This window comes from Tasmannia lanceolata, unplaced genomic scaffold, assembly GCF_043159265.1.
Source record: "Tasmannia lanceolata isolate RefF3 unplaced genomic scaffold, GAP_Taslan_0.1 ptg000021l, whole genome shotgun sequence".
Taxonomy (NCBI): Eukaryota; Viridiplantae; Streptophyta; class Magnoliopsida; order Canellales; family Winteraceae; genus Tasmannia; species Tasmannia lanceolata.
Window position 1 is genome coordinate 11,715,958 of NW_027518698.1, and position 144,179 is coordinate 11,860,136.

The following is a 144,179-nucleotide window of genomic DNA, read 5'->3' on the forward strand; positions in this document are numbered from 1 at the left end:
CAACAACAGTTGGTCGACGAGCGTACGCAGAGCGGGTGTTTTCCCTGGAAATGCCTTCCAAAAAGGCCCGGACGAATTCTCCCCATGAGGATCAGGTCATCACTTTCTCCACCAAAGACCTCAACGGGCTACAAGTTCCACACGACGATGCACTGGTCGTCAGGCTAGTCGTCGCCAACTTCGACATAGGAAAACTTTTGGTTGACACGGGGAGCTCCGTCAATGTGCTACACCTCGGAACCTTTGAAGAGATGAAACTGGGCGAGGGGAGACTAGGACCCGCGGAGGACTCCATCTACGGGTTCTCCGGGGCATTGGTGCGGGTCAGTGGCAAAATCGACTTACCCGTAACCTTTGGAACGTACCCCCTCCAAAAGACCATCTTGACCACCTTCATGGTCGTAGACATACATTTTACCTACAGCGCCATCATAGGGCGCCCCGCTCTGAGAGACTTGGGAGCGGTAGTCTCCACCCCCCACCTCAAGATGAAGTTCCCCACTCTAACCGGGATAGGAGAAGTTCGGGGGTAGAAGATGATAGCACACCAATGCTACGCGGTAAGCTTGAGAAGAAGCAACGCCCTGGCCGAAAACTTCACGATCGGGAGTGAAGACCCTTGAGAGCGGGCCTGTACGATTAGAGGGGAGCCCGCCGAGGAGCTAGACACCATCCCTATAGCCGAAGATCAACCAGAGAAGCAAGTCTGGATTAGTTCCTTGCTAAAGGGCACCTTACGAGACCAGATGATCAGTTTTCTCAGAGCCAACAAAGATGTGTTCACGTGGTCCGCTCAGAACATGCCCGGTATACCCACGGAAATGGCCGTTCACAGGTTAATCGTAAATCCTACCCTCAAACCCGTCCGACAAAAAAAGAGGAACTTCGCAGTAGATCGCCAAACTCACATAAAATCCGAAGTGGAGAAACTGCTACAAGCCGGATTTATCAGAGAGATATGGTACCCCGCGTGGCTGTCCAATGTGGTCATGGTCAAGAAGACCAGTGGGGGCTGGCAGGCCTATATAGACTTTACAGACCTAAATCGAGCCTACCCAAAAGACCCTTACCCCCTCCCGTGTATAGACCAGCTCATCGACGCCACATCCCGGCACAAGCTCCTCACCTTCCTAGATGCCTTCTCCGGTTACAATCAGGTAAAGATGCACGAACCAGCATCCCAAAAACTGTGTTCATTATCGATCAGGGCGTCTACTACTATACTGTCATGCCCTTCGGGTTGAAAAACGTGGGGGCCACATACCAGCGGCTTGTAAACAAGCTATTCTGGAAGCAGATCGGAAGAAATGTGGAGGTGTATGTAGATGACATGCTGGTAAAAAGCTTGGAAGCCTTCAAACACATCTCCGACCTTCAAGAAACCTTTGACACCTTACGACGAGCCCGGATGAAGCTGAATCCCGCAAAATGCGCCTTTGGGGTAACTTCCGGGAAGTTCTTAGGATTCATGGTTAGCCAGAGAGGCATCGAGGCCAACCCCAAAAAAACCCAGGCCATCCTGGACATGGAGCCCCCGACAACAGCGGTAGAGGTACAGCGGCTCGCGGGACGAATCACCGCCCTTGGCCGTTTTATGCCCTAGTCAGCGGAGAAATGTCAGCCCTTCTTTAAATAGCTAAAAAACATACGAGAATTCGAATGGACCCCAGCCTGTCAAGAAGCTTTCGACGCCTTGAAACAGTACCTCCAAACACCACCCTTACTAGCCAAACTGAGCCTAGGGAAGAATTATTTTTGTATCTAGCCATCAGCCCTACGGCGGTAAGTGCGGTATTGGCCAAACAGAGCGACAAGAGGGAACACCCGGTGTACTATGTAAGCAAGACCCCCCACGATGCAGAAGTTCGGTACTTGAACATAGAAAAATTCGTCCTCGCAGTTGTCAGCGCCGCCTGGAAACTTCGCCCCTACTTCCAGGCCCATCCCATAATACTTATGACTGACCAACCCCTCAGGAGGATTCTCCAAAAACCAAAGACCTCGGGCAGGATGGTAAGCTGGGCCGTCGAGTTAGGAGAGTTCGACATACAGGTCCGGCCGAGGCCGGCCATTAAATCTCAGGTCCTTGCCGACTTTATAGTGGAATTCACAGCCCCTGCCACAGAACCAGCAATAATGCAGAAGATCAGGGCCCCCACCAGGAAAACGGCTTACGAAGACATAGGGCCCGATTCGACGGAACAGAGCGGCGAGATTCACTGGACCCTGCACGTGGATGGCTCAGTAGGTAAAACAGGATGCAGGGCAGGAGTGGTCCTCCATGGCCCCGACGGATTCACAGCATAGTACGCCCTCCGGCTAGATTTCACAGCTTCCAACAACGAGGCTGAATACGAGGCCTTATTGGCAGGGCTAAGCCTAGCCGCGAAGCTCGGCGCAGGAAAGTTAAAGGTCTATAGCGATTCTCAGCTGGTCGTCGAGCAAGAAAACAGGGCATACGAGGCCAAGGGGTTCAGGATGAAGAGATACCTCCAGAAGGTAAAAGAGAAGCTGAAGAGAATAGGGAAAGTTGAGATTCTCCAGGTACCGTGAGGCATGAAAAATCGAGCAGATGCTTTGTCAAAAATGGCCTCTGAAGAAACCCATGACTTATGTACCGTGCTCATAGAGATACTGCTCCACCCCAGCATCGACGAGGTACAAGTCTTGGAAATTCCACCAGGACCAAACTGGATGGACCCCATCATGCAGTATCTGAAAGACGGAATACTGCCCGAGGATAAGCTGGAAGCCCGACGCCTAACCGCAAAGGCCACCCACTACGTGCTCCATGGACCCAGGCTGTACAAACGGTCGTACACATGGCCATACCTCCGATGCCTGGTACCCTCCGAATCGGAATACGTACTACGAGAGGTACACGAGGGAATCTGCGGAGACCATAGAGGCGGCAGGACCCTAGCCCAGAAGATCGTAAGGCACGGCTATTTTTGGCCTACAATCCTCAGAGACGCCCAGGAGTTTGTCAAAAAATGCAGCCCGTGCCAGAGGTTCGCTACCACCCCCCGTCAACCGGCCACCCCATACACCACGGTGGCAGGGCCTCTTCCTTTCGCCATGTGGGGCATGGACCTGCTCGGGCCGTTCCCAAAGGCCCCGGAAGGGCACACGATGTTGTACGTCGCTATCGATTACTTCACCAAGTGGGTCGAAGTTAAAGCCGTGGCGAGGCCAAATTCAAAAGCAACCGAGAAGTTTTTTTATCATAACGTGGTCTGCCGTTTTGGCATTCCGAGAATACTCGTAACAGACAACGGACCCCAGTTCGCAAGTGCTGAATTCGGCAGGTTCTGTGATAATCTGATCATCGAACACTGTTTCGCCTACGTAGCACACCCGCAGGCCAACGGACAAGTGGAGGTAACTAACAGGATCTTGCTCCAAAGCCTCAAGAAGCGGTTGGGAGAAGCCGCAAAGTGCTGGGTAGAAGCACTCCCCAGCATCCTCTGGGCCTACTGGACAATGCCCCGAGCCGCAACCGGGGAGTCCCCTTTTAGTTTGATTTTCGGGGCCGAAGCGGTCATTCCGTTGGAAATCGGCCTCTCCAGCTTCCGCACGGAGGACTATGACGAGCAAGGAAATTCTGAGCTCCTCCGGAACGCTCTCGATCTCGTACTCGAAAAAATAGAGCAAGCCCTCCTCCGAACCGCCTCCTACCAACAAAAGGTGGCACGATACTACAACGCCCGAGTAAAAAAACGCACGGTAAAGCCCGGAGACCTAGTACTACGGCGGGCGGAGGTATCCAACCCCTGAAACTCCGGGAAACTCGCACCAAAACGGGAAGGACCCTACAGGGTCGTTCGAGCGCTCCGCCCCGGGGCCTACCAGCTTGAGCACCTCGACGGGGCTCCAGTCCCTCGAAGTTGGAACATGGATAACCTCCGAAAGTTTTATCAGTAAAAAGGAAGAGTAAGGTCTGTGCTTTCTTTTAAGTTATGACGGATGTTTTGTTTGTTTTCTTTTTGTTATTTCCAGAGCAAAGCCATGTATTCCCCTTGACAAATTAATGAAATAGCGTTCCCACCTGAACTATGCTCATCTCCACTTTCCGGCCTATGATGAATAAAGGACCGAAAGAAGACAGGGAGTGGGACAGAGGTAGCATCTAGGCTGATCCCCCTGAAAATACCCTAAAACTCTCCCCACGAAAAAAAAGACCTATCCTTTTTAAAGGGCAGGCAGGACCCATCAACTCTGAGCTGATCACTCGAAGGGAAGATGGCCCTTCCATGAACAAGACGCCTTAAGGTGACGCCCTACAGAGGCGCACTAGAAATATTCTCGCAGGCCAAATTAGAATTTAATAGCAACCCCCCACGAAGAAACATACCAAAAAGCTCAACTGGCCCACGAAGCGTTGTATATATCAAAAAACAAAAGAAGAGTTCAAATAGCTATTACAGACCCAGCACATTAATAGAACCATAAAAAGAAGCAAAAAATCCCAAGGCGTTCGAGCCTCACCGACCCCCCGCAGAGGTCTCAATAACAGTAGAGACATCCGAGGCAGCCACCGGATCCTCGACCGGTCTCGTGGTATCCACTGGTTCCGGTAAAAGGTCCTCTGGAACAGCTTCCTCGGCTTCGTGCACCAACTTCTCTAAAGGGAAAGAAGGATCAACATCACGAACGCGCCGCCGGCATTCGACGAAAGCATCTATTTCGATATCCACGCTGAACGAGGCTGCGGCCTTGAAAAACTCCTCAGAACCTCACCATTCCTCCCGCGCTTTCACCAGCTCCTCAGCGTACGTTTGTCGGGTCACCACCAAGTTATTTTCCGCACGGTTCCTCCCGTCCTTGGACATCTGAGTGCCCCCTGAGTTGAGAAATAGTGTCGTCAAGCGCCGCCTTTTCGGCTTGGGCCTTCTCGAGGTCCTCGCTCAGCTTGCGGACTCGCTCCTCGAAAGCACCGATCTCAGACTCATCCTCAACCATGTACTGCAGCATCTTCCTGGCATAACTTTGAACCCACAAGAGCCCCCACCACAAGCGAACCATTAGAGGATTGCTGCATGCAGTCTCAAAGACAACAAGAAAAGGGAAGACACAAGCGGAAAAGCCAGCCACTCGGTACTTACGCAAGACATAAAATGAAGATACCGGGCCCCTAGGGCCCTGCGAGGGAAGTTTTCTAACTCAGCCTCATCGCCAGGAAGGGCGGTCATCAACCCAAGCTCCACCCCGACCCGGGGATTCCCAAGGACGCCATCCTCAATGCCGATCTTCCAGTCCAGCTTAAATAGTTCTCCTTGCGCCCAGTAGCACTGCGGCGAAAAATCCATTTTCTCTAGGAGCAGCTTGGTCATAACCGACCCTTCCAGCCGGCTCGACATGTCCTCCGCAAAGGTGGCAGGAGAACAGGCCCCACGACCGGCTTTCCCCTGTTTAGCGCAAGAAGGGGCAACCCTCTTGGCGGAAGGCTCCAACTCCCGAGGAGGAGACCTAGCCGTATCCTTCACTCCGACCGATTGACCGGAAGAACTAGATGGCGCGGACGTGGGAAGCCTAGTTTGCGACCGATCTTTCCTAGCCGCGGCCATAAAGCCAGAGGGAATCTTCTGACTGCTAGTCGGACCCTTCGCCGCCATCGCCATAACTCCCTTTCCCCTATCAGCATCACCAGAAGAAGACATACCTGCTGCCAAAAACAGAAGAGCAACAACAACTCAGAGCGAAGAAAACGACAGCTAAAAAAAGGAGGGGGGACAAACCCAGGGAAAAAGGCTCACCATGATGACTGGCGGAACTTTCCCCCACCTCCTCGCCCGTGCAGCGGGCCCTCCTCTCCGTAGCACCCAGCAGACCGAACCTCCTCAAACCCCTCTCCCATCTAAACTCAGAAACATCAATAGCCTCCCCGGAGGCGAGCTTCTCCAGGTCAAACTTGCTGCAGTAGGACTCGTCGGGGAGGGATTTCCTTTGCCACTCAACGGAGCGCCTCCAAGAATGAGGGAAGCCCCAACCAGCATCCGACGGAGGAATAATAAACACATACTCCTCTTTCCACTTCTTAATGGAAGAGGGCAAGATCGCCGCGATCTTCACCTGAGGACGCTGGGTCAGGTACAACCAGCTGTCCTCGCCCTTCACCAATGGGCTAAGGGCAACGCAACTCCTGAGAAGAGGGAGGGTAGGCTCAATCTTGTGAAGAACCGCCTTGGCCACGAAAGCCAAGAGAGTACGCCAACTATTGGGCGCCAGTTGGGAGGGGGGCACCTGGTAAAACTCGAGGGCCTCAACTATGACACCCAAGAGCGGAAACCTAATCCCCGCCCTAAAAGTCTCCACGTAGAAAGCTACATCTTCCTCCGTAACGCCCTCACACACCCCATCCCTAAAAGAAGGAACCCTAATCCCGTAATCCTCAGGAATGTGAAACTCCCTCCTAATCCTCTCCGCCGCCCCTTCTTCCAAAGAACTCTTACAGGACGCCACCCGACCGGGGCGGATAACGGCACCGGACCGAATGTCCCTAATCTCCGCCTCGAGAGCAGAAGAAACTCGAGTGGGAGATTCAAAGGGAGCGGCCCCCAACGACAATCCAGAAGCCCCGGAGCTATCTTCCAACTCCCTGGGCAGCTGTTCATCTCGAGAGCCGCCGCCCCCGCCTTTTACCAGCCGCCTCATTTTTCTTGGCGGAGCCCTCTCCACTACTTCTACTGACTCGGTAGACGGACTCTGAGAACCAGTTGGGAGAGGCATGGTAAAATAATCAAATGTCAAACGAAATGAAAAGCACAGAACTCACCGAGGCAGATAACAAAGAAGGGCAAAAACCAGAGAGAAGTTGGTGAAGAGCAGCACCCACAGAAATCGCCGCAGAAGAAAGCCCACTTTACCCAAGGAAGACGAAGAAATAAGGCGAGAATGAAATCCCTAAAAAGGCCTTAAAAAGAGCTAGGGTTTCTACACACGTCGATTAATCTCCCTCCCTGTCTAATCGGATGGGACGCGCACAAGTGGCGCCGATTGGGGAATTCGAGGAAACCGCCAGAAATCGAAGCGTCATTCCCCCCCTCCCCCCCCGACTGAAAAGACGTTGCTACCCCTACCACTAAAAAACTTCCCCCAGCAAGCCATCCCTATAACGTCCCCACCTAATGAAAGGAAGGGCTCCGATTTTGAATCACTCGCGCGTGCCCAGTTTCAAATCCTCGCCACCTAATCAAAGGAAGGGCTCAGACTTCAAATCGCCCGCGCTGGCCCAGTTTCAACTCCTCCCCACCTAATGAAAAAGGAAGGGTCCGGAGATGGGAAACAAAGCAAAGAGATCCGACCTCAGAGCCACTAGAGGAAAAATACGCGCCTAGACCCAGAGCCATGGCACAAGAGCTCGACATACGAACCCACCAGGCGGAGGAAACTAAACGCGCTATGTAACGGCTCGGAACCCCGTGTAGGGTCTGGCAAAGCCGTCGCAATCCTCGAAACAAGAAAAATATATACCAAACACAATGGAAATGGCCCGATCTTATAAAAGTCCGGCCTCGCCGCCACCACTCCCCCTCAAATAAAACTAACCACCACATAGATGGCAAAAGCACATAAGAAACACGGCACAAACTCATAAAGAAACCATTCATTCACATCCTTTTGGCCCACAGGCCTACAAAAAAACGGAGTGGTGGCGGATAAGAAACCAAACATAGGGCACGCAGGCCCCAAAACCCCCGACAAAAAGGGGGGAGAAAGGAAAAAGAAACAGGAAAACAAAGGAAACCAGAAACTAATCGCTCGAACGACCAGAAGAAGACTCCTTTCCCAAAGGGTCCCCTTCCTCCTCCCAGGAGCTCTCCAGCAAGGGGTCCACCTCGTATTCAAGCAGCTGCTCGTTGAGGGCGCGAACCTTTCTCTGCAACGCCTCATTTTCCCGCTTCAAGTCCTCAATCTCCTTACCCATCTTCGAGACCCGGTTACGCAGTTCCATCCCCTGCTGATAGGCCCTGGAGAAAAAAGACCACTCCTTTGCAACGCAAGAGCGAGATGACTTGTTCTTGCTAGGCAAGGAGGAAAGGCGAAGGGGGGGAAAGCCCGAGGGAGGGCCTGAGTCCCTCCTAGCCCTTTTCCGACGGGCCGTAAGGTCCTCCTCCGAGTCAGAGGACAGGTCGGGGTCACTTGAGGATTCTTGGGAAAGAGGGGCTTTGCCCCTAATCCGCGAAAGGGAACCAGACATGTTACCGAAAAAAGGAAAAAGATGCGGAGAAATGACCTATCTAAAAAAGAAAGCAATGATAAAATGCCGGGATGGTCTTCCTTTTATAAACCCGAGGGAGAAACCCTTGGGTCTCAAAACGAGGCAACCCACCCGACACGTGTCTCCTCCCTATCGTGTAACCGGCCGGAAGCCACATAATGACGCTACCATTCCCCGGGAGATAACCATCGGACGAAACGGTACGTCTCCTCGTACTCCGGAGCCCCCATAAATGCCCTCACCACGGCATCATTTGACTAGACATTACTCCCTTGGCCCATTCAATGGACCAAAGGAGTAAGGGGGTATTATGATGGGACATAAATATGGCGCGACTCCCAAATCTCACCACGTGTCGTCCATGCACCAATGGAGCTTAACCATCATGAAGAAAGGTGCTGATAAACGGCAAGGCCATACGGTTACGACACGTGTCACCTTCTCGCCGTCCAAGCCTCATCATCACAAATTATGGAAGGGATTATCCAGCGAAACCACATGCGCCGTCAAAACAGGAGAACGGCCCAATCCTGCGAAGGAAGGTTTTCTCTCCATGATGATGAAAAGGCCCGTACGCCACCCCTTAAAAGGGGGAGAAGGGAAGAAGAAGACAGATTGAATCTCCCTCAAGACAATCGGAAAAGAAAGAAAGAGGGAAGGCAACGACAGAGGAGGCCGGGAGCTTAGTCCCACTCTCCCTGTTAGTCCCCTCCGACCCATCCACCCACATACCAAGAAAAGAACATGTGCCTTGGCCTTGGTAAACCTGACCAAACCACCGCCTTTTCTCGCTGTTCTTTATATTGTTGGTCAAGAATCTGACTTGGGTGTCCAAGTGGTCGTCCGGGACCTACCTCGGATCCTCTGACCCCTTTGTTTGTGATTGCAGACCCCGCGGAGGCTCTCTACCCACCGTGCAATCGCAGACCCGGATTCCGACGCCATCAAAACGTACTCTTTTCGAGCTATTTCCATGCTAATTGAATGTTCCGCATAACTTTGGTACTCTTGTAAATATGGAGATGGATAGCTTCGATGCAAGGAATATTTTTTGGGAAAATTTTTTAGGACAAAATTAGTTTTCCTTCTTTTGGTAACCTATTCTTGGTTTTTTCTTTAACAAAATCCTAAAGTTCCTAGATATCCAAGAAAAATTTCAACACAATTGGACCTTGGAATTTTTTTAAATGCATTGTTTTTCGGTTTTCATCGGGACAGCCATAGAAGGTAGCCCATGAAGCCCATGTAGACTCAAATCCCCAAGTCCTACCATCTACACAAAATTTTAAATAGAAGTTAGAATGCTCCCTCAACTGTTGGGTGTGTCTGCATAGTTTATTTACTTGAAGCATTCCCTTCTATTTGATTAACCTAAATTTTTAAATAAGTAAAATAATAATTGTAAACAAAAGAATTAATCTTTTTTTTTTCTTTTAAATTACAGAAGAATTAATCTGAACTGCAAAAAGTATCTAGATCCTCTTGTCTTAAGTTAATGCCTAATTTATGGATAGGGGAGGACCCGAGTGGGTAGAAAGAAACTAGAGACAGAGAGCATAAAGCCATTTCAAAAAAAAAAAAGAGAGAGAATAAACATGAGACTTTGCTCGTTCCAGAGGATGGAAAATGATTTTGATTAAGAATTTATTTGACGAAAATGCCCATCGTAAATATTCTTTCATTTACAATATGAGCGATATTTTCATACATTAGAAGCCTCTGATGGGATTTAGGATGCTCTGATGGGTTCTGTGACTATGTTTGGATCCAATCTGGCATGATTTCGGATCATAGGATATTGACCTGTCCGAAGGATCTAGCCGATGTGCCCAAGTGCGGATCTATGTTTGGCATTGATCTGCCCAAGTGCTGATCAATTATGTTTGGCATTGATCTGAATCGTGTCCGATGGATTTAGCCATTGTGCCTAAGTCCTGTCCAATTAAGTTTAGACCCTCTGGATCCATTAGACCGTCTGGGTCCATTGAGACCTCTATTTGCTCTCAGGTCCCACTACAAAGAGGTGATGCTAGCCCCTCAATCAAATTTGGGTTTTGTGGGGTTTTCTCCAATGTTTGAACTTTGTCATACTTAGGCAATGATCGAGTGGTTATGATCATCAATTCGTGACGGTGGAACTAGGCAATGTTGGCACCTTTCACTTGCACCACATTCACTTGTACCTCATTTACATATGGGTATTTCTAAATTTCTCTCTTATTTCTCCCTGCTTTTCAATTATTTTTTTACTCCAAACTATGGTAATTTAATGTCCTTTTCTGCCATTTCTCACCCTCGACTTTGCTCGAAACCTTGGGGCTCAGCTACACCCATTGTCATGTCGGATCCTTCACGTGGGTGTGTCCTTGGCGTCGAAGGATCTGTATGTTCGTTGTTGCTTCTTGTTCCGTGCCATCTCCCTTCGCTTTCCTCAGTTAGCACCTATCTTGTTCCAGCAATTCATAGTATTTTATCCTTCTTCCTGTCTTTATAAATAGTATTGAACTCTAGGCGTTTTCCAGGGTTTCTCTGTCTGAATTGTGTACTGCACAGTGGTGATTATCTTTTTCGTAATATTATTAACAAGGGAATTGCTTGCGTCCATCGCAAAAGGCATTTCACGGCTGGTCTGTCGTACCCAGCCGTGAAATGCCTTTTGCGATGAACCCTAGCAAAACCCTATGAACAATATATAGTAGTTCTATAATAGCTATAACAATAGATATTTTCATTCTCATGTTTTGATATTGACACTCTTTACTTTACTTTAAACTTCTTTCCCTCTACTTGCAGGTTTTCAGAATTGTAAAATTAATTAATAACATGTATTCCATAGAAAAGGAAAATAACATCCTTGATGTAGTAGGGGTGCAACTCGGGGCAGGTTGGGTCCAAAATCCTAGCTCAGCCCATGATAGGTTTCCCTCAACCCTAACCCAAACAAACCCGTTCCGATCCTCGGGTTGAGGATGGTCAACCCTCACCCAACCCGCCTCTAAATCTCTTAGCCCTAACCCTAACTGTCTATCTTGTTTTTCCAAATCTGGTCGGATTTGGTTGGGGTTAGCCTAGGGAAAAAGAAACAAAATATTAGATACAAAAATGGAAAGAACAATGATACGGAGACCGAGAGGAGGACCGAGAGTGGAACCGAACAATTAGCCTATTCGCACGTTAGTAATTTTGGTTCCTGATTTTTTGGCATCTTTTCATTAAATGGCAAAACTACCCCTCACATGCCATGTGGCATGTAGGGATTTGTTTGGTTCCACTCTCGGTCTCCTAAGCAGCACTCAAAAGGAAATGATATCGTCACAACCATGTTTTGTTATATGCGCCAATGCATCTTGTCTTTTAGAACCTAAAGAGCTGCCAAAAGCTAGGTCTGTGCATATAACAAGACATGGTTGTATTCATATCATTTCCCGAAAAAGAAAAAAAACATAACATTATGATTTTGATGCATGAATGTTGGTCTAGGTGGGTTACTGAACCCAGATCGGATGCGTGGTTAATAAAAATAATGGTAGCGCCTTTCCCATCAGCAATTGCTTTTGGAATAGTCAATAAGCGCCACGATCCTACAACGGAAAAATGTCCTAACACGTTTGGTGATCAGGTCCATTGATCTCATTGTGTTCAACGAGCTAGAATGGTCTCAAGAAGGTGGGACAGACGGAAATTGTCCCGGAGCAATTCACAGGTGGGCCCAAGATATTCAAAGGTGTTATCATTAATGAAAACGATGATCGAACAAAATGATATTTTTCTAAGACATATTTGTAAAGAAGAAGAAAAAAGTGTTAGAATTTAGAAGGTGTGGGGGAGGCGGTGTCACATGGAAAAGGGGCGAGGGTGTTGTACGGATGTGGCCTTTCTCGCATGTGACGAGAGTGACGGGGTGTCCACGAGAAGACTTGTTTTGTGGACAACAAACCACGAGAGTTCATTGTTTTTCCGTGGCGGGTGGGATCGTATTTCATCTCATATGAAAAAGCCCCCCGTTTTTGTTTTTACTCATCAACAAAGGTGCTCCCTCTCCATTCCCTTTCACTCTCTTTTTCTCATTGTTTTGATATGAAACTCCCTTTTCAAACTTTTGTGGTTGGATGTTTGATGGGTTCTTAATAATTTTAAAACTAAGCAACGAGAAAGAGTGTAAAATAATTGGGCGAGTGCAGATACGAAAACAATGGTGTATGGTTATCCTCCATTTTTATTTTTATTTTTATTTTTTATAGCTTTCCTTCTATGGTTTCATGGGTTTTACTAGGCAATTTCGCATAAAGCCATTTCATGGTTCTCTTTTGCTTTAGAGAACAGCCACCTCGGATGAATTAAATGACTAAAACCGAAAAATGATATCAAGACCAAGAGTAAGATCGGTAGAGAGAATTTGCCAATTGCGCAAAAAAGAAAAGGGAAATGATATTTACGCCCCTTTTGATCACCAGGGACATCCATTGCCAGTGTATGTTGCAATCATAGCCAATGGATGCTTCTGACATCAAGTACATTAGTTCCCTTTGTAATTGATACACTGACACGGGGTGTCCCTGGTGATCAAAAGGGCGTAAATATCACTTCCCAAAAAAAAAAATTATTGAGGATTTTTTTACTGGTGTGTACTTTTTGCGAATTTGCCAATTCCTAATGGCTGGGCTGACCTCATTTCGATGTTCTGGCAAAAATGCATTTGTCTGGTCCCTTTCTTGGTGGTACGCTTGGTCTCCCTAGCATCATCACTCGAAAGACAATATCTGCTAAAAAGTGAATATTGTAAACCTGAGCAACGAGAAAGAGTGCAAAATAATTGGGCGAATGTCTTCCATTTTTATTGAAATGTTATTAGCACTATTGCATTTTGATGAGGGCACTTCTAACTTTATTATAAGTACGGCCATACACGCACCATAGGATGATCCAAACCGTCCATTAGATGGGCCACAGCCTAAATAGCTTGTCTCTCAAAAATCATTTCCATCGGTTGATCCTAACCCTCCGATCTAAATGTTAGAGTGTTGATCCTAACCTTCTATAGATCGGAAGGTTAGGATCAACCTATGGAAATATTTTTTTGGGCACAACCTATTTAGGCTGTGGCCCAGTAGATGGATGGTTTGGATCATCTTATGGTGCGGGCCATACTGTACTTTAAATAAAGTGAGGAGTGCCCTCATTAAAATGCAGTAGTGTGTTGGGTATATATAATATAACCCATGTATGTTCTAATATAAGCCCAATATGTAATGGACCAGGTGTAGTGGGCCCATTTGGGCTGGAGCCCATTAACCTCTCATAACCCTAGTGTATCTCTATATATAGGGGCTGGAGGCAACAAACTTGGTATTCCAAACTAGATACCTTGGGTGTAATGCTTTAAGCATCTTTGCTTAAACCCTAATACTCTAACAATCTCAATTTTTTAGAAGCCCAAACACCTCTGTTAAATTTTTGTGGCTGGAGGGGTTTTCTTTGTGATTGAATCTTGAAGTGGTTTTTTGGTGGTTTAAATTCTTTTTTTGGTTGCTGACCATCTTTGGAATAAATTCCACTGGTTGGTTGTGTTCTATCGACACACCCACTTCTCAACATAATGGATCGAATAGGGTGTTGTGTGGGTACTAAACTTTGTTGGCCGGTCTCCTTTGTTGGGTAAAACTTGTGGCCGAGTCTTACTGTTGGTTGGTCTATTGGAGCCGAATTGCTTTTCGTTGAGAAGGATCGAACCTTGTTATTAGTCGAATTCTTCGTGGTTGAATACTCTCCAATCAGGTGCACTCTTTCCAACTTTTATTTCATCTAAATTCTACGATGGATAAGAATGCTATGCCGTTTGAGATGGTCAAACTTCAATCATTTGGTGGATCTGAGTTTAACTCATGGAAGCGAAAGACTCAATTCAGTCTAAAATATATGAATTGTTTTTACACTGTTTTGAGTACCTTTGCTGAGACGGATGAAGAAGTTGATGAATCTCAATGGCTTAGAGATGAGGATTTCTGCAAAGACTACTTGTTGAATTGTCTTTCAGATCGTCTTGCAGAAACCTATAGTAAATTTAACACTGCTAAAGCAATATGGGACAACTTAGATGCTCAATTCAAGAAGGAGGAGGAATTGTCCAAGACCCATCTTGTGGACAAATTCATGGATTTCAAGTTTCAAGAAGACAAGGAAATCACTCCTCAAGTTACTGATCTAGAGAATCTGAGATCTAAGTTGAATAATGAAAAAATAGTTGTCTGTGATTCATTTCTTGTGGGTGCAATTATATACAAGTTACCATCTGCATGGCACTCTTTCAAAACCGAGATGTATCGGAAAAAGGTGCAAGTGGGACTGGATGATCTCAAACGATTCATTCGAATCGAAGATGAGAATCGAGCTAGGAATAACTTGGAGATGGTTAGACAGCAACAATCTGCTGCTAACGCGGTAATATATCCCAAGAAATTTCCTCGGAAATCCAAGTCACCTAAAAGTGAACATCGCAAGTTGGAGGCCAAAAAGACTATCTTTCAGAAAAAAAAGGGCAAGTGCCACAGCTGTGGGAAATGGGGTCACTTTGCTGCAGAGTGTAAACAACCAAAGAAGGCTAAATCTGACACACCACAAAAGGAAGCTCATATGATGGTGGGCAGTGCTGCGCCTAAGACTTTTATTGCCATGTTAGGCAATGGTAAGGCCAGTACTTCTTCAGACTGGTGGTTAGATACAGGAGCCACCTGCCATGTTTGCAACTCTAAGAAACTACTTACGGATGTTGTTGGCGTGAGAGAGACCGTTACAGTGGCTAGTGGAGCTGAGGCAGAGGTGACTCACACTGGAACTGCGAACCTGGTCCTTTCTTCAGGTAAAATACTAACTTTAAAAAATGTTAAAGTAGTTCCTGCTATTCAAAAGAATTTAATTTCTATTAGTCTTTTAGACAATGCTGGCATGTGTTCATCTTTTTTGGGTGGTAGAGTAACTTTAACTGTTAACTCTTATTATTTTGGCTGTGCTTTCTTAATCGATGGTATGTATAGACTGAGTTTAGCAAATGAAACCGTTAGTCAGGTTAGTTCCACTTTGATTGATCCTAAGTTGTTACACACTAGATTGGGACATGTGAACTATAGGAAAATGGTCAAACTTACTAAAACTTATAATATACCTTTAGATACATCGATTAGATTTGACAGGTGTGAAGTGTGTGCACAAACCAAGATCACTAGAAAACCTTTTCGTTCGGTTTCTAGGAGCACACAACTTCTTGAGTTAATACATTCTGACCTCTGTGACTTTAAAAGTTTCACTACTCGAGGTGGTCGGAAGTATTTAATCACATTTATAGACGATATTTCTAGATATTGTCATATTTATCTCCTAAAATCGAAAGATGAAGCTTTTGATAAATTCAAACTTTTCAAGAATCGTGTTGAAAATCAATTGAACTTGAAAATTAAGCGATTTAGGAGTGATAGAGGAGGAGAATACACTTTGACAGAGTTCAAGGAATTCTGTGCCTCTCAGGGCATAATACTTGAAACGACTGCTCCTTACTCACCTCAATCTAATGGCATAGTTGAACGTAAGAACCGGACGTTAACTGAAATATTAAACTCTATGTTATTGACAGCTGGCATGCCTACTAGCTATTGGGGAGAAGCAGTTTTAACTGCAAATCACATCCTGAATAGAGTACACCACTCTAAGTTGACCACTACTCCTTATGAGTTATGGCATAAACATCCTTGTAGATATGACACTCTTAAGACTTGGGGCTGTATTGCTTATGTGAGGATACAAGACCCTAGGAGACCTAAGGTAGGACCTAGAACAAACACTTGTGTTTATCTAGGTGGTGCAGAAGATAGTGTTGCTGATCGGTTTTTGGATCTATCTACCAATTTGGTTATAGAATCTAGAGATGCAGTATTCTTTGAGAATAAATTTCTCAGAGATCATGGTTTGAACCTACCTGGCGATACTGAAATGGTTACAGAATCGCATGTAGAGTTTGAACAGAATACTTCTGACACCTGTCCTACACTGATTTCTACATCAGAACCTTTAAGAGTTTCTACAAGAGATAGAGTACCCAAGAACTTTGGTGAGGACTTTGTGACCTACCATGTAGAGAATGATCCATCAACCTATAAGGAAGCGATGAGATCTAGGGACTCTATGTTGTGGGCAGAAGCCATTGATGATGAAATGAGCTCTCTGCTACAAAATCAAACTTGGCAGCTAGTCGATTTGCCAAAAGGGGCTAAGATTGTGGGCTGTAAGTGGATTTTGAAGAATAAACTTAATCCTGACGGATCCATAGCTCGGTATAAAGCACGTTTAGTAGCTAAGGGCTATACTCAAGTCAGTGGGATAGACTACTTTGATTTTTACTCACCGGTCTGTCATTTGGCAACGATAAGAATTCTTCTTGCTTTGGCTTCTATTGAGAAGTATGTTGTGCATCAAATGGATGTAAAAACGGCTTTCCTTAATGGAGACCTCACAGAGGAAATCTACATGAACCAACCTGAAGGGTTTGTCATGGAAGGTTTCGAGAACAGAGTTTGTAAGTTACACAAATCTTTGTATGGTCTTAAACAAGCACCTAAATTGTGGCATCAAAAATTTGACAAGGTAGTAAAGAGCTTTGGTTTTCAGACCAGTTAATCAGATAAATGCCTTTACTATCGTTCTGTGTCGAATAAGGTTGCGATCAGAGCTTTGGTTCCGATCTCTCTGTAGTGAGTGACGTGAAAACCACTTTGGCTCAAGAATTCGACATGAAAGATCTTGGTGTGGTTGACACCATTCATGGTATGAAAGTAAGTTTTGAAAGGCAAGGGATTACTCTTAGCCAAGCCCATTATATTGAAAAACTACTTTCTACATGGCGATACAGTGCGTGTAAACCGATTGAGACACCATTTGATTATACCAAGAAGCTGATCTCTAATGAAGGAGACAGTGTGAATCAGTTAGATTATTCTAAACTGATTGGTAGTCTCATGTATGCTATGAGTTGCACTAGACCAGACATAGCCTTTACAGTTGGCATGCTGAGTCGTTTCACTAGTAATCCTGGCCATGAGCACTGGGATGCCCTTCTAAGGCTGATGAGATACCTTAAGGGTACTCAAGGATATGCTCTATGTTATACTGGCCATCCTCCTATCCTGGAAGGGTATTCTGATGCATCAAGGGACTCAGAATTAGGAGACAGTAAATCTACCAGTGGTTATGTTTTTACACTGGGTGGAGCCGCTGTTGCATGGAAGTCAAAGAGACAGACTTGTATTGCTCTGTCATCTATGGAATCGGAACTTTATGCTTTAGCTTTCACAGGAGATGAAGCAGAGTGGATAAGAGATCTGATCCTGGACATTCCATTGACCCATTTAAAGATTAACTCTTTAAGTTTGTTCTGTGATAATCAAGCTACAATTACGATTGTGAAAAACTCACTCTTTAATGGTAAGAGGAGACATGTCAGGCTGAAACATGCCACGCTGAATTATCTTCTAGAACAAGGTATTATCACTTTGGTTGATGTGCGATCGAAGGATAATATGGCCGATGCTCTTACGAAGGGACTGAACAAAGATCGAATATTCAAAACTGTGGGGGATGGGGTTAAAGACTGTGTAGACGTGTCTGAACCTACATTCCTATTATTTTGAATTTTTCGAATTTCCCTATCTTGGCCAAGATAAGCACTTGATATGTTTCAATGATGTTTACAGTTATCTTTATGTCATTCCACATTTGATGACATGTCCTTCTTGGGAAAGGTTGTTTCATTCCAAACTTGATGATACAGCTTAACTCAATTTGGATATGATGCCTGTAACATTCCAAATGGAAACATGGAATGGTTCTTTGTAAAAGAAACTATTTAGGTCTTGTTCTTGATTGAAACTTGACATTGATGCTTATTGATATTAATATTTGTTTTTCAGCCATTATGAAATGGTACTAAGTTCTTCTGGTAGAACTAGATACTTTTAGTAAAATACACAAATGATTGGATTCATTTTTTAATGAAATTCATATTTGATAATTTACAGGAATTGGCAAAAATGGAGGAGATTGCCTCAATTTGGATCTTGATGAGGATGACTTACTTGATGAGTGAATCCTTATAGCGCAGTGGGAATTATTATTTTCTTTTCCGTTGATTAAATAGTTCACCTACATATGAAACTGCTTATGTTTGAGTTTAGATTATTTCTAAAACTTTTGGTTATTCTTTAAAGTATTTTATTTTCAATTGGATTATAAATCTTTATTGATATGGTGATATGGGTGCTTCAATAATTTTGTTTGGATATCACATTATCTATCTATTGGATTGTGTTATATGCAGAACATAGGAGGAGATTGTTGGGTATATATAATATAACCCATGTATGTTCTAATATAAGCCCAATAGGTAATGGACCAGGTGTAGTGGGCCCATTTGGGCTGGAGCCCATTAACCTCTCATAACCCTAGTGTATCTCTATATATAGGGGCTGGAGGCAACAAACTTGGTATTCCAAACTAGATACCTTGGGTGTAATGCTTTAAGCATCTTTGCTTAAACCCTAATACTCTAACATAGTACTGATAACATTTTGTTTTTTATACAGCTTTCATGCTATTGTTTATGGGAGTTACTAGGCAATTTCGCCGAAAGCCATTTCACGGATCACTTTTGTAGGAGAGAATAACCACCCGAGCTAACTTTTTAGAAGATTTTGGGGAAGTGATATATTCGCACGCTTTTTTTAGTTGGGACAGCCTTTTCCAGTGTATTTATGGCTACTCTTTCACAATAGAGGGGGCTATCCCAAGTAAAAAAAAGAGGTGATATATCAAGTCCACATTTTGTCGTATTCATTTAATTCATCTAAGGTGGATGTTCTCTATGCAAAAGTGACCTGGGAAATGGCTTTCTGCGAAATTGGGCACCAAATCCCTTGTTTGATTAGTTTAGGGCAGTGATAAATTCACCCCCTTGAAAGAAGAATGCACTCCCTTTTTAACTGAAATAGTTAAGCGTTAAATCAGAAGCATTAGAACTTAACGATTTCTGTTAAAGGGGGTGTATTCTTCTTTCAAGGAGGTGAATTTATCATTGCCTTAGTTTATTACCATTACTATTGAACACTACCACCCATTAGATCATTAACCAATAAATTCTTTATTGCTTTAATTTCTTTTACTTTTTTTATTTTTGCGTCTATTGTTTCTTGCTATTTTATTTATTTATTCACTGAAGGGATTTCGTTAGAACTGAAGATGTCCCAAAAGGCGATTGGACTAAGACTCTTCATTCCCTGTATTGTCCCTTTTCCTCACTTAACTTAGATTTCGATTTGGGAAATGATATATTTGCCCCATTTATTCCTCGAAACCAATCCAATGTTCATAAGCTACAGGTCTTAAAGAAAAAACAAATTACTCCTTCGAAAAAATGGAATGCCTTCGAAAACAACTCCAGTGTACATATGGCAAGTGTGTGTAATAATATCGGATTGTTAATTCGCTCAATAACAAATAGATGGGGCCCACTCCTTTTTAGGATAATAAATTCCAAGTGGTGTTAACTAGAGTGTAATCAAGATCGAAAAAAAATTCACTAATACACCTATAATTTAGGATAATAAATTTGACTGCTTCCTCCCATTCATAGTTATTGATAGGGGTTCAACTTGGGTCGGGTTGGGTTGGGGTGAGGCCAACCTGAACCCGACCCGAGGAACCATTTACTCAACCCGAACCCGACCCAAGTTCTAACCCGATGGAAAAACTCAACCCAAACCCGAACTGGATCCTAAGGATGCCCAACCCGACTTGACTTTTTTTCGGGACCAGAGTTGCACCCCTACCCAATAATGGAAAAGTGAATAATTCCCACACGTATTCAAAATAATTGTACAGCTTTGTATGTCATTTTGTGCCCTCCTATGGGCTAAGGAGATATTGCTTTCCTTAGTGACTTGGAGTTGTGGCATCGTTAGGTGGGTCCCCCTAAGGATGAAGGTAGGTGAGACATGGTAGTGCAGGAGATGCAACCACATAAAAGGTTTTTTCGATCGTTAGAATGACTTAGTGTGAGAGAGAAGGGATGCGGCAAACAGCCACAGTGAAAGGAAGTAATAGCAGAACAGCCATGTGGGGAGTTCTATAAGAACAATCCTTCCTTCCTCTTTTGGGGTATTTAATTCGAATGGTCATTTTATTTATTGTAGGAAGAAATACATACCCCTCCCTCTCCATTTCCATTCCAAATGTTTTTAACCTCTTTGATTTTTAGTGGTATCTGAGCACTCAACTCAACTAAGCCTTTGTCGCAAACTAGTTGGGGTCGGCTAATGAATCCTTTAGAAATTTTCATGAAGAAGGTGAAAGAATCTACCCGACTCAAATTGACTAAGTCTATTCCTGACACTAGTTGAGTTTGTCTGCATGGATCATTTTCTTCCAATCTCTCCTATCTAAGGTCATGTTCTCTGTTATATTCCTAGCCATCAAGTTTCCTACCCATCAATTTCATTCATGAATCAACTCAACTCAACAAAGCCTTTGTCCAAAACTACTTGGAGTCGGCTAAATGAATCAAGTTTCCTACCCGTGTAAGCTCAAGGGATCCTATGGGTTAATCATTTACCTTACCTTCTTGTTTTGATGCTAGCAAACCAAATTGATTAGCATTTATGGACTAATGTGTTGCTTTGAGGTGTTGTTATATACAGGATTTTCATGTTATAATTGTCATTACACAACTCATTTCAACACATGAGTTGTGGATCAAGACGCAAAGAAACCAAGAGCCTGCACCTACAGTGAAGACATCCTCATTTGAAGATGTTTAAGTCAAGAAGCTCGAATATAAAGATCCCACAAGTTCCCTATCAAGTGTCATGAAGAAGCTTGGAGTTGAACATGCCATGGTGACACTTCATATACCTTTCAACTTATATGGAAGATTGGAGAAGAAGTAACAAGAGCCAAATCAGTTGAAGAAGTTCACTCACAAGCTGAAGAAGTCCAAGGAAGTGCAAAGGAGTTGATACATTCCAAGAAGACTCATTAGTATTCATTTTTAGAATGTATTTAGAATCCTCTTGATTTTATGTAGAATGCACTTTCAATAGGTTTTCAAATGGTTTTCATACTTAATTTTTTATATCTTTGAAAACCATACACACACCCAAAAATGTGTTTGAAAACCTAGGACTTAAGCCGAAAGACCATTGCCCCAAAGCCCCTGAACTTTTAAAGTAAAATGAAATTTTATACAGGGTAGGTCGACCGGGGTGTCCTGGGCGACCGCGGTAACTTAGCTAGAAATCCAACACTTGCTGGATATTGGCAGGCCGGTCGACCAGGGTGATCTGGGCGACCGCGGAAATGGTTCTGTCAAAACTGAACCATTCCGTCATGGGTTTGGGGCGGACAACCGTCAAGGGCCGGTCGACCGCGTAAAGGTTTTGCACTTAAATTTTTAAGAGACATGTAGCCCTCGCCGGGCGACTGCCATGGGGCTGGTCGACCGCGACGATTTGAATTTTGAAATTAAAAAGGTTTACCCGATAGGAGTGGGCCACCGCCATAGCCAGGTTGACTGTGCCGGTCTGGCAAAAGAGCCGTTGGAGCTTTGCAGGTTGACTTTTTCAACCCAGTTTATTACAGTTTTACCCCCAAACGGTCATATTTTTTAAATGGGCTATATATACATCATAAAAATCTTTCTAAATAACCTTTTGCAAGATCAAATACTATTATTTCAAGCTTAAATATTTATATCAAAGGTTATAATTCTTTGAACTTGTATTTTTACATTCTATCAAGAGGATCTCTATAGGCTTTACATTTGTATCTTTCTTCGGAGAGTTTGTGAGCTATCAATTTTTGTATCTGCCTATCAAGAGGCAAAGATAGAGTTTTATTTTTAGTTCTTCATTTGGATCAAGGGTCTTCTATTCGGCCCGTTAACAAAGGTGAATCGTTTGTAAGAGGGAGTGTCCCATCGCAAGGCTTCGTTCAGAAAGGGTTTGAAATAAACAAGAGGGGGGGTGAATTGAATTTTAACACTAAATTATCCCTTTTGAAAATTACTTGTGAACCTAATTGGAATTTTCTTCACTTAATTAAATATTTGGTTAGTGCAAATAATTAGAAACAAAATGAAATGCCAAACCAAAAATTAATAATGGAAATGCAAGACAAGAAAGAACACACCGATGTATGGTGGTTCGAGCAAAGCCCTACTCCACTCTTCTTAAGATCGTCCTTAAGGATTTCCACTATTGGAGACCTCCACGATGCCCGGCTCCGAGGCGGTTACACTTCCAAGGGATATTAAATGAGGATGCCCTTACACCTTTACAAAGACTCTCCTTCTCCGCCGAGTTCTAAGCAGTTGCTCTCTAGGGAATTAAAATAAGGAATGCCCTAGCCACCTATACAAACAAGTGAAGATTGAATAGCTTGGCTTCTTCTTGAAAACTTGATGCTCTTTGTAGATCCTTGATTGCTCTTCAATGATGGTAGTTGCAAGTGAAAGCTCTAAGAATCCCAACTCAATAAATTTGCAAGTGCAAGGCAAGTTTGGGAAAAATCAAATCTTAAGCACAAAATGAGTTGCAAGTTTTTCTTCAATGCTTAAGGAGGTTTTCAAATCATCAAGAGAGAGGAAATGAATCCTCTAGATGTTGTATATATAGCCTCACCAAAGAATATGACCGTTTGGGGGTGTTGATATAAAAAATCACAAGTTAATTTAAATCCCAACGGCTAGTTTTTGGTCTGTCGCGAGGTTCTCGGAGTTCCGAGAAATGTTCTCGGTGTTCCGAGACAATGACCTGAACAAATCAAATTTCTACTGGACCATTTCTCGGAGTTCCGAGAAAATGTCCAGACGCTACTGGACCTTTTCTTGGAGTTCCGAGGGAACTCTCGGAGTTCCGAGCTCGGAGCTCCGAGAAAAATCTCGGAGTTCCGAGAAGCCTAAAAATCTGTATATTTTGAGATTTTATTTCTTGTTTGATTTTTGGCTTTTGGAACTCAAGTCCTATGATTATTTTGGAATGTTTATGAGGGTCCCAACATGTTGGTCCACCACATAACCATTCACTAATCCATTTTAAGTTTTTAAGTGTTCTTTGAAAAATAATTTGAAAACACTTTGCCATGACTTGGAAATCTAAAGAGACAGGATGTACAATGATACCTATGTAGCTTTCAACTTCTCTTTAGTCTAGGTCTTCAATTGATCTTCCATCTTGTGTATGCTTGCTTGAGAGATAATGTGAGCTCCACTTAGCTCATTTGACTCTTGTGTTGGTACATCTTCAAGCATGACCATGTTGTGTGTTGGTTTCTTCAATGTTCAATCCTATCTTAAACACAACACTTCAAAGCAAATCGATTAGTATTCAAAAACACAATCAATTATGTTTAGAATCATCAAAACAAGATAGGAGAGTAGACCCTTGGGCTTACAGGGTTTGTCCCCTTTGGAGTTGGAGAAGGAGGTGTACGGCTTGAAGATTCGCCATTGAAGAATCTCAACTTTAGTGGAGCACTCAAGGAGAAAAACTTGGAAGAGTGGAGTAAGTCTTGTGATAGACCAAACCACTATAAAAATTATGTGTTCCTTGTACTTACGATTGTTGATCATTGAACAAGGGTTAGAGCGTATAAAGGCTCAAGTAAAATCTAAACCCTAAACTGTTTGTCTTGCTTATATAAAACAAGGGTTAGATCAATTAGTGCTTAATTAACAAATTAATTTTAATAATACACTTAACTAAGCACAAAATTTCTAATTAACCAATTCACCCCCTCTTAGGTTGTCACACTTGCATTTCACTTGGTATCAGAGCTAAGGCCCTTAAAGAGATTTTTAATTTTAAAAATCTACAAGAGATAAAGATCCGTGACAATCCAAATTGATTTTTAGAGAGGCTAATCCGCTCTAATTCCTCCATACTTTGATGGAATGAATTATAGAGCTTGGAAAGTAAAAATGCTTGCCTATTTCAAATTCATAGATTTTGACATCTTAGATGTCATTGAAAGGGGATTTTCTATTCCAAGGAAATGTACAAAAAATGATACAAAATTATTTTCTTTTAACTCAAAAGCTATTATTATAATATGTTGTGGATTATGTCCCAATATTTTTTAGAAAATTTCATCATGTACAAATGCAAAAGATATTTGGACTAATCTTGAAAATTTCTATGAGAAAAATGGTTGTCACTTTACAAATGATAAAAATATTGTTCTAAAACAAAAAGAGACTTTACAAAAATCTTTTGCAAATGAAAATGCTTTCAAACATTCAATTTTAGATTTGAAAAGACAAATTAACGATTTGAAAGTGGAAGTTAATGAAAGCCTAAAAAGAAATGAAAACTTAGGTCAACTAAGTAAAGGTTTAATAATTAAAAATAATGACTTAAATAAAAGATGTAATATCATTGGAAAAGAAAATGAAAGCACAAACAAGGAATTAAATGAAAAATGTAAACTTGTTTGTGAAAATGAAGAACAACTTAAAGTTAAATTATCTCGTCAAATAGAATATTTTGAAAATCAATTACATGAGATAAAATTAGAAAAAGAAGAACTCTCTTTAAAGAATCAAAGACTTCAAGAAGAAAAAGATAAACAAGGCTGTTTATATTCAAAGTCTTGTGATTCTATGTGCACCTTATCTACCAATCATTATTATTGTACTTATTGTGGTAGATTGGGCCATCACAAATCTAAGTACAAACTTAGATTTGTTAAATCAAACAAGTTTGTTTGGGTAACAAAAGATATACTCCCACAAACAAACTTGGTTGGAACCAAAGTGATTTGGATTCCAAAATTCTCCATTCAAACTATTCATTGAACATGTTTATTCATGGGGTTGTGCTCTAATTGTTATATCACATGAATTTCTTTTCAGATACTATATTTTAAATGTTGCATTCATTATATCTAGATCACATGAGCTTAAATGATATATCATTTTAATTAGTAAACTTGGATACATATAGTTATACATGTTTAAGAAAGAATGTATCCATGCTCACTTGTGCCTCATGATCACATCATTTGCTATTATTAGTCTATTAAGAAAATAAGAAAATATCTCTATAGACTATCATTGTGCTTTAATGATTTTCTTTAAATCCATCTAAGTGAAAAATTACGTAACTTGTGCACTTAGCATCCACAATTAGAAAGCTCACATCTCAAACTTTGCTAGATATAGTTTGAACATATGTCACTCACTTATTCTAGCAAAAGTCCATCATAGAACATTCACATGAAACATCCATGAGAGATCATGACATTTCAATCCCATAAGCTTAATCAATAGAAAAATAGAAATGAATCTTTAGATGTCCTCAGGCCTAGGGATCAAGTTTACATGTTCATTAGAATCTCATAAATGCACGAAAAATAGGAGAAAATTGTTTAGACCACAAAATCGCTTGAAAAATATTGAAAACTTGGAAACAGCGGTGTGGCAGTCGACCGAGCCTCGGCGAGCGACTGCTAAAGCCCGGTCGACCACGACAGTCGAAAACTGTGTTTTAAAGGGCTTCCGCGAGTCATTTTCTTATCTTCCGCCGTTCTTTCTCTTCTAGGGTTTTTATGTTCCTTCACTTCCAAAGCCATTTTCAACCAAGATCTTCAAGAATAGGGTGGTTTGAGTAAGATTTCTTCATCTTCCTCCTTCGATTTCTCGTTCTTCATCCTTCCATACCATTTCTTCTCCTCTTCTCTCGCCATTTCTCCCACAAATCTTTCGTTTTCCACTTGTTTCCATCTTCTTCATCCATTCTCCGTCAGCTTCCACTAAATTCTCTTACTTTCTTCTTGATTCTTCCATTTTCTCTCAAAACCCTAACTTTAAAATGTCGACTTCAAGGAAATTCACCGCGCAAAAGGGCAAAAGAACAAGGAATGAACCTGAGGAGGAGGTGTACCCCACCAAACACTTCTTCAACGGATATGGATCGATTCGCCCTCTTTCAACAGCGAGGAGTCATCCTGGATGAAAAGTCATTTTTCAAGACTTTAACAAGTTCGATCCCCTATCACTTTTTGAATTCCAAGGTTAGACCTTCTTTCTCACTTATAGCTCTGTGGTTTATCCTGAGCTAGTTAGGTATTTCTATGCTAATTTGGATATAGCTCATGGAGGAGTAGTCTTGAATACATATATGCAAGGAAATGCATTTGAACTAAATGTGAAAGATCTTTGTTCTTGGCTTGATGTGCCTAATGATGGCAGAAGGATTTTCTTTTGGAAAAATGATGAAATTAAAAAATATTTCACAAAAGAAAAGGTGTATGAGACACTAGGAACCATTCCACCTCCTGCAGACAAATTAAACATCAATGCCAATGTGATAAATGCCACTGCTAGGTTGGTTCACAAATTTATAGCCTATAACATCACACCTAGAGCCGAAAATTTTGATGCGGTAAAACCCTTTGAAGCCCTCCTAATTCATTGCATTATGAACTAGATTAAGTTGAACCTAGAATTCATCATTCTAGGTTACATGGGTGAGGCTATCAAAAGAGGACAGGGTGGTCTTCCTTATGGGATACAAATTACTAAGCTCCTGAGGCGTAATAAGATCAACCTACACAATGCATTCTCAGTGAGTCCTAATCCCGTACTCAACCACATCACCATTACTCTTATGAGAATCCCTACACCAAGTGGAGCTGGTCCCAGTGGGGTTGCAGCAGATGAGGTTGATGAGGCTGTAGCTGAAGCTGAACGAGTAGCCCAGATGCAAGCACAAATTCGAGCACATGAGCAGCAGAGACAGGCTCCCACCACTTGCTCTTATGCGGATCTTGCTAGAGACATTGCATCTCTGAGGACTGGACTAGACACTCTCACGACTGGTTTTGAGACCCTATCCACTGATTTCACAACTATTGAGAGCCAGAGAGTCTCTGATCACGCAACTATGATGGAGTTTTTGAGAGAGGACAGGAGACTCAGAGGTGAGCAGCATGCCGACATGATGTGAGCCTATCAGAGGAGCCAAACCACCAGATACTACACCTCTAGGACTCCACCTCATGATGAGGCCCCTCCTCAGGAGTGACATATGCCCAGCACCTTCTCGGCAGCAGATACAGTCGATCACATCTTTCTGCTGATTATCATCTTTTTTATTTCTTCTCTTGCCCAGTTTGGGCTTTTTGGACTATGTTTATATTTCCTCTTCTTCATGGATGTTGTTCATGCCCGATGTGGGCTTTATGTCTGGATGTACATGCCCAGTATGAGATTTATGACTTGTTGTGGATGATGCCCAGTGTGGGCTTGATGTTTTATTGTTGATGGATGCCCAGTAGGGGCTTTTATTCTCTTTTTGTAGTATGTGGATGGATATGCCATATGTGGCATAATTATGGATGTATGGATGATGCCCAGAGGGGCTTTATATTTCATTTTGGTATCATGTTCAGAGTATCATGTGTTTCAGTTGTGTAGTGGTGATGAGTAGCACTAGGCTCTCACACCCATCTGTGTATCTTTGATATGTTGTTAAGATGAGAAGAGGGTATGTCTCTTCCATCTTCTGATCATGCATATGGAGCTATATTTTATTTTATCTCTATACATGACCTTTTGTTTGCCATGGATGTGTTTCTTATTCTCTTGGTCTTGTATCCATGTGTTTATTAGACTGTATTCTGTTAATTGTCATATTCTTAGTCTAATAATCATCCATTCTTGCTCAAATTGTAATTATCTTTTGAATAGAGTAAAATTTGGTATGCTTAAAGGTGATTGCATTAAAATCAAGGGTCTATGTGCCTAGAACTATTACATTTAGATTAGATCCACATAGTCAGGGGGAGCTTTCACCTTCATATATGTGTGAATCTCTAAGGGGCATGTAACTTTAGATCTCGAAAAGTTTTATCATAGTTCAGAGCATATTCATGTTCTCGAAGAGACTTGTCTGCTCATTGTTTAGAGAACCCCTCATTAAGCAACTTATGATCTTGAATAGTCATGTCTTAAATCTGAGCATATTGCTTAGGTAGAAACTTATCTTGCTTTAAAAAGTTACAAATGGAGCTCAAGTGTGGGACCCAATTCCGAGAGAGGGGCGCGGCGCGTGACCCGCCTCCCTCTCTCTTGGTCTCTCGTACCCACGCGAATGGCGTGTGCCGTTTTTTTATTATTATTGATTTAATTCATCTTTTCCATGAACTTGAGATCACTAAAGCAATCCGAAATTCTCGCAAAAGAGAATGATAGAGTCGCCACCTAGATAAGAGATCAATGACCCATAATTGACCAGAAATCTAGATTCGTTACCTGATTACGAGAATGAAAGGTATGGGGAGTTACCACCACATGTACCATTCTTGCCTGATAATCCGGTCTTCAATTTTAAAAGTTAACTCTCTTGAATTTTTTTTAAATGGCTCATTTAACTCTATATTAATGTGCGAACTATATGACATGCATCATAAGATCTAATTTCAATGTATTTCCTAATGTGTATCTTGATTTTCTTAATTCGTTTGATTTCAATCTATGTGAAAGTTCTCCTAAAATTCTAATTTGGGGAAAAGTCCTAAGTGATTTAATCAATTTTAATTTAAGGTTTTAAATGATGAAAGAAAATAAAAACTACCCTAAAAAACCCACTGATTGTGTGTGGAGCCGACTCATGATTAGTATGTCATCAAGCATCCAAGCTGTCTACGTACCCAAGCCTCACTTGGATCAGAGTCGACGTAGTTCGGTGGCCTAAACTAAGCTACATGCCAAATACATCTAGGACACCGATCTAGACTGGACTGACTATTTTGACAGTTTAAGAGAGATTATTTAGTTCAAGTTGAGTAGATTTTTTTATCCTAGGACTCCATCTAAGATGCTATATGGCCCTATCTAAGTACAAGATGCTCCCTAAACTAATGCAGGTGGGTCCTACATCCTAGGTTAACTAGGCTTGTCATACAGGGAAAAGAAGGTTAACTAGTGAAACTAATCTAAAGGTCAATTGCTAATAATAGCAATCGGCCGTGATGAGGCTGGACACCTAACTCTGGGACACCCTAAAACTTAGAACACAATGTGACGTAAATGTTCCTAGAGCAGCTCTAAAGGTTCCTACGAGGTGGGACCGTGATCCAACGGTTCCAAGATTGACTTGAATATGAGTTTACCCAACCCAAACTATTAGGTTAATGATTTTGAATTCTTTTAAGGGTTCCTAACACCTAAAATTTAGGAAAAATCTAAGGCTCTAAGGGTTAGTTATTTACCTACATTGGTTGAATTCATGGAATGGAATCGTGCTTTCTACCCTTACACAGTTCGACAAATAAATCATGATATACTGTTGCCTGGCATTTTTCAGGATTTTCGTGGACAAAGACCTCAGAGCCAACAATATATTTAGATTTAGATCCTAAAAAGTCAAGGGTTGATCGCAATGAAGAAATGATTATAAATACAACCCTCTAATCTAAAATGACCTAGATTAGCCAGTTATGAAGGAATTTAATGATTTTTAAGGTTTCTATTCAAATGACTTAAGGATTACATGCATTCTGGAAAGTTATGATATTCTGAAAATTTTCACCATTTTTAGAAGAGAAAATGACCAAAAAAAAGGCCTTTATTATGATAATGACGTGTCCAGAGGGGAGATTTGAAAATGACTAATATAGAGTGACTTTGACGAGAATACCCTTCCTTACATACGTTTTTCTCTCTCCCTCTCCCTCTCTCTCTCTCCCTCTCTCTCCCCTATCAAATCAACTGAGAACTATGATGATTACTTTCAGCTGTTGGAAATATAAATTTCAGAAAACCAAAGCACTTTACCCACCCACCTCTCTCTCCCTCTCCGGCGGTCTTCTCTACCTCTCTCGCCGGTCTTCTCTACCTCTCTCGCCGGTCCTCTCTCTCCCCGCCACCGGCACAACAGAGGTTGGTACCCCTCTCACTGTGAGTTTATTTTTTTTAGATGGGTTTTTTTTTTTAGAAATGGCCTCACCGTGACTTTCTCCTTCACTTTTGTCAAAGATCAATAGTTAAAACCCAATAGAGTTTTGGAAAAAATGGTCTAAATCAATATTTGTGAAAAATCATTTTTTAAAACCCTTAATATATTTTCTCATTTTTCAAAGATCAATGGTTTAAGAGATGGTTTAAAGCAATAGTTTCTCAGAAGTATATTTTGAAACCCATAATCTGCATGGTTTAAACCACAATTTTGTAGAAAATCAATTGGAAAATTCATAATTTCTGCAAAATCAATGTTTTAAACCTACAGTTTGTAAGAAGTTGAGATATCATTAGTTTAAACACCTAATATTTTACAACTCAGTTTAGAAAGCAGCTAATTTTTCAAATAATTTGTCATAGATTATTTGAACAATCAATTGTTTAAACCAATAATGTGTGAGATATCATTGGTTTAAACCACTAATATTTTATAACACAGTTGAGAAAACCTCTAAATTTTCAAATATCAATGGTTTAAATCAATAATTTCTCAGAGATTATTGCTTTACAACCCTAAAGTTTGAACAATCAATTGTTTAAACCAATAATGTGTGAGATATCATTGGTTTAAACCACTAATATTTTATAACACAGTTGAGAAAACCTCTAAATTTTCAAATATCAATGGTTTAAATCAATAATTTCTCAGAGATTATTGGTTTACAACCCTAAAGTTTGAACAATCAATTGTTTAAACCAATAATGTGTGAGATATCATTGGTTTAAACCACTAATATTTTATAACACAGTTGAGAAAACCTCAAAATTTTCAAATATCAATGGTTTAAATCAATAATTTCTCAGAGATTATTGGTTTACAACCCTAAAGTTTGAACAATCAATTGTTTAAACCAATAATGTGTGAGATATCATTGGTTTAAACCACTAATATTTTATAACACAGTTGAGAAAACCTCTAAATTTTCAAATATCAATGGTTTAAATCAATAATTTGTCACAGATTGTTGGTTTACAACCCTAAAGTTTGAACAATCAATTGTTTAAACCAATAATGTGTGAGATATCATTCGTTTAAACCATTAATATTTTATAACTCAGTTGAGAAAACCTCTAAATTTTCAAATATCAATGGTTTAAATCAATAATTTCTCACAGATTATTAGTTTACAACCCTAAAGTTTGAACAATCAATTGTTTAAACCAATAATGTGTGGGATATCATTGGTTTAAACCACTAATATTTTATAACACAGTTGAGAAAACCTCTAAATTTTCAAATATCAATGGTTTACAACCCTAAAGTTTGAGCAATCAATTGTTTAAACCAATAATGTGTGAAATATCATTGGTTTAAACCACTAATATTTTATAACACAGTTGAGAAAACCTCTAAATTTTCAAATATCAATGGTTTAAATCAAATGACTTAAGGATTTTTAAGGTTTCTATTCAAATGACTTAAGGATTACATGCGTTCTGGAAAGTTTTGATATTCTGAAAATTTTCACCATTTTTAGAAGAGAAAATGACCAAAAAAAAGGCCTTTATTATGATAATGACGTGTCCAGAGAGGAGATTTGAAAATGACTAATATAGAGTGACTTTGACGAGAATACCCTTCCTTACATACGTTTTTCTCTCTCCCTCTCCCTCGCTCTCTCTCCCTCTCTCTCCCCTATCAAATCAACTGAGAACTATGATGATTACTTTCAGCTGTTGGAAATATAAATTTCAGAAAACCAAAGCACTTTACCCACCCACCTCTCTCTCCCTCTCCGGCGGTCTTCTCTACCTCTCTCGCCGGTCTTCTCTACCTCTCTCGCCGGTCCTCTCTCTCCCCGCCACCGGTACAACAGAGGTTGGTACCCCTCTCACTGTGAGTTTATTTTTTTTAGATGGGTTTTTTTTTTTAGAAATGGCCTCACCGTGACTTTCTCCTTCACTTTTGTCAAAGATCAATAGTTAAAACCCAATAGAGTTTTGGAAAAAATGGTCTAAATCAATATTTGTGAAAAATCATTTTTTAAAACCCTTAATATATTTTCTCATTTTTCAAAGATCAATGGTTTAAGAGATGGTTTAAAGCAATAGTTTGTCAGAAGTATATTTTGAAACCCATAATCTGCATGGTTTAAACCACAATTTTGTAGAAAATCAATTGGAAAATTTGTAATTTCTGCAAAATCAATGGTTTAAACCTACAGTTTGTAAGAAGTTGAGATATCATTGGTTTAAACACCTAATATTTTACAACTCAGTTGAGAAAGCAGCTAATTTTTCAAATAATTTGTCATAGATTATTTGAACAATCAATTGTTTAAACCAATAATGTGTGAGATATCATTGGTTTAAACCACTAATATTTTATAACACAGTTGAGAAAACCTCTAAATTTTCAAATATCAATGGTTTAAATCAATAATTTCTCAGAGATTATTGCTTTACAACCCTAAAGTTTGAACAATCAATTGTTTAAACCAATAATGTGTGAGATATCATTGGTTTAAACCACTAATATTTTATAACACAGTTGAGAAAACCTCTAAATTTTCAAATATCAATGGTTTAAATCAATAATTTCTCAGAGATTATTGGTTTACAACCCTAAAGTTTGAACAATCAATTGTTTAAACCAATAATGTGTGAGATATCATTGGTTTAAACCACTAATATTTTATAACACAGTTGAGAAAACCTCTAAATTTTCAAATATCAATGGTTTAAATTAATAATTTCTCAGAGATTATTGGTTTACAACCCTAAAGTTTGAACAATCAATTGTTTAAACCAATAATGTGTGAGATATCATTGGTTTAAACCACTAATATTTTATAACACAGTTGAGAAAACCTCTAAATTTTCAAATATCAATGGTTTAAATCAATAATTTCTCACAGATTGTTGGTTTACAACCCTAAAGTTTGAACAATCAATTGTTTAAACAAATAATGTGTGAGATATCATTCGTTTAAACCATTAATATTTTATAACTCAGTTGAAAAAACTTCTAAATTTTCAAATATCAATGGTTTAAATCAATAATTTCTCACAGATTATTGGTTTACAACCCTAAAGTTTGAACAATCAATTGTTTAAACCAATAATGTGTGGGATATCATTGGTTTAAACCACTAATATTTTATAACACAGTTGAGAAAACCTCTAAATTTTCAAATATCAATGGTTTACAACCCTAAAGTTTGAGCAATCAATTGTTTAAACCAATAATGTGTGAAATATCATTGGTTTAAACCACTAATATTTTATAACACAGTTGAGAAAACCTCTAAATTTTCAAATATCAATGGTTTAAATCAAATGACTTAAGGATTTTTAAGGTTTCTATTCAAATGACTTAAGGATTACATGCATTCTGGAAAGTTATGATATTCTGAAAATTTTCACCATTTTTAGAAGAGAAAATGACCCAAAAAAAGGCCTTTATTATGATAATGACGTGTCCAGAGGGAAGATTTGAAAATGACTAATATAGAGTGACTTTGACGAGAATACCCTTCCTTACATACGTTTTTCTCTCTCCCTCTCCCTCGCTCTCTCTCCCTCTCTCTCCCCTATCAAATCAACTGAGAACTATGATGATTACTTTCAGCTGTTGGAAATATAAATTTCAGAAAACCAAAGCACTTTACCCACCCACCTCTCTCTCCCTCTCCGGCGGTCTTCTCTACCTCTCTCGCCGGTCTTCTCTACCTCTCTCGCCGGTCCTCTCTCTCCCCGCCACCGGCACAACAGAGGTTGGTACCCCTCTCACTGTGAGTTTATTTTTTTTAGATGGGTTTTTTTTTTTAGAAATGGCATCACCGTGACTTTCTCCTTCACTTTTGTCAAAGATCAATAGTTAAAACCCAATAGAGTTTTGGAAAAAATGGTCTAAATCAATATTTGTGAAAAATCATTTTTTAAAACCCTTAATATATTTTCTCATTTTTCAAAGATCAATGGTTTAAGAGATGGTTTAAAGAAATAGTTTGTCAGAAGTATATTTTGAAACCCATAATCTGTATGGTTTAAACCACAATTTTGTAGAAAATCAATTGGAAAATTCGTAATTTCTGCAAAATCAATGGTTTAAACCTACAGTTTGTAAGAAGTTGAGATATCATTGGTTTAAACACCTAATATTTTACAACTCAGTTTAGAAAGCAGCTAATTTTTCAAATAATTTGTCATAGATTATTTGAACAATCAATTGTTTAAACCAATAATGTGTGAGATATCATTGGTTTAAACCACTAATATTTTATAACACAGTTGAGAAAACCTCTAAATTTTCAAATATCAATGGTTTAAATCAATAATTTCTCAGAGATTATTGCTTTACAACCCTAAAGTTTGAACAATCAATTGTTTAAACCAATAATGTGTGAGATATCATTGGTTTAAACCACTAATATTTTATAACACAGTTGAGAAAACCTCTAAATTTTCAAATATCAATGGTTTAAATCAATAATTTCTCAGAGATTATTGGTTTACAACCCTAAAGTTTGAACAATCAATTGTTTAAACCAATAATGTGTGAGATATCATTGGTTTAAACCACTAATATTTTATAACACAGTTGAGAAAACCTCTAAATTTTCAAATATCAATGGTTTAAATCAATAATTTCTCAGAGATTATTGGTTTACAACCCTAAAGTTTGAACAATCAATTGTTTAAACCAATAATGTGTGAGATATCATTGGTTTAAACCACTAATATTTTATAACACAGTTGAGAAAACCTCTAAATTTTCAAATATCAATGGTTTAAATCAATAATTTCTCACAGATTGTTGGTTTACAACCCTAAAGTTTGAACAATCAATTGTTTAAACCAATAATGTGTGAGATATCATTCGTTTAAACCATTAATATTTTATAACTCAGTTGAGAAAACCTCTAAATTTTCAAATATCAATGGTTTAAATCAATAATTTCTCACAGATTATTGGTTTACAACCCTAAAGTTTGAACAATCAATTGTTTAAACCAATAATGTGTGAGATATCATTGGTTTAAACCACTAATATTTTATAACACAGTTGAGAAAACCTCTAAATTTTCAAATATCAATGGTTTACAACTCTAAAGTTTGAGCAATCAATTGTTTAAACCAATAATGTGTGAAATATCATTGGTTTAAACCACTAATATTTTATAACACAGTTGAGAAAACCTCTAAATTTTCAAATATCAATGGTTTAAATCAAATGACTTAAGGATTTTAAAGGTTTCTATTCAAATGACTTAAGGATTACATGCATTCTGGAAAGTTATGATATTCTGAAAATTTTCACCATTTTTAGAAGAGAAAATGACCAAAAAAAAGGCCTTTATTATGATAATGACGTGTCCAGAGGGGAGATTTGAAAATGACTAATATAGAGTGACTTTGACGAGAATACCCTTCCTTACATACGTTTTTCTCTCTCCCTCTCCCTCGCTCTCTCTCCCTCTCTCTCCCCTATCAAATCAACTGAGAACTATGATGATTACTTTCAGCTGTTGGAAATATAAATTTCAGAAAACCAAAGCACTTTACCCACCCACCTCTCTCTCCCTCTCCGGCGGTCTTCTCTACCTCTCTCGCCGGTCTTCTCTACCTCTCTCGCCGGTCCTCTCTCTCCCCGCCACCGGCACAACAGAGGTTGGTACCCCTCTCACTGTGAGTTTATTTTTTTTAGATGGGTTTTTTTTTTTAGAAATGGCATCACCGTGACTTTCTCCTTCACTTTTGTCAAAGATCAATAGTTAAAACCCAATAGAGTTTTGGAAAAAATGGTCTAAATCAATATTTGTGAAAAATCATTTTTTAAAACCCTTAATATATTTTCTCATTTTTCAAAGATCAATGGTTTAAGAGATGGTTTAAAGCAATAGTTTGTCAGAAGTATATTTTGAAACCCATAATCTGTATGGTTTAAACCACAATTTTGTAGAAAATCAATTGGAAAATTCGTAATTTCTGCAAAATCAATGGTTTAAACCTACAGTTTGTAAGAAGTTGAGATATCATTGGTTTAAACACCTAATATTTTACAACTCAGTTTAGAAAGCAGCTAATTTTTCAAATAATTTGTCATAGATTATTTGAACAATCAATTGTTTAAACCAATAATGTGTGAGATATCATTGGTTTAAACCACTAATATTTTATAACACAGTTGAGAAAACCTCTAAATTTTCAAATATCAATGGTTTAAATCAATAATTTCTCACAGATTGTTGGTTTACAACCCTAAAGTTTGAACAATCAATTGTTTAAACCAATAATGTGTGAGATATCATTCGTTTAAACCATTAATATTTTATAACTCAGTTGAGAAAACCTCTAAATTTTCAAATATCAATGGTTTAAATCAATAATTTCTCACAGATTATTGGTTTACAACCCTAAAGTTTGAACAATCAATTGTTTAAACCAATAATGTGTGGGATATCATTGGTTTAAACCACTAATATTTTATAACACAGTTGAGAAAACCTCTAAATTTTCAAATATCAATGGTTTACAACCCTAAAGTTTGAGCAATCAATTGTTTAAACCAATAATGTGTGAGATATCATTGGTTTAAACCACTAATATTTTATAACACAGTTGAGAAGACCTCTAAATTTTCAAATATCAATGGTTTAAATCAATAATTTCTCACAGATTGTTGGTTTACAACCCTAAAGTTTGAACAATCAATTGTTTAAACCAATAATGTGTGAGATATCATTCGTTTAAACCATTAATATTTTATAACTCAGTTGAGAAAACCTCTAAATTTTCAAATATCAATGGTTTAAATCAATAATTTCTCACAGATTATTGGTTTACAACCCTAAAGTTTGAACAATCAATTGTTTAAACCAATAATGTGTGGGATATCATTGGTTTAAACCACTAATATTTTATAACACAGTTGAGAAAACGTCTAAATTTTCAAATATCAATGGTTTACAACCCTAAAGTTTGAGCAATCAATTGTTTAAACCAATAATGTGTGAATTATCATTGGTTTAAACCACTAATATTTTATAACACAGTTGAGAAAACCTCTAAATTTTCAAATATCAATGGTTTAAATCAAATGACTTAAGGATTTTTAAGGTTTCTATTCAAATGACTTAAGGATTACATGCATTCTGGAAAGTTATGATATTCTGAAAATTTTCACCATTTTTAGAAGAGAAAATGACCAAAAAAAAGGCCTTTATTATGATAATGACATGTCCAGAGGGGAGATTTGAAAATGACTAATATAGAGTGACTTTGACGAGAATACCCTTCCTTACATACGTTTTTCTCTCTCCCTCTCCCTCGCTCTCTCTCCCTCTCTCTCCCCTATCAAATCAACTGAGAACTATGATGATTACTTTCAGCTGTTGGAAATATAAATTTCAGAAAACCAAAGCACTTTACCCACCCACCTCTCTCTCCCTCTCCGGCGGTCTTCTCTACCTCTCTCGCCGGTCTTCTCTACCTCTCTCGCCGGTCCTCTCTCTCCCCGCCACCGGCACAACAGAGGTTGGTACCCCTCTCACTGTGAGTTTATTTTTTTTAGATGGGTTTTTTTTTTTAGAAATGGCATCACCGTGACTTTCTCCTTCACTTTTGTCAAAGATCAATAGTTAAAACCCAATAGAGTTTTGGAAAAAATGGTCTAAATCAATATTTGTGAAAAATCATTTTTTAAAACCCTTAATATATTTTCTCATTTTTCAAAGATCAATGGTTTAAGAGATGGTTTAAAGCAATAGTTTGTCAGAAGTATATTTTGAAACCCATAATCTGTATGGTTTAAACCACAATTTTGTAGAAAATCAATTGGAAAATTCGTAATTTCTGCAAAATCAATGGTTTAAACCTACAGTTTGTAAGAAGTTGAGATATCATTGGTTTAAACACCTAATATTTTACAACTCAGTTTAGAAAGCAGCTAATTTTTCAAATAATTTGTCATAGATTATTTGAACAATCAATTGTTTAAACCAATAATGTGTGAGATATCATTGGTTTAAACCACTAATATTTTATAACACAGTTGAGAAAACCTCTAAATTTTCAAATATCAATGGTTTAAATCAATAATTTCTCACAGATTGTTGGTTTACAACCCTAAAGTTTGAACAATCAATTGTTTAAACCAATAATGTGTGAGATATCATTCGTTTAAACCATTAATATTTTATAACTCAGTTGAGAAAACCTCTAAATTTTCAAATATCAATGGTTTAAATCAATAATTTCTCACAGATTATTGGTTTACAACCCTAAAGTTTGAACAATCAATTGTTTAAACCAATAATGTGTGGGATATCATTGGTTTAAACCACTAATATTTTATAACACAGTTGAGAAAACCTCTAAATTTTCAAATATCAATGGTTTACAACCCTAAAGTTTGAGCAATCAATTGTTTAAACCAATAATGTGTGAAATATCATTGGTTTAAACCACTAATATTTTATAACACAGTTGAGAAAACCTCTAAATTTTCAAATATCAATGGTTTAAATCAATAATTTCTCATAGATTGTTGGTTTACAACCCTAAAGTTTGAACAATCAATTGTTTAAACCAATAATGTGTGAGATATCATTCGTTTAAACCATTAATATTTTATAACTCAGTTGAGAAAACCTCTAAATTTTCAAATATCAATGGTTTAAATCAATAATTTCTCACAGATTATTGGTTTACAACCCTAAAGTTTGAACAATCAATTGTTTAAACCAATAATGTGTGGGATATCATTGGTTTAAACCACTAATATTTTATAACACAGTTGAGAAAACCTCTAAATTTTCAAATATCAATGGTTTACAACCCTAAAGTTTGAACAATCAATTGTTTAAACCAATAATGTGTAAGATATCATTGGTTTAAACCACTAATATTTTATAACACAGTTGAGAAAACCTCTAAATTTTCAAATATCAATGGTTTAAATCAATAATTTCTCACAGATTGTTGGTTTACAACCCTAAAGTTTGAACAATCAATTGTTTAAACCAATAATGTGTGAGATATCATTCGTTTAAACCATTAATATTTTATAACTCAGTTGAGAAAACCTCTAAATTTTCAAATATCAATGGTTTAAATCAATAATTTCTCACAGATTATTTGTTTACAACCCTAAAGTTTGAACAATCAATTGTTTAAACCAATAATGTGTAGGATATCATTGGTTTAAACCACTAATATTTTATAACACAGTTGAGAAAACCTCTAAATTTTCAAATATCAATGGTTTACAACCCTAAAGTTTGAACAATCAATTGTTTAAACTAATAATGTGTGAGATATCATTGGTTTAAACCACTAATATTTTATAACACAGTTGAGAAAACCTCTAAATTTTCAAATATCAATGGTTTAAATCAATAATTTCTCACAGATTGTTGGTTTACAACCCTAAAGTTTGAACAATTAATTGTTTAAACCAATAATGTGTGAGATATCATTCGTTTAAACCATTAATATTTTATAACTCAGTTAAGAAAACCTCTAAATTTTCAAATATCAATGGAGTAAATCAATAATTTCTCACAGATTATTGGTTTACAACCCTAAAGTTTGAACAATCAATTGTTTAAACCAATAATGTGTGGGATATCATTGGTTTAAACAACTAATATTTTATAACACAGTTGAGAAAACCTCTAAATTTTCAAATATCAATGGTTTACAACCCTAAAGTTTGAACAATCAATTGTTTAAACGAATAATGTGTGAGATATCATTGGTTTAAACCACTAATATTTTATAACACAGTGGAGAAAGCCTCTAAATTTTCAAATATCAATGGTTTAAATCAATAATTTCTCACAGATTGTTGGTTTATAACCCTAAAGTTTGAACAATCAATTGTTTAAACCAATAATGTGTGAGATATCATTCGTTTAAACCATTAATATTTTATAACTCAGTTGAGAAAACCTCTAAATTTTCAAATATGAATGGTTTAAATCAATAATTTCTCACAGATTATTGGTTTACAATCCTAAAGTTTGAACAATCAATTGTTTAAACCAATAATGTGTGGGATATCATTGGTTTACACGCCTAATAATTTAGAACTCAATTGAGAAAACCCCTTATTTTCCAAATATGAATGGTTTAAATCAATAATTCCTTACACATTATTTGTTTACACCCCATTCCATTGCTTCCTTTGTAGGGGCATAAACCACCATTCGACTGGTTCACTCCAAAGTATCATTCTATTGCATTGCATCAATACTAACCTCCCTTCCATGGAAAGGTATGTAGTTCCCTTTCCATTCTCCTCTCTTTCCATTTTTAGCACATTTAAATTGCATTAAACAACTTCTAATAAGTGTTTAATTTTATCTTTACAGGAGAGAGGAACGAAGGGCTTCTTTTGTCTTACACATCGACGGCACTCTAAAGGATGTGCTATCATTTGAATACATGGGCGGCAAGATGTTGCCTCTTATTGTTGGTCGGAGAGCAAAATATAGAGATTTTGAGAATCTAATTCATAGGAAAATTGGGACCAATAGAAGTGATGTTTCTCTATTTATAAAGTGTCGATATGTTTTCGACTCATCTCATATCATCTTATATGATATTCGAGATGACAACGACCTTGATCTAGTAATGATGCTCTTTGATAGTACGGTCATTAACACTGTGAGCCTATATGTAACTAAAGAGTTCAGATTCGGAGGGAACAATGAAATTCCACTTAGCAACCCAAGAGGGGGTGAATTGGGTTTCTTTTCAAATTTTAAGAATTTTGAAAACTTAGATTGCACTAGTTTTAGATTGAATAGGAAATCAAAAATAGTATTCAAAGCAATAGTGAAAACTTACCACACAAGAAGAGGTGAAGAGGCAAAGAAGCTTTGACACCAAGATTTTTATAGTGGTTCGGTCTTATCTCAAGACCTACTCCACTCTTCTCAAGTTACTCTCCTTGAGGATTCCACTATCTTCTCCAAGGAACTTAAATACGGCGTTCCTTCCGCCTTGTACAAATCGAGCTCTACGCTCCAAGGGTCTTCTACGGCGCCCTTTGTGCCAAATACAAAGAAGATGAAATGAAAAAGCTTGCTTGCCTCTAGATAGGCTAATTTAAGGTAAAGCTCACTCACTCTCACAAGAACAAGATTGAACAAGTGAAGGTCCTAAGGTCTCTCAAGAATAATCTAAGGTAAATGGCACAAGAGAGAGATGGAGAGTGAAGATCTTCAAGAGAAGGAGAACAAATGACTTTTTGTGCTCTTGAAATCTTTGTAATGTCCTTGGGTAGAAAACCCAAGAGTCCCTAAGTTCATATAAATAGAGGGGACAAAAAAAGACAAAATATTCGCACCCCAACGGTCGTCTCGGACTCCGGGCTCGGAGCTCCGAGCGGCTAATTTTTTGAACCTGGAACAATTCTCGGAGTTCCGAGCTCGGAGCTCCGAGAATATTCTCGGAGTTCCGAGAAGCCTACGGCCAGCAGATTTTCCTTATATTTTGCTGATTTTGTTTGGGCTTTTGGAACTTTGATTTTTCAAGATAAATGGAGTGTCATGAGGGTCCAACAATGTTGAGACACCACTATGAACATTCACAAACCCATTAAATTCTATCTAGGTTGATTTTAACTCTCCTTTGTGCCATAGACCTAGACTAAACATTGAGGACCGTTTACATTCTAAATTTACTTGGTCTTCAATCTTGTTGGCACCTTGTAGAGGCTTTGACATGTCTTCACTCAACTCCATTGATGCTTGAGTTGATTTGCCATTCTTGTGCTTGAGTTCAACCTCGAGTTCAACCTTGAGTTCAACCTTGTCATGCACTCTTGAGGATGGTACACTGTGAACATTATAACTTTGCCAATGGAAATCATTAGTGTATAAAACCTTTAAAACAAATTTAGTTTGTTAATCATCAAAACAATTCAATAGGAGTACTTGTTGAACCCTTGGGCTAACAATCTCCCCCTTTTTGATGATGACAAACATAATTTGTTTTAGGGTAGGAGCTCCCCCTTTAGGGATGAATAAAACACTTTGGGCTCCCCCTAAGAGTTTGATTTAATTGAACATTTAAGGCATTACTTTAAGGATGAAAATTTGATTGCAACATTTTAAGCATAGAGCTTTGCTCCCCCTTAATATATGCATTGGGAGCTCAAATATTCTCCCCCTTTTGTCATCACAAAAAAGGTGGAACAAAAGGAGTGAGGGTAGGTGAGAGCAAATGAACAAGTAACGTGAAATGCGATAAAGAGAGTAGGCATAATACATGGTATGCAAGCAAAAAGAATGAAACATAGAGATATATATAGAGGATGTGAAATGGCATACAGAAAAGTGCATACAATCAGTCAGCATACATAGCATTCATGACACAGCATAATGGTGACAGATATAGATAAACCTAAAACATCCTAAAAAAAAGATCCATACAACCAGCGTATAATCCAAAGACTATCGATACACAACAGAAACAGATAGATACACCGAATAGAAATAGAAATCTGAGCATCAGAGAACTCGAGCCATCTACTGAGGCGGAGGAGGCGGTGGCTGATGAGAAGAGCTGCCCGGTGCCTGGCCCCACTGGTCACCGGAGAGGTAGCGATAATAAGCGGCCCACTGCTCATCAACGTGGGTAGTCATGGTCTGGAAGCGAGCAGAGATCTCAGAGGCAACATGGGTAGATAGCTGCGCAAATTGTGAGGCCATGGATCGTTCAATAGCCTCCTGCATCTGAGCCAAATCCTGGCGAGTGCAGTATGAAGATGTATCCTGTGATGGCTGCGGGGCCGGTGCAGCCTGAGCATCGGCTTCGTAGCCGCCTCCAGCGGCAGGAGCATCGTCAACCGCGACTTGATTCAAAGCCATTCGGTTAAAGGTCTGCTCATCAAACGGGGCAGTCGGAGTCATGGTCAGTTCACCATCCAAGGTGATGCCAAAGTGACGGAAGACACGGGTGAGGACCATGCCATAGGGCAACGAAGAGCGGTAGCGGCCAGGGGTCTGAAACATGTAGCGAAACATGATGTACGGTAGACAAAGCTGGCGGCCCTCGAGAATGCTGTAGATAAGATAGGCCTCTAAGGGTCTGAGGGCTTCACGCATCCCACCACGAGGGATGAAGATGTGGTACATAAAGTTGTGAAGCATACGTGCTATCGGAATGAGGTCGGCGGATTGGACGGGCATACCAGAGTGGTAGTTCCGCGTAATCCTACCATAGACCGTGTCATGATCGATATCATCAAGTGAATGGGTCCCATCTTCCGGCCAGAAATAGTGGGTGAGGCCATCAAAGCTGATCCCAAGAAGAGTGGCAAAGGTGTGATAGTTGAGTTTGATCACTGTTTTCTTGATTTTGGATTCAATTTTGAAGAAGGAAGGAGAAATTGTGAGATTGGCGTAGAAGAGACGCACCAATCGAGGGTATACTGGTTCATTGAGGTGTAGGATGGATGTCCAGTGAAGGGCATCAAATTTGGCCTGTAAGTCGAAATTTTGAAGGACAGGAGGATCAATGTACCTGCCGGTGAGGATGCCCCTAGTGCCGATGTCGGCCCAGAGTTTCTTGGCTTTATCCCCAGTAAAAAATGAGTTAGGCACAACCTCAGCCGCTACAGCCTTTGCCTTTGCCTTCTTCCGAGAAGGCCCTTCTTCCTCGGGAACTTCTTCAGGAAAGTATTCAGGGTCTGCAGCTTGGGAGGAGCCTCCAATGTTGAGATTTTTGGTTTTGGGAGGCATTGTGAGAAGAAATGTGAGTAGAGAGATAGCCCTAAAATGAAGGAGAATAAGAGAAATAGAGAGAAATAGAGAAAAATAGAGAAATAGAGACGGATAAGGGTTTAAAAACAAGGAAATAGCCCTAGAATGGAAGAAAATAGAAGAAGGGGAGAAAGGAAGAAGAAGAAAAACGAAAAAAAAAAGGAGAAATTTTAGGGTTTGAAGAAGAAAAATGGGTTGGTAGGAAGAAGAGAGGTAAAGGAAATGGTTTGAAGGAGGAAAAGGGGTTGTGGAAGTTGAAAAAGGAAGAAAAAGAACGAAAATGGAGGTAGTATTTGAGAAGAAAGGGAAGGAAGAGGGAAAGGGGAGAGGAGAAAATGAAAAAAATGAACCGGATCCAGGGGTTTTAACGCTCCTGGACCGATTCTCGGAGCTCCGAGAAATAGTCTCGGAGTTCCGAGAACACACGCGTTTTTTTTGTTTTGCTACTGTCCGATTCTCGGAGTTCCGAGAAATTTTCTCGGAGTTCCGAGAACACACGCAATTTTTTTATTTTTCTACTGTCCGATTCTCGGAGTTCCGAGAAATTTTCTCGGAGTTCCGAGAAGCCTGGAAGAAATCTCGGAGTTCCGAGAAATTTTCTCGGAGTTCCGAGAAACGTTCCAGAGCCCTCTGTTCATTTCCTCGGAGTTCCGAGACAAAATCTCGGAGTTCCGAGAAATTTTTTTTTTTTTTTTTTTTTGAATGGGAGGAGAACAGAGTTACATGTGATATTTTGAGTTGCAACTTAACCAACCATGATCCAATGCATGAACATAGATGACTTTCCGAGGGTTTTGATGATGGCGCAAGGCCAAAGTTTTAAGTATCTTAATTTAGGGTGATGGTACCGACTCCCCCTTGAAATGAAGTGGGCTATGGGTACCAATTGAGTGATTTTTAGAGTTAGGGTTGGATCATCAAAAACCATGTAGTCACAATCAAAATATGAGATATTTATATATACAAAGATAATTATGTCTTCTATTCATGCTTCATGTGCAAACTCTTTCATTTGATCTAGACTCCAAATGTTGAGTCCACTCCTAAGGTCACAAAATCGATCCTCATTAAGGGGTTTTGTGAAGATATCCGCCAATTGTTCATTGGTGTGGATGTACTTAATTTCAATATCCCCTTTTTGAGAATGATCTCTTAAGAAATGATGCCTTACCTCTATGTGCTTAGTCCTAGAATGTTGAATTGGATTTTTTGTCAAGTTGATGGCGCTTGTATTATCACAATGGATTGGAACATTACTAAATGCAAGATTATAGTCCATGAGAGTGTTCTTCATCCATAGGATTTGTGCACAACAAGCGCCGGCCGCAATGTATTCTGCCTCGGTTGTAGACAAGGCTACCGAGTTTTGTTTTTTGCTAAACCAGGACACTAGAGACCTTCCTAGAAATTGACAAGTGCCACTTGTGCTTTTTCTATCAATTCTACAACCGGCAAAGTCGGCATCCGAAAATCCTACTAGATTGAATTCATTCGATCGTTCATACCATAATCCTACAGAAGGAGTTCCTTTGAGATATTTGAATATCCTCTTAACGGCACTCAAATGAGACTCTTTAGGACCCGATTGAAACCTAGCACAAATGCACACGCTAAACATTATATCCGGCCGACTAGCGGTCAAATATAATAGACTTCCTATCATTCCTCTAAACTTTTTCTCATCAACCGGTTTCCCACTTTCATCCTTTTCTAATTTGGTGGAAGTGCTCATAGGAGTTGGCTTGATTTGAGAGCTATCCATGCCAAATTTCTTAAGGAGTTCCTTAGTATACTTCTCTTGGTTGATGAAAATTCCATTTTTACATTGTTTGATTTGAAGTCCTAGGAAATAGGTAAGCTCTCCCATCATACTCATCTCAAACTCTTTTTGCATGGATTGTGCGAATTCTTCACACATCTTATCATTGGTAGCACCAAATATTGTATCATCTACATAGACTTGAACAATAAGCATATATTTTCCTTTTCTTTTAATAAACAAGGTTTTGTCAACCGTGCCCATTTGAAAGCCACTCTCTAATAGGAAGGAGCTAAGCCTCTCATACCAAGCTCTAGGAGCTTGCTTTAGACCATACAAGGCTTTGTCCAACCTATATACGTGATTAGGGTATTTGAAATCCTCAAAACCGGGAGGTTGTTCAACATAAACTTCCTCCATAATATACCCATTTAGGAATGCACTCTTCACATCCATTTGATACAACTTAAAGTTTTTATGGGATGCAAATGCAAGTAGCATCCTTATGGCTTCCAATCTAGCAACCGGAGCAAAGGTCTCATCATAATCGATACCTTCCTCTTGGTTGTAACCTTGGGCTACCAATCTAGCTTTATTCCTTTGAATATCTCCATGCTCATCGAGTTTGTTTCTAAACACCCATTTAGTCCCAATAACCGGGTGATCACTAGGCCTAGGAACTAACCTCCATACTTGGTTTCTCTCAAATTGGTTTAGTTCCTCATTCATAGCAATCATCCAAAATTCATCCTTTTCAGCTTCTTTTATGGACTTGGGTTCTATTTGGGAGATAAAGGCCATGTTGGCACAAACATTCTTATAGTGAGATCTTGTCTTAACTCCTTGTGAGGTTTCACCTATGATTTGAGTAGAGGGGTGACTAGACATGATTCTACTATGTTTAGGAAGACTTTCTACTTCAAGTTCTTCTATAGGTTGACCTTCTAAATTAAGATTTTCTAAGGGTTGGACAATGGACTCTACTTGACTAAGAGGCTCTAGAAGATTGACACCATCATCATCTTCATTAATGACATTAGGAGGTTCAAATGACTCGTCAAATTTGACATGCACGGATTCTTCCACAATTTGAGTTCTTTTGTTATAGACTCTATAAGCTTTACTATGGGTTGAATAGCCTAAGAAGATACCTTCATCGGATTTTGAATCAAACTTATGCAAGGTGTCTTTCATGTTTAATATAAAACATTTACAACCAAAGACTTTGAAATAGCTAACTTTGGGGAGTGTTCCACTCCATAGTTCATAAGGTGTTTTGTTAAGGTGAGGTCTAATGAGCACTCTATTTAAAATATAGCAAGCCGAGTGAACGGCTTCCGCCCAAAAGTTTCTTGGAACATTGTGCTCATTTAACATAGTTCTAGCCATTTCAATAATAGATCTATTTTTCCTTTCAACTACCCCATTTTGTTGGGGAGTTCTTGGAGCCGAGAAATTGTGCTTGATTCCATTTTCATTGCAAAAGGTATCAAACTCAAAGTTCTCAAACTCGGTTCCATGATCACTTCTAATTTCATTTATGAAAACCCCTTGTTCATTTTGAATTCGCTTGCACAAGTTGACAAATTTCTTGAAGGTTTCATCTTTACTAGTTAAGAATAACACCCAAGTGAATCGAGAGTAGTCATCAACAATCACATATACATATCTACTTCCTCCTCTACTACTAGTCTTCATGGGACCAAATAGGTCCATATGAAGGAGTTGGAGTGGACAAGAGGTAGATAATACACTTATGGGTTTAAAAGAGTTTTTAGCATGTTTTCCATGAATGCAAGCACTACAAACTTTATCTCTAATGTATTTGAGTTTAGGTAACTCTCTCACAAGATTCTTAGAAGATAATCTTGAAATTAAATCCATATGAGCATGACCAAGTCTCCTATGCCATAACCAAGGGTTATCATCCATGGCGGAGAGACATTGGATGTTTTGATTTTCAAGGTCTTCTAATGCTAATGAATACATATTGCCATCTCTATATGCAACAAATTCAACTTCATTATTCTTGGAATTCAAAATTTTACATCTATCTTTTTCAAAAAGAACTTTGTGACCAAGATCACATAGTTGACTAATGCTTATTAAATTAAATGAAAGACCGTCAACGAGCAAAACATGTTCAACCTTAATGTCCTTAATTTTAATGGTACCTTCACCGAGGATTTTGCTTCTTGTATCATCCCCAAAGGTGACATTTCCTTGATGACTCATGGTGACAAAGGCGAACTTGCTTACATCTCCCGTCATGTGCCTTGAGCAACCGCTATCCAAAAACCATTTGTCCTTTGAGGGTTTTCCTTTCAAGCACACCTACAAGAATCAAAGCTCAAGTTGAAGTTTTAGGTACCCACTTTTTCTTGGGTCCTTCAAGGTTAGCAACATCATAAAGCTCATTCTTTTTAACCCACATAAATTTTGTTGCTTTTGATTTCTTAACATTGCATGCAAACCTTAAGTGTCCTATTCTACCACAATAGTGACAAGTGGGAATAAAGGCACTAGTGTTAGCATGGATGTAGGAGAAATTTCCTATAGCTTTATTTTTGAATGAGGCTTTTCCTTTAGAAAAGGGTTGGTAACCAAGACCATTTTTTTCTAGAGAGACAAGCTTATTTTCAAGAATTTCATCTAGTTTATTTTTGCCACATGAGAATTTTTTAAATGTCAAATCAAGTTCTTTGCATTTCAAAATAAGTTTCTCATTTTCTTCTTTTAAGCTTTTGTTTTCAAAGATTAATTTGTCTACTTCTTCATTCAAAGCTTTGTTTTCCAAAAACAATTTTTCACTTGTATTGGTTTGCAAATCGAATTCCTTTTTCATGAACCCAAAATCCCTAGTGACATTTTGTAAGGACTTTTTCATTGTTTTGTTTTTGGCGAGTTGTAAATCCAAATTTTCATGAAGTTTTTCACAAGCAAAAATTAGTTCATCATTAGAGAATTCATGAGATATATCATCAACATCATTTACCTCGGATAAGGAGATGTCTTGTGTTACATCGGCGAGTCCCATGAAGCAAAGGTCATCTTCATCCTTTCCGTTGGATTCATTTCCGGATGAAGCACTCCCTTCATCCCAAGCCGCCGCACACAAAGCCTTTTTGCCATGTCTTCTATTCTTCCTATCCTTGTCATTGTTGTTGATGAGTGGGCAATTTGGCCGTATATGACCAACCTTGTTGCACTTATAGCATCTCATCTCCTCTTTGTTTGAGGGTCTATTTCTTCCTTGGCTAGAGTTGCCTCCTTTCTTGAATTTGAGAAATTTCTTGAATCTCTTGGTGAAGAGAGCAAGATCATCTTGTGTGTCTTCTTCACTCTCTTCCTCTTCACTCTCAACTCTTGCTTTGAAAGCTATTCCTTTCCTTTTTGTATCTTCCTTTTGTTTGTTTAAGGTTTCTCTTCCTTTTAAAATCATTTCATAAGTTGTTAAGGAACCTATTAAGTCTTCTAAGCCCATTTTTGATACGTCTTTTGCTTCTTCAATGGCGGTGACCTTGGGATCCCAATCTTTAGGTAAAGACCTAAGTATTTTGGTAACTAAGTCCTTGCTAGATAATTGTTTACCTAAGGATCTCAACCCATTTGTTATGTTTGTGAACCTAGTATGCATTTCGGCAATGGTTTCATTTGGGTCCATCATGAATAGCTCATACTCTCTAAAGAGAAGATTCATCTTGGACTCTTTCACTTGATTTGTCCCTTCATGAGCTACCTCTAGCATATCCCAAATCTCCTTAGCGGTTTCAAGAGTAGAAACTTGATTGAACTCCTCGGGAGATAAGGCACAAATCAAGGCATTCATTGCTTTTGCATTGATAGTGGATTCTCTTCTTTCATTTTCATCCCATAGTTCCATATCAACACTAGGTTCATTATATCCATTTTGGATACTTCTCCAAACATCAAAATCCAAAGATTTTAAAAACACTCTCATTCTAGCTTTCCAATATGGATAGTTTGAGCCATTGAAGAAGGGAGGTCTAGTGGTGGATTGCCCCTCATTGCTATGAGAAAAGGTTGCCATTTGAATCTTTCCCTTGTAGGTTTTCAAAGAGAATTCCTATGTAAGAGCCTATGCTCTGATACCAAGTGAAATTCCACTTAGCAACCCAAGAGGGGGTGAATTGGGTTTCTTTTCAAATTTTAAGAATTTTGAAAACTTAGATTGCACTAGTTTTAGATTGAATAGGAAATCAAAAATAGTATTCAAAGCAATAGTGAAAACTTACCACACAAGAAGAGGTGAAGAGGCAAAGAAGCTTTGACACCAAGATTTTTATAGTGGTTCGGTCTTATCTCAAGACCTACTCCACTCTTCTCAAGTTACTCTCCTTGAGGATTCCACTATCTTCTCCAAGGAACTTAAATACGGCGTTCCTTCCGCCTTGTACAAATCGAGCTCTACGCTCCAAGGGTCTTCTACGGCGCCCTTTGTGCCAAATACAAAGAAGATGAAATGAAAAAGCTTGCTTGCCTCTAGATAGGCTAATTTAAGGTAAAGCTCACTCACTCTCACAAGAACAAGATTGAACAAGTGAAGGTCCTAAGGTCTCTCAAGAATAATCTAAGGTAAATGGCACAAGAGAGAGATGGAGAGTGAAGATCTTCAAGAGAAGGAGAACAAATGACTTTTTGTGCTCTTGAAATCTTTGTAATGTCCTTGGGTAGAAAACCCAAGAGTCCCTAAGTTCATATAAATAGAGGGGACAAAAAAAGACAAAATATTCGCACCCCAACGGTCGTCTCGGACTCCGGGCTCGGAGCTCCGAGGGGCTAATTTTTTGAACCTGGAACAATTCTCGGAGTTCCGAGCTCGGAGCTCCGAGAATATTCTCGGAGTTCCGAGAAGCCTACGGCCAGCAGATTTTCCTTATATTTTGCTGATTTTGTTTGGGCTTTTGGAACTTTGATTTTTCAAGATAAATGGAGTGTCATGAGGGTCCAACAATGTTGAGACACCACTATGAACATTCACAAACCCATTAAATTCTATCTAGGTTGATTTTAACTCTCCTTTGTGCCATAGACCTAGACTAAACATTGAGGACCGTTTACATTCTAAATTTACTTGGTCTTCAATCTTGTTGGCACCTTGTAGAGGCTTTGACATGTCTTCACTCAACTCCATTGATGCTTGAGTTGATTTGCCATTCTTGTGCTTGAGTTCAACCTCGAGTTCAACCTTGAGTTCAACCTTGTCATGCACTCTTGAGGATGGTACACTGTGAACATTATAACTTTGCCAATGGAAATCATTAGTGTATAAAACCTTTAAAACAAATTTAGTTTGTTAATCATCAAAACAATTCAATAGGAGTACTTGTTGAACCCTTGGGCTAACAAACAATTCTCCGGAGCCTACGATTCCTTCCTCATTTGCAGAGGCTTCGAGGCCGAATATTAGTACTGTCCCCGTGGTTTCTGCATCACCGATTGTAACGGCCGTTGGTTGAAAAGAGAAAAGAACGCTTGGCGGTATTCATACCATACATCGGTAAATTATAGTATTGAACGTTGGGTGCGATTAATATTCATTCCTTTCATTGGATCATCAATTACTTTAACTTTAATTGGCTACCGATCTGCAGGTATGAAGTGGACTTGAATCAGGATTTTGAAGATCCCACTTTGAATGAGACCGACGCGATTGAGACCGACTTTGAGAAAAGCCAACCAGGCATAAACGATTGGGACTTCTGTAGGGATTTTGGAGGTGATATTCATGATATTGATTTGGTTCGACCGAACGATGGCAGTAATGACGACAATGAAGAGGACTTCGGTTATGATGAAGACGACTTCGGTTATGATGAAGAGGAATTCTGTTATGATGAAGAGGACTTCGGTGACGATGATGAATTGAGTCATGAGGAGGAGGATGAACCTAGTAATTATGTAGGCGATGCTTTGGGAAATACCAATATAAGGCAGCCGATGGAAGCGGATGAAATGGTTGTAGGGGGTGATGAAGTAAATGTGATCGTGGGACCTGAGGATTTCACGGTCGGGGCAATCTTCCCAAATCTTAAAGTCATTCAGAAGAAAGTCACAGAGTACGCAATCCGGCATCGGTTTGTGTTTGTCCCACAAGAGACAAATACCACAAAGTACGGCGTTAGATGCAAGGATCGTACATGCCCATGGCGTATCACAGGGACCACTTATACATATTATGTTAAGGTAAAAACATTTATCCCTCAGCACACATGCTCAAGCACAATGAAAGGGAACGATCATCCCATGGCCACAGCAAAGTGGGCTGCTAAGTGCTCTCTAGCCTTATTTGAAAGCCCAGAAGATGTTAGGGCTCCTATAATAAGACGGTACATCAAGGCCCACTGGAGTATAACAATGTCGTATCGAAAAGCCCACATGGCAAAGATGATCATACAGGAAATTATGTGTGGGAATGCCGAAGCGTCATATCGCATCCTGCCTGCATATGCTGATGAGTTGGTAAGAAGGAATCCTGGCACAGTAGTGCAGTTGTGCCGAACTCGAGAGCTGCGGCCAAGAGGGGATGATACATTTGGGCGTTTCTTTTGGTCATTTGGACCTAGCATTAGTGCGTTCAATCGAACAGTTAGGCCCCTCGCCCTAATTGATGAGACCCATCTGCGGGGGAAGTACAGGGGGACTCTACTAGCCGCAACTGCGATAGATGGCAACAATGGGTTATTCCCGCTGGCACTTGCAGTAGTCGAGGCCGAGACGTATGAAAGCTGGGTATGGTTTTTGCATTTGTTCCGTCAGAATTTCATTTCGGCAGGACGAGATGTCATCACGATTGGGTCTGACCGGATGAAGGGGTTGCCTAGAGCCGTAGCGGAAGCTCTCCCAGGGTCGTACCATTTCTATTGCATCCACCACCTCAGTGCCAACTTCCATGGAAAATTTAAGAGTGAAGATCTGCGGAAACTTTTTATGAATGCTGCATATTCCCTAAGGGAGGGTGTTTTTAAGGATGCGATGGAGAGTATTAAAACCATGAGTAAAAGCGCAGAGAAATGTAATCGGAGATTCCTAAACAAAATTGGGCTAGCTCTTATTTTGAAGGTTGTAGATATAACGTGCTGACAACTAACGCGGCTGAGAGCTTCAATGCACTTTTAAAGGGCGCAAGGGAGCTGCCTATTGCAGCACTTGTCGAACAGACAAGATGGAAACTATCTGACTTCTTTCAGTACCGTCAGAAGGCAGGTACGAAGTGGACGACTCGTTTGACCCCAAACGCGGAAGACTGGTTGGCCGAACAATGTATTCTAGCAGGTGCTTATATGGCGCACCAGTGTGGTTGGACCGTATATGAGGTGAAGTCCAAGTACCACGTTGATGAGGTGGACTTAGAAAAGAAAACATGTACGTGTCGTTTGTTTCAAACGATGGGAATGCCGTGCTCCCATGCAATAGCAGCCATGGGACTGGACCAACGAGACCCATACAGTTACTGCGGGGAATGGTATCATGCCGATACGTATCGGAGGACTTACGATGGAGCAATTTATCCCACGTTAGACCGATCGCAATGGCCGGAGTGTACCCATCCTTTGCCGTTGGTATTGCCGCCAAAATCAAGACGACAGCCAGGCCGACCGAAAAAAGTGAGAACGGAGAGAGGGATGCAAAGAGGAGTGCACCATAAGTGCGGTACTTGCGGTCAACTTGGACATAATAAGAGATCGTGCAAGAATCCGCCCATCGTAACTCCTCAGCCAAACGTGGTCGCAATCGGGCCTTCCGCAGCAATGGAAAACTGGTATGTAATTTTTGAACTTCTGTTTACTCTTATATTATGATCCTCAATACAATCCGTGCCCCATCTTGAAACTATTCTACTAAATTTGATTGCAGGCCCGTCCTATCCCGCCCGCCTCCGTTCTTTTAAGTAGGATTCTTTTGTTCTATTTTTCGGATCATTTGAATTGAAGGGACTTGGATTTCGTTGATAGAAACTGTTTCGAGGGTCGTCATCTAATGCTTTATCGAAAACTTCTGGTCTAAGGACCAATGAAGCACTGCACAATTCAGAAGTTTGGATTCATCTGAAGATTATGAAGTTATATGGGAATGGCCTAGAATTATGTGTAGTCTATTTTTGAGAAATTTTACTGTTTGATACCCTATAATGTACAGCCTTCAATTTGTACCTACAAAATGGTTGATTAATGAAGTTTGCAACACAAGTTTCATTTTAGATGCTACTTTCATGCCATTTGCAAATGGGGGCAATTATGAAGGCAAGTTTTGTTCTGCCTAAAATCGATATCCCTGATCAAGCACACTCACTGTCAAAAAGTATAAAGCTATATAAATATAAAGCTCCAAAAATATCCAACCATCATATAGCAGCTGTAGAAATATAAAGCTAATACAGCCCAAAACATCCAGAAAGAGACTCAGAATATAGCAAAGGCGTCGGACCAAAAAAATTGAGCCATCAGCAAATAACTGCATCCATCTACTGCTCTGGAGGAGGTGGTGGCGGATAAGAAGAGGAACTGCCCGGGTGCTTACTCGACGGACCACCGGTGAGGTACTGATAAAGGGTAGAGAACTGGGCGTCAACGTGAGTCGAGAGCGATTGGAAACGCGTAGACATCTCTGTGTCAACATGGGTAGTGAGCCGCTCAAACTGCGTGGTCATAGATCGCTCAAGGGCCTCCTGCATGGCTGCGAAACCCTGAGACAAATCCGAAGAGGCATAGGGCGCCGCAGGGGCCTCAGTGTCCGGAGCGTCCTCGTCTTCTTCTTCATCAGGGTCTACGGCAACTTCTTCATCAGGGTCAACGGCAACTTCTTGATTCACAAGTGCCATGCGCCGGAAGGTCCGATCATCAAAAGGAGCGGTGGGAGTGTCGGTTGCCTCACTCTCCAGAGTGATACCGAAGTGGCGAAATACACAGGTAAGGAGCATGCCATACGGCAATGAGGCGCGGTGTCGAGAAAGAGTCTGGAACATGAAGCGAAAGATGATGTATGGTAGACAAAGCCGGCGACCCTCAAGGATGCAATATATGATGTATGCCTCAAGGGGTCGGATGGCATCGGTCATGCCACCGCGTGGGGTGAAGTTGTTGAACATGAAGTTATGAAGCATTTTGGCCACGGGTATGAGGTGAGAAGTTTGCACAAGCATGTTGGGCCGATAGTGCTTCGTAATTCGGCCAAACACAGTGTCGTGATCAAGATCTGGGAGGGAATGGATTCCATTGCTTGGCCAAAAGTAATGGTCAAAGCCGTCGGAACTAATTGCGAGAATCTCAGCAAGTTGATGAATATTGAGTTTGAAGGGGGTGTTCTTGACACGAGATTCAATTCCGAAGTAAGAGGGAGTGATAGTGAGATTGGTATAGAAAAGACAAACTAACCGAGGGTAGACAAGCTCGTTGAGATGAAGAAATTGGGTCCACCCAACGGCATCAAATCGTGCTTGAAGGTCGAAATGGTGGAGAACGTCGGGCTCAATGAATCGGCCGGTGAGGATGCCCCGATTAGCCAGTTTTGGCCATGTCTTCTTGGCTTGGGCGGAGGAGAAGTATGAATCGGAAATAAACTCAGTTTCCCGAAGCAGAGCTTTAGCCTTGGCTCTCTTTCTTGATGGTCCTTCATTGTCTCGGCCGCCGGAGGAACGGCCAAACTTAGGATTTTTCGTTCTAGGCATGGTTGGAAAATTAGGGTTTGAAGAGAAGGAAAGAAAAGAGAGAAAAAGAGGGATTTGAAGCCCTAAATGGAAGAATATGACGAAAGAAGGGGGGAGAAGGAAGAAAAACGGGTTGCATGTAGGATGGAGAGGAGAGATTGGGGAAAAGAAGAGGAAGGGACACCTAAAAGATGGAAAAATGAGAGAAAGAGGAAAGGGTTTCAAGAAAAATGGTGTGGGTAGGGTTTAGGAGAGGAATGTAGGGTTTCGTAAGGAAGAAGAGGATCGAGGATGGAGGGAGTATGGATGGTGGATTTAGGGGGAAAAAAATAAAAAACAAAGGAGGTTTTTGAGATGGAGGAGAAAAAGGGAGAAACAAAAAATGAGAAAAACGAGTCGGTCCACTCTTTATGCGCGCCTGGGCCGACTCTCGGAATTCCGAAAAAGACATTCGGAATTCCGAGACATATTTTTTATCATTTCGGTTACTGCGGAATTTCGAGAAAAATAGCAGAATTCCGCAGTACGAAATTCGAATGTAGACGTTTGGGATATGGGTAATGCGGAATTCCGAAAGAAATCGCGGAATTCCGAGTTCGGAATTCCGAAGCATTTTTCGGAATTCCGCAGTAAGGTTCCCACGAAATTTTTTTTCCTTGCTTAATGTTTTCACAAATTTCTCACTGATTATTGCCCACAATTTGTCATCTGATTTTTTGCCACGGAATTCTGGGTTCAAAACTGATTATTGGTCACAAATTTATTACCGACTGAAGTAATCAAATTTCGGCTTACATTGGATTTCAAAATCTAAAACAAATTTATAGAGTAAAAACCATCATCCATGTATTTGATAAGATCCACATATAGAACAACAGAGATGAGATGTTTTCGTGTTGGAATGTGTACCACTTACATATCCGTGTAAAGCCTATCTTATTTACAACAGCATTTCCTGCTGGTTGGTAGAAAAAGACAAACCAAATACAATGTTGATATAAAAAACGATTCGGAATTCTTCCGAGCCTTTACCCACATATAAACATTACAAGGATATTTTTTCTTACAAGCCTACATTTCAAATGGAATTCAACCTCGCCAAGCCTGCCTGTTCATGAACTCCTACAAGTTCAGAACCGTGCCACACCGGCCTTCTAAGAAATCCTCAAACAATTGTCGTCTCATCAGCGCTATATCTGCCTGACTGAACTCAGGCGGAACGTCACGTGCGAGGCAGTCCATCTCCTTAAGCACAAACAGCCCGCAATCATTGCTGCAAAACAACAACACATCATCGACCACGCTCTTCCACAATAAATTTAAACTTCCAAACTGATTTTAAGTGAACTTTATTACCTGTTGAGTTGTAAGGGCCTCTTCTCGACTTCCACCACTCTAAAATTGTTTACATCGAAGTCCCACATACTTATGTATAGCCGTTCAAAGTATCGTATCTATAAAACAATCCATACAAGCTAAGGATTTTATATACATTGAAATATAACCAAGGAAAGTGGGACCCGAACTCACCAATGGTACAACATCTCTATAGTAGATCTGCTCTCGCAAGGAGTTGAAGATATAGAACTTCTCATCCACCATATCGAGGACCAGGAGAATCCAATGGTTAGGGACATGCAGCGGGAATAAGACTCTTTTTAGGGTATCCGGCGGGTAGTCGTTTAATCGTTTCACATACTTCATAAGACTATCTCCGCCAGTGTAGTCTTTGCTAGTTAGACAATCCTAAAAACATAATACAAGAGAAGTTAATGGAGTGACGAAAACAAATTCAAACCTTGTGAACAACCACCTATAAAAAATAACTTGTGATTGGGAATGAAAAACTATCTATTCTTACATAGAGGAAGGTAGTAATGGCCACACAGGCTCTTTCTCCAGGCTTTCTTTTATTTTTCGTCCCGAACGTTTAGATATTCGGCGTATACATTCATAATCTACGTAAAATAACATATAAAGATTTGAGACAAATATCGATGGTGAAAGAATTCAGCTTTAGCATAAATAACCAAATTATTTACCGGAGAACTTAACCACTCAATGGGGTTGTTAAGGATAACCAAGTCCTCGGCACACAGGAAGTCGTCGTTGACCTGTATAACTCGTTCGCTGGAAAACACCTGATAGTTTAGGATTTACAAAGGCTAGATAACTATATTGGAAAAGGGCTTCAATCCAATTTACCTTGGGGGAAGCGCAAGAAGCTTTGGGAGCAACCGATGGCATTGCGGGTCTGCCACCAGCAATGCTTTATCATTGACCTTCTTAGTCCCGAAAGCCGTATACGGCGAAGTAGTATGTTTAGAGGGTTAACTTTTCCTCAAACGCAGCCTCACTCCTCTCTCAATACTCCAAATCACTTTTGCCACAGGTTTCAGTGGACTGTCGGGGATGGAAATGACATTCCGTTTTATTTCCTCCTCCAACGAATCGTGGCTAGGGATGACTACCACCCCTCCGTCATCCCGTCCCATCATCTCCCCCTTTCCTTCATCCTGCGATTCGGCCACCCCTCCGTCATCCCCTTCCATCATCTCCCCCTTTCCTTCATCCTGTGATTCGGCCTCCATTCCACCCGAGGCAATGATCCTCTTAAGCTCGGCTATTTCATTTTCATGTCGTACTGACCTCCTTTCAAGGTCTCTAACCCTCTCCACTAACAAATCAAAATCAGCCTTGCTTATAGACACATGGTCTTCCTTCACTTCCCTATCAACATCTCTTTTTCTCCCTGTCCTCCCCTTAAAAGGTATGCTCCTCTAAAAAGTGGAAATGGAAAATTATTAACATATCACTCAGAGAATGTACTATATATTAATTGAATATAGACTTAAAATTCAGTACCTTACGTAACATATCACTCAGAGACGCTATCGTTTCTTTCTCTAAAATCCGAATGTCTTGGAGGCATTCCTCAACTGTTGGGGTGGTCGCAGAAGCTTCTTTCTTATAAATGTATCAACAATAGAGAAAATGTATCAACAATACAGAAAATTTAGATAACTTGAATATAACGACCCTATGCAAGAAAGAGAGTCATTTTCGTTACCTCTCCCATCACAGTATCAGCCTCATCTGCCGTGAAAGATAGCAGGCCCTCTTCTCGAGGAAGAGGTAGTAGGCACCTCACAACCTGAAATCAAATAGTTAATCTCGGTTACAAGAAGTGAGTACTAGGGGAGTACAGAAGCTCTAGGTCTTACCTGGGTCTTCTTTAGCCTCCCATCACGGATCTGTCTGATAAAGGCTGCATGGTCAGTCCGCCGTGTATCGATCCCTGTGATCCACTTTAATAGGTGTGGATGTGCATCTGGTGCTGAAGGTGCCCACAAGGTAGTATGCTCAAAGAGCCACACCAGGAATGAAGACAGACAGTCAGCCTTTAGAGAAGAAAAAACCAAACTTACAAAAGAGTAATCATGTATATAATATATGTACTCTTCACCTGTAGCACAATAGCGCATCCGGTGTGTGGACCCCGATCCGAAGAGGTAGAGAGGTGAGGGAGCTAGTCCCCACACCATCCTCTGGATCATCCACGTGAATGGAGAGCTCTGCCAAGGAACTCTCGAAACAGATGCCACCCTCATAGCATAGCACGAGTGGCGATATAAAAAGAAAGAGATATGTCTCGATCAGGAGCCAAAGCTCGAAACCGAGACATACCTAAAATAAACTCAGAGTCGCCATCCATGGATATACCATGGAACTCTAAAATCAAATCCTCTGTGCAATGGATAACCAGAAATATATATGGGTTCGTGCCTGGTTACGAATGGGGAAGGTCTGAGAGCACCCCCAATTCGTCCGAGTGCAAGCACTTGGTCTCTTATGCCATTTTCATCAACTTCAAAGAAGTTTAGGTAAAAATCATGTGAAATGGGAACAATCCTCAGGAATCGTCTACCTAAGCATGCATTTCATGGGGATAAAGATAATAAACACATATAAAATAAAATAAAAGATGTGTCACCTAAGCATAGCTAGGTTATGAGTGACAAGCCTAATGGGTGTCTAAATTCTGATGTGCAAACACATGCAAGCTATAACTAAAGGTATAGGATCAGTACGATAAAGTAAGAAAACACATCAAATCCTACAACAACAATACAACAAATCCTAAGACTCTAAATTATTAGCCCGAATCCTCGGATGGTCTGGTATTCATCCAAAGAAGCCTACGTATCCCCGCCTCCACGAGAATCAAGGCAACGTAGTTCTTCGCGCCTATTCTAAGCTAGGATGCCTAAGACACTGTGGACCCCGATCCTGAGAGGACGAGTGCGGCGAGGGACGCGAGGTCCCCACAGCAATCCTCTAAGATCTCCACAATGTGAAGGAGAGCTCTGCCAAGGAACTCTCGAAACGGATGCCACCCTCACAGCATAGCACGAGTGGCGATACAAAACGAATAAGATACATCCTGATCAGGAGCCAGGGCTCGAAACCGAGATGTACCTAAAAGGAACTCAGAGTCGCCATCCATGGATAGGCCATGGAACCCTAAAATCAAATCCTCTGTGCAATGGATAACCAGAAATATATATGGGTTCGTGCCTGGTTACGAATGGGGAAGGTCTGAGAGCACCCCCAATTCGCCCGAGTGCAAGCACTTGGTCTCTTATGCCATTTTCATTAATTCCAAAGAAGTTTGAGTAAAAATCATGTGAAATGGGAACAATCCTCAGGAATCGTCTACCTAAGCATGCATTTCCTGAGAATGGAGAAATAAACACGTAAAATGAAATGAAAAATGTGTCACCTAAGCAAAGCTAGGTTATGAGTGACATGCCTAATGGGTGTCTAAGTTTCTGGTGGACACGCACATGCAAGCTACAACCAAAGGTATAGTATCAGTACAAGAAAGTAAGAAAACATATCAAAACATGAGACACAAATCTATGCTATGTATGACGGGACAAGACAAGTCCTAACTCTAATGCAGGACTGGACTCGGACCAGAATGGCCATCCATCCTAGCTGCGCTACGTATCCCGGCCTCGGGAAGAATCGGAGCCCACGTAGTTCGATGCCCTATTCTAAATTATGATGCCTAAGACATCTAGCCCTCTATCCTAGACTCGATCTAAAAGACCGAACCAGTTATTAAAGCTTCTTGTATGATTATTAAAATTCCAGTGAATTGTGGATTTTAGGACACCCTATATGCCCTAACTAATGCAAGTTGATTAGCCTTAGGCTAATGCAGGTGGTTCCTACAATCCTATGTGTAACTAGGCTGTGCAACCTAATGAAAACCACGGGCTGACTATATGCCTAGTCTAGCCATCGGTTCGACTAAATGTCTAACCGATCGACTCGAGGCCTCCTAACTCTAGGGACACTCACACGACAGGACATACCATATCAATACAAATCAAGACAAACTCCTAACTCTAGAACACAACCTAAACAGCTAGGACATACTCCTAACTCTAGAGGAAGATCTTTTTGAAAATGGTTTGAATATTTTTGTAACTTTGAAAGATTTAAAATTTTTATTTTTAAAGGTTTGGCTGGACTTGGGATGTGGATCCCAAGCTGCACTACGTACCTCGTGGAAGAGGATCAAGCCAACGTAGTTCGGAACAAACTCTCCTAATTACTGATTCTAAAACACTCAACACTTTAGGCTTTTTAAGGTTTTTCAGTTGTTTTTCATATTTTTAAAGTTTTTCAAAAGTTTTTAAAGTAAAGAGTTTTCACCCTTTTGGTCAAAGACCTAAGGGAAAACACAAAGCAAAACCCTAGGACCAAACCTTAGGGCAAATAGGGGAAACCCCTAAACAAGGCAAACTAGACTATCGATGACAACAAAAATGATCTATGATCTCAAAAAGCAAAGCTATAATGAGACTGGGCTAGTCTCCAAAGAAGAAGAAATGACAACAAGACTATGGAGAAACTCCTTACTAACAGCACTCAAGAAGACAAATGAGCCACAGGCTCTCTAATACTACAACTTAAAGGAGGAATGAGTCAAAGACTCCCAAATAACACCAACGGAAGAACCAACGAGTCAAAGACTCCCTGGTAATATCACAAAAGAACAAATGAGTCAAAGACTCTCTAAAAGAAATGGAAACATGAGTCAAAGACTCCAATAACACCAACTAAAGGATAGATGAGTCAAAGACTCTCTAAAAGAGATGAAAATACGAGTCAAAGACTCTACTAACACCAACTAAAGGATATATGAGTCAAAGACTCTCTAAAGGAAAAGAAACACGAGTCAAAGACTCCACTAACACCAACTAAAGGATAAATGAGTCAAAGACTCTCTAAAGGAAATGAAAACACGAGTCAAATCAGATAATATAAGATTGAAAATCTGTGATCAAGATGAAATGAGATAGCATAAGATTGCTTTCAACGGATGGATCATGAATGACTAATCCTATGAGATCTTTGGAAATGAATGGGATTTACATCCTAACCCCAAAGGAAAAATTTTTTAATCTTCGCACATTTTATCAGTGTTACCTGAAGGCATCAACCCTAACCCTAATCTAGCGGAGTGGAGAAAGGATCTCGACTCATGACTTTGTTTGTGTACCTAGGACCGATCGTAGCCATTGGAAGATGGACTACGGCCTAATCTAGACACAAATGGGTAGGATATCCTAAACTAGGCTCACACACGTGATGCACATGTGTTCGTATACTACATGCATGTGTGGGTTAATCTAGGGGTAAGGCCAAGAGTTCCCTTAGCGCGAATCCATGTTCGATATACTGTACCAGTGTCCGGCGTATCAGTACGTGAACAAGAGATCCGTTTACGTACCATAAAGGTACTAGGCTAAGGGTGGAATGCTTCTCTAGCACAGAGGCACCAGGTGATGAAATCCCAGTCAACCATGCTAGATAACACTCCGGGTTCCTAAAATAGGACGTGTGTGCATGTGAGATGCAGGGGTTTAGATGCAAGTGATGTAAGTGTGTGCAATAAGTTCGCGCAATCTATGATACCTTCAGGTTTTGTTAGATTAAGTTTGAGTAAATGTGATTTTATCAATGGATTTTATCAATTTTAATTTCGAATGTTGAAAATCACTTGGTAGTAATTAATTTCAAATTTTCAATGGATTGTATCAATTTTAAGCATATGAATGATTTTACAAGTGAAATTATTGCAAACGAATTCGAAATGAGTTGAAATTTCTACAGCAGCAAGATGGGAATGTATGTAGCTTAATAGATGAGTTTTGCAGATTTTTACATTAAATTCATATTTAATCTTGATTTAACAATTAAATGACCAGATTGCCAAATTAACACAGAAACTACAAGAAATAGACATATAAATTCTATGAAATTTCTACAGAAATAAGATATCAATAAAATGAGCATGCGGTGAGAATTTCATAAATTATAAAGACTATTTACTACCGATTTCGGATTTTACAATTTTCAGACCAGATTAAGAATTAACACTACATCCCATATGAAAACAAATCCAAATCACTCGAAACTTTTACAGTAACAAGAAATATGGAAGATAAGACTACTGTAAAAAGTTTAAGAATTTTAAGGGTGATTTGATGTCAGTAACAAGTCTCACAAAATCTGATAATTTTCAAAGAAAGCATTAAATAATATACCAAATAAACTCCAAAAATCCTTAAAAATTCATGGTAAAATGAATCAGTACCATATTAATTTCCCACGAAATTGCATTAAATTTGGAATCTGTTTGGTATATAATTTAATTTTTCTTCGTCAAAAGATGTTTTTTTGAAGAGTTTTCTATTTTTAAAACACAATTTGCGGAAAAAATCAGAAAAATTTGGAAAAATACAGAAATATTTTGAGAAAAATGCACCTACCTGTGGTGAAGATCTTGCCGCCGCCGATCCGATCCGCCGTCTTTCGCTTTCTCTTAGAGGGAAGGATTGGGAGGTGATTGGGAGAGATAATGGAAGAAGAATATAGGGAAAGGGATTGGAGGGAGTGATTGGAAGAGATAATGGAAGAGAAAAAGATAATGGAAGATAAATCTCTCCTTTTCTCCTCCTTTTTATGGATGGGAAGGAAGATATATATAGGGAGAGAAAGAGAGAGAGAGAGATGTGTTGGTGGAGAGCTCATCATGTTGTCCCTCTTAGTGGAGAATCCATCATCATTCTTCTTAGTGGAGGGCCCATCATGTTTCTTAGTGGAGAATCCATCATCATTCTTCTTAGTGGAGGGCCCATCATGTTTCTTAGTGGAGAATCCATCATCATTCTTCTTAGTGGAGGGCCCATCATGTTTCTTAGTGGAGAATCCATCATCATTCTTCTTAGTGGAGGGCCCATCATGTTTCTTAGTGGAGAATCCATCATCATTGTTCTTAGTGGAGGGCCCATCATGTTTCTTTAGTGGAGAATCCATCATTATTGTTCTTCATAAGAGGCCTCACAAGAGGCCCTACTGAGGCCCCACAATGTGGGCCCCACAACGCGGGCCCCACAACGTGGGCCCCACAATGTGGGCCCTCGGTTGATTCGAATTTTAAACAAATGTTCAATGCGGGCCCACCAAACGGGTCCAAATTCTCCATCTCTTGGATTCTTATGAATAATCTCTCTCAACCTCTCACGGAAAAATGCGAAACATGGCGAAAATGATCGGATGGGGTTTCTCCCAAGCATAGCGAACTTGGGTCCGGTCAAAATGGGGTGTCTACAGATGCCCCTCTTTGGCAGAGCGTGTGTAACACGCGAATGGAAAAGCTGAACAGACGACACATTTTGACTGACCCGAAAGCAAAGCAAATTTTTGGGTTTTCAGTTTTAAAACGATATTCACAAAGATAAAACTCTACCAACAATAGGGAGATAGCCTCTCACCGACTCTTAACTTGGCAACTAAGACATCTCAAAGAGATAGTCTCTCCCTAATACTCATGACTCGACTAATTAATAAAAAACGAACGAACGATTACAAAAACACAAACATTTTTTCTTTTTCTTTTTTTTTATATATCAGGCTAAGCCAAAGTACACATAACAATTGCTCAAAGAGCACAAACCAAACAAACAAACCAATCACTTCAATTACTCAAAGAGCTTTCATTTTTTTTTCTTAGAAACCACGTTGCAATTTGTCTAAGACAAGCACAAACTCAAACACTTAAAGAGTTTTTCCTTTTTTGAAACCTGCAAAAATAGGCCAAAGACCAATGTATTGAAACTCGTCCAAAACAAGTTCAAAACCAAACACTCAAAGAGTTTTTCCTTTTTAGAAACCTGCAAAAATAGGCCAAAGACCAATGTATTGAAACTCGTCCAAAACAAGTTCAAAACCAAACACTCAAAGAGTTTTTCCTTTTTAGAAACCTGCAAAAATAGGCCAAAGACCAATGTATTGAAACTCGTCCAAAACAAGTTCAAAACCAAACACTCAAAGAGTTTTTTTTTTTTTTTTTAAATCATGCCGATCAGTCAAAGACTCGACCAATTATTAGGGTAATCGAATATTCAAGCTAAACTCAAACTTCTAATACCCGAGGCGAGACTAAGTCTCAAGCCCAGCGATAGTTATACAGATCATTGCTGAAAATAAATCTGTGTAACTATCCGAGTAACTCTGACTCCTCTCTTTCAAGGTAGCGAATCACTCCGGATCATGCGGTTCTGCTAAACGTTCCACGTAAATCCAAATTCGTAGGTCCTGCTAAACAGTCCCCTACAAACCTCTTCGCAGATACACATGACTCCTAACACGTTAGGAAGCTGCACATTGCGGGACGATGATTAGGTAAGTCACCACTTGACATTACACTACTAATCATCTGGGTACTAAGTACCAGAGGCGAGACTAAGTCTCAAGCCTAGCGATAGTTATACAGATCATTACTGAAAATAAATCTGTTTAACTATCCGAGTAACTCTGACTCCTCTCTTTCAAGGTAGCGAATCACTCTGGATCACGCGGTTCTGCTAAACAGTTCCACATAAACCCAAATTCGTAGGTCCTGCTAAACAGTCCCCTACAAACCTCTTCGCAGATACACATGACTCCTAACTCGTTAAGAAGCTGCACATTGCGGAACGATGATTAGGTAAGTCACTACTTGACATTACACTACTAATCATCGGGGTACTAAATACCCGGGAGAAGGAAGAAAAGACCAATCCGTGTAACACAGGATCGGAAATATTTTCCTTATTAAAACATTTCAAAAAGACCAAACCGTGTAACACAGGTTCGATAATTTCCATCTCTATTAAAATCTTTCAAAAGGACCAAACCGTGTAACACAGGTTCGGTAATTTCTATCTCTGTTAAAAACTTTCAAAACGACCAAACTGTGTAACACAGGTTCGGTAATTTCAAACTCTGTTAAAATCTTTCAAAAAGACCAAACCGCGTAACGCAAGTTCGGTAATTTCAAACTCTGTTAAAATCTTTCAAAAGGAATGAAGAATTTACCATCTTTGATCGATTTCACTAATGGGCCAGTCATCTCTTACCAAGAATAACTAGGAGCGCATGATCTTTGCTGAAAGCAAAACTCAAATAGATTGATGAGATTTTCAGGTGCTGACTCTCTTTAACAGGTGAGAAGCATTTTGATGAGGTTTGAAGGATGCAGGAGTAGATTTTATACTCCGCTGGGAATTAAAGTTTCTGAAACTGACTCCAAAAGAAACAATTGGATCAAGGAATTCAACTCAAAGAGCATGTTCAAGCTTCTCTGCTTTCTATTTGCTAAGAATAGATATCCCAGTTATCATTGTGTAATATCTTTTATGACGTAAGTCATAAAAGATGCCCCTAGTATGATGTGCTTCCATGACAAAGTCTTAAGAAGGCAAAAGCAAGGTAAGTAGAAAAAATTTGAGTTTGCATGGGTTCTTTCTTTGGTATAGTGGTAAAACCATCTCCACAAAGGCTGAATGTAAGAATTCTTCATTTTGCTCAGTGCTTGAGGCTTTGATGTTTCAGGCAGGTCTGAATAACAAATCTCTTGCCCTTCTTTGATTCTTAAACCAGGATCTACTTTGAATTTTCTTTTCACTTTGGAAGGTATACACCCATTCTCTCCAGTGCCAAACACTTTTGATTCTAAAAGAAAAACAATGATAAACCAGAAACAGACTTCTGATGACTCTTTCAAAGAAGACTTACAATATTCAAGGGACTTGACTAAATTTTGATTCACCCTTAGATAAAATGTGTTATTTTGTTATGGTAAGGTTAGCCACTCTTAGAGCACTCTCAAAAACTATGTCAAGATGACCTAATTTCCTCCATCGGGATCTCCGTCATGGTTGTTACCCCTTTCGGATTGCTCGGTTTTAATGCCCCTAGTTTAAAAAGGTGTCAAAATAAGTCTCGCTGACACTACTCGGATTCCAGGATTCTGCCCTGTGCAGAGGTGGCTTCTCCGTCTCCCTGATTTCTCTCTTCAAAAGAAGTCATAACTTTTGCTTTCCAAGCTTTCAGTCTGAAAGACCACTTATCTCAACTTTTGCTTGTACTCAAACTTGGGAATTCTACGTAACTGAGGAACTCCTTCTGCTTCTATTCAACTCAACTATTCATGGGAAGTCTTTGCCCTTGACTGGATTACCTCTTCAAGTTTTCAATCCAGCAGACCACTACCCTGACTTTTTGCATAAGCTAACTCTTTTGGCTGTTAACTTAGCAAATGTATATCTCTAGGCCGCCCTTTCGGGTTTTCAACCTAGTGGGTCTTCAGACTCTCATTCTTTTCTTTCTGTTTTTCTTTTCATTCGCCTCGAACCTTTGCTTGTTTCACCAGAAGGACTTTCTAGGTGGGCTTGGGTTCGAAAGGGTTGAATACCTAAGGTTCTAAAGATTTGAACCGAATCTGGTCTAGCCAGACTACCTACGTACCCCAAAGATGGAGGATCAGATCTGCGTAGTTCGCTTTGGGATTTTTCAAAGAATGGTTTAGCATTTAGCTTCAAAATTTTCAAAGGGGATTTTATCCCAAGGTTTGACCGAACTTGAATTAATCAAGTTGCCTACGTACCCCTGAAGAGGTGGGGATCAGGTCCGACGTAGTTCGGGTGCATAAATGCCCCGGGTTTATAATGTGTTTGAAAAGAAGTTGTTTTAATTTTGCTTTTGGCCCAAAGGGTTTACAAATGGATTTTAAAACATTAGGATTTTGGCTATAAAAGCTCAAACGATCAAGGATGGCCTCCTGATGTATTTGATGTACAAGCCCTTTTGTTTAAGGTTCAAAGCCTTTGAAATTTTATTTTTTTTTTTTTTTTTTTGAGGAGTCTGGTGGTTTTCTGGCAAAACTTCAACCACTGTGCTCCACTCCCGTCTCAAAGATCTTGAATTTATGCTCAAGATTCCACAACTCTGTCTGAAAATCTTCTCTCAATATCTCATCAGCTCCACAGGATGCCTGACGCTTATCTCTTTAAAATTTTATTCCTCAACTGGATGTCTAAAGCAGATGAAGTCTTGCTTTGATCAACGACAGGGCATTCCCCTGGTTTATCCTTATAGGATCAAGCAAAACTACCTCAAACCCCTCTAAACAGGTTTATCAATTCTTTGCGCTCCTTAGGAGATAAAGTTTTTCCAATCCATCCATCCCGAGTTTCGGATTTCGATACCACTATCAATGGCTTTGATTTCTTCTTTAAGTGGCTATGCTCGACGCTCTTCCTCTCGTTCGACCATCTTTCAGATCTCGAGGTGAATTTCGTCTGCATTCTCATCCGAGAAGGGGGTCTTTAGTTATTTAAACATTAAATCCAAGAGTGAATCATAGAGTATCAAAGATACGAAATCAACAATTTTATTGAATTGAAGACTGTAAGTACATTGATGATTTCTGACACACCTCAATGGGCTCTTCATCAGTTCTGACTCCATATAAGAAAGATTGACAGACATGACTTCTTTTTTTTTTTTTTTTAACATCTACGTAACTGAACTTTTTCAACTTAGAGAGAAGAAAGTTGATGTACGCTCAATGAAAGACAAATCTAAAGATACAGGACACTTCTTCAAAAGTAGTGAACTGACACTGAAAGCTTATAGGTGATACACCTTTCCTCATGATAATGATAACTATAAAGTTCAATCCCGGAGTAGAAATCCCAGAAAAGGCAACTCCACAAGGTCTAGGTTAAATGGGGGCAACAAAAGGCTTATGTTGACAATGTGGGTAAAGCAATAGATTGCCTGGATCAAGTATGATTTTGGATATGGTCAGTCTTTTGAAAGAATGGTCTTTCGCTAAACATAGACTCTTGACTTGGAAGCACACATACTAGATCAATAGTCATGGGATAAAGATTCTGAACAAATAGAGAAAAGAGTAATCTTGAAATACACCAAAGGGTATTTTATTCTGAAAATCAAAGAAATATTGTCTATGAAGGTCAAGGAAAAATAGACAGTGATAATATGACCTACATCAACAGGGTTTCAATGAATTCTCAATCCACACCTTGAAGTCTTATTTGAGTATAACTGCTCTTCTTTTTGGGAATGAAAGAGTCAGGAACGATAAACATCCCTAATCAAAATAAATTTCGATCTCAGCAATGATCATGCACTCAAAGAATACAGGTAAGATCAAACTTTCCCATTAATGATTTCGATATGATCCAAGGGTAAAAGATATATGATAGGTAAACATGGATCAATGAAAAATCAATGGTTCAGATAATAGACCATGGCCATAAGAATGACAAAAGTAGGGTCAAAGACCAGATCTAAAATCTGAATGATGGATATCAACAACTGTACGATCAATATGATCAGAAATGGTAGATCATGGTCATAAGGATAGCAAACGAGCTATCGGCCAGATCTCAAGACAAAACGGGTAAGGATCTAATCCTACTGAATGATGTATACATGAGAATCAAGACAAGGCAGACTGACTCCAAAGGATAGCAATCATGCTCAACATGTGTTGCGAAAAATTCGGCAGCACAACAGCTATACAAGGAGGTCAAGGTCCTGACTAAGTAAACTGACTCTAAAGGGTAGCCGTCATGCTCAAAATGTTCTGGATAAAATCCGGCAGCATAACGACTATACAAGGGATCACCCTAGCTCAATCGAAAGGTATGAATAACGGTTACTAGAGAAGGGTGATCAACAGATGGACTAACCAAAGGTGAGAATATACAACAATGGGTCAAACCCTATAATCAACAGATCAAGGGCTAAACCCGGCCAAGGTAATGGCGGTCAAAATCCACTGACTAGATCTAGATCTAAATTCGGAATGGATATAACCGACTGAAAGGAATAAGGAATCTCTGACTAAGAGGAGAACCATAATATACATAATCAGTATATATAAGTAAATACACATACACACAAATCCTAACCAGGGGCACCAGCCCTAATTCTAATCTAACGGAGTCAAGGAAGTCTCGACTCAAGACAGACTGATGAGTGTACTAGGACCGTGTTGTAGCCACACAAGGTGAGCTACCCTAGTCTACAGATGGGACAAGGCTCCTAACTCTAGGCTTCACATGCGTGAGCAACACATGTTCGACCCTTATATGAATGCAATATACTTATATAAACACGGGTACTTCCTAATTGGGTTTCACTAGGCCAGTAAGTATATACATAATATATATAAAACAAAGTAGGGCTCCGGACTCAATCTAATGGGTACTATGCGTATGAAACATACTTAATATGCTGCAGCGCTGGCGCATAGCTTGGAAATAGATTCAACAGTACCATCAGGATGTAATAACATCCCAGTCAGGCACGCATTGAATCTATCCCATGGAGCCAATAATGAAAAACAATGAAAAATAATAATAATAAAAAATAAAAAATATGACAATGCATGATGTGCAGTGTGTGAATCCTTTGTTTTAATTACGCACCTACCTGGTGCCCCTGGATTCTAACGATAGAGTTCCCATTTAAAATGATTTTAGCTCAAATTTCTCCAAAGTTAATAAAAATGGCATTTTTAAAGAGTTAGGCAATGTTTCAAGAACTCCCCAGCAGAGTCGCCAGCCTGTGGACCCCGATCCTGAGAGGACGAGTGCGGCGAGGGACGCGAGGTCCCCACAGCAATCCTCTAAGATCTCCACAATGTGAAGGAGAGCTCTGCCAAGGAACTCTCGAAACGGATGCCACCCTCACAGCATAGCACGAGTGGCGATACAAAACGAATAAGATACATCCTGATCAGGAGCCAGGGCTCGAAACCGAGATGTACCTAAAAGGAACTCAGAGTCGCCATCCATGGATAGGCCATGGAACCCTAAAATCAAATCCTCTGTGCAATGGATAACCAGAAATATATATGGGTTCGTGCCTGGTTACGAATGGGGAAGGTCTGAGAGCACCCCCAATTCGCCCGAGTGCAAGCACTTGGTCTCTTATGCCATTTTCATTAATTCCAAAGAAGTTTGAGTAAAAATCATGTGAAATGGGAACAATCCTCAGGAATCGTCTACCTAAGCATGCATTTCCTGAGAATGGAGAAATAAACACGTAAAATGAAATGAAAAATGTGTCACCTAAGCAAAGCTAGGTTATGAGTGACATGCCTAATGGGTGTCTAAGTTTCTGGTGGACACGCACATGCAAGCTACAACCAAAGGTATAGTATCAGTACAAGAAAGTAAGAAAACATATCAAAACATGAGACACAAATCTATGCTATGTATGACGGGACAAGACAAGTCCTAACTCTAATGCAGGACTGGACTCGGACCAGAATGGCCATCCATCCTAGCTGCGCTACGTATCCCGGCCTCGGGAAGAATCGGAGCCCACGTAGTTCGATGCCCTATTCTAAATTATGATGCCTAAGACATCTAGCCCTCTATCCTAGACTCGATCTAAAAGACCGAACCAGTTATTAAAGCTTCTTGTATGATTATTAAAATTCCAGTGAATTGTGGATTTTAGGACACCCTATATGCCCTAACTAATGCAAGTTGATTAGCCTTAGGCTAATGCAGGTGGTTCCTACAATCCTATGTGTAACTAGGCTGTGCAACCTAATGAAAACCACGGGCTGACTATATGCCTAGTCTAGCCATCGGTTCGACTAAATGTCTAACCGATCGACTCGAGGCCTCCTAACTCTAGGGACACTCACACGACAGGACATACCATATCAATACAAATCAAGACAAACTCCTAACTCTAGAACACAACCTAAACAGCTAGGACATACTCCTAACTCTAGAGGAAGATCTTTTTGAAAATGGTTTGAATATTTTTGTAACTTTGAAAGATTTAAAATTTTTATTTTTAAAGGTTTGGCTGGACTTGGGATGTGGATCCCAAGCTGCACTACGTACCTCGTGGAAGAGGATCAAGCCAACGTAGTTCGGAACAAACTCTCCTAATTACTGATTCTAAAACACTCAACACTTTAGGCTTTTTAAGGTTTTTCAGTTGTTTTTCATATTTTTAAAGTTTTTCAAAAGTTTTTAAAGTAAAGAGTTTTCACCCTTTTGGTCAAAGACCTAAGGGAAAACACAAAGCAAAACCCTAGGACCAAACCTTAGGGCAAATAGGGGAAACCCCTAAACAAGGCAAACTAGACTATCGATGACAACAAAAATGATCTATGATCTCAAAAAGCAAAGCTATAATGAGACTGGGCTAGTCTCCAAAGAAGAAGAAATGACAACAAGACTATGGAGAAACTCCTTACTAACAGCACTCAAGAAGACAAATGAGCCACAGGCTCTCTAATACTACAACTTAAAGGAGGAATGAGTCAAAGACTCCCAAATAACACCAACGGAAGAACCAACGAGTCAAAGACTCCCTGGTAATATCACAAAAGAACAAATGAGTCAAAGACTCTCTAAAAGAAATGGAAACATGAGTCAAAGACTCCAATAACACCAACTAAAGGATAGATGAGTCAAAGACTCTCTAAAAGAGATGAAAATACGAGTCAAAGACTCTACTAACACCAACTAAAGGATATATGAGTCAAAGACTCTCTAAAGGAAAAGAAACACGAGTCAAAGACTCCACTAACACCAACTAAAGGATAAATGAGTCAAAGACTCTCTAAAGGAAATGAAAACACGAGTCAAATCAGATAATATAAGATTGAAAATCTGTGATCAAGATGAAATGAGATAGCATAAGATTGCTTTCAACGGATGGATCATGAATGACTAATCCTATGAGATCTTTGGAAATGAATGGGATTTACATCCTAACCCCAAAGGAAAAAATTTTTAATCTTCGCACATTTTATCAGTGTTACCTGAAGGCATCAACCCTAACCCTAATCTAGCGGAGTGGAGAAAGGATCTCGACTCATGACTTTGTTTGTGTACCTAGGACCGATCGTAGCCATTGGAAGATGGACTACGGCCTAATCTAGACACAAATGGGTAGGATATCCTAAACTAGGCTCACACACGTGATGCACATGTGTTCGTATACTACATGCATGTGTGGGTTAATCTAGGGGTAAGGCCAAGAGTTCCCTTAGCGCGAATCCATGTTCGATATACTGTACCAGTGTCCGGCGTATCAGTACGTGAACAAGAGATCCGTTTACGTACCATAAAGGTACTAGGCTAAGGGTGGAATGCTTCTCTAGCACAGAGGCACCAGGTGATGAAATCCCAGTCAACCATGCTAGATAACACTCCGGGTTCCTAAAATAGGACGTGTGTGCATGTGAGATGCAGGGGTTTAGATGCAAGTGATGTAAGTGTGTGCAATAAGTTCGCGCAATCTATGATACCTTCAGGTTTTGTTAGATTAAGTTTGAGTAAATGTGATTTTATCAATGGATTTTATCAATTTTAATTTCGAATGTTGAAAATCACTTGGTAGTAATTAATTTCAAATTTTCAATGGATTGTATCAATTTTAAGCATATGAATGATTTTACAAGTGAAATTATTGCAAACGAATTCGAAATGAGTTGAAATTTCTACAGCAGCAAGATGGGAATGTATGTAGCTTAATAGATGAGTTTTGCAGATTTTTACATTAAATTCATATTTAATCTTGATTTAACAATTAAATGACCAGATTGCCAAATTAACACAGAAACTACAAGAAATAGACATATAAATTCTATGAAATTTCTACAGAAATAAGATATCAATAAAATGAGCATGCGGTGAGAATTTCATAAATTATAAAGACTATTTACTACCGATTTCGGATTTTACAATTTTCAGACCAGATTAAGAATTAACACTACATCCCATATGAAAACAAATCCAAATCACTCGAAACTTTTACAGTAACAAGAAATATGGAAGATAAGACTACTGTAAAAATTTTAAGAATTTTAAGGGTGATTTGATGTCAGTAACAAGTCTCACAAAATCTGATAATTTTCAAAGAAAGCATTAAATAATATACCAAATAAACTCCAAAAATCCTTAAAAATTCATGGTAAAATGAATCAGTACCATATTAATTTCCCACGAAATTGCATTAAATTTGGAATCTGTTTGGTATATAATTTAATTTTTCTTCGTCAAAAGATGTTTTTTTGAAGAGTTTTCTATTTTTAAAACACAATTTGCGGAAAAAATCAGAAAAATTTGGAAAAATACAGAAATATTTTGAGAAAAATGCACCTACCTGTGGTGAAGATCTTGCCGCCGCCGATCCGATCCGCCGTCTTTCGCTTTCTCTTAGAGGGAAGGATTGGGAGGTGATTGGGAGAGATAATGGAAGAAGAATATAGGGAAAGGGATTGGAGGGAGTGATTGGAAGAGATAATGGAAGAGAAAAAGATAATGGAAGATAAATCTCTCCTTTTCTCCTCCTTTTTATGGATGGGAAGGAAGATATATATAGGGAGAGAAAGAGAGAGAGAGAGATGTGTTGGTGGAGAGCTCATCATGTTGTCCCTCTTAGTGGAGAATCCATCATCATTCTTCTTAGTGGAGGGCCCATCATGTTTCTTAGTGGAGAATCCATCATCATTCTTCTTAGTGGAGGGCCCATCATGTTTCTTAGTGGAGAATCCATCATCATTCTTCTTAGTGGAGGGCCCATCATGTTTCTTAGTGGAGAATCCATCATCATTCTTCTTAGTGGAGGGCCCATCATGTTTCTTAGTGGAGAATCCATCATCATTGTTCTTAGTGGAGGGCCCATCATGTTTCTTTAGTGGAGAATCCATCATTATTGTTCTTCATAAGAGGCCTCACAAGAGGCCCTACTGAGGCCCCACAATGTGGGCCCCACAACGCGGGCCCCACAACGTGGGCCCCACAATGTGGGCCCTCGGTTGATTCGAATTTTAAACAAATGTTCAATGCGGGCCCACCAAACGGGTCCAAATTCTCCATCTCTTGGATTCTTATGAATAATCTCTCTCAACCTCTCACGGAAAAATGCGAAACATGGCGAAAATGATCGGATGGGGTTTCTCCCAAGCATAGCGAACTTGGGTCCGGTCAAAATGGGGTGTCTACAGACACCTAGACCTCTATCCTAGACTCGATCTAAAAGACCGGACCAGTTATTAAAGCTTCTTGTACGATTATTTAAATTCCAGTGAATTGTGGATTTTAGGACACCCTATATGCCCTAACTAAATGCAGGTGGTTCCTACAACCTATGTGTAACTAGGCTGCACTTCCTAAGGAAAACCAAGGGTGGACTACCGTATCCTACTCTAGTCATCACTCGGCGATGTGGATCGCCGACTGACCGGACGGAGGCGCTCCTATAACTCTAGGACAGACCCCTAACTCTAAAACAAGCACACAGCAAACAATCAATCAAACAACCTATCAAAAGAAAAACCCTAACTCTAAAACTCTCTATCTAGGAGAAACTCCTAACTCTAGAGGAAGATCTTTTGAAAAACAAGATTTTAAAGGTTTTTGAAGAAGGTTTAAAACATTTATTTACAAAGTAGTTTGGCTGGACTTGGGATGTAAATCCCAAGCTGCACTACGTACCTCGGAAGAGGATCAAGCCAACGTAGTTCGAAACGAACTCTCTACCTATCAAACACTTACAGCAAATCAACCATTTTTTATGTTTTAAGTTTCTAATGTTTTTGAGATTTTTAATGATTTCAATGTTTATGGATTTTAAAATTTCTGATGTTTTCACCCTTTTGGTCAAAGACCGGAGGGAATATACAAAATAACACCCTAGGGACAAACCCTAGGGTGAATAAGGGAAACTATGCTCTAATAATACCGTTATAAGAGTAAATGAGTCAAAGACTCTCTAATAACAGCACAAAGGAAGCAACCGAGTCAAAGACTCTCTAATAAAAGCAACTTAGAGGATAAATGAGCCAAAGACTCTCTAATAAGAGCAACTGGAGGATAAATGAGTCAAAGACTCTCTAATAAGAGCAACTGATAACACTGAAAATGAAATAACGGAGTCAAAGACTCTCTAATGATACTGCAAAAGGAAAGGCGAGTCAAAGACTCTCTAATAAATCCAACTGAAAGAACAAATGAGTCAAAGACTCTCTAAGAAAACTGCGAAAGAGATAAATGAGTCAAAGACTCTCTAATAACATCACCAAAGGAATAAACGAGCTAAAGATTCTCTGAAAGAAATGGAAACACGATTCAAAGACTCTCTAAGAGAGATGAAAACACGAGTCAAAGACTCCACTGACAACAACTAAAGGATATACGAGTCAAAGACTCTCTAAGAAATGAAAACACGAGTCAAAGACTCCAATGACAACAACTAAAGGATATACGAGTCAAAGAATCTCTAAGAGATGGAAACACGAGTCAAAGACTCCAAAAACACCGACTAAAGGATATACGAGTCAAAGACTCTCTAAGAGATGGAAACACGAGTCAAAGACTCCAAAAACACCGACTAAAGGATAAATGAGTCAAAGACTCTCTAAGAGATGGAAACACGAGTCAAAGACTCCACTGACAACAACTAAAGGATACACGAGTCAAAGACTATCTAATAACACTATATTAAAGACAAATGAGTCAAAGACTCTCCTATAACACCACCTAAAAGGCAAATGAGTCAAAGACTCTCTAATGACACCATCTAAAGGATGAATGAGTCAAAGACTCTCTAATCAAGGGCTAACTCCTATGCGAATGAACTATCGAATAAGGAGAAGCTCACAAGTAAAAAGGAATAAGAATTTGTGCACATTTGGCAGAGGTAAAACACCCAGCCGGGCCGGACAACTACTTAGCCCTAGGGTGCAACAAATGTGCGCCCAGTACCCCATAAGGGTAGGAGTATGAAGCCAAGCCGAGTAGGGTGTTCTCCTAAAAACCAAACGATGCACAAAGAGGAGGTTTAGCAAGAGAATGAGACCGGGCGGGTCTAAAAGGAATAAGAGACCTTATGCATATTTGGCAAAGGTAAAACACCCAGCCGGGCCGGACAGCTACCTAGCCCTAGGGTGCAACAAATGTGCAACCCAATACCCATAAGGGTAGGGGTATGAGGCCAAGCCGAGTAGGGTGTTCTCCCAAAACCAAACGGCGCACAAAGAGGAGGTTTAGCAAGAGAATGAGACCGGACGGGTCTCCTAAACACACACAAAGACGGGCTCTAAGCAACCTTATCATTGCCCCCAAGGGGTAAGCAAGGCTAAGACAACTAATTGACCAAATTGGTCTCTAATTAACAGAGGTACAAATTGAGGTGCAATCTCAGAGAGGATTCTACAAATGAGGCTTGCCTCCAAAGGAGGATTGCCTAACGAGACAGAGTATGTCTCCTAGTACAGGTTCTATTATCTAAAGAAGTCTAGAAGACTACGCTAGTCCACTAAGAGAGTAGAAAAGAATTACTAGGCAATCTCAAATTCAAATTCAAATTCAAATAGCATGATAAACAACATTAATTAGCCCAGACCAGCCGCTAGGTAGCCTAATGAAGTAAAAACAATATCAAACACTTCAAAACCAACCACAAACCCCAATACGGGGACTCCAATGAAATCAGATGATGCCAAAGTAATCATCTGATTTCCTACACATATAATATTTCTACAAACCGCCTTGAAATCAGACGATATTCGTGTCAAGGACATCGAATAGTGCAAATCGTCTGATTTCTTTCTTCAATTAAACAATTTATTTAAAATAAAAATTAATTAGCCCAGACCAGCCGCTGGGTAGCCTAATGAAGTAAAAACAATATCAAAAACTTCAAAACCAACCACAAACCCCAATACGGGGACTCCAATGAAATCAGATGATGCCAAAGTAATCATCTGATTTCCTACACATATAATATTTCTACAAACCGCCTTGAAATCAGACGATATTCGTGTTAAGGACATCGAATAGTGCAAATCGTCTGATTTCTTTCTTCAATTAAACAATTTATTTAAAATAAAAATGAATGAGTATGATAAGCTTTGAGATAATCTCACATGAATACCATTTATTACCGTCTTCAAACCCTAACTCAAAGCTTAGTACCAAAGAAGAATATTAAAAAATTTAACAGATTATACAAATGCATCAAATGATATTTCTGATTTTTATAAATTTTGATGCATAACAGGGGGCATATCTGAAAGGCTGGGCAGGCTTACTAAACAAAAGAGGGGAACGCTACTTGGATTGAGCGAGTCCCCTAAAGATGGGCTTGGGCTATCGCCTTCATCGCCCACTATCAGGCGGAAATTGTCACACTGCGGCCTTTGATGCTCCCGCAAATTAGAGGTAGCTGGTGAATAACATGATTCGAATTAAAATTTTGAGAAGAAGGGTCTGATCTGCCACGCAAAGAAACCTATCACGGGGCAGATGGGGCTCTGCCTGGACAGATATAAATGCTCAGAGATTTCCAGCTCAGGCGGAGAAGATGAAATGCCCCCCCCCCCCGAGACTTGAGTCAAATTCAACCTCTAGTGGGGATAATCACACTGGGGACAACCTTTTAGATTACAGTGGAATAAGAGAACTGGGTTTCTTCTTCAATTATTGCATTGATAATAAGCACTAACAACACGGCATGGAATACCTCAACTCTTTTCTAATGCGGAAAATGCTGGAAAATCATAAGCAGTAACTAAGGTTAGCTGCCCAGAATTCTTTAGATGAACCTCCATGCTTATAAGAGATTAGAACCTATTCATCAATCCCAAATAAAGTTGTGCAGCACCCAGTATACACTAATAAGATTTTACACTCTAAAATCTCTAAGGTTAACTGCCTTGAAAAAAAAAGAAATATTAATGCTTAACAAGATAACTCAGACCTGCAGGTATGCATAGCTATGTGGGAATGAGAAATATTGTCATTTGCAAAAAACCTTATCACAAAAAACACTCAGCAAGAATGCATAATAAGAGTACTCGATAGATTCTTAAAAATCATCATTTTAATGCGAGTCTCTGAACTAAATACGTTGGTAATGTTTTCAAAAGGAGAAGGCAAACCGAAACATGCAATTATTCTAATATGAATGGGTCCCGTTAAAGGAACATCAGCAATACCTTCTTTCATTTGCAATCCTTATGCAGCTCCTAGAAAAGTGGTTAAACTGATATCACATTGGAGTGAATAGACATGAGCATATACACATTATACAGCAAACCAAGATTATGCAAGCACCACCTGAATTGATCCTCTAAAAAAAAACTCGGAAGTTTATCAATCAGATAACATTGAGTCCACTTGAATAGTCTAAGTACATACAAATCCAACAATACAAGCAAATCTATTTCCCACCAATTAGTACAAGCAAATCTTCTCCTAGGCTTAACAGGAAAATAATCATCACAGTGCCATTACGTGCAAAAGGCTGAACTACTTACCAAAATAAAAGCCAAATCAGGAACTACACAGTGCTAAAACAAAAGCCCAATTCTTGAACTGAAATAGTGCAAACTAGCTAAATTATTAGTGGATATGTTGATCTTGCATGGATTACACAGCCCACATCTGATTCATTTTTAAATCAAAGTGAACAGAAGATGTCAAAGTATCCATGACTTCTTAACTCATTACAGATCACAAAATTTACATGCTAGAATCAAGCTGGAATCAAATTCAACTCTAGATAAAAACAAAGACAATATACAACAATCAAAGCATGAAGGCATAACAAGAAATAGACTCGGATGTAACTAAATGAAGCCATAGAATGTTATAACGAGTTATCATCACACAACATACATACAAAAATTGGTTTAAAATGAAGTATAATATAGAAAAGAGATGAAGATCACCTTTTGTTACCAAGTTATCTCAATTTCTTCCCAAAATTGATGAATATTTCCTTGCAAGTACTTGAACTATGAGGATTTGCAAAAAACTTTTTCAAAGCTTCAAATCAATCAGATCTCAACTTGATATGAATAGATCAGAGAAGGAAGAAATTTCGGTTCGAGAATTAATTCTACTAGAGCAGATATTTAAAGAAAAAAAAATCTGATCTGCTGATGGAATTAGATTTTCAGATCTGAGAATTTGGTAGGAATCCGGCATAATCCGACGAAGAAGATGATCAGATAAGAGAAGAGAAATGCAGAGGGTTAGGGTTCGGTCTAAAATGCATGAGATAAAGGTGAAGAAAAACACAGATCTGATGTTTAGAAGAAAATTAGAGGAAAATTGGAAGAATATACTGACCGGAGTTTCGGCCGGAGCCTGAGCCGGAGGAACGATCGGAGAAGCTGAGATTGATCTCTCTGAGATTTTAAAAGATAACGAAGAATATGGAAGTGGATAGATCTTGTGAATAACAAAGGAGAAAAACAAATATGAAGGAGATCAGAGCTCGGAGCTCGGCCGGAGGATTGCCAGAGATGTTGAAGATTACCGGAGCAATGGATGCGGCCGGAAGAAGAAGGATTGGCCGGAATCCTACGGATCTGGCCGGAGAAGAAGGATTGGATGGTGGATCCGGTGGATCTACAGAGGAGGAGGATCGAAGAAAATGGAGTTGCCGGAGGAGGAAGTGGATCGGAGAGGAGGAAGACTGCCTGAGGTGGAAGAAGGCCGGAGAAGGATCGGAGATCCGATCGGAAAAAAAAAAAGAAATACCCAAATTTCCCTCTTTCCCTTTCTCTCTTCTCTCTCAGATTTCTGCGAAATTTCCGGCTGTGAACAGTGTTCTCCCTTTTTTCTGATTTTTTTCGTATATATAAAGAGAAGGCTGCTGATAATGGCACTACTGTTATTGATAAGGCGCGCGAATTAATAATCGCACCCTTCCCGCTTTGTCGTATTAGCGAAAGGAAAAAAATCGGAATTTCACACTTCAAAGGTCCACCCCCTCTTCGGATAATCCACCCCCCTTACAGCTTTAAACTACGACATTGATTCAATCCGTTTGCTGATCAAACGAGCTCGGATTCCAACGAAATTTTACGGGGACCTATGGGGGACTCTAACCTAGCTTAGGGTGCAATTTGGGATCCTAGCTCCGATTGGATGGGGCTTCGCACAAACACAGTGATCTTGGGTCCGGTTAAAATGGGGTGTCTACACAGTGATATATCTTGTCTTCCCGTTTTTCGAATATGAATCCAATGAGTCTACCAAGAAGTCGTACACAGGGTATGCCCAAGCAATTCTTCCCACGGTCTCTGCTCCTAAGTAAGGGAAGAGGCAGGATTTTGTCCTGTGATCCACAGGGTCAGCTCGGGCAAAAAGCACACAGCAGCACAGAAGCAGCAACAAATGTCTCACTGTTGCGTGGACGGATGCAATCTCATCCGATCTCGACTCCGCCCTTATAACATCTGCAATCTCACTAAATCTCGCCCAAGCACCGGAAAACCTCCAACCTTCGACCTCCTCTGTCGAATCCCAGTCTATTCGTATTCTATCTCCTACCAAGCTTAGGCTCAATGCCAATGCTAAATCCCTTACCTCAAAGGGGAGTAATATGCCACCTATTTGAAATGCCCTTGACTTGGGTATCCAACATCGCACGAGGACGGTCAAAATTGCCTTGTGCAATTTCAGACCTTCCAAATTAAGCAAGGCCCCAAATGGGCCACACTCTAGCATATCGGTATGTGCTTTCCTCAAGTCAAGGGACCTGAAGAATTCGTCAAACTTAGAGGGGCAGCATCTCGACGTAGCATAAGACGCCTGCAAAACAAACCATTATTAGATATATACAACATTTTTAAAAATACAAGGCTTAAAAGAATAACGGAGGCATTACCATGGTTTGATGAGATGATCACTAGGGGGAAAAGATGGAATCAAATCCACTAAATCAGATTTCGACCTGTTGAAACAGAATGTGGTGAAAAAAAAGTTAACAACTGCTTTAAACCAACTGATTTCTCAAATATTAAGGGTTTAAACCAATGATTTCTCATAAATTATTGGTTTAAACCATTGTTTTTCAAAACTTAGGGGCTGATTTCCGAAAAAGGAGTTTAAACAAATGATTTGTCATAAATTATTGATTTAAACCATATATTATTCAAGATTTAGAGTTTAAACCAATAAGGTGTGAGAAATTATTGGTTTAAACCATATATTTTCGATTGTATTGTATCGCAGGGCTTAAACTATAGATTTCTGAAAATTATTAGGGCTTAAACCATAGAGTTCTGAAAAATTATTAGGGCTTAAACCAAACGTTAGGTCATTAAACCATACATTTTTAAAAAATTATGGGTTTAAACCAAACTTCAGGGCTTTAAACCATAGATTTAGTAAACAATTAGGGGTTTAAACCAACCTTTACTGCTTTAAACCAAAGATTTTGTACAAAATTAGGGGTTTAAACCAAACCTTTAGGGCTTTAAACCATAGATTTAGTAAAACATTATGGGTTTAAACCAACCTTTAGGGCTTTAAACCATAGATTTAGTAAAACATTAGGTGTTTAAACCAACCTTTAGGGCTTTAAACCATAGATTTAGTAAAACATTAGGAGTTTAAACCAACCTTTAGGGCTTTAAACCATAGATTTAGTAAAACATTAGGAGTTTAAACCAACCTTTAGGGCTTTAAACCATAGATTTAGTAAAAAATTAGGGGTTTAAACCAACCTTTAAGGCTTTAAACCATAAATTTAGTAAAACATTAGGGGTTTAAACGAACATTTAGGGGTTTAAACAAAAGATTTAGTACAAAATTAGGGGTTTAAACCAACCTTTAGGGCTTTAAACCATAGATTTAGTAAAACATTATGGGTTTAAACCAACCTTTAGGGCTTTAAACCATAGATTTAGTAAAACATTAGGAGTTTAAACCAACCTTTAGGGCTTTAAACCATAGATTTAGTAAAAAATTAGGGGTTTAAACCAACCTTTAAGGCTTTAAACCATAAATTTAGTAAAACATTAGGGGTTTAAACGAACATTTAGGGGTTTAAACCAAAGATTTAGTACAAAATTAGGGGTTTAAACCAACCTTTAGGGCTTTAAACCATAGATTTAGTAAAACATTATGGGTTTAAACCAACCTTTAGGGCTTTAAACAATAGATTTAGTAAAACATTAGGGGTTTAAACCAACCTTTAGGGCTTTAAACCAAAGATTTAGTAAATAATTAGGGGTTTAAACCAACCTTTAGGGCTTTAAACCATATATTTAGTAAAAACTTAGGGGTTTAAACCAACCTTTAGGACTTTAAACCATAGATTTAGTAACACATTAGGGGTTTAAACTAACCTTTAGGGCTTTAAACCATAGATTTAGTAACACATTAGGGGTTTAAAGCAACCTTTAGGGCTTTAAACCATAGATTTAGTACAAAATTAGGGGTTTAAACCAACCTTTAGGGCTTTAAACCATAGATTTAGTAAAAAATTAGGGGTTTTGAGAAAACTGATTTTCAAACTGATTTTTGTTTTCAAAACCCCTAATTTTTTGTTTCCCTAAAATCCTAAAAATTTGGTTTCCCTAAAATCCTAATTTTTGGTTTCCCTAATTTTTCAAAACCCTAAAATCCCAAAAAAACAACTGAGAGGGAGAGAGTACCAACCTATGAGAGAGGGAGAGCGACAGGGTGCCGTTGAGAGAGAGGGCCGTCGAGAGGTCGAGAGAGAGGGTGCCGTGCCGTCGACGAAGAGGGCCGGAGAGAGAGAGGGTACCGTCGAGAGAGAGGGCCGTCGAGAGGTCGAGAGAGAGGGCCGTCGAGAGGTCGAGAGAGAGGGTGCCGTGCCGTCGACGGAGAGTGCAGGAGAGAGAGAGAGTAAAGAGAGAGAAAGGACGGAGAGAGAGGCCGGAGAGAAAGGCCGGTGATTGCGACAGAGAGAGAGAGAGAGAGAGAGAGAGAGGTGAAAATATCTTTGTGAAAATATCTTTTTACTCATTCCCAAAGTAAATAAATAAATTCAACTGAGGGGTACTTTGATCTTAAAACACCCAAACAACTCACTATCACTCTATATTAGTCATTTTCAAATCTCCCCTCTGGACACGTCATTATCATAATAAAGACCTTTTTTTTGGTCATTTTCTCTTTTTAGAATTAAAGTTAAATTTTAATGATTTTAACAAAATCAGACCAGATTGATACTGTTACAAAATAACATATAGCAAACATGTTCAAAATCACTCCAAATTATCACTACAATATGCCCACTGTAAGTTCAAACGACAATAGAAATTTCACACATTATCTCTGAAATTTACTATTTTAAATATATTTATTTATGTTCTGTCCGATTTAAAGGTAAATCATAATAAATATCAAAACATGTACAACAAATCCAAAACAAATCACAATATGAGTTTTATACGCCAATTCATCTTACTACAAAATTGCAGCTTCCGAGGAGTTCCTTTGATGGTATCGCCTTCATACATGTGAAAATAAGTAATTTTTATTAAACAATTCGAGTAAATATAATAAATAAACTCAAAATATTTTGGAAACTTTTGTATGATATTTAAATATTAAAATACTACTAAGAATAAAATTTCGTCCAATTTTGAATTGTTTTGATACATGAATGGATTTTTATTCGTCAAATTCCTTTTTTTAGGTATTTTTTGGACGAATTTAGAGTCATCAAAATAAATGAATTCTAGTGGATCTTTTAGATTTCTAGTGTTCTATTATCCCAATTAAATCTTAGAAAAAATAAATTTGTGAAAAATCCTTAGTTTTGAAACACTTGATTTGTAAATCAACTTAAAAACTACTTGAAACCCTAATCGGTTGATCGAATTTTAAAGCCATCAATATAAATGAATTCTATTGGAACTTTTAGATTTATATTATTTTTTAAATCCAATTGAAAGTCAAGAAATATAACTTTGCGAAAAATCCTTAGATTTGAAACAATTGCTTTGTAAATCGATTCAAAGACTACTTAAAACCCTAATTGGTTAAACATCCAATTTTTCACATGTAACATGGTTCTTCTTCCACTAAAATCAGTAAAAAAGTAAATTGACCCATCATAAATCATATTAGATCATGCAAGACAACCTCTCATGAAATTCTCTACAAAAACCAATGAAGAAAACAAAGAAAAGACTCCTCTAACATGTTACTAGTTCTAGATTACATAGAATAAGATACTAACCGTTCATCGCTTTTCTTGTCTCTAAGATGTGTAATTTCAAGATATACGCTTTGTCAGACCTTTTATATGCAAAAGAAAACCCCAAAGATCGCCCAATATAATCCAGTTTTGACGTTTGTTAAAGAAGAGACGAAGAAATTCAAGTCTGCTTTGAAGAAAAACAAGTAATAGAAGATGATCAAGAACACCACAAAGGGGGAAGGAATTTTCCAGGGGGGTAAGACAAGGTGAGATGTTTTCCCAGAGAAGAAAAGCCTTGGGTGGGTTTGCTTTTATAGGCAGAAGGCTAGGTTTGAGTGAATTTAGAAGTTTCCAATGTGAGCTCTCTCCTTTTCGCTTGTTTCCAATTTGTGCTTTGACTTTCTCATTCTTTGATTTCCATATTAAACTTATTTCTAAACCCTGTTTCTTGCAAGCTAAGCAATGCTAAATTACACAATGGAGATCCTTCAAGATCAATCTAGAAGCCTTCTCACATAGGAAACTAGCTTTTATGAATGATTTTCGTCCAAAGATGGATGCACATTGTTTGAGCTCATTTTTGACCTATTTAGAAGCTGATTCAGGAAACGTTGTACACTAGAAAGTTGTAGATCTTTTCGAGACGTTCAAACAAGTATAAGAACAAATTTTTGGAAGAGAAGATAAAATGTTATGGCCATTTTATTAACTTGACCATACTAACCCTTTCTAATTATAGCTCTTCGTTTCTTTATTATTTTTTCAAAACAAATCTGATGTCACCAACCACCTCATCCCATGTTTGACGTTTTTGCATGTGGCCTCCCCATGTGAGCAGCCCACTTATGTGGCCGACCCACATGGGTGGGTCCACATGGACCCCCACTTTGTGGGCTTTAGCCCAATGGGCCTTATGACATGTCTTTTGGTTTTTTTTATCAATGAAAATTCAATGAAATCCTTTAAAATCAAAATTTTTATTGATGAACCCAACCCATATGACATTTATGGTACACCCTCGACATATGGTCGAACCATCCCCTTTAGAAGAAATAATTTTTTAGACCAAAATGCCCCTGTTTAATCATTACGCACCCAAAGACGACTAATGACCTTAAATTGGATTGCCCGCAAAGGGAAAAGTTAAAAATAGAAAGTCTTCATGGTCAAACCTAAAAAATAGAAAGTTTGTAAGTTTGCTTCTTTTTGTGGGTGACATCAAACATGATCACTTGGAATCCCCTGAAAATGCCCTCGACACACAAAATTTTCAAATCAAGCGAAACCCCTGAGAAATTCCTAATTTAGTAGGTTTTTTCAAAATTCACGAAATGACACGTGACTCCTTAGACACACTCTAGAGGTCAAATGAAACACATTGGAAATGACCAAATTGCCCCCGATGTGCAAAAATAGGCAAAAATGAGGGAAACCCTGAGAAACCCAAAAATAACAGTTTTTCCTAGTTAATTGGAAACTTGATTATTCTTCTTCCGGAGGCCAAAGGAACCCCCTAGAGACTTTCATGATTGCGAATCAACTTCAAAACTCCTAAAATGAGGTGAAATTCACCCTAAAATACAAGAATACCTAATCTAATCTGAAAGACAAACTCAAGACTCGATGAAACTACCAAATCTTTTACGTTTTAAAGCGTAGTAAAATGGGGGTGTCTATACCAAGTGTTCAAATCATTCACCTTTTCAACCATATTGCCTTGTCATGCCCTATCACATTGGTTTCACCTAGGGCCAATGACGAATACATAGGGGGAAAACCAAATGGTATCATATTCTTGTTTGTGTAGATCATTGTGATGTGCTCACAAGATCTATTACCCCATTAGTTGTGCCTAAACTTGAAAATCCTTAGATAAAAAAAAGGCTTATCATGCATTTTACTTTCTTTTCTCTTTGATAAGCATCATATAAACTTAAATGTCATATCATATACTAAGTACATAGCTTAGATAAGCTATTATACAACTTGACAACCCACTTGCACTTAAATTGTGAAAATCCTTCCTTTTTGTTGTTGCCAAAAGGGGGAGAGTTTTTGGAATTGAATAAGTAGTCCACATTGTATATGCACCATATGCTTTACATTCATGCATTACACATGTGCATATAGTAAGGGGGAGCATTGCTCTATTATTTATATCATATCATGTAAATTCATATATTTGTTAGATATCTCCTACCTCCCTAATCAATTTGTTTGCCATCATCAAAAAGGGGGAGAATGTAAGCCCAAGGGTTCCCATGGGTTAATCATTCACCTTACCCTCTTGTTTTGATGCTAGCAAACTAAATTGATTAGCATTTATGGACTAATTTGTTGCTTTGAGATGTTGTGTTATATACAGGATTTTCATGTCATAATCACCATTACACAACTCATTTCAACACATGACTTGTGGATCCAGAAGCAAAGAAACCAAGAGCCTGCACCTACAGTGACGACATCCTCATTTGAAGATGTTCAAGTCAAGAAGCTCGAATATAAAGATCCCACAAGTTCCCTATCAAGTGTCAAGAAGAAACTTGGAGTTGAACATGCCATGGTAACACCTCATGTACCTTTCAACTTGCATGGAAGATTGGAGGAGAAGTCACAAGAGTCAAATCAGTTGAAGAAGTTCACTCACAAACTGAAGAAGTCAAAGAAAGTGCGAAGGAGCTGATACATTCCAAGAAGACTCAATGGTATTCATTTTTAGAATGTATTTAGAGTCCTCTTGATTTTATGTAGAATGCACTTTCAATAGGTTTTCAAATGGTTTTCATACTTAACTTTTTATACACACACCCAAAAATGTGTTTGAAAACCTAGGACTTAAGCCCAAAGACCATGGCCCAAAAGCCCCTGAACTTTTAAAGTAAAAATGGAATTTTATACAGGGCCGGTCGACCGGGGTGTCCTGGGCGACTGCGGCAAAGTAGCTGAAAATCAAGCACTTGCCGGATATTGGAGGGGCGGTCAACCGGGGGTGATCCGGGCGACCGCGGAAATGGTTCTGTCAAGGTAGAACCATTCCGTCATGGGTTTGGGGCGGACGATCACCAAGGACCGGTTGACCGCGTAAAGGTTTTGCGCTTAAATTTTTAAGAAACAGGTAGCCCTCGCCGGGCGACTGAGAAAATTTGAATTTTGAAATTAAAAAGGTTTACCCGATAGGGGCGGACGACCGTCGAGGCCCGGTCGACTGCGCCGGTCTGGCAAAAGTGTCGTTGGGGATTTTGCAGGTTGACCCTTTCAACCCAGTTTATTATAGTTTTACCCCCAAAGGTTATACCTCTTTGAACTTGTATTTTTACATTCTATCAAGAGGATCTCCATAGGCTTTACAGTTGTATCTTTCTTTGGAGTGTTTGTGAGCTATCAATTTTTGTATCCGCCTATCAAGAGGCAAAGAGAGAGTTTTACTTTTAGTTCTTCATTTGTATCGAGGGTCTTCGATTCGGCCCGTTAACAAAGGTGAATCATTTGTAAGAGGGAGTGTCCCCTTTGGAGTTGGAGAATGAAGTGTACGGCTTGGAGATTCGCCATTGAAGAATCTCAACTTTAGTGGAGCACCCAAGGAGAAAAATTTGAAAGAGTGGAGTAGGTCTTGTGATAGATCGAACCACTATAAAAATTGTGTGTTCCTTGTGATTGCCTCTTCTTCTTCTTCCTTTGCATATTGGTGATTGGTAATCTCTACACTTTACTTGTATTTATGTTTGTTGATCATTGAACAAGGGTTAGAGCGTATAAAGGCTAAAGTAAAATCTAAACCCTAAACTGTTTGTTTCGCTTATATAAAACAAGGGTTAGATCAATTAGTGCTTAATTAACAAATTAAATTTAATAATACACTTAACTAAGCCCAAAATTTTTAATTGACCAATTCACTCCCCCTCTTGGGTTGTCACACTTGCATTTAAACCGGGCTCTAGTTGGGTTCTTCTACGTGGATCATTTTCTTCCATTCTATCCTATCCAAGGTCATGTTCTATGTTATGTTCCTAGCTATCAAGTCTTTCCTCAGTGTTTCTACCCAAGTTATTTTCGGTCTGCCCCTACCTCTCTTTACTCCATCAATTAGGCACGAGTTGCCTCTTCTCACCGGAGCATCCAAAGGCCTACGTTGGATATGTCCAAACCATCTTAAGCTGTGCTCTCTTATCTTCTCTTCAATTGGTGCCACCCCCACCTTTTTACATGTCTTCATTTTTAATTCTATCTAAGCTTGTGTGGCCTCACATCCATCTAAGCATTCGCATCTCCGCTACACTCATCTTATGCACATGCTGCATCTTGGTGGCCCAACATTCTGAGCCATACAGCATGGATGGCCTCACAGCTGTCTTATAAAAATTTTCCTAAAACTTGGTAGGGATTTTACGATCGCACAGAACTCCTGAGGCAAGCTTCCACTTCAACCAACCTACTCTTATTCTATGGTTAACATCCTTTTCAATCTCTCCTTCCTTATGTAGAATTTAACCAAGATAGCGAAAGATATCCCTCTTAGGTACCTCCTGTCCAGTCATATTTACTACATTCTCGTCCCCCCTCCTTACATTACTAAAGTTGCACTCCATATACCTTGTCTTAGTCCTACTTAGTCTAAAACCTTTGAATTCCAAAGTAGTTCTCCATATGTCTAACTTAGCATTTACTCCTGCTTTGGTTTCGTCGATTAATACTATGTCATCTTCAAATAACTTACACCATGGCACCTCATCCTGGATACCCTCTGTAAGCTCAACCATAAATAGCGTAAAAAGATAAGGGCTTAGAGCTGATCCTTGGTGCAGTTCTATATTAATTGGAAACTCACTAGACGTGCCGTCTGTGATTCTGACACTAGTTACTGCTCCATCATACATATTCTTAATCACATCAATATATTTAGTAGGAACATTTTTCCTTTCAAGGACCCACCATATAACACTCGTGGGAACCGTATCATACGCTTTCTCCAAATCAATGAAAACCATATGAAGTCCTTTTTATTTTCTCTAAATTTCTCTAAAAGGAGATAAAATAGAAAAAAATGAAAGAGGAGAAAAAAGTCCATCGAGACTGTGAGATCCCACATCGGAAAGGGAGGAAAAGTTACTGGGCTATATATGTGGATCTCTCCTCTCCCTATGTAGACGTGTTTTCAGCATCTCCAAGGGGCAGGCCCCGCGGAGTGGGTCGGGCACGATTAGTGCTGCTAGAAAACAAAACCGGGGAGGGTAGATGACCTAGAACTGGACAATATCTACACAGTGGGGTCGGGGCGTGACATAATAGTTTCAGAGTGGGACCTCCCATCCAGTACGATGTGCCAGCCAGGACGTTGGGCCCTAAGGGGCGTGGATTATGAGATCCCACATCAGAAAGGGAGAAAAAGTTACTGGGCTATATATGTGGATTTCTCCTCTCCTTATGTAGACGCGTTTTCAGCATCTCCAAGGGGTAGGCCCTGCGGAGTGGGTCGGGCACAGTTAGTGCTGCTGGAAAATAAAACCAGGAGGGTAGATGCCCATAACCAGACAATATCTACACAGTGGGGACAGGGCGTGACAGAGAAGCCATAACATCAATTATGGGTTCTCGAAAAAGCCCATCTAGTTGATGGAACTCTTTCATGAAAGCCATAACATCAATTTTAACAAATTCCCAGTATCTTTCGTAAAAGCACATCAGCAAGCCATCGGACTCTAGAGACTAGTCCCATTTCATACTTTGTAATGCCGTCCACACATCCTCTCCTGAGAACTCCCTCTCGAACCAGTCACTTTGGTTTGAATGTAGCCGATTGAAGGTGATACACTCTAACTTAGGTCACCAATAATATTCCTTCGAATACAATTTAGTGAAGTAGTTGAGGATGAGTCCTTTGATGCAATCCTTGTCTTCAATCAATTCTTCTGCAATCCTCAATGAGTTTATCAAATTTATTCTTCATCTCCCACTTTCCATCTTGTGAAAGAATCTAGTATTTTTGTCGCCTTCCTGAAGCCAAGTTACTCTTGATTTTTGCCACCAACAAATTTCCTCCCTTCTTAATATTTCCTCATACTCTAGCTTGAGCGCTAGCCTCATCATCCTTTCATCATCTTCTAAGGGACTCGTTCTTCCTATCAAAAGAGGAGTGATTTCTTGCAACACATTCTCCTTCCTCATATCTTTTTTGCCACCTTTTAATTTTTGTTCTTTTAGCTCTTTTAGTTTATATCCTGGGATGAAACCTTTCCACCCCTTTGCATCATGTTCCTTCTGCTGGATCGAATAGGGATTTAAGCTGTCGCGGAGGGCCTTTGAGTCAACGAAGAATAAAAAATTTATCCCTTATTCGATTTTTCAAGAAATCTAGATACTAGTTATTATTGGTATTTAAAAGAAAATTTCAACGTATAAGAAAATATAACAAATTGATTACCCAACTGGTAATCATTACTTGATTCAGTCCTCACCCGGCTTTCGCTCTTCTCAAGATGAAGCGTCTTGGAAGTTGGAGTGATGGCTCCCTCTTTGTTGCTTGGACTTGTGGAGGATCTGAAGAACTTTACTTCTTGTTAATAGTGTAAGAAGAAGACACAAATTTTCTTTTTTAAAGCACGAGAGAGAGAGAGAGAGAGAGAGAGAGAGAGAGAGAGAGAGAGAGAGATTTTCTAGAGAATTGTGTAAGAGGGAGAGTGAAAAAAGTTCAACTCTTGTAAGAGAGAGTCATGCTCCCTCACTTTAAATATATATAGTATTCAACTCGGGTTGGAGCCCAACCCACCTTGGGTGCCCAACCTAATTTGGTTTCCAATTTACGTAAAACTTCTCTAATGCAATTTTAGAAACACTGGCATAAAATGAATTTCACTTGTTTATTTATATTCCAAAATATCTTTTATTACTTCATAAGAGAAATTCAAATTTAAAAAGCACTCGTTTTTTAAAAGCAACTTCCATGCAAGAGTTCGACAATTAGAAAACACTTCTATTTCAAAATCATGCACATGGAAAAAAAATTTACATCATATATTTCTTTCCAAAACAAATAAGAGAAAATAAAGAAACTATTTTCCCATTAGAATTTGTGTGCAAAACAAATAATCCCAAACTAGGAAATTCTTTTCCTTTTAAAATTTGTTTCTAAAGATGAAAACTTTAAATAAGAAAACCCTTTCCTTTTTAGTTCTCTCTCTCTCTCTCTCTCTCTCTCTCTCTCTCTCTTCTCAAAATAGAATTTCCAAGTTTCCATTTTAATTAATTAATTAAGGAACTTTCCAAATATAGCTATCTATAATTAGAAACTTTCTTCATCCAAAATTGGAAACTCCAAGTACCCATTTCGAATTAATCAATCCAAATAATTAATCCTCCATGCAAATCAATTAATTAGTCTAATTGATCAATTAATTTATATACACCCCTACTATGGTGTATGCCCCCAAGGGCAGACATCATAGTTATGGCTGTTAGAGTTAGTGCCCTAAAACCCAGTATATCTCGCATATTAGTCAATAAAAGTTTCTTTTCATAACAATTAATGGGTACCAGAAGGTTAAATATGTGTGATATGTTACTTGTTATTGACACGTATTTGTCCTTAAGTAGCAAAGTAGGAAACCCATGCTCATGGATTCATAGCTCTCAAGGAGCAAGGAGATATGGGATTCCTCTTCTTTGCAGACCTTAGTAGTTCCTAGTTAAGGTTGAGGTTGGACACCTTCTCCTGTACACAACTAGCATCTATCTTGCCTACATGCACGAGATGTGGAGTGACTTATCTTAATCACTTGGATAGTGGACCCTAAGCAAGATAGAATGGGTATGACAATGAGATTACATACTTAGCAAGATCACATTAGATTAGCTTGAGGATAGGAGACAACTGACTTATTCTACTAGATATGACCCTTTACATGTCCTTTGACCTGAGGGGTCATATTGGTCTGTTGGCGAGTCTCTCATTTTTTGTCTATCTAATCATGGTTCTCTTGGAGTCACCAGAGGGTAGTACTAGAGTGTTGGATAAACCTTTGAGGTCAATAATGATATCCGACATGGAATTCTCCACCTATTTAATATGATAACATCTATAGATTTGGTCAAAGCAGTAGGCCTTGAAAATACCTGGCCATGTGGATTTGATAAGATGTTTATCAAAAGGATTTCACAAAATAAGTTTTGAAATGGTTTTAGCAAATGCATTTGCGTGCCGACACTGCTTGACTGAAAGGTATACCATGAGTGAGCCCATGGGATAGTTAATGTCCACCCCCCGTAGGACTCAACTCGGTAGATGTGGACTTTGAGAAATGACTTACACATTTGATGTAATTAGGGGTATGATGATTTGGCAGTTATCTTCAGGGTTACGTCTTGATGGAGGCCACTAACTCAATGCGATTGTAGCATTAGCTACGGACCAATAATCGCAGTGGGGCCCACTTATGGAATCTATAGGATCTACCGTTAAATTCCTGCTACGATTCCACTCACTACTCGATTGACCTATTATAATCTATTAGATAGAGTTCCTGCATTTATTTGGTTGCTTACACGAACTAGTTTCATGGCATTGGATGCATTGAAAGGATATACACAATGTATATAATGTATATACACTATGGGATACATTGGGAATACCAAAATGGTTAAGTATAAAACATAAGGGTATTTTAGGAATATCATAAATTATATTGGAGCATTAATCTTATTGGATATGATTGGATTGCATTAATTTAATTGGGAATTAAATGTTAAATGCAATGGGAATTTGAATTGGATAAATGGGCCCATATGGACGAATTTGGGTGGGACCCATGTCCACACGCCTCATGTGGTGTGCCATTATCAATTTGAAATTCAAATAATATTTAGAATATTTATGCTTAATTTATTTTTTCAAATTAAAGCAACACATGTGATGAAATTGGAAAGACAGAGAGAAAGAAAGAAAGAAAAAATAAACAAAATTGGAAACTTGGGAACCACATGGGGCAACCAAGGGTTGCTTGGGCAGCAAGCAATCGGTTGGGGAACGTCCCATGTGGGTTTTCCATTATGGGGTTGCTTGCTTTGCCCAATTGGAGCTTCCAATTGTGGCTAGTTTTCATAGTTTTTTGGGATTTCTCTAGAAACTTTGGATTGTGCATATGGAAATTGGAAACTCTATAAATAGAAGACATATTGCTAGAGTTTTCAAGAGCTCTTCCATAATTTCATGTGCTGGAAATTGGTAGAAACACCCCAAAGTCTCTCTTCTTCTCTTTCAATTCCATCAACTAGTTTTGTCTTTTCTAGGTCAAAGACAAACATCCAACCAAGCTCCATTGATCTAAATACATATTCCCATATTATAATCTGATTTAGATCAGATTTTAGATCAGATTATACAATGAACAAAGAGTTTTGCACAAAATCATTTGCACAACAAAAGGAATTCATCGATTCAACCTACAGTTTCGTGTTGATTAGATCGCCGGTGAATTTTTGAGGAGTAGATCAAGCGGACGAGTTCTTTTCTACAACAACTAAAGGTATTTCTATTTGAGTTTATTAAATCACAAAAAATAGATTAGTCCCTAGGAATCCTAGGTTAGAGCAAATTTTTTGTTCTACTCGGTTTATTCTTTCGCTACATGTAGCGAATTTGCTCGGGGTTTTTACAACCTTTCTAACAATGGTGTATACCCTCCATTTATCCAATACGGTTAATCTCATCCGTCCTTGCAACTAATAAAATCCAAGACCGAGATTCTCCAAGAATCTATAAGGGTCAAGCAAGTTAAGAGTGGGATAAATGCAGGTATCCAATGGTCTATCTTGGAGGACTCCGACAGCCCCACTGCGACCTTGCTCGGTAGTCATACTACAGCACATTAGTTAAGTGGCCCCCACTCAGACATTAGCCTGAAGATGACTGTTCGATCATCCAAATAACCCCAGTCACATCCTATGTGTACGTCCAACCTCCAATCCTCATTTATTGGCCCGGGTCTTACAGGGGGTGGAGATTACTACCCCCGGGGCTCACCCAATATTATACCTTTCAACCTACAACTTGAAACTACAAATGCTTTTACAAAATCCTGTGAAAAATAACAACTTATTTTCAAAAGCATTTTATCAAATTGTCAGGCCAAACATATTTTTTAGAGGCTTATGCTGAGATTGAAACCTGTAGACACCCTCATTTTGCTACACTTTAACCAACAATAACCTAATATATTGATCCGTAGAATTTCATTGGTAAAATATGCATCCTCAAATTTTCTGAAAAACCAAAATGATAAAGAGATGTACCTGGTGAGATGATTAGATCCGAAAAATTGAAAAATACCCTGATTGGTGAATTTAGTGTGTTAAATCCATGTGAGAGCCCCTCTATCATGGATTTATATGTTTTATGTCATTATGTCTCGATCTGACTTTACGGATCTTCAATCGGGACAAAATAAGCTACGAGCACTTCACAGCCCGTGACCTGATTCCATTCCGAGACCCGATTTCCGTAAATCGTTAGACTAAGGGCAGATCTTGACCCGGGTGTCTTTCCTTACAAAGAATTTGTGATCATTTAGTCAAAATAAGATTGATCAAGGTTAATCTCAAATTCAGATTAAGCATTGTGTCACTTAATTGAGCAAAAACCCAGTGAAAAATCACGGATCAAAGTGGGTGAACGAGAGCCGTCGAAATAATTTAACCAAATTATCAACAACGATGCTTTCAATACTTTAATTGTTGACAAAATTCATATTTCAAAGGTTAGGATCATTCATCAAAAATTGATCAAGTTGGTTGGACCAATCGAATCGTCAATTTGATCAACGGTTGGAAAAACGATTTGTTGTTAAAAACCGACGGCTCGCATTGATCAAAAATTCTGAAAATAATATTTCTATGGCAATATTGGGCTTAAATGAAAGAGGAAAAATCAACGATTTTAATGGCGAAAGAATTATCGAAATCGGACTTCAAAATCTCTTGAAAACCGAGTTTTTCGATTTTTACATTCAAAATATTTGAAAATTCTTTTACAAGATTCTAGGAGATTTGGAGGCATCATCTCGTCCATTCTTTCAATCGAAATTGATCTCAACCACCCAATCTTATTCCATATCATTGCAAAGATTTCAGGATATTTGGAGACCCGATCTCGCCCGTTCTTTCGATCACATGGAGATTGCAGTTAATCGCAACCATCCAAATCGTTGCCATTCTCTACAAAGGCAACCAAATTGGACATTTCCTTTGCCTTGAAATTTGCTTCCAAAATCTACAAAGATTCCAAGGACAAATGGCATCATCTTGGACCTTGAATTGTTCCTAAATCTTTAGTACTTGATCCTGGCCGCATAAGTGCCTGCCATTTTGAACATAGCCATGACTTAAATGGAAGATGCCAAAGAAGAGGGAGAATATTCTAGAAAAATCCGATCTTGGCCATTCTTTCCCCTTCCTTTTTCCATCACTCAATCTCCACCCTACACCTCTAGGCCCTAAAGATGGCAACCTGGCTCATCCCCCACCTATAAATACCCATGCTCTCTTCTTTCAAAAGGAAGAAAAAAAAAGAAGAGGAATAAGACTCAAAGAAAACTACTAGAGAAATCCTCCATATCCCCGCCTTCAAATCTTGTCATATTCAAAGGATACCCAAAATCTCCATCACAGGTAGGTGCACTATTCTCAGATTTTTCCAGAATTATTTGGTATTTTTTTTATGTTTTTGCATGATTTTTAGCATTTAATTGAATTTAATTCAATATTATATGTGTGTGCTCAAAATCATGATCTACATGAGTGTTTCAATTCCGATTTGTCTCGAAATTTAATGCACTGATCTATTCAAATAGACTAAAATAACCATCGGATCGGATCAGACATTGGATCAAAGGATTTTGAAAATTTGAGTGAAGAATGGAATTTTATTTAAAATAATGGCTGAGAAATTACAAAATTTGAAAAAATAGCTATCTCAGGATGATTTGTTTTGTGGAATTTTAATTTTTTCTTGTGTTCATCACATCAGAACAAGGTTAAAGGACATTTTCCGGAGTCGTAATTTTCTCGAAAATCGTGTTTTAAAAATAGAAAACTCTTCAAAAATATCTTTTTGACGAAGAAAAATAAAATATATACTAAACAAATTCCAAAATTAATGAAATTTCGTGGAAAAATAATATGATACTGATACATTCTACCATGAAGTTTTAACGATTTTTGGATTCTGTTTGATATATTATTTAATGCTTTATTTGAAAACTATCAGATTTTGTGAGAATTGTTACTGATATCAGATCAGCATTAAAATTCACAAAAGTTTTACAGTAGTCTTATATTTTATATTTCTTGTTTCTTTAAAAGTTTCAATTGATTTGGATCTTGTTTCCTATTGGTTGTAGTGTAAGTTCATAATCTGGTCTGAAAATTGAAAAATCCGAAACTGGTAGTAAATAGTCTTTAAAATTCATGAAAATCTCACAGCATGCTATGTTTACTTATATCTTTCTACTGTATAAATTTCAATGAATTTAGATTTCTATTTCTAGTAGTTTCTGTCTTATTTTTGCAATCTGGTCTTATTGTTGTTAAATCAAAATTAAATATGAGCTTAATGTTAAAATCTGCAAAACTCTTTCAAAAAGCTACATCCCATCATGTCTTGTTGCTGCTGAAGTTTCAATTCATTTTGAATTCGTTTGTAACAATTTCACTTGTAAAATCACTCATGTGGTTTAAAATTGATAAAATCCATTAAAAACTGAAATTAATTAAAAATCACCATAAAGCTTCTAAAGGACCTTAAAATTCTGTTACACGTTCACTCCTCAATCCATTGAAACAGAAATTTTAGGATCTTTAGATTTCCTTGAAAAAATGGCCAGTGCATCCATAATCGTATCCCTATTGCCCTCGATCTTTGACAATTTGAATATTTAAGCTATAGCATGTTGTTGGCTCCGAGGTTACTGTCCACGAAAATCCTGAGATATGCCAGGCAATAAGATGCTATAACCTAAGTATTAAATTGCACAAGGAAAGAGCGCACGATTCCCTTCCTTGGATGCCATTCGAGGCCGAAATTGGTGAACGCTAGAACCATTGGTATTCCTTAAATGTCCAGAAACCGAAAATCCTTGAAATCTGAAATTAATTACCCTCAAGAACTTGAGTCGATGTGTCTCGTATCTTTCGGAACCATTGGATTATGGTTTCCGTCGTAAGAACCATTAGAGCCCAATTTAGGAACACTGGTGTCAGGTCGTGTCCTAGGTTTTAGGGAGTCTTAGGTTTTAGGGAGTCCTAGAGTTAGGAGTCCAGCCTTATCACGGACGTTTGCTATGGATAGCAACCGTGCCATAGGTCTAGTTACACTAGTCACCCAATCTTTCCCTAGGACAAGCCTAGTAAACTAGGATGTAGGCTAACCTGCATTAGTCTAAGGGACAACTTGGATTTAGATAAGAATCATATAGCATCTTAGATGAAATCCTAAGATAATAAAATCCTCAACTTGAATTAAATAACTCCTCTTAAAACTGTTGAAACAGTCAATCCCGTCTAGGTCGGTGTCTTAGTTGAGTTAGGCATAAATAGCTTAGCTTAGGTGCACCGAACTACGTCGACTCTGATCCCAGTGAGGCTTGGGTACGTAGGCAGCTTGGATGTCTGATGGCATATCAACCACGAGTCGGCTCCACAACAAATTGTGGGGTTTTGTATATTAATTTTCTTGTAAATTCTTAATTAAATCACTTAGGATTTTCCATGAAATTAGAATTTTAGGAGAACTTTCACCTAGATTGAATCCAGACAAATTAAGAAATCAAGTTACACACTTAGGATCTACATTGAAATTAGATTTTAGGATGCATGTCACTTAGTTCGCACATTAACAGAGAGTTGAATGAGCCATTTAAAATAAATTTAAAAGAGTTAGCTTTTGGAATCGAAGACCGATTATCGGGCAGGAATGGTGCATGTGGTGGATAACTCCCCATACCTTCCATTCTTGTAACCAGGTAGCGAGTCCAGATTTCTGGTTAATTATGGGTCCTAGATCCCACATCTAGGTGGCGACTCTATCACTCTCTTTTGTGTGGAATTCGGATTGCCTTAGTGATCCCAAGTTCACATAAAAGATGAATTAGAATCAATGATAAAAGAGCACACGTCAATCGCGTGGGTAGGAGAGACCAAGAGGAAGCGTGGCGGCTCGCGCCCCACCCCTCTCGCGGGATCGGGTCCCACAAAACCATAAATGACTTTCCTCTAAAAAAGGTAGAGGTTTCCTTATTGGGTATCGCTATTGACCTCGTGGGTTACCTCATGATCCAGTACTACCCTCAATTGATCCAAGATCAAAACCACCGTTAATAAATCAAAGCCATAGAGTGCGCCCACAGACCAATATGAACCCTCAGGTCTAAGGACATATAAAGGTTTCTATCAAATAGAATAGCCTTATCTATGTTTTTCATTCACAGGCTATTTTGTAATGATTCGTTTGGTGCGCAAACCATTTGTCATACCCATTCTGCCTGCTTAGGGTCCACTACCCAAGTGACTGAGATAAGCCACCCTAATACGTTTATGGAGGCAGCGTCTAATGCTGGTTGTGTGCAGGAAGAGGTGTCGACTCTCAACTCTAACTAGGAACCTCAGGGCCTGCAAAGCACTTGGATATCATATCCCATTGCCTCTTAGGATCTGTGAATCCATGGGATGATATTCCTACAATGCTACCAAGGGACAAACATGCGTCTAATGAAATAAGCTCATCACACACTCCATTAATATATCGAGTAAATGTCATGAAATGAAACTTAATTAATAAATTAGTGAGTTCAATACATTAAAGGCTGGCTTTAAGGGCACTAACTCTAACACCTTCCACCCTTTTTTGATATTCTTTTCAAAACTTGGCCCCTCGCACAGTCCCAAATTGAATTTAAAGGGTCTTGGGCCCCCCATCAAAATGTTTTAGTTCCAAAATGACTAGGCAATGGTCAGAATTCTGACACGGTAATGCCCTTTGCATAATTATCAGAAACCAATCCTCCCAATCCTTTCATATTAGAACATGATCTAGTCTGCACAATATGATGTTTTCTTAATTGTTAGTCTAGGTAAACCTTGCCCCTCCCAATAGCAAATCCATCAACTCACTACTATGTATGAAGTCCAGGAGTTTCGCTATACTTCTAGTAATCCGTTCTCCACTGCTTTGCTCGTGGGGATACCGACTAGTGTTGAAGTACCCACTATTCAGGGCCCTTTCCAGTTCTCATAAATTTCCTTATTTTCGGCTTAGAGGTATTTCCGCCTCCTTGTTGGACCCTATACCACTGACAATCTCAAAGATGTAGGCAGATTGGGGCCGGTGATTTGCATGGATAAAGTAAACTCCTTTACCACAATTTTATCAATGTTGAACTTGGTTGCCTTTCATATGATGATTATACCACCCAATGTGCCCTTGGCATCCAATGCGGCCCATCCTCTATTTCTTCTTCCCATAGGGAATTGATGAGTGAATCTATCATGCCAGCCTATTTTAAATAGAGTCACCATTATATTTGTACCTATACTCCATACAATTATTTGATAGTTGCTTGTTTCTCTTCTACCCCAAATCCTATAATGTTCGAAAATAGTATCATCATTTTACGGATTGGCTTTGTTTACCCGACTATGGAGGAGTTATACTAGACTCCTAAGCTCCCTTAGTCCCTTGACTTTGCATTTTTTGTACTAGCTCCAGTCCGCTCCTTTTCCCTATCTTCAATATCATTCAGCTGTTAGATTTAGTGCCCTAAAAACCAGTGTATTTTGCTCATTTATAAGTAAAAGGTTTTATTTCATGACATTCTTGGTTATTATCTAAATAAATATGTGAGATATGCTTATTGTTTTGTCACATATTTGTCCTTAGGTATCAAAGTAGGAATACCATGCTTAAGGATTCACAGATTCTAGGGACCAAGGAGATATGGTATTCCGATTCTTTGCAAACCTTAAAGGTTCTTGGTTGGGGTCGAGATTAGACATCTCCTCATGTACACAACCGGCACCGGTCTTGCCTACATGCACGTATCGTGGAGTGGTTTCTCTCAATCATTTGGGTAGTGGACCCTAAACAAGAAGAGTGGGTGCGGTCATGGGATCGCGCACTTAAGAGGATCAAATTAGAATAGCTTGTGGACAAGAGATAGTATGGCTATTCTACCATACAGGACCATTTACACGTCCTTTGACCTAAGGAATCATATTGGTATGTGGGCCCGTCCTTCATTCTTGGTCTATCTAACAGTGGTTCTTTTATGGATCACCTAAGGGTAATACTGGAATATTGGACAAACCTATGAGGCTAATAGGGATACCCGACATGGAATTTTTCGCTCCAATTGTTGGGAGATCATCTACATATTTGGTCAGAGCAGGCCTATAAATTACCTGGCCAAGTGGATTTGATAAAATGTTTATCAAATATTTTACAAAATAATATTTTGAAATAGTTTTGCAAATGCATTTGCAAGCTCAAACTGCTTGACTGAAAGGTGTACAGTGAGTGGGCTCAGGGGGCAAAGAATGTCCACCCTCCGTAGGACCCAACTCAATAGATGTAGAAAGGAGAAGGGACTTCCACATATTAGGTGTGATTAGGGCTATGATGATTTAACGGTTACTTTAGGATTTCATCTTGATGGAGACCATTGATTTAATGCGATTGTAGTTTTGACTACAAAGAAAGATCGTAGTAGGGCCACATTGTAGGTTTCTGGTTGGGGTCGAGATTGGATAAAGGTTCCTGGTTGGGGTCGAGATTGGACAAACAAAAAAACATGAGGGCGAGCTTTGGCTCAATGGTAAGGTTGCTCCTTTGTGACCTGGTGGTCACGGTTTCGAGTCACATAAACAGCCTCTCTGCAAAGCAGGGTGTGGGACCGGATCCCGCGAGAGAGGAATGACGCGTGAGCCGTCTCTCTCTCTCTTGGTCTCTCTCTCTCTTGGCATGTGCTTTTTATTATTGATTTTAATTACCCAACCAAGCAGGCAGCAACCAAACCATAGGGTGCAAACAAACGTGCAACCCAGTACCCATAAGGGCAGGGGTAAGCCGCCGAGCCTAGCAAGGTGTGATTTAGTTCATCTTTTCCGTGAACTTGGGATCACTAAGGCAATCCGAATTCCACACAAAAGAGAGTGACAGAGTCGCCACCTAGATGAGGGATCTAGGACCCATAATTGACCAGAAATTTAGACTCGTTACCTGGTTACGAGAATAGAAGGTATGGGGAGTTACCACCACATGCACCATTCCTGCCCGATAATCGGTCTTAAATTCCAAAAGTTAACTCTTTTGAATTTCTTTTAAATAGCTCATTTAACTCTATATTAATATGCGAACTACGTGACATACATCCTAAGATCTAATTTCAATGTAATTCCTAAATGTGTATCTTGATTTTCTTAATTTGTTTGAATTCAATCTAAGTGAAAGTTTTCCTAAAATTCTAATTTGATGGAAAGTCCTAAGTGATTTTATTACTTTTAATTTAAGGATTAATGTACAAAACCCCACCACTTATGTGTGGAGCCGACTCGGGCTTAGTATGCCACTCAAGTATCCAAGTTGCCTACGTATCCCAGCCTCACTGGAATCAGAGTCGATCGCAGTTCGGTGCACCTGAACTAAGATACCTATGCCTAACTCATCTAAGACAGCGATCTAGACTGGATTGACTGTTTTACAGTTTAAGAGAAATTATTTAGTTCAAGTAGAGTAGATGTTACTATCCTAGGACTCCATCTAAGATGCTATATGGTCCTATCTAAGTGCAAGACATCCCCTTGACTAATGCAGGTGAACCTACATCCTAGGTAACTAGGCTTGTCCTATGGGAAAAATGGGTGACTAGTGTAACTAGATCTATTGGCACAGTTGCTATCCGTAGCAAACGACCGTGATGAGGCTGGACTCCTAACTCTAGGACTCCCTAAACCTAGGACACAACGTGACGTAAGTGTTCCTAAGGGGCCCTAAAGGTTCCTACGATAGGAGACCGTAATCCAACGGCTCCTAAGACGCGGATCGAGTTAATTCGATTTGTTGAACTTAATAATTTTTTATTTTTGAAGATTTTCGATTCCTAAACATCTAAGGAATACCAAAGGCTCTATGGTTTGCAAGTTTCGGCCTCAAATCACAACCATGGAAGGGAATCGTGCTCTCAACCCTTGTATAATTTAGCACGTAAATTATAGTATCTTATTGCCTTGCATATTTCTCAGGATTTCCGTAGACAGTGGACCTTGGAGCCAATATCATACTATAATTTACGCACTCCAATAATGCAGGATTAATCGCAATTAGTATATGATTACGGTTGCGATCTCGGCAGTTAGACTGTCGCAGTATAGTGAATTTACAATGGAGATCTATGAACCCTAAGGTTTTTGTTTCAAACAAGTTAGAGATTAAATTCATGATGTAAAGTTAAGATTTGTCGGAGGTTTTTACTGACTTTTGTGTTGATTTGCTATTAAATTATTATTTATTAACATTAAAACCAGATTGCTATGATTACACAGAAACCCTAAGCAATCAAACCCCAAATCAGCTGAAACATTTCCAGTAACAAGATATGGATGATTGTGGCTTACTGGAAAAAATTTCATGAATTATCATTAAGATTTGATATCAATTTCAGATTTTCCAAAATTTAAATCAGATTATAGATTAACACAAACTTATAGCAAATCAATTTCACATTAATCCAAACTTTCACAAACTAGAGATCTCAATTATTATAGGTTATTAAAAAATGTATACGAATTTTCATTAAGATTTGATATCAATTTCCAATTTCTAAAAATTCAAATCATTTCATAGATTAACACAGTAACTTATAGCATATCAATTTCAAATTATTCCAAACTTTCACAGAATAAAGATAATCACGAGATTAGACTCCGGTATGACTTTCATGGACTTTTATTACGATTTGATGTCAATTAAAATTCACACAAAAATCGGATGAAACCAAAGAATTACTTAAAAAGCAAATCTAATAGTATCCTAAAATCAAATAAAAAATTCCAGTAGATATATAATAGATTATAAAATTTTCTATCAAAATTTTAAAACTTAAAAATTAAATCTCCTCCATAAAATCAATTTTTAAATAGAAAAGAGGAATTTGTTTCCTAGGAATTGAAACCCATTTATTAAAATAAATTACAAAACCATATTAAAACTTTGTAAAACCAATTGAAAATTTTTATCTAACATTCCAGTAACCAAATTTTTATCTAATTTAATATGAAAACGAATTACGGCACGTAAAACGAAGAAGCGAATAGAAAACAAATAAAAAAACCTTTTTTCGAAAAACTAATTTCATAAGAAATTCAATTTATTATTGAACATTAAGTCTGGAGAGTTTCATCAATTTGTAAAATATTCTGATATTTATTAAAAATTGCCAAACTTTAAAATAATTTAAAACCGGATTAAAAAAATTCAACAAAATCCGAAACTTTTTGGGTGTTCTAGAAATCAAAATATTGGTTTGGAAACAAGATTTCACAAATTGTGGACATGGTTTGATATACTTTTGGATTCGTTCATCAAGAAATAACCCCTTTCGGGGTTATTGTTTGAAAAATAGAATGAAAATTAAAATGGCCAAACCGCGATTGGAAATTAAGTTTCCAATAGTATTTTATTTTATAGAAATCCCAAAAAATATCAGTTTTTAAATAAACCCACATTTTCTAACACTTGCTTTGATAATCTGATTTAAATCCATATTGAATAAAAAATGAAAGAAAATCATTATTAAATGGAGGAAATTTAATTTTTTGGTGAAATTTTGAACTTTGAAAACTTATAATCTATATTATAATATACTGGAATTTCAAGAAAAAATTCATTGATTTGATCTATCAAAAGTAAAACCCTAGCATGCTTTTCTTCTTTTGATATTACAAAGATAAAGATCCTACCGTTGATCGCGCTCCTTGTCTTTAGGGTGCGTAGATCCGAGGTATACGCTTTGTCGCACCCTTTTATATGATGAAGAAGACCCAAAAAATACCCCAAAGATCCTTGATGTGTGATTTGTTGAAGAAGAAAAGGGATTTCAAGAATCCCTTTTGTGAAGAACCCTTGAGAGATATGAACACACTTCAAGAGATAAGAGGTTTTTTTTTTATTTCTTGGGAGGAGAGAGAGAGAGAAATGATGAATTTGGATTTTTTCAATCTTTTCTAGGATTGTTTGCTTTGATTTTTATACAAAAAAGGCTAGAGTTAAGAGAGAAATAGTAATTTCCAATGTGAGAGCTCCCTTTTTGGCTTGTTTCCAATTTTTCCCTCTTGCTTTTTTTCTTTCTTGTTTCCAAATTGGATTTGATTCCAATCTTAATTTCTTATCAATCAAGACATGCTATTCTCATTCCACATTGCTTCTTTGGAAGAAAACCTTTTTAAGTAATCATTCATCTTTTCCTTCTTTTCATTTTTTATTCTTTTTATTTTTCTTTTAACAAATATGTGACCATCATCAAGGTTGGGTGCTCAACTCATGTGGGCCGCCGCCATAGTGGTTGACCCATATGAGTGAACCCACCTGAGCTCCATCTTTGCGGGCTTTAGCCCAATGGGCCATTTCACACGGGTTTCAGATTTTTTTGTAAAAAATCAATTAAATCTTTCTAAATTCAACATTCTATATATGGACCCAACCCATTTGACATTTATGGTGCATCCTTCACACATGATCGGACCATCTTTTTTGGAAAATAATTTTTCGGACCAAAATCCCCTATTTGACTGTTAGACATCCAAATGCAACCAAAATACCCTCAGATTGGTTCACCCTTAAAGGAAAAAATTAAAAATGGAAAGTCTTTGTGGTCAAACTTCAAAAATAGAAACTTTTAAAATTAGGTCCTTTCGGTGAGCAATATTAAACAGGATCATTTGGTATCCCCTGAAAATACCTAAAATGCCCTCAACACTTAAAATTTCCAAATTAAGCGAAACTCCTGAGAAATTCTAAATTTAGCAGGTTTTCCAAAATTCAGGAAATCATTCATAATCTCTCAGACATATTTCGGAGATCAAAAGAATTACACAGGAAAAGATCAAATTACCCCGAGGTGCTAGAATTTGGCGAGACTAGGGAAAACCCTGAAAAATTCCAAAAATAGCAGATTTTCAAAAATTTATGAACGGACTCAAACCATCTTAAGGGTACGGCTGATGGATTAGGAGTAATTTCGTAAAATTTGGGAAACCTGCTAAATTTATATCTCTTAAGATTTTCTCTTAGTCTTGCACTTCGGGGGTATTTTAGACATTTCCAACATATCATATTGGGTCCCTAATTTGTGTCTAAGAAATCTTGAGTCCGTTCATAAATTTTTGAAAATCTGCTATTTTTGAAATTTCTCAGAGTTTTCCCTAGTCTCGCCAAATTCTAGCACCTCGGGGTAATTTGGTTTTTTCCTGCGTAATTCTTTTGATCCCCGAAATATGTCTGAGAGATTATGAACGATTTTCTGAATTTTTGAAAACCTGCTAAATTTAGAATTTCTCAGTGGTTTCGCTTAATTTGGAAATTATGAGTGTTGAGGGCATTTTGGGTATTTTCAGGGGATACCAAATGATCGTGTTTAATATTGCTCATCGAAAGGACCCAATTTTAAGAGTTTCTATTTTTGAAGTTTAACTACAAAGACTTTCCATTTTTACTTTTTCCCTTTATGGGTGAACCAATCTGAGAGTATTTTGGTCGCATTTGGATGTCTAACAGTCAAATAGGGGCATTTTGGTCCGAAAAGTTGTTTTTCAAAAAGGATGGTCAGATCATGTGTGAGGGATGCACCATAAATGTCAAATGAGTTGGGTCCATATATAGAATGTTGAATTTAGAAAGATTTTATTGAATTTTTACCGAAAAACCCGAAACCCGTGTGAAATGGCCCATTGGGCTAAAGCCCGCAAAGATGGAGCTCATCTGGGTTCACCCATATAGGTCGAACACCATGGTGGACACCCCACATGGCTGACCCACATGAGTTGAGCACCCAACCTTGATGATGTCACAATGGTGACATCATATTTGTTAAAAGAAAAATAAAAAGAATAAAAAAAGAAAAGAAGGAAAGAAGAAAAAGATGAATGATTGCTTAAAAAATGTTTTCTTCCAAAGAAGCAATGTGGAATGAAGAATAGCATGTCTTGATTGACAAGAAATTAAGATTGGAATCAAATCCAATTTGGAAACAAGAAATAAAGCAAGCAAGAGGGGAATATTGGAAACAAACAAAAAATGGAGCTCTCACATTGGAAACTACTATTTCTCTCTTAATCCTAGCTTTTTTATATAAAAATCAAAACAAACAATTCTAGAAAGGATAAAAAAAAAATTAAAATTTGTCTTTTTTCTCTCTCCTCCCAGAAAAAGAAAAAAAAGAAAAGGAAAAAAACTTCTCTCTTGAAGTGAGTTCATCTCTCTCAAGGGTTCTTCACAAAAGAGATTCTTGAATTCCCTTTTCTTCTTCAACAAATCACACATCAAGGATCTTTGGGGTGTTCTTTGGGTCTTCTTCATCATATAAAAGGGTGCGGCAAAGCGTATACCTCGGATCTACGCACCTTAGAGACAAGGAGCGCGATCAACGGTAGGATCTTTATCTTTGTAATATCAAAAGTAGAAAAGCATGCTAGAGTTTTACTTTTGATAGATCAAATCAATGAATTTTTCCTTGAAGTTCCAGTATGTTATAATATAGATTATAAGCTTTCAAAATCAAAAATTTCATCAAAAAATTAATTTTTCTCCATTTAATAATGATTTTCTATCGTTTTTTATTCAATATGGATTTAAATCGGATTATAAAAGCAAGTGTTTGAAAACGGGGGTTTCTTTAAAAACTGATATTTTTTAGGATTTCCATAAAATAAAATACTACTGGAAACTTAATTTCCAATCGCGGTTTGTCCGTTTTAATATTCATTCTATTTTTCAAAAAATAACCCCGAAAGGGGTTATTTCTTGATGAACGAAGTCAAAAGTATATCAAACCATGTCCAAAATATGTTAAATCTTATTTCCAAACCAATTATTTGATTTCCAGACCACCCAAACATTTTTGGATTTGTTTGAATTTTTTTTAATCCCGTTTTAAATTATTTTAAATTTTGGCCATTTTTAATAAATTGTATACCTCTCCATAATTAATGTTCAATAATAAATTGAATTTCTCATGAAATTGTGTTTTTGAAAAAAGATTCTTTTATTTATTTTCTAATCGCTTCTTCGTTTTACGTATCGTAATTCTTTTTTATATTAAATTAATGAAATTTCGAATCTTTTTCCTACAAACAAGTAGTTTAGGACATTAGAAGGTTAGTGAAAATTTTCAAAATATTTTACAAAGGTTTAATATGATTTCACAACTTTCTTTTTAAAAAAATGAGTTTTAATTCCTAGGAAACGAAATCCCCTTTTTATTCAAAAATCAATTTTATGGAGGAACATTAATTATTAGGTCTTGACATTTTGACAGTAAATCATATAACCTATTTTATATCTACTGAAATTTGTACATGATTTTAGGATACATTTAATCTACTTTTTAATTTATTCATTGATTTTATCTGAATTTTGTGTGAATTTTAATTGGCATCAAAGCTTGATAAACACCTTTGAAATTTTTACAGTAATCTAATACCATGAGTCTATCTATATTGTAATAGTTTTACTTGATTTGAGATTCGTATGCTATGAGTTGATTTGTTAATTTGCAATCTGACCTAAAGTTTGGAAATTTGAAAATTGATAGCAAAACTTATTCCAAATTCATGAAACTCTTCCAGTAGTGTAAACTCATTCATATCTTATTACAGAAAAAACTGCAATGAATTTGGAGTTCGATTGCGTAGAGTTACTGTGTAATCCTAGCAATCTGGTCTTAATGTTAATAAATCACAACTTAACAGCAAATCAATACAAAAGTCAGTGAAAACTTCGAGAAAATCCTAATTTTTCATCATATATTTACCTTAAAATTGTTTGAAACAGAAACCCTAGAAGTTATAGATTCCCTTTGTAAATTGGCTATGCTGTGACGGTTTAACTGCCGAGATCGCATTCATAATCGTATACTAATTGTGATCGTTTCTGATAATTTGAGCATGTAAATTATAGTATGTTGTTGGCTCCGAGGTCCATTGTCCACGAAAGTCCTGAGAATCATGCCAGGCAATAATACACTATAATTTATGTATTAAATTATACAAGAATTGAGAGCACGATGCCCTTCCATGGATGCAACTCAAGGCTGAAATTTGCCAACCATAGAGCCTTTGGTATTCCTTAGATGTTAGGAATCGAAAATCTTTGAAAAATTAAAAATTATTTACTTAATAAATTAAGATCATTTGATCAATGCTTTTGGAACCGTTGGATAACGGTATCTCTTCGTAAGGACCTTTAGAATCAATTAGGAACACTTACCTTGCGTTGTATCCTAGGTTTTAGGGTGTCCTAAAGTTAGGGAGTTCAGCCTCATCACAACTGATTGCTATTATTAGCAATTGAGTCATAGATCTAGTTACACTAATTACCCATTTTTCTCATAAGACGGGCCTAGTTACCTAGGATATAGCTTAACCTGCATTAGTCAAAGAGACGTCTTGCACTTAGCTAAGACCATGTAGCATCTTAGATGAAGTCCTAGAATAATAAAATCTTCAACTTGAACTAAATAATTTCTCTTAAAACTGTTGAAACAGTCAATCCAGTCTAGATCGGTGTCCTAGATGAGTTAGGCATAAGTAGCTTAGTTTAGGTGCACCGTACTACGATCGACTCTTATTCTAGTGAGGCTGGGATACGTAGACAACTTGGATACTTGAGTAGCATACCAAGCCCGAGTCGACTCCACACATAAGTGGTGGAATTTTGTATATTAATCATTAAATTAAAAGTAATTAAATCATTTAGGACTCTTCATGAAATTAGAATTTTAAGAGAACTTTCACTTAGATTGAATTCAAACAAATTAAGAAAACCAAGATACACATTAGAGAATACATTGGAATTAGATCTTAGGATGGATGTCACGTAGTTCGCACATTAATATAGAGTTGAATGAGCCATTTAAAAGAAATTCAAAAGAGTTAATTTTTGGAATTGAAGACCGATTATCGGGCAGGAATGGTGCATAAGGTGGTAACTCCCCATACCTTCCAGTCTCGTCACAGGTAACGAGTCTAGATTTCTTGTCAATTATGGGTCCTAGATCCCTCATCTAGGTGGCGACTTTCTCACTCTCTTTTGCGTGGAATTCGGATTGCCTAAGTGATCCCAAGTTCACGGAAAAGATGAATTAAATCACACATTGCTAGGCTCGGTGGCTTACCCTTGCCCTTATGGGTACTGGGTTGCATGTTTGTTAGCACCCTATGGCTTGGTTGCTGCCTGCTTGGTTAGGTAATTAAAATCGATAATAAAAAGCACACGCCATTCGCGTGGGTACGAGAGACCAAGAAATAGTAGCCCCTCGCGCGCTTGCGACCCTCTTACGGGATTGAGTCCCACAAGGGGTATGAGCTTTAACTTTAATATCATTTGGTAAATTTGATTGTATAGATACCATTTGCTTATTCTTATTTTGATTCCATGTATCTATGCATATTAATGCTTAGATGATAAATGTTTTTAAAAATGCAAAGTCTATATGCTCCAACTTGAATAATTTGAGACTTTGACTTGTTGTGCTTAATTGAATACCATTTTAGAATTGTTAGTCTAAGTGCCCACATTCACAATCACTTCAAATCAATTGTGAACTTACTATTCATCCACATGTAAAACCACAATAGATCATTTAATGTCAAAAACCATAATTGTGCTTATAGGAAAATCAACCACACCTTTGTGCCCATATATTCATAATTGAATCAGAAAGTACATCTTTAAAATTTGAACCTATATTGGTAGTTGCTAGTGGTTAGGTTATATGATCTATCACATCACTCTAGCAAAACCAAAAGAAAAGAAATCCATAGGTTTAAAGACTTGAACTTAAATGGAAATTTTTTTGGCAATCAAATAATACTTGAGCAAAAATTGAGAAAATGCCAAAGTATTATTCTTTGAACTCTATTTTGGACAAACATGGCACTTGCTAGATAATTATGTACTTAAATTGTTTTAAAATGTCATTTCTAGTCAAACTAAAATATTAGATGATATGTCTAAGAAATCACTTCAAATTCCTTCTTAGACATCTTTTTACGCCCTAGATGAACAAACATGTTTATTACTTTGCACGTAGTTGTCCTATCAAGCCTATTCTATTACATGCTTTATGATTGTCATCAAATGTAATAAGAATTATAAATGGGTTAAAAATTAGTGTATTTTCAAAGAGCTTTAATTGGATAATCTCATGACTAAGACGAACCTTAATATGTATAGGCATTTTATAAGTATTTTGTTCAAGTAGTCATGATAGTTCATATTGAAATACATGTGCCCAAGGTAATGTCACTAGATGATTATATCCTTAGTGTCCTTGGATCCTTTCCTAAATTCTTAAAGGATATATTGTGTATGAAAAATTGGAAATGGTCTAGATTCAATGTATTTAAGTAAAATTGAAAACATCCTGTGAATCTAGTATCTTATTTGGGCATATTTCACCTTGGTGGTTGATACCCTATACCTTGTGATGGGAACATGTATCTCCTACACATTTTGGTTTTCCTATGGGCTTATGCACTTTGTGCCTAATGCCTTATCATTTCACTTGTGGTTGTGGATATAGGTAGTAGATATTTGGACCTTGTACTTTATTTGTCATGTTCACCTTGTCCAAACATGATAGACTATCCATGGAGGCTTTGATATGGATCATATCTTTCTCATAAGGTATACTCTCACCTTCATGAATCATGGATGTCTCTCTTAAACATGGTACTTTATTGACCATTCTCACTATGTCTTAGTCTTATAGAATTGAGCTCAAATTGGTTTATATATATTCTATAGTTATCACCCCTTGTTTGATAGTATCTATATGAGATGTCAAACCTTAAGTTAAAAGCCACTCAATTGGTACCCTTAGCCTTCTTAGTTTCTAAGAGGGAGATAGTGCATTCACATTAATTAAAATACTTAACCATGTGGCCTTGTGCCAACATCTCAAACATGAATAGGTATACATTTATATGTGGTCTCCCTAGCTAATTACGTATGTTACATACTTAGGGAAGTAAAGCTTGAATTTGAAAATATGATATCACAATAGGGGGGAGCATGAGCCAAAAATTGTAAATCTTTTGTGCTATGCTTGTTTATCATGATGAGCTAGAATATGGCTATCATTTTATCATGATAAACTGACACTTGGAGAGTAAGTGTCATTGTAGCCCAAGGGTTGAGTCTAACATGTCATCTTTTGAAAATATATCCAAAAACCTTTGGAGTCTATGCAGGGACATCTCTTTGGACTCATGCATTGCATGATTCATTTTCAAAGGGGGAGCTTAAAGGTAAATTTGTCCTTAATTACTTATCATATGAGTCCTAATGTGGTTATCACCTCACATATGGTTGCTCCATATGGGTTGTTCGGGCTTGTCTTGTGTATTGTGTATAAGTGAAATTCCAAGGGTAGGCCCGAATACTATCTAATGGCAACTTATGAGGAGGGAAAATTAGGTTCCTAACAAGTTTTAAGCTTTTGAAAACTCTAACCCAACTTTGAAGATTTAAGAGATCAAAAAGGCAATTAAGCATACAAGTTAAATCCTAAGTGCAATGCAAATGTAAAGCAAGAGATAAGAGAGAGTGCACTCGAGATTTAAAGTGGTTCGGTCCTCAAAACGCGAGGCCTACTCCATTCCACCAACCAAACCCGTTGATGGCTTCACTATGTTGATCTTCTTAACTTCGGCGAAGATCGGTGCCAATTACAATTCCAATTGCCTTTAACCTTGGTGGCAATCCTCACCACGAAGAGTAGGCTCCGCTTCTCCGAACACTCGCTCGAATACAATCGTCTTGAATAAAGAAAGTGAGAACAACAAATCCTTCACAAGGGTTTACAAGGTTTGTAGAAGATGTACAAATTGAAGCCTATGATCCAAATCCTAATTCTAGAGTGTGAGAGGCATAAACAAGCTTAATACACTCTTAGGATATTCCAATAGGTTTTTAGAGTGTTAGGATTGATGATTTAGAAGTTTAGAATACCCATATATATAGAAAAAACCCAAATATGACCGTTTGGGGGCATAGTGGTAATTCTGGCAAAAACCCCAACGGCTATAATTTCTTCCCAAACAAGTGGCCTCGGAGTTTCGAGAGATTTTCTCGGAGTTCTGAGAATTTCTCTCGGAGTTCCGGGAAATGAAACAGAAGATAAGAAAATGTTACTGGACCAAATCTCGGAGCTTCAAGGAATCTCTCGGAGTTCCGAGCTCGGAGATCTGAGAATTCTCTCGGAGTTCTGAGAAGCCTATTTCCAGCAGATTTTCAATTCATGTTTCTTATTTGTTTTGGGCTTCCAAATCTTCACCAAGTGGGATTGTTATGAGGGCTCCAAATTGTTGGAAAACCACAAGGACAACCACTAAAGCATTTAGGGTGTGTGGATACTTATTTATGCCTCTTAAAATCTAAACTTGGATTGGATCTTTACATTCTAAAACGACTTCGATCTTCAATTGCGATGCTTCAAGTCTTCATGCATCTTGGATCTCCAATGTCTTTGGCCTTCCTAATGCTGTCCAATGAGAGCTTTTTGGCCTTAATCCAAACAATCTTGTCTTAATACAATCATGATCTACAAGTTAGACATACATACACATTAGTGATATAAAATCACTTGTGTATTGGAATCATCAAAAGAAGATGGGAATGCCAAGGTGGGAACCATTGGGCTTACAATCTTCCCCTTTTTTATGATGACAAGCACAAGAGATTTTCCAATAATAGCATACATATATTTCCTTACACTATATTTTTCCCCCCCTTTGGCATCAATCAAAAAGATGGGGTAAAAGAAAATCAAAGGGATAAAATTTTCAATTTTAAGCTCCCTCTTTTTCAAGGAAAAAGACAAACATAAAACTCCCCCTATTGGGAAAACAAATTCAATACAAGAGGGGATTTTAAAAGATAAAGATATACAAATTATTAATTGCAAGCCGCTAATCTAAACACATATGAAGAGAATCATATGGGGGCTTTAGGAACCCAAGCTTTCTTGGTTCCACCACAATCCCTAATCTTAGATGCACATTGGAATTGGTAGGGACCATTGATTCCACAATAATGGCATCTAACATGAGAGTTAGATAGACTAGTCCTACCATAAAATACATTATTAGGTCTATGACTAGCCTTTTTCAATATTATGTCAATAATTTTATCATCATTTAAGAATCCATAGAGACATAATCTTAACCTTTCATTTTCATTATGAAGATGGGTTATTTGATTTAGAAAATCATTAGTGTCATCTTCATAAGATTTGGAAGAGCTTGCCACATTATGAAATTGTACTAATTGGCAAGATTTCTCATCCAAAATACCCTTAAGGGTTTTAATCTCAAGTTTAAAATTTTCAATTTGTCCTTGAGATTTAGATATGGAAGAAGATGACTCATTTTTTAAAACATCAAGTTCATTTTCTAATTTTGAAATAGATTTTTTAAGAACTTTATTTTTTAAAATTTGAGAATGCAAAGTAATGCACAATTCATCATAAGATATGTTTCCACTATCACTACTTGATGAATTACAAGAGGGGTTAGAATTTACCTCATCTTCATGGGTGAGTGCCATGAAGCAAAGATCATCCTTATTAGCTTCCCCTTCGCTTGAGCTTTTGCCCGACGTGCTTGACGAAACCCAAGCGGCAACGAGACTCTTGTTCTTCTTCCAATCCTTCTTTTTTCCCTTGTACTTCGAGGAAGATGAGTTGAGAAGAGGGCACTCTGGTCTTTTGTGTCCCCTCTTTTTTCACTTTCTTCTTTCTTCTTCTTTTTATCCTTTTTGTGCTTCTTTCTCCATAAGCTTTTGAATTTTCTCAAAGCTTCTTCTTCATCACTATCCGCCTCACTTGAGGAAGATGAGTCCGCTTTCACCTTGATTGCTAAGGATCTACTCTCTTTTTCTTTCTATTTTGGCTTCTTCTCCTCTTGTCGGCTAGTGAGGAGCATCTCATGAGTGATAAGAGATCCTACAAGCTCCTCTATAGTTAGCGTCTTGAGATCCTTTTATTCTTGTATGGCGGTGATCTTTGGATCCCAATATGGAGGAAGTGACCTAAGCAACTACCCACAAGCTCATCAGTAGGATAAGATTTACCAAGATTAGCTAATTCATTTGATATTTAAGAAAATTGGGTATACATTTCGGAAATACTTTCATTTTGACCCATTCTAAACATTTCATATTTGCTCTTTAACAAGTTTATTTTGGAATCCTTGACTTGTGATGTTCCCTCATGGGTAACGGCAAGAGTATCCCAAATAACCTTGGCGGAATCAAAAAGAGCTACTCTATTAAACTCCTCCGTAGATAAGGCGCAAAACAAAGAGTTTATAGCGTTATAATTTAAATTTGCATGCCTTTTCTCTACAACATTCCATTCTTCAAATGGCTTGGAAGGCAAAGTGTATCCATTTTCAACAATATGCCAAAGCTCCACATCTATCGAAAGAAAATAGATGCGCATCCTTGTCTTCTAATGTCCATAGTTTGACCCATCAAAGAAAGGAGGTCTAGTTGTGGAATGGCCCTCCGGAAGTCCGGTTCCATTTATGTTTGCCATTTCACAATTAGAAAGTTGCCAATGATCTTATGATCTTTCCCTTGTTAAATTTATAAAATAAATTTACCAAAGATTTCAAGAAAAGAAAGTCTTTTAAGAGCCAAGGCTCTGATACCAAGTGAAATTCCAAGGGTAAAACCGAGTACTATTCTAATGGCAACTTATGATGAGGAAAAATTAGGTTCCTAACAAGTTTTAAGCTTTTGAAAACTCTAACTCAACTTTGAAGATTTAAGAGATCAAAAAGGCAATTAAGCATACAAGTTAAATCCTAAGTGCAATGCAAATGTAAAGCAAGAGATAAGAGAGAGTGCACCCGAGATTTAAAGTGGTTCGGTCCTCAAAACGCGAGGCCTACTCCACTCCACCAACTAAACCCGTTGATGGCTTCACTATGTTGATCTTCTTAACTTCGGCGAAGATCGGTGCCAATTACAATTCCAATTGCCTTTAACCTTGGTGGCAATCCTCACCACGAAGAGTGGGCTCCGCTACTCCCAACACTCGCCTGAATACAATCGTCTTGAATAAAGAAAGAAAGAATAAAAAATCCCTCACAAGGGTTTACAAGGTTTGTAGAAGATGTACAAATTGAAGCTTATGATCCAAATCCTAATTCTAGAGGATGAGAGGCATAAACAAGCTTAATACACTCTTAGGATATTCCAATAGATTTTTAGAGTGTTAGGATTGATGGTTTGGAAGTTTAGAATACCCATATATATAGAAAAAACCCAAATATGACCGTTGAGGGCATAGTGGTAATTCTGGCAACCCTAACGGCTATAATTTCTTCCCGAACAAGTGGTCTCGGAGTTCCGAAAATTTTCTCAGAGTTCCTAGAATTTCTCTCGGAGTTTCGGGAAATGAAACAGAAGATATGAAAATGTTACTGGACCAAATCTCGGAGCTCTGAGGAATCTCTCGGAGTTCCGAGCTCGGAGTTCCAAGAAGCCTATTTCCAGCAGAGTTTCAATTCTTGTTTCTTATTTGTTTTGGGCTTCCAAATCTTCACCAAGTGGGATTGTTATGAGGGTTCCAAATTGTTGGAACACCACAAGGACAACCACTTAAGCATTTAGGGTGTGTGGATACTTATTTATGCCTCTTAAAATCTAAACTTAGATTGGATCTTTACATTCTAAAACGACTTCGATCTTCAATTGCGATGCTTCAAGTCTTCATGCGTCTTGGATCTCCGATGTCTTTGGCCTTCTTAATGCGGTCCAATGAGAGCTTTTTGGCCTTAATCCAAGCAATCTTGTCTTAATACAATCATGATCTACAACTTAGACATACAAACACATTAGTGATATAAAATCACTTGTGTATTGGAATCATCAAAAGAAGATGGGAATGCCAAGGTGGGAACTATTGGGCTTACAATAAGACAAGATACCCATAGCCTAGAACTCAGTGTCATATCTCTTTGGCTTTTAGACTTATCTTGGATGATCAAATGTGCTATCATCTAGTCCAAGGATAAGTTTTGTTGGCCAAAGTATTCAATTGCCATATATTCGACCTATTGTGGAATGTCATGCCTTGATTCATAGGTTTCATCTAAGGCCAATGACAACTACAAAGGGGGAGGGCTAATCTTTGATATCTTTATGTTTATATGGACTGTAATGAGATGCTTACTTTGTCCATTCAAATATATCCCCACTAATTGTGCTACAACTTATATATCTTAATCAAAAAAAAATGTGAGCTTAAATGATCTACCTTTTTAAACAAAAGCTAAAACTTGCATATCATTCTTGATCTACATTCATAGAAGTAAATCAAACTTTATTATCTCAATTTCTATGAATTTGAGTGCTTATCATGTGCATCTCCACTTGTGTATATGCATTTGTTCATGATAAGTCTCTTAGTCATGCCAAGAAAACACTGATGTTATCCTCATGCATGATAAACTCAGGGTGTATGTTTAACATAAAATATATCCATTCTTACTTATCATGATGGGTTCAACATTATGTTTATCCATCTCTTCATGATAAGATTCTAAAAGGAATTCAAAAAAAAATGGGGGCTTATCATGTTAAACTTTAAACTTGCTTATTTTCTTTCATGATAAGTAGAATATAAGCTTTAACTTGCTAATCTATTATTGTATTATGGGTCATAGGGTAGATTTATATTGGTTTTATTCATATACTATGATATACCCTAAACAATTGTGCTAAAACCGGTAATGTCTCTTCATTTTTTTTTCAACATAGGCTTGATTTGTATTAGTTTATTCGTTTCCTATGTTGTTATGCTCTTATCATGCCAATATAATTTGGATTATACTTTGATTTTCAGTGGTAACTCATGATAAGTAGTTAGGGGAGAATCATATTCTCATTGTATATGTTGATGCTTTATGTATTGTACTTAAATGCTTAATCCTTCATTTTTGCTAATGCCAAAAGGGGGAGAATTTGTATAATTGATTAAATCCATTACCATATGCGTTCTTGTATTATAACTTGTTAAATATAACTCATGCATATGTTGAGGGGGAGTAGTAACGATTAATTGTCTATCTAATCCTCATAAGAGGTTCTACCCACCTATCTAATCAATTTCGTTTGTCATCATCAAAAAGGGGGAGATTGTAAGCCCAAGGGTTCCCCATGGGTTCATTCAATGACCTTATTTTGATGATTAACAAACGCAAATTGATTAGTCGTTTATGGACTAATCATTTGCCTTGAGTGTTATGCTTTAGACAGGTCCTACACAAGTCAAATCATACTAGCACACACCTTGTTGGCCTATACTTAAAGATCAACCAACCAATGGACAAAGAAACTAGAGCATACTTAGGCAAATCATACCTTTGAAGATCAACCAAGGAGAAGCTCATCATCATCATCTCAAAGCATCAAGATGGGAAAAAAAGAGATCAAGAAAGGCTAAAGCTTGAAGATCAAGAACCAATGCAAAGGACCAAGGAGCTTGTACCACAACTAGAGAAGTCAAAGCAAAGCTCAACCTTGAAGATCCCGAAGCTCAAGAGAAGAGTTCTAGAGAGTGGCAGAAAGGGTAGAATGTATTCCTACCTCTCTTGCATTTTCTCTTGTCAAGGCACATTGTTTAATCCCCTAAAACTAGTGAAAAATAATGTTTTCCAAGGAGTTAGTCTCTTTGGAACATAGCGGATAGGACCCATAGGACAATCAATTCATAGTGTATAGGACATTAAATTCATTGTCTCTTTGGAACATAGTGTCCACACTTTGTTGGACCCATAGGACAATCGATTCATGTATAGGACCCAAGACCATGGCCCAAGTTCCTGAATTTTTGTTGTTAAAATGGATTTTCAAACAGGGTCGGTCGACCGGGGTTACACGGTCGACCGCGGTAAGGTGGCTGGAAGTCCAGCAGCTACCAGAACATAGCGGGCCAGTCGACCACGGATTTGTTTCTGAAAATCCAGAAACAATCCAGCATGGTCAGGCCGGTCGACCTCCATAAGGTCGGTCGACCGCGGATAGGAACTTGGACAAAATATTTATGTCCAAGTTGCACTCGGAGGTCGACCACGACACACTCCGTCGACCGCGACGCTTTTGAAATTCAAAATAAAAAAGGAGCGCCCGATGACGGGGGGCGACCGCGACACCCCGTCGACCGCGACGGTCTGAAAAAAGAGCCATTGGAGCTCAAACGGCTAGTTCTTTTTTAGCCTGGTTTTTACCGTTTTGCCCCCCCAAATGGTCATATTGAGTCGGAGGGCTATTTATACCCATCATATGGGTCTAAACAATGAAGGAGAAATTGTGCCGACTCTAAAGAACCCTAGAAATACACTTGCAACTATTTTTCGGTTATTTTCTCTCTCACCAAACTCATTGTGCCTTAATTTGGAAAAATATTTGAGATTGGTTTAGGCTTTAAATTGTAAGTATTTTTTAGAGAACATTGTGAGAGGTTCATTGTGCAATGTAGTCTACTTAGAGGCAAAACTATCTTCTTCTTCGGAAAGCGCTTAAATCTCGGCGGTGTAAGAGAGACACGAAAGGTTGAAGGGCATCTTGTGTTAATTCCCTTGGGTGAAGGGCTTAGTTCTCGGCCATGTAGGAGAGACATTGTAAAGGTGGCAAAGGCATCCTCGTTTAATTCCCTTAGGTTGTAAAAGCCTCGAAGCCGGGCGTCGTGGAAGTCTCAATAGTGAAAATCCTCAAGTACGACCTTGAGTAGAGTGGAGTAGGCCGTTTGCCGAACCACTATAAATCCTTGTGTCACTTGTGTTGGTATTTTCCTTTTCTCTCTCATCCTCTCACTCTATTATTTGTGCTTGCATTTTTACATGGTTAGAATTGAGTGAGTAGTTAGCATTTTGTTTTCGATTGAATAATTGTACCATGCTAACTAGGTTATAAATCACGTAATTAAGTTTGCTAATCAATAAGGGTTTTGAACTCATATTAATTTGTAATATTGTTTAAGTTCAACTATTTCAAACTTAATTAAACAAGGAATAAGTCTTGGGTGAAATTTTAGGAAAAGTTTTTAAAAAGCAAAAGTTTTATAAACATCATATTCACCCCCCCTCTAGGTTGCCAAACCGGGTTCACTCATTGGATTTCAAGTATCTTGTTCTAGAGTCTCAAAACTCTCTAGAACTCTCCTTCATAGGATAGGCTCAAATTGATCATATCATTGCCTATGAAGTTGTCTCTTATCATGTGGTTTTGAAGATAAAGATATCCTTCATCATGATAAGATCTTGTGGCTATACATTCACAGTCATATCTATAGCCACTCTGTATTTACATACCTTACATTATAGGTTTTACCAAAGGCTATGACAAATACTTAGGGGGAGAGCTAATGGCCTGAAGAACTTCAGTAGATTGATTTGCTCATCAACAGGCTTGTCTGTAGAAGAAAAGACCATTTCAGATAATTGGTCTGTTAAGGTACTTGTCTCCCTCCATCATGCCTGATATAATAAGATAGTAGATGTACACAATTTTTCTCTATCCAACTCGACATTCTTTCCACAGTGAAGGATGAACAGAGACTAAGGAAATTGATAATGCATGACAATAGGGTGGCATGTGCATTTTCTAATTCCTCTCAAAGATGACACTTTGATGGGATAGAGGATTTAAAACAAGTACCCAATCTCTCAATCCGGAAAGATTTGTAAAGATGCTACCCTTACAATGAAGAAAGGGTCAAGCATTGATCTAAGCTCTTCTAAACATTCATCAGTAGAAGAGTTCTGGATAGAAGAATGCGAAGTTCAATTTTACTTCTTTCGAGAGATTTTTAAATACACACTTTTATCATTTCAAGAGATATTAATTGAAATGTGGTATCAATCTTCCATCATTTGTTCTTGTATATGGAGCATTATAGTTGTTATCAATATATACATGATCTTTGGTTGCCATGGATGTGTACCTCATTGGTTTCATTCTCTTATCTGGTGCTTATTAGACTATTTTCTCTTCATTGCCATATCTTAAGTCTAATAATCATTCATTCCTATTCAAATTGTAATTCTTATTTGAATGGAGCAAAGATTTTGAATGGTTCAGGTGATTTCAAATCAAGGGCCTATGTGCTTGGAATTCACATTTAGACTGGATACACATAGTCAGGGGGAGCTGTGGGACCCGATCCCGCGAGAGGGGTGGGGCGCGAGCCGCCACGCACTATCTCTTGGTCTCTCGTACCCACGCGATTGGCGTGTGCCTTTTATTATTAATTTTAATTCATCTTTTATGTGAACTTGGGATCACTAAGGCAATCCGAATTCCACACAAAAGAGACTGACAGAGTCGCCACCTAGATGTGGGATCTAGGACCCATAATTAACCAGAAATCTAGACTCGCTACCTGGTTACAAGAATGGAAGGTATGGGGATTTATCCACCACATGCACCATTCCTGCCCGATAATCGGTCTTCAATTCCAAAAGTTAACTCTTTTAAATTCATTTTTAATGGCTCATTCAACTCTCTGTTAATGTGCTATCTATGTGACATGCATCCTATGATCTAATTTCAATGTGAATCCTAAATGTGTATCTTGATTTCTTAATTGGTTTGGATTCAATCTAAGTGAAAGTTCTCCTAAAATTCTAATTTCATGGAAAATCCTAAGTGATTTGATTGTTTCAACAGTTTTAAAAGTGATTAGCCCGAGTCCTCAGATGGCCTGGTATTCATCCAAAGAAGCCTACGTATCCCCGCCTCCACGAGAATCAAGGCAACGTAGTTCTTCGCGCCTATTCTAAGCTAGGATGCCTAAGACACCTAGACTTCTATCCTAGACTCGATCTAAAAGACCGAACCGGTTATTAAAGTTTCTTGTACGATTATTTAAATTTCAGTGAATTGTGGATTTTATGACACCCTATATGCCCTAACTAAATGCAGATTAGCCCTAAGTTAATGCAGGTGGTTCTTACAACCTATGTGTGACTAGGCTGTATTTCTTAAGGAAAACCAAGGGTGGACTAGCGTATCCTACTCTAGTCATCACTCGGCGATATGGATCGCCGACTGACCGGACGGAGGCGCTCCTATAACTCTAGGACAGACCCCTAACTCTAAAAACAAGCGCACAACAAACAAACAATCAAACAACCTATCAAAAGAAAAATCCTAACTCTAAAACTCTCTATCTAGGAGAAACTCCTAACTCTAGAGGAAGATCTTTTGAAAATAAGATTTTAAAGGTTTTTGAAGAAAGTTTTTGATATTATTTACAAAAAAGGTTTGGCTGGACTTGGGATATAAATCCCAAGCTGCACTACGTACCTCGGAAGAGGATCAAGCCAACGTAGTTCGAAAACGAACTCTCAAACTACGCTTCTAAAAGAAACACTCACACTTCAGATTTTTTAAGGTTTTTTTATATTTTCAAATGTTTTTGATATTTTTAAAGTTTTCAAATGTTTTTGAGTTTTAAATTTCTAATGTTTTTGGATTTTAAAGCTTTTCCAATGCTCAGGACCTTTAGATGTTTTCAATCTTAAAGGGAACACGCAAGAACAACCACAAACTAGGGCAAAGCCCTAAATCCAAAAGGGGAAACCCCGAACAAACAACTAACGTCTCAAAGAGACGAACCATAACAAGAAAGATAGCGTCCCAAGAAGAGAGAAAACGATCCAAGATCCCAAGCAAGCAAAGCTCTAATAAGACTGAGTTAGCCTCTAATTAAAGCGAAGTAATCAACAACTCTAAAGGAGAAACTCCTAACTAAAAATATTAAAGAAGGGTACAAATGAGCAAATGAGTCAATGACTCTCTAATAGCGGTGGAAAAACGAGTCAAAGACTCCACTGATAACAACTAAAGGATAGACGAGTCAAAGACTCCCTAAAAGAGATGGAAACACAAGTCAAAGACTCACTGACAACAACATCACACAAACAAATGAGTCAAAGACTCTTATATGAGGCAAAGCATGCCTCCTATGGGTACACCAATTTCGGCCCAGAATGGCATCCAAGGGAGGGAATCGTGCGCTCTTTCCTTGCGCAATTTAATACTTAGGTTATAGCATCTTATTGCCTGGCAGATCTCAGGATTTCCGTGGACAGTAACCTCGGAGCCAATAACATGTTATAGCTTAAATATCTAAATTGTCAAAGATTAGTTGCAATTGGGATACGATTATGGATGCACTGGCCATTTTTCGAGGGAAATCTAAAGACCCTAAGATTTCTGTTTCAATGGATTAATGAGTTAACATGTGACAGAGATTTAAGGTTCTTTAGAAATTTTCAGATGATTTTCAATTAATTTCGGATTTTCAATGGATTTTATCAATTTTAAACATATGAGTGTTTTTACAAGTGAAACTGTAGCAAACGAATTCGAAATGAATCAAAATTTCTATAGCAGTAAGATGGGTATCCATGCAGCTTACGGGATGAATTTTGTGGATTTGTACATTAAGCTCATATTTAATTTTGATTTAACAACAATAAGACCAGATTGCAAAAATAACACAGAAACTACTAGAAATAGAAATCTAAATTCCATGAAATTTCTACATTAGTAAGATATAAGTGAAAATAGCATGCTGTAAGATTTCCATGAATTTAGAAAACTATTTACTATCAGTTTCGGATTTTTTAAATTTCAAACCAGATTATGAATTAACACTACAGCTCATATGAAACAAGATCAAAATCACTTGAAAATTTTACAGAAGCAAGAAGTATAGAATTTAAGACTACTGTAAAAATTTGGAGAATTGTATCTGTGATTTGACATCAGTAACAATTCTCCCAAAATCTGATAATTTTCAAAGAATGCATAAAATAATATACCAAACAAAATCCAAAAATTCTCACAAATTCATGGTAGAATGTATCATTATCATATTATTTTCCCACGAAATTTCATTATTTGTGGAATCTGTTTAGTATATCTTTTAGTTTTCTTCGTTAAAAATCATGCAAAAATCCGAAAATATACCAAATAATTCTAAAAAATTCCGAAAACAGTGTACCTACCTGTGATGAGTTCCTCGCCGAATCCAAGAGCCGAAGAAATCCAAAAATCCGGCCGACGTGCGATCCGCTCCGCTTCCTTTTTTGTTTTTATATTTTCCTCTCTCTCTTTCTCTCTTATTTTCTCTCCCTCTCTTCTTTTTTTTTTTTCCTTCTCCTCTTTTTTTTTCTCTTCTTTTTTTTTTCCCTTCTTCCTTCTCTCCTCTTTTTTTTTCTCTCCTTATCACCTCTCTTTATATAGTGAAAAACTTAGTGGAGAGGTGAAAATAAATAATGAGAATGGTGGGTGTGGTGGAGAATAATGGAATATATAATGGTAATGGTGGGAATGGTGGTGGGAATAATGGAATATATAATGGTAATGGTGGGAATGGTGGTGGGGATAATGGAATATATAATGGTAATGGTGGGAATGGTGGTGGGGATAATGGAATATATAATGGTAATGGTGGGAATGGTGGTGGGAATAATGGAATATATAATGGTAATGGAGATAATGATGTTATTTTAAAGGGAAAAATGAAGTTAGTGGAAATGGTAGAGAAAGTTAAGTCATGCTAATGGTGAGTCCCACTTTGTGGGTTCCGCACAAGCGGGTCCCACATCAGCGGGTCCCACACAAACGGGTCCCACACTAGCGGGTCCCACACAAACGGGTCCCACACCAGCGGGTCCCACATTCTCTTTTGCTCGGATTCTCATGAATAACCCTTCTCAATACTCAACGGAAAAATACGAAACATGACGGAAACGACCAAAAATATTTAGAAATGTAACAAACGGACGCGGGAAGGAAGGACATTGGAAAACCGATGGAAAAACCCTAATTTCTTAAGGCAGAGCAAAATGGGGTGTCTACACGCCCAAGCATAGCGAACTTGGGTCCGGTCAAAATGGGGTGTCTACAGATGCCCCTCTTTGGCAAAGCCTGTGTAACACGCGAATGGCAAAGCTGAACAGACGACACATTTTGGCTGACCCGAAAGCAAAGCAATTTTTTGGGTTTTCGGGTTCTAAGGATGGTATTCACAAGGGCACACAACAAAGTAACATTAAGAGACTCATAAACAACAAGCAAATGGGAGATAACCTCTCACCGACCCATAACTCGGCAATCACGACATCTCAGTGAGATGGCTTCTCTCTAATACTCACAACTCAACTATTTAAATCAATACGCAAAGACTCTATTAAAGCAAACACAAACATACTCTTTTATAACAAAGCTTTTAAGAAAACGAACCCAATGAAATTACCTCAAAGAAAGCAGACCACTATCGATGCAGACGTAAATCAACCCTTCAAAGAATATCAAATCAAATTACTCAAAGAGTATGTAACACTCATAGAGTCTCAAATCAATCACTCAGAGAGCTTCAAACACACAGAAATCTTTATACTCAAAGAGCCTCAACTACCCGAAGAGTCTGTAATACTCAAAGGGCCTTAACTACTCAAAGAGTCTCAAATTAACGCGAAACATTTATACTCAAAGAGTCTCAACTACCCGAAGAGTCTGTAACACTCGAAGGGTCTCAACTACTCAAAGAGTCTCAAATCAACACAAAACATTTATACTCAAAGAGTCTCAACTACTCGAAGAGTCTGCAACACTCGAAGGGTCTCAACTACTCAAAGAGTCTCAAATCAACACAAAACACATTTATACTCAAAGAGCCTCAACTACCCGAAGAGTCTGCAACACTCGAAGGGTCTCAACTACTCAAAGAGTCTCAAATCAACACAAAACACATTTATACTCAAAGAGCCTCAATTACCCGAAGAGTCTGCAACACTCGAAGGGTCTCAACTACTCAAAGAGTCTCAAATCAACACAAAACATTTATACTCAAAGAGTCTCAACTACCCGAAGAATCTGTAACACTCGAAGGGTCTCAACTACTCAAAGAGTCTCAAATCAACACCAAACATTTATACTCAAAGAGTCTCAATTACCCGAAGAGTCTGTAACACTCGAAGGGTCTCAACTACTCAAAGAGTCTCAAATCAACACCAAACATTTATACTCAAAGAGTCTCAATTACCCGAAGAGTCTGTAACACTCGAAGGGTCTCAACTACTCAAAGAGTCTCAAATCAACACAAAACATTTAATACTCAAAGAGTCTCAACTACCCGAAGAGTCTGTAACACTCGAAGGGTCTCAACTACTCAAAGAGTCTCAAATCAACACAAAACATTTATACTCAAAGAGTCTCAACTACCCGAAGAGTCTGTAACACTCGAAGGGTCTTAACTACTCAAAGAGTCTCACATCAACAAAGGAATTGCTAAATTATCTCATAAGACCCCAGATTTATATGCCCGTGGTGTAACACGATTCCATATAAATCCAGATTTGTATGCCCGTCATGCAACACGGATCCATACAAACCCCCTCGCAGGTATGCCTGACTCCCAACTTGTTAGGTAGGGACACACTGCGGACACTTAAAAAGTCCCAAATGTCACACTCAAAGAGTCATTCTTATTATTATTTTTTTTTTTATTATTTTTATTTTATTTTTTATTTTTAGAGATTGAAGCTTTACCAAAGCAACACGAGCCAAATACTCGACAGGAGAGCTTGAACAAAAAGAGCGTGTTCAAACTCTCTAGTCTCTATTTGAGGAGAATGTCCATTTCAAATATCAATGTGTATTTGACATCTTTTATGACGTGAGTCATAAAAGATGCCCCTAGTATGATTACTTCCATAACAAAATTCATTTGAAGAGCAACACAAGAAAAATGGGCCAAAGGCTTTCATTAATGTACACTTGGGGTTACAAACTTTTCTGATGAACACTTGGGCTTATAAGGCTCTTAAAAATACAAGAACATGGTTCTGCTCAAAATCCTGCTTCATCACTACCATCTGCTAATGCTGGAATTGGGCTGAAAGCCTATCAACCTCTGAATTGCTCTGCTTTGCACTTGTTCACAGGGGCCATAAATTCTCTGCTTCTCTGAGAGTTCTGCTTTCCCTCCTCTCTCTTTTTTTTTTTTTTTTTTTTTTTTTTGCCACCCCGGCTTGGGGAGGAACAGGACTCTGAAGAATTGAACTCGACTTGACAAAGGAAAGACTTTGACAAACAACGAACGAGGACATTGACGGACACCTGACTCAAATACCAAGATAGACTGAAATCTGCTTCTTAGTCTGATAGGGTTTTTTTTTTTTTTTTTTTTTTTTTTTTTTAAACAAAAAAAATGGTAAAAGCCACTCTCTTAGAGTCTTTTGAATACCGTGTTTAAAGGTGTTTCAACCCTCTTTTCAGGATTTCTGCCATGGTTATCCTCCCTTCAGATTGCTCGATTTCAACTTCTCTGGCTCAAAGAGTACCAAAAGAAGTCTTGATGGTGCTTACTTAGACTTTGAGAAGGTGCCAGAGAAAATCGAAAGTTTAGCTGGCTTTTTAAAGCCTTGTCCTCTCTCCATGAAGTCACTGCCATGACCAAATCGCCCTTTCAGGTTTTCGATTCGGCGGACCATATGCCTTAATTTTTGCCTGGACTGTCTGCCCTTGCAGATTTTCCATCCAGCAGGCTCAGCACCCTGATTTTTGCCTAAGCCGCCCTTTCGGGTTTTCAGCTTAGCGGGTGAATGACCCTAACTTTTGCCTAGACCGCCCTTGCGGGTTTTCAGTCTAGCGGGTCTAAGACTCCATCATTTTTCTTTCTTTCTGTTTCTCTACAAACCTGGGCCTGAGTACACCAGAAGGACTTTCGGGTGGGCTTAGGTTCAAACCGGTTAGACTTTGGTATGTTTGCATGTATCTGGACCGAATCTGGATCCTCCAGACTGCCTACGTATCCTTAAAGAAATTGGGAATCAGGTCACGCGTAGTTCGGGTTTAAAATCTTTTATGACGAAAGTCATAAAAGATGCCCCTGGTTTAAGTTTAACAAAGAAATTTTGATTTTGCTTTTGGCTCACAGGTTCTTTTAGCGGAAAGGGGTTTCATTATTCATTTTTTTCTAGGCCCAACGGGTTTGCAAATAGTTTAAAACATTTGGGTATTGGCTTGAAGCTCAAATCGTCCAAGGATGGCCTCCTGGTGTACTTAAGCATAATATTTTTTTAATTGATCCAGGTTTGTAGGTTCATTTAATTTTTCTCCATTTTCATTGAGCAGTCTTACGGCTTTTCCAGGCAGGACTTCATCAACAATGTAAGGACCAGACCAGTTTGGCCTGAACTTTCCTCTTGGGTCAAATACCGGTGCCCTGTAGGACTTCAATACAAGATCTCCAGGCTTCAAATCTCGGACACGAACCTTCTTATTGAAAGCTCTCTCAATCCGTCTCTGATATCCTTGGATATGATATAAGGCTCTCAGCCTCTTCTCATCTATCATCTGTAGCTCATTGTGTCTGGCCTTCGCCCATTCTGACTCTGGCAGATCGGCCTCCACCATCACTCTCAAAGAGGGGATTCTTAACTCAACAGGGAGAACAGCCTCCATTCCGTACACCAAAGAATACGGAGTCACGCCTGTTGAAGACCTGATCGATGTTCTATAAGCCCATAAGGCATAAGGAAGTTTGTTCGACCAGTCCTTATATGTCTCAGTCATCTTACTGATAATGACTTTGATGTTCTTATTTGCTGCTTCAACGGCCCCATTCGTCTGCGGCCTGTAAGGAGACGACTTGTGATGCCTTATCCTGAACTCTTCACACAGGTGTAACACTTCTTTCTTGAAATGTGATCCATTATCTGAAATCAACTCGTGAGGTACTCCGTATCTGCAAATTATATTGGTACGGATGAACTTCGCAACTGTGTTCGAAGTGATGGAAGCATAAGATGCAGCCTCTATCCACTTTGTGAAATAATCAATAGCCACCAGAATGTACTCATGTCCGCTCGAGGATCTCGGATAAATCTTCCCAATGATGTCTATTCCCCATACCGAAAACGGCCACGGCGAAGTCAGGGAGTGCAACTCCGAAGGAGGAACATGAATAAGATTCGCATAGACTTGACACTTATGGCATTTTCTTACAAATGCGAAGCAGTCTGTTTCCATTGTAGGCCAATAGAATCCAAGTCTAAGGATCTTTCTAGATAGCATCTTCCCGTTCATATGAGGTCCACAAACACCCTCATGAGTCTGCTCAATAAGTTCTGCAGCTTTATCTTCATCAACACAAAGGAGTTGTATGCCATCAAATGACCTTCTATATAGCTCTTCACCGCAAATGATGAAATTCGCAGATAACTTCTGGAGAGTTTTCCTTTCCTTGCTTGAAGCTTCCGGAGGATGACCCTTGCCTGAAATGAGGTTTCTGATATCTGTGTACCAAGGCTTCCCATCTGGACATCTAGCTGAAATCTCTATAGCATTTACGTGCGCAGGGGCCCATTGCAGTCTGATGGCTAACGGTTGAACTTCCATTGTAGCGGAGATATCTAACATCGAGGCCAAAGTGGCCAAAGCATCAGCAAAATGATTTCTGGTCCTTGATAAGTGAGTAAATGTGACGCTCTTGAATTTTTGGACTAGAGATTCCAAATACATATTATAAGGGATCAATCTATCTTCTCGAGTTTTCCATTGCCCATTAATCTGGTAAATGATCAGGATGGAATCCCCGAACACATCAATATCTTGAATCTGCAATGCTAAGGCTGCTTCAAGTCCGGCAATACAGGCTTCGTACTCTGCCATGTTGTTGGTGCACTCGAACTGCAACTTGATGGAGATAGGAATGTATTCTTTCTTCGGAGAGACCAAGACTGCACCTACTCCTTGCCCACGACTGTTTACGGCTCCATCAAAGTACATTAACCACTTGGTACTGAGAACCTCTTCTTCTTCGATATCCATAATTTCTTCATCAGGGAATTCGGCTCTTAGAACAGCATTCTCCTCAACTGGAGCATCGGCCAATTGTTCAGCTATAACCCGCCCCTTAACTGATTTCTGAGTGACATAACTGATGTCGAACTCAGACAATAACAATAACCACCTTGCAGTCCTTCCTGTAAGGGCAGGTTTCTCAAACAAGTACTTTAGAGGGTCCATTCGTGAAAGCAGAAGAACCTTGTTTGAAAGCAAATAATGTCTAAGCCTCTGGGTTGCCCAAACTAATGCGAGACAAGTCTTCTCCAAAACAGTGTATTTTAATTCATACTCTAGCATCTTCTTGCTGATGTAGTAAATGGGTCTTTCTTTCTTAGACTCAAGATCCTGCTGAGCAAGCATGCAACCCATCGCTGTATCCGTGATAGATAAGTACAACAGCAACGGCTGGCCTGGAATAACTGGTGAAAGAACAGGGGGCAAGGATAGGCATTGCTTAACCTTTTCAAAAGCCTCCTGACACTCTTCATTCCACTTCTTCGAGGAATTCTTCTTCAGAAGCTTGAAAATGGGTTCACATGTCATCGTCAGATGTGCTATGAACCGTCTCAGATACTGAACTTTGCCAAGGAAACCTCTGATCTGCCTTTCTGTCTTCGGCGGCTGCATTTCTTGAATCGCCTTGATCTTCTGCGGGTCCACTTCGATCCCTCTTTCGCTGACCATAAACCCCAAGAGTTTCCCTGACGTAACGCCAAATACACATTTACTCGGGTTCAGACGAAGCTGATACTTCCTGATCCGCTCAAAAAACTTTCTCAGGGCAACAGTGTGCTCAGGCCGAGTCTTCCCCTTTACGATCATGTCATCAACGTAAACTTCAACCTCTTTGTGAATCATATCATGAAGAAGAGTCGTGGCGGCTCTCTGATATGTAGCACCAGCATTTTTCAAGCCAAACGGCATCACTCTGTAGCAATATGTACCCCACTGGGTGATGAACGCTGTCTTCAACATGTCTTCAGGTGCCATTTTAATCTGATTGTACCCTGAGAATCCATCCATAAAGGATAAAAGAGCATGCCCAGCAGTGTTATCCACCAGGAGATCAATGCTTGGAAGAGGAAAGTCATCTTTAGGACTTGCTTTGTTTAAATCTCTAAAATCAACACACATTCTGACTTTCCCGTCCTTTTTGGGCACCGGTACTATGTTAGCGAGCCATTCAGGATATTCCACCACCTGGATGAATTTTACTTCTAACAATTTCTTCACTTCTTCATAGACTTTCAACTCCCATTCTGTTTTGAGCTTTCGGAGTTTTTGCTTCTTTGGCTTAGCACCAAGGATTAAGGGTAATCTGTGCTGGACGATTTCCTCACTTAATCCTGGCATATCATCGTAAGACCAAGCAAAAACTTCTTTGAACTCTTTAAGCAGGGTAATCAATTCCTCGCGTTCTTCAGGGGATAAAGTTTTGCCAATCTTTATTTCCTTAATTGAGGTTTCATCACCAATATTCACAGTTTCAACTTCCTCATCAAGTGGTTTTGCTCGGCGACTCTCCTCCTGTTGGATCATATGTCTGATTTCAGGGGGAGTTTTGTCGGCATCCTCATCAGAGGGGGAGTCTTGATTGTTATTATTAAGATTATCAGATTTTATAGCAGATTCAGCAGATGAAATAGAGACAGGAATGTACTCAAAAGAAGAATCCTTCATTTCATTGAAATTTGAATCATATACATCAACAGACGAATTACCCTCATCGGGGGGTACAATGAACTTTGGACTCATTTTTACAGACTCGATGGAAATGTTGACACCTGCGTCAACTGACTCAGAACTATAAAAGGAAACAGCAACAGATGCTTTATTATGAACAGACTCCAACTCAATCTCGCTTGAAAAGGAAGAAACGTCGCCGATCTCAGGTGAATGGTCCTCTATGGTACCTGCATCAAAAGACTCATTAGAAGATATAGACTCTGAATCAAACCCGGAGACTGACACGTATTTATGGACGACTGACTCTTCTGAAGGGATTCGTTTGTACTGGAAAATAACCTGGGGTAGGACTTGAGAAGTCCAGTTAGTCAGAGGTTCCTCAGCCGGGGTGATAAGACGAGTTGGGTCAAGTATCAGCGGGCTCCTGCCAATCACGGCCACAGTCTGTGACCCTTCTTGGAAAAGTGAATTCAGAAGACTCGGCTCTATGTGCTCTGTCCAATCAGCCTCAGACTCTGTCTCTACAATCTGCATACCCACTGGCTCATCTTCTAGCTCAAGATCGAAGAAAATCTCAAACCCCGGAAGCATCTGACCTGTGCTCTCATCCAACCAAAACTCTGCAAAGCCACAGAAAGGAAAGGCTGCGCCTTCTTTTCGGAATCGACCGTTCATTTTCAAATCAATGGGTGCCATTGGTAGCCCCAAGCCCCGACGACGGTTTTCTGCCCATTTCAGCATCAACTGCTTCATCTCTACAATTTCCTTCTTTGTAGGCTTGTAACCCAGTCCGAACAAACCATTGAATGTTTTGAACACAGGAAACTCGGTCAAACCTTGATGATATTTGCCTAACCCGGCGCCTGGCATATAGCCCTGTCGGCGAATCATTCTGATGACATTCGAATTCGTACTGGTCAGGAAACAAATTTCCTCATTCAAAGCCTCTTTGAAAGTGATCGTAGTTACCTCTAGTGAAAACCCCGTCAAATTGACATCTTTGGATCTTTCCCCAGTTATGTCCGGAGTGATCTGCCCTATCTCGAGATCAGGATCCCCCTTTACCGTTATCACTCTGTTCCTGCGAATGAACTTCAGTTTTTGGTGGAGAGTAGACGGAACAACCCCGACCTTGTGCATCCAAGGACGGCCAAGCAACAGTAAGAATGAAGCCTTAATATCTAAGACTTGAAATTCTACCTCAAAGTCTTCTCCGCCAATCTGTATCTCAGTGACCAAAGTCCCGATTACATCTCGGCGAGTGCCATCATATGCTAGAATACCCTGCTCGGATGGAATAAAATTCTCAGGACTGAACCCCAGGGTTGCTGCGGTGCTTAATGGGCAAACATTCAGTGCAGAGCCGTTGTCAACCAACACCTCTGGCACCTTCTTCTTGTTACAGAAGACTGTGATTTTAAGAGGCTTAGTATGGTCTCGGCCCTCAGGAGGTAAATCGTCATCAGCGAATGACAATGTTTTCGCAGCTCTGGCCATGGCTACGAGACTGACAAGCTCGTCAGGTGAGGTATTAACAGAAACTTGTGCTGCATTAAGCTCTTGAAGGACTAGCTTTCTGTGCTTCGATGAGGCCATTAGTAAACCCCATACCGAGATATTAGCCTGAGTCTTCTTCAGCTGCTTTAACAGGCTCTCATCTTCTTCGTCTGCGCTCACTTTATTCTGCCTCTGATTTTCTGAGTTTCTTGCAACCCCTGCCGGGTTTTCTACACTCAATTCTGGTGGTTTGAACACTCGCCCACCTCGGGTCATGTGACGCATCTCGTTACACTGATCATCCAGCAACAGCAGTTCGTCTTCGTCCGTTCTGAAAACATAAGGTGCATTACTGACATCCTCTTCAAAGTCCTCCATCCTTAGAACATAGGTGGCTTCCTTTGCTTCTTCCAGACCAACATTCTAAAGCGCATATGACTGGGCTGAAGATGACTCAGCGAGTTCAGCATCGTCAAACGACAGCACATAAGGTTCTTTTTCTCTGAATTCTCTGAGCTCTTCATCGTCAAAGTTCAAAACATATGTTTTATCAGATGTAATAGCGCAAATGAGAGCAGAAGGATCAAGGATGGGCTCATCTACAAAGATAGCGTTTGTAGTGGGAGGAGCAACAGCACGGTGGTTGGGGAGAGGATTCTGAGTGATATTCGGCCTTTCAACTGCAAGCTCATCTTTATCGATCATGTTCTGAATCGCGTGCTTCAAGGCCAAACAGTTCTCAGTCATGTGTCCCGGGCCCCTGTGATATTCACAGTATTGATCCCTTCTCCAGTTTCCGGGCAGCGGATTAGGTACAGGTTTGACATCTGGAAGTCTGATCTTCTTGTCTCTGATCAACTTCTTAAGTATCATGGGCAGTGGAAATGGTAATGGGTCAAACTGCCTGAACTGCTTCGTCACCATTGGTCTAACAACTTCATCAACAGGCTTGGCCACTGGTCTGGTATAACTGACTGCTTGTACTTCCTTCGGTTGGATCATAGGCCTCTTCCCCTCTCGGACATCAGATAGCGTTTTGGCTCGGAGGCCCTTAGCAATAGCATCCTCGATCTGGGTGCCGGTCTTAATCAAATGATCGAAATTCTGATAGTGCTGCGGCGCCATGAAGTGAAAGTACTGCGGGGACAAGCTCTTGAGGACCAACTTTATCTGGTCTTCCTCTGACATTCTATGGCTCAGTTGGGCAGACTTGCGCCTCCAGCGCCTAATGAAAGATGTGAATGTCTCCTGAGGATTCTGCTTCAACAGCTTCAGATCTCTTTTAGTGACCTCGATCCCTTCCTCCATGGAGAATTGTTCTACGAATCGGTTAGAAATTTCTTCTAATGTCCTAATCTCTTCTGGTTTCAACCTCAAAAACCATCTTTTGGCTACCCCTATAAGAGACATAGGAAACAAATGAGCCATCTGCTCTCGACTTAAGCCATGCTGCTGGGAAAGAGTGATGAACCATCTGACGTGGTTTCTCGGACACCCAGTTCCATCATATTTGTCATAGTCTGGTGCCTTGAACTTAGGCGGGAATATGGCATTAGGGGACATCAGAAATTCAGAAATATCAAATCCCTTGGACGCTTGAACCTTCATGCTCTCAATGTCACGAGCCATCTTCTCATACTTATCGAACAACTCATTCTCCTTGTTAACCGAAGGGACAAAGTATTCCCCAGCATATTGCTCATCTTCTAGATCGATCTCTACGGGAGAGATGACTGGTCTGGTGAGGTTAGGAGATGTGGCCGGAGGAGGCTGAATGGCGGGATCTTTAGAAGTAGAGACCTTTTGAGTACTCTGGTCTTTTAGATGAGTCACCTCATCTTTCAACCCTGCTATATCTCGACACATATTTCTCAACATTTCCTGTATAGTTATCATGGGGTCCACTGGATCATTAGCCATTTGGTTGACTTCAAAAGAACCTGACAACTCTGGTGAAGATGGTAAAGGTGCTGTTGGTGACACAGTGGGATCAAAGTGACGAACAAGTCTAGATATTGAGGTAGGTCTAGACCAGGTAGGTTTAGCTTGGGTGCCCTTTTTTGAAGCGATGGTTGCTATCTTTCAGAATCCTGATTGGAAGTTAACATACTAGATCAATAATCATGAGATAAAGATTCTGAACAAATAGAGAAAAGTGTAATCTTGAAATACATCAACGGGTATGTTAATTTGGAAAGAATCCTCAATCTATTCCTTAAGGTGTTCTTTGGGTATAACCGTTCTTCTTTTGGGAATGAAAGAGTCAGGAACGATAAACATCCCTAATCAAAATAAGTTTCGATCTCAGCAACGATCATGCACTCAAAGAATACAGGTGAGATCAAACTTTTTCATCAATGATTTCGATATGATCCAGGGGTAAAAGATATATGATAAACATGGATCAATCAATGGCTCAGATAATAGACCATGGCCATAAGAATGACAAAAGTCGGGTCAAGGACCAGATCTAAAATCTGAATGATGGATATCAACAACAAGATGAGATCAAGATGAGATGAGATAGCATAAGATTGCTTTCAACAGATGGATCATGAATGACTAATCCTATGAGATCTTTGGAAATGAATGGGATTTACATCCTAACCCCAAAGGAAAAGTTTTTTAATTTTCGCACATTTTATCAGTGTTACCTGAAGGCATCAACCCTAACCCTAATCTAGCGGAGTGGAGAGAGGATCTCGACTCATGACTTTGTTTGTGTACCTAGGACCGATCGTAGCCATTGAAAGATGGACTACGGCCTAATCTAGACACAAATGGGTAGGATATCCTAAACTAGGCTCACACACACAATTGGGTAAGATATCCTAAACTAGGCTCACACACGTGATGCACATGTGTTCGTATACTACATGCATGTGTGGGTTAATCTAGGGGTAAGGCCAAGAGTTCCCTTAGCGCGAATCCATGTTCGATATACTGTACCAGTGTCCGGCGTATCAGTACGTGAACAAGAGATCCGTTTACGTACCATAAAGGTACTAGGCTAAGGGTGGAATGCTTCTCTAGCACAGAGGCACCAGGTGATGAAATCCCAGTCAACCATGCTAGATAACACTCCGGGTTCCTAAAATAGGACGTGTGTGCATGTGAGATGCAGGGGTTTAGATGAAAGTGATGTAAGTGTGTGCAATAAGTTCGCGCAATCTATGATGCCTTCAGGTTTTGTTAGATTAAGTTTGAGTAAATGTGATGAGAAAATAAAGCATACAAACTAATCTAACAAGCATAAAAGAGATAGAGTTTTCATGAGCCAGTTGAAATAGATTCAAATGAGTAATCCTTTGGAATTGTAATGAAGTTAGGTGGTCCCCAGCAGAGTCGCCAGTCTGTGGGACCCGATCCCGCGAGAGGGGTGGGGCGCGAGCCGCCACGCACTATCTCTTGGTCTCTCGTACCCACGCGATTGGCGTGTGCCTTTTATTATTAATTTTAATTCATCTTTTATGTGAACTTGGGATCACTAAGGCAATCCGAATTCCACACAAAAGAGACTGACAGAGTCGCCACCTAGATGTGGGATCTAGGACCCATAATTAACCAGAAATCTAGACTCGCTACCTGGTTACAAGAATGGAAGGTATGGGGATTTATCCACCACATGCACCATTCCTGCCCGATAATCGGTCTTCAATTCCAAAAGTTAACTCTTTTAAATTCATTTTTAATGGCTCATTCAACTCTCTGTTAATGTGCTATCTATGTGACATGCATCCTATGATCTAATTTCAATGTGAATCCTAAATGTGTATCTTGATTTCTTAATTGGTTTGGATTCAATCTAAGTGAAAGTTCTCCTAAAATTCTAATTTCATGGAAAATCCTAAGTGATTTGATTGTTTCAACAGTTTTAAAAGTGATTAGCCCGAGTCCTCAGATGGCCTGGTATTCATCCAAAGAAGCCTACGTATCCCCGCCTCCACGAGAATCAAGGCAACGTAGTTCTTCGCGCCTATTCTAAGCTAGGATGCCTAAGACACCTAGACTTCTATCCTAGACTCGATCTAAAAGACCGAACCGGTTATTAAAGTTTCTTGTACGATTATTTAAATTTCAGTGAATTGTGGATTTTATGACACCCTATATGCCCTAACTAAATGCAGATTAGCCCTAAGTTAATGCAGGTGGTTCTTACAACCTATGTGTGACTAGGCTGTATTTCTTAAGGAAAACCAAGGGTGGACTAGCGTATCCTACTCTAGTCATCACTCGGCGATATGGATCGCCGACTGACCGGACGGAGGCGCTCCTATAACTCTAGGACAGACCCCTAACTCTAAAAACAAGCACACAACAAACAAACAATCAAACAACCTATCAAAAGAAAAATCCTAACTCTAAAACTCTCTATCTAGGAGAAACTCCTAACTCTAGAGGAAGATCTTTTGAAAATAAGATTTTAAAGGTTTTTGAAGAAAGTTTTTGATATTATTTACAAAAAAGGTTTGGCTGGACTTGGGATATAAATCCCAAGCTGCACTACGTACCTCGGAAGAGGATCAAGCCAACGTAGTTCGAAAACGAACTCTCAAACTACGCTTCTAAAAGAAACACTCACACTTCAGATTTTTTAAGGTTTTTTTATATTTTCAAATGTTTTTGATATTTTTAAAGTTTTCAAATGTTTTTGAGTTTTAAATTTCTAATGTTTTTGGATTTTAAAGCTTTTCCAATGCTCAGGACCTTTAGATGTTTTCAATCTTAAAGGGAACACGCAAGAACAACCACAAACTAGGGCAAAGCCCTAAATCCAAAAGGGGAAACCCCGAACAAACAACTAACGTCTCAAAGAGACGAACCATAACAAGAAAGATAGCGTCCCAAGAAGAGAGAAAACGATCCAAGATCCCAAGCAAGCAAAGCTCTAATAAGACTGAGTTAGCCTCTAATTAAAGCGAAGTAATCAACAACTCTAAAGGAGAAACTCCTAACTAAAAATATTAAAGAAGGGTACAAATGAGCAAATGAGTCAATGACTCTCTAATAGCGGTGGAAAAACGAGTCAAAGACTCCACTGATAACAACTAAAGGATAGACGAGTCAAAGACTCCCTAAAAGAGATGGAAACACAAGTCAAAGACTCACTGACAACAACATCACACAAACAAATGAGTCAAAGACTCTTATATGAGGCAAAGCATGCCTCCTATGGGTACACCAATTTCGGCCCAGAATGGCATCCAAGGGAGGGAATCGTGCGCTCTTTCCTTGCGCAATTTAATACTTAGGTTATAGCATCTTATTGCCTGGCAGATCTCAGGATTTCCGTGGACAGTAACCTCGGAGCCAATAACATGTTATAGCTTAAATATCTAAATTGTCAAAGATTAGTTGCAATTGGGATACGATTATGGATGCACTGGCCATTTTTCGAGGGAAATCTAAAGACCCTAAGATTTCTGTTTCAATGGATTAATGAGTTAACATGTGACAGAGATTTAAGGTTCTTTAGAAATTTTCAGATGATTTTCAATTAATTTCGGATTTTCAATGGATTTTATCAATTTTAAACATATGAGTGTTTTTACAAGTGAAACTGTAGCAAACGAATTCGAAATGAATCAAAATTTCTATAGCAGTAAGATGGGTATCCATGCAGCTTACGGGATGAATTTTGTGGATTTGTACATTAAGCTCATATTTAATTTTGATTTAACAACAATAAGACCAGATTGCAAAAATAACACAGAAACTACTAGAAATAGAAATCTAAATTCCATGAAATTTCTACATTAGTAAGATATAAGTGAAAATAGCATGCTGTAAGATTTCCATGAATTTAGAAAACTATTTACTATCAGTTTCGGATTTTTTAAATTTCAAACCAGATTATGAATTAACACTACAGCTCATATGAAACAAGATCAAAATCACTTGAAAATTTTACAGAAGCAAGAAGTATAGAATTTAAGACTACTGTAAAAATTTGGAGAATTGTATCTGTGATTTGACATCAGTAACAATTCTCCCAAAATCTGATAATTTTCAAAGAATGCATAAAATAATATACCAAACAAAATCCAAAAATTCTCACAAATTCATGGTAGAATGTATCATTATCATATTATTTTCCCACGAAATTTCATTATTTGTGGAATCTGTTTAGTATATCTTTTAGTTTTCTTCGTTAAAAATCATGCAAAAATCCGAAAATATACCAAATAATTCTAAAAAATTCCGAAAACAGTGTACCTACCTGTGATGAGTTCCTCGCCGAATCCAAGAGCCGAAGAAATCCAAAAATCCGGCCGACGTGCGATCCGCTCCGCTTCCTTTTTTGTTTTTATATTTTCCTCTCTCTCTTTCTCTCTTATTTTCTCTCCCTCTCTTCTTTTTTTTTTTTCCTTCTCCTCTTTTTTTTTCTCTTCTTTTTTTTTTCCCTTCTTCCTTCTCTCCTCTTTTTTTTTCTCTCCTTATCACCTCTCTTTATATAGTGAAAAACTTAGTGGAGAGGTGAAAATAAATAATGAGAATGGTGGGTGTGGTGGAGAATAATGGAATATATAATGGTAATGGTGGGAATGGTGGTGGGAATAATGGAATATATAATGGTAATGGTGGGAATGGTGGTGGGGATAATGGAATATATAATGGTAATGGTGGGAATGGTGGTGGGGATAATGGAATATATAATGGTAATGGTGGGAATGGTGGTGGGAATAATGGAATATATAATGGTAATGGAGATAATGATGTTATTTTAAAGGGAAAAATGAAGTTAGTGGAAATGGTAGAGAAAGTTAAGTCATGCTAATGGTGAGTCCCACTTTGTGGGTTCCGCACAAGCGGGTCCCACATCAGCGGGTCCCACACAAACGGGTCCCACACTAGCGGGTCCCACACAAACGGGTCCCACACCAGCGGGTCCCACATTCTCTTTTGCTCGGATTCTCATGAATAACCCTTCTCAATACTCAACGGAAAAATACGAAACATGACGGAAACGACCAAAAATATTTAGAAATGTAACAAACGGACGCGGGAAGGAAGGACATTGGAAAACCGATGGAAAAACCCTAATTTCTTAAGGCAGAGCAAAATGGGGTGTCTACACGCCCAAGCATAGCGAACTTGGGTCCGGTCAAAATGGGGTGTCTACAGATGCCCCTCTTTGGCAAAGCCTGTGTAACACGCGAATGGCAAAGCTGAACAGACGACACATTTTGGCTGACCCGAAAGCAAAGCAATTTTTTGGGTTTTCGGGTTCTAAGGATGGTATTCACAAGGGCACACAACAAAGTAACATTAAGAGACTCATAAACAACAAGCAAATGGGAGATAACCTCTCACCGACCCATAACTCGGCAATCACGACATCTCAGTGAGATGGCTTCTCTCTAATACTCACAACTCAACTATTTAAATCAATACGCAAAGACTCTATTAAAGCAAACACAAACATACTCTTTTATAACAAAGCTTTTAAGAAAACGAACCCAATGAAATTACCTCAAAGAAAGCAGACCACTATCGATGCAGACGTAAATCAACCCTTCAAAGAATATCAAATCAAATTACTCAAAGAGTATGTAACACTCATAGAGTCTCAAATCAATCACTCAGAGAGCTTCAAACACACAGAAATCTTTATACTCAAAGAGCCTCAACTACCCGAAGAGTCTGTAATACTCAAAGGGCCTTAACTACTCAAAGAGTCTCAAATTAACGCGAAACATTTATACTCAAAGAGTCTCAACTACCCGAAGAGTCTGTAACACTCGAAGGGTCTCAACTACTCAAAGAGTCTCAAATCAACACAAAACATTTATACTCAAAGAGTCTCAACTACTCGAAGAGTCTGCAACACTCGAAGGGTCTCAACTACTCAAAGAGTCTCAAATCAACACAAAACACATTTATACTCAAAGAGCCTCAACTACCCGAAGAGTCTGCAACACTCGAAGGGTCTCAACTACTCAAAGAGTCTCAAATCAACACAAAACACATTTATACTCAAAGAGCCTCAATTACCCGAAGAGTCTGCAACACTCGAAGGGTCTCAACTACTCAAAGAGTCTCAAATCAACACAAAACATTTATACTCAAAGAGTCTCAACTACCCGAAGAATCTGTAACACTCGAAGGGTCTCAACTACTCAAAGAGTCTCAAATCAACACCAAACATTTATACTCAAAGAGTCTCAATTACCCGAAGAGTCTGTAACACTCGAAGGGTCTCAACTACACAAAGAGTCTCAAATCAACACCAAACATTTATACTCAAAGAGTCTCAATTACCCGAAGAGTCTGTAACACTCGAAGGGTCTCAACTACTCAAAGAGTCTCAAATCAACACAAAACATTTAATACTCAAAGAGTCTCAACTACCCGAAGAGTCTGTAACACTCGAAGGGTCTCAACTACTCAAAGAGTCTCAAATCAACACAAAACATTTATACTCAAAGAGTCTCAACTACCCGAAGAGTCTGTAACACTCGAAGGGTCTTAACTACTCAAAGAGTCTCACATCAACAAAGGAATTGCTAAATTATCTCATAAGACCCCAGATTTATATGCCCGTGGTGTAACACGATTCCATATAAATCCAGATTTGTATGCCCGTCATGCAACACGGATCCATACAAACCCCCTCGCAGGTATGCCTGACTCCCAACTTGTTAGGTAGGGACACACTGCGGACACTTAAAAAGTCCCAAATGTCACACTCAAAGAGTCATTCTTATTATTATTTTTTTTTTTATTTTTTTTATTTTATTTTTTATTTTTAGAGATTGAAGCTTTACCAAAGCAACACGAGCCAAATACTCGACAGGAGAGCTTGAACAAAAAGAGCGTGTTCAAACTCTCTAGTCTCTATTTGAGGAGAATGTCCATTTCAAATATCAATGTGTATTTGACATCTTTTATGACGTGAGTCATAAAAGATGCCCCTAGTATGATTACTTCCATAACAAAATTCATTTGAAGAGCAACACAAGAAAAATGGGCCAAAGGCTTTCATTAATGTACACTTGGGGTTACAAACTTTTCTGATGAACACTTGGGCTTATAAGGCTCTTAAAAATACAAGAACATGGTTCTGCTCAAAATCCTGCTTCATCACTACCATCTGCTAATGCTGGAATTGGGCTGAAAGCCTATCAACCTCTGAATTGCTCTGCTTTGCACTTGTTCACAGGGGCCATAAATTCTCTGCTTCTCTGAGAGTTCTGCTTTCCCTCCTCTCTCTTTTTTTTTTTTTTTTTTTTTTTTTTGCCATCCCGGCTTGGGGAGGAACAGGACTCTGAAGAATTGAACTCGACTTGACAAAGGAAAGACTTTGACAAACAACGAACGAGGACATTGACGGACACCTGACTCAAATACCAAGATAGACTGAAATCTGCTTCTTAGTCTGATAGGGTTTTTTTTTTTTTTTTTTTTTTTTTTTTAAACAAAAAAAATGGTAAAAGCCACTCTCTTAGAGTCTTTTGAATACCGTGTTTAAAGGTGTTTCAACCCTCTTTTCAGGATTTCTGCCATGGTTATCCTCCCTTCAGATTGCTCGATTTCAACTTCTCTGGCTCAAAGAGTACCAAAAGAAGTCTTGATGGTGCTTACTTAGACTTTGAGAAGGTGCCAGAGAAAATCGAAAGTTTAGCTGGCTTTTTAAAGCCTTGTCCTCTCTCCATGAAGTCACTGCCATGACCAAATCGCCCTTTCAGGTTTTCGATTCGGCGGACCATATGCCTTAATTTTTGCCTGGACTGTCTGCCCTTGCAGATTTTCCATCCAGCAGGCTCAGCACCCTGATTTTTGCCTAAGCCGCCCTTTCGGGTTTTCAGCTTAGCGGGTGAATGACCCTAACTTTTGCCTAGACCGCCCTTGCGGGTTTTCAGTCTAGCGGGTCTAAGACTCCATCATTTTTCTTTCTTTCTGTTTCTCTACAAACCTGGGCCTGAGTACACCAGAAGGACTTTCGGGTGGGCTTAGGTTCAAACCGGTTAGACTTTGGTATGTTTGCATGTATCTGGACCGAATCTGGATCCTCCAGACTGCCTACGTATCCTTAAAGAAATTGGGAATCAGGTCACGCGTAGTTCGGGTTTAAAATCTTTTATGACGAAAGTCATAAAAGATGCCCCTGGTTTAAGTTTAACAAAGAAATTTTGATTTTGCTTTTGGCTCACAGGTTCTTTTAGCGGAAAGGGGTTTCATTATTCATTTTTTTCTAGGCCCAACGGGTTTGCAAATAGTTTAAAACATTTGGGTATTGGCTTGAAGCTCAAATCGTCCAAGGATGGCCTCCTGGTGTACTTAAGCATAATATTTTTTTAATTGATCCAGGTTTGTAGGTTCATTTAATTTTTCTCCATTTTCATTGAGCAGTCTTACGGCTTTTCCAGGCAGGACTTCATCAACAATGTAAGGACCAGACCAGTTTGGCCTGAACTTTCCTCTTGGGTCAAATACCGGTGCCCTGTAGGACTTCAATACAAGATCTCCAGGCTTCAAATCTCGGACACGAACCTTCTTATTGAAAGCTCTCTCAATCCGTCTCTGATATCCTTGGATATGATATAAGGCTCTCAGCCTCTTCTCATCTATCATCTGTAGCTCATTGTGTCTGGCCTTCGCCCATTCTGACTCTGGCAGATCGGCCTCCACCATCACTCTCAAAGAGGGGATTCTTAACTCAACAGGGAGAACAGCCTCCATTCCGTACACCAAAGAATACGGAGTCACGCCTGTTGAAGACCTGATCGATGTTCTATAAGCCCATAAGGCATAAGGAAGTTTGTTCGACCAGTCCTTATATGTCTCAGTCATCTTACTGATAATGACTTTGATGTTCTTATTTGCTGCTTCAACGGCCCCATTCGTCTGCGGCCTGTAAGGAGACGACTTGTGATGCCTTATCCTGAACTCTTCACACAGGTGTAACACTTCTTTCTTGAAATGTGATCCATTATCTGAAATCAACTCGTGAGGTACTCCGTATCTGCAAATTATATTGGTACGGATGAACTTC

At 38.9% G+C, this 144,179-nt stretch overlaps 2 protein-coding genes across 2 annotated transcripts; one reads left to right on the top strand and one right to left on the bottom strand.

Annotated features, from left to right (window-relative positions):
• The first annotated feature begins 51,369 nt into the window (after window positions 1–51,369).
• LOC143855466 (uncharacterized) lies at window positions 51,370–54,036 on the top strand. Its single transcript, XM_077365581.1, has 4 exons — window positions 51,370–51,374; window positions 51,482–52,788; window positions 52,836–53,535; window positions 53,913–54,036. The coding sequence occupies exons 1-4, from the start codon at window positions 51,370–51,372 to the stop codon at window positions 54,034–54,036; spliced, it is 2,136 nt and encodes a 711-aa protein (XP_077221696.1).
• Window positions 54,037–56,845: 2,809 nt separating this feature from the next.
• LOC143855467 (uncharacterized) lies at window positions 56,846–81,359 on the bottom strand. The gene is made up of 8 exons (XM_077365582.1): window positions 80,886–81,359; window positions 58,644–58,820; window positions 58,490–58,573; window positions 58,285–58,386; window positions 57,625–58,199; window positions 57,462–57,549; window positions 57,281–57,377; window positions 56,846–57,165 (listed from the first exon to the last, which is right to left on the bottom strand). The coding sequence occupies exons 1-5, from the start codon at window positions 81,357–81,359 to the stop codon at window positions 57,750–57,752; spliced, it is 1,287 nt and encodes a 428-aa protein (XP_077221697.1). The 3' UTR covers window positions 56,846–57,165; window positions 57,281–57,377; window positions 57,462–57,549; window positions 57,625–57,749.
• Between the last annotated feature and the right edge of the window lie 62,820 nt (window positions 81,360–144,179).

What these genes read in the sequence shown, in the direction of transcription:
- LOC143855466 (XM_077365581.1), top strand. An exon ending in GAGTAAAAGCGCAGAGAAAT is followed by an intron (nt 52,789 to 52,835) that starts GTAATCGGAGAT and finishes CTTATTTTGAAG; the next exon opens with GTTGTAGATATAACGTGCTG. An exon ending in TCCGCAGCAATGGAAAACTG is followed by an intron (nt 53,536 to 53,912) that starts GTATGTAATTTT and finishes TATAATGTACAG; the next exon opens with CCTTCAATTTGTACCTACAA.
- LOC143855467 (XM_077365582.1), bottom strand. Translation starts at nt 81,359, where the DNA reads ATGCTAGAGTGTGGCCCATTTGGGGCCTTGCTTAATTTGGAAGGTCTG. An exon ending in GGAGGCTAAAGAAGACCCAG is followed by an intron (nt 58,574 to 58,643) that starts GTAAGACCTAGA and finishes ATTTGATTTCAG; the next exon opens with GTTGTGAGGTGCCTACTACC. An exon ending in TGAGTGATATGTTACGTAAG is followed by an intron (nt 58,200 to 58,284) that starts GTACTGAATTTT and finishes TCCACTTTTTAG; the next exon opens with AGGAGCATACCTTTTAAGGG.